The sequence below is a fragment of the Bos mutus genome, chromosome 9, assembly GCF_027580195.1.
Source record: "Bos mutus isolate GX-2022 chromosome 9, NWIPB_WYAK_1.1, whole genome shotgun sequence".
NCBI classification, from domain to species: Eukaryota; Metazoa; Chordata; class Mammalia; order Artiodactyla; family Bovidae; genus Bos; species Bos mutus.
In genome coordinates, this window is record NC_091625.1 from 22,062,946 (window position 1) to 22,207,124 (window position 144,179).

Here is a 144,179-nt window from a genome sequence, read left to right on the forward strand (position 1 = left end):
CTGCCTGCCAAAGCAGGCACTCTAGGGATATGGGTTCGATCCCTGGGTTGGGAAGATCCCCTAGAGTAGGAAATGGATGGCAACCCACTCCAGTATTCGTGCCTGGAAAATTCCATAGACAGAAGAGCCTGGAAGGCTGCAGTCCATGGGATCACTGGGCACATGCACACCACACACACACAGAATCTAAAAAGCTTCTATGGACATTTGTTGTTCAGTCCTTATGTCGTATTCGACTCTTTGTGACCCCATGGACTGCAACACACCAGGCTTCTCTGTCCTTCACTATCTCCCAGAGGTTGCTCAGACTCATGTCCATTGAGTTGGTGATGGCATCCAGCCATCTCATCCTCTATCATCCCCTTCTCCTCCTGCCTTCAATCTTTCCCAGCATCAGGGTCTTTTCCAATGAGTCAGCTCTTCGCATCAGGTGACCCAATGTACTGGAGCTTCAGCTTCATCAACAGTCCTTCCAATGAATATTCAGGGTTGATTTCCTTTAGGACTGACTGGTTTAATCTTGCTGTCCAAGGGACTCTCAAGAATCTTTTCCAGCACTACAATTTGAAAGCAACAATTCTTCTGCACTCAGCCTTCTTTATGGTCCAACTCTCACCTCCCTACATGACTAATGGAAAAACCATAGCTTTGACCAGATGGACCTTTGTTGGCAAAGTAATGTCTCTGCTTTTTAATATGCTGTCTAGATTTGTCACAGCTTTCCTTCCAAGGAGCAAGCATCTTTTAATTTCATGGCCATCCACTGTTCACGGTGATTTTGGAGCCCAAGGAAATAAAATCTGTCACTCTTCCTACTTCTTCCCCCTTTTTTTGCCATAGTTTTTTGAATGTTGAGTTTAAGCAAGCTTTTCATTCTCCTTTCACTCTCATCAAGAGGCTCTTTAGTTCCTCTTTACTTTCTGCCATTAGTTACCACTCTAATATCTGAGGTTGTTGATATTTCTCCCAGCAATCTTGATTCCAGCTTGTGATTCATCCAGCCTGGCATTTCACATGATACACTCTGCATAAAAGTTAAATAACCAGGGTGACAGTATACAGCCTTATTGTACTCCTTTCCCAGTTTTGAACCAGTCCATTGTTCCATGTCTGTTGCTTCTTAACCTGCATACAGGTTTCTGTGGTAAGGTGGTCTGGTATTCCCATCTCTTTAAGAATTTTCTACAGTTTCTTGTGATCCACACAGTCAAAGGCTTTAGCATAGTCAGTGAAGCAGATGTTTGTTCTGGAATTCCCTTGCTTTTTCTATTATCTAATCAATGTTGACAATTTGATCTCTTGTTCCTCTGCCTTTTCTAAACCCAGTTTATATATGCATCTGGAAATTCTGGGTTCGTGTATTGCTGAAGCCTAACTTGAAGGATTTTGAGTATTACCTTGCTAGGATATGAAATGAGCACAATTGTACGGTGGTTTGAACATTCTTTGGCATTATCCTTCCTTGGAATTGGAATGAAAAGTGACCTTTTCCAATCCTTTGGTCCCTGTTTTCCAAATCTGCTAACATATTAAGTGCAGCACTTCAACAGCATCATCTTTTAGGATTTGAAATAGCTCAGCTGAAATTTCATCACCTCCACTAGCTTTGTTTGTTGCAATGCTTCCTAAGGCCCAGTTGACGTCACACTCCAGGATGTCTGCCTCTAGGAGAGTGGCCACACCATCATGGTTACCCGGGTCACTGACACCTTTTTTTGTACAGTTCTGTATATTCTTGCCACCTCTTCTTAATCTCTTCTGCTTGTTAGATCCTTACCATTTTTGTCCTTTATTGTGCCCATCTTTGCACGAATTGTTTCCTTGATATCTCAAATTTTCTTGAAGAGATCTCCAGTCTTTCCATTCTATTGTTTCCCTCTATATCTTTATTTCTATATGCACATAAACATATATAAAACATGGGTGAAGAGAGACTGTAAAACAGAGTATCTGATTACTTAAGAAGTCATGGTCTATCTTGAATATTTGAAATTGAGTTCAGCCCTATAATTTTTTCCAGTCTTAGCCTGAGCCATTTATATTTTATTTTCTTTTTTTTTAATTTAATTTTTTAACTTTACAATATTGTATTGGTTTTGCCATATATCAACATGAATCCACCACAGGTATACACGTGATCCCCATCCTGAACCCTCCTTCCTCTTCCCTCCCCATACCATCCCTCTGGGTCGTCCCAGTGCACCAACCCCAAGCTGGTATTTTTTATTTTCAAGCAAAAAATAATGGCACTAGGAAATTTTTTATCGAGATATAACTGACATAAACATTAGTTTCAGGTGTACAACCAAATGACTCAGCATTCGCATATACTGTGAAATGATTACCATGGATGAACTTAATTAACATCTGTCACCATACCTAGTCACAAAAATTTTGTACAGTGCTGTACATGACACCCCATGACTTATTTTTTTTATAACTGGAAATTAGTACCTTTTGGATCCCTTCACCCCTTTTGCCCAACCCTCACCTCCTACCTCTGGCCATCACCAATCTGTTCTCTGAGCTCAGGTTTTTTTTAGGTTTTTCTAAATTACATATAACAGTATATGCCTTCCCCATCTGACTTATTTCACTTAACATAATGCCCTCATGGTTTATCCATATTGTTGCAAATGGCAAGATTTCCTTCTCTTTATGACTGAATAGTCCACTCTGTGTGTGTGTGTGTATGTGTGTGTATCACAGTTTCTTTATCCGTCGGTGGACACTTAGTTTATTTCCTTACTTTCACTACTGTAAATAATGCTGCGTATTTTCATTTTCTTCAGGTAAATACCCAGAAGCAGAATTACTGGATCATATGGTAACTTTTAAAGTGTTTTGAGGAACTTCCATCCTGTTTTGCATAGTGGCTGCACCAGTTTCACTCATGCCAACAGCTCACAAGGGCTCCATCTCCACACTCTTGCCAAAATGTTTATTTGATAATAGCCATTCTAACAGGTATAGGGTGATGTCTCATTATGATCTTGATTTGCATTTCACTGATGATTAATAGTGTTGAGACCTGTTCATGGCCATCTGTTAAGTATTTTTTGAAAAAGTGTCTGTTCAGGTGCTCTGCCTATTTTTTAATCAGTTTGTGTCTTTGTGTTGCTACTGAGTTGTATGTTCTTATACATTTGTTTTTATACGTTTTGGCTATTATTCCCTTATCAGATATATAAGTTGAAAATATCTTCTCTAATTTAGTAGGTTGCCTTTTCATTTTGTTGGTTTATTTTTCTGTGCAGAAGCTTTTTAGTTTGATGTAGTCCCACTTCTTTGTTTTTGCTTCCACGACCCTTGCTCCTGGTGACAAATCTAAGACTACCTACCACCTCCCCCCCTTCCAATTTTATAGTTTCACATATTTCATTTAAATCTAATCCGTTGTCATTTTTTATATAAGACAGTAGTCATTTCATTCTCATGCATATGCTGTCCAGTTTCCCCAACACGTCTTATTGCATGATCTTGGTTCCTTTGTCATAAATTAATTGGCCATATATGTGTAGGTTTCTATTCTGTTCCGTTGACCTGTGTATCTTTTGATGACTATAGCTTTAAAATCAGAAGTGTGGTGCCACCAGCTCAATATGGCTTTAGCTATTTGAGTTCTTTGTGGTTCCATTGAAATTTTAGGTTTGTTCTATTTTTGTGAAAAATGCCATGGAAATTTTGATAGGGATTGCGTTGAATCTGTAGATACTTTGAGTAATGTGAATATTTTAACAATAATTCTTCCAATTCATGTGCACAAAATATTTTTTCACTTGTATCTTCTTCAATTTCTTTCATCAGTATTTTAGTTTTAACAGGTGTTTCACCTCCTTGGTTATATTTATCCTGAAGTATTTTATTCCTCTTGGTGCAATTATAAATGGGATTTCCTTAATTTCTCTGACAGTTCTTTATTAATGTGTAGAAGCACAACAGACTTTTATATGTTGATTTCTTACACTACAAGTATACTAAATTCATTTATTCTAATAGCTTTTTGGTGAAGTCTTTAGTGTTTTCTGTAAATAATATCATGTTACCTGCAAATAGTGAAATTTTACTTTTTCCTTTCCAATTTCAGTGCCTTTTATTTATTTAACCTAATTGCTCTAGGGCTTCCAAAACTCTGTTAAATGAAAGTAGTGAAAATTGGCATCTTTGTTTTGCTTCTGATCTTAGAGGAAAAGCTTTTAGCCTTTCACTGTTGAGTATGACACTGGCTGTGAGTTTGTCATATAGTACTTTTCCTCTAAACCCACTTTGTTGAGTCATCACAAATGAATGTTGGATTGTCAAATGTTTTCTGCATCTACTGAGATGATGATTTTTATTCTTCACTTTGTGGTAGATCACATTGATTAGATATTGAATCATCCTTGCATCCCTGAAATAAATTCCACCTCATCATAGTGAATGATCCTCTTCATGTATTTCTGAATTCAGTTTCATAATGTTTTGTCGAGGATTTTTGTCTTTATGTTCATCAGGGATATTGGCCTGTAGCTTCCTTTTATTGTGGCATCTTTGCTTGGTTTTAGTGTTAAAGTAACATGGCACGCATAAGATTCACCTGGAGGCCTTGCTGAAGCACTGATGTGGGGATTCACTCTACACATTTTGGATTCCATAGAATTCGAGTGGAGCCCGATACTTTGCATTTCTCTTAAATTCCCAGTGATGCTGATGTTGCTGATGTGAAGACAATCTGAGAACCACTGATTAGAGATTATCCAGTTTCTTCCCTGCAGTTTAGGAGAAACAGATAGCACTTCTCTCCTTTCCCACAAGCTTTACTTTGTATTGCTGCTTCCATCTTCATCCCCATTCTGTAATTATTTCCTCTTTTCCCAGCACCCTCTATAAGCACTGACTTCCCACCTCCTGTTGTCTGGATGCAGAGACTTCCATTTTTTAAAACACAAAACAAGTGCCCCATCTAACCATTATTTCTGTGTCTCACACATCTATCTATTCACTGCCAAGTTTCTAAATGACATGCTGGAATCAAAACCTCTACATTCTGTTACTTTTCTCCATTACTTGGATCATCTCTGAATTAGTTAAGAGTCCTAACAAGAAACAGCACTCTCAACTTGGGAAACTATTGAAGGACTCTTTATAAAAGTGTGGTCGCAATGGATACTAGCAGTAACCTGGGCTGGAAACAATGGGAGATCTTCTGCCAGTCCTAGAACGGAATGGGTGAAGGGAAACCAAATCTGGAGGGAAAGTGCTGTGTGGAGAGTGAGCTACCTGAGGAGCTGTGAGCTGCGTGAGAGACATACAGCCCATAGCAATACCATGGAGGTAAAGGGCAGGGAAAAAAAAACTTTTCTTCCTGTCAATATACCAGTATTTGCCTAGTGTTCCAAACTGGCTAATATAACCAGAAACCAGAGGTTCCCTAATCCTGGCTGGTAAAATCCTAGAGTTCAACCCTATTAAGACACAGTAGTGAGGAAAAGAACAGAGAATGGGTCTGAGGTACAAATAGAATATACATCTAGAATCATCCATCCCTTTTGTTCTTCAGCATATATCCTTGTCCTTTATTTAGGCAACAAATTTATGTTCTCAATGTAAGAATCATACAGAGTCCTGAAGCTATCATTTCATAAGAGGCTGATATCAATTTAGTCATACTCTTCTCATGAATACAATGGAACTTTCTCCAGGATAGATTATACATATGTTAAATGGTAAGACAGGTTTCAATAAATTTAAAAGACTGAAACAATACAAGATCCAAATTTAACAAATTAGAAATCAACAATAAAAGGATATTGGGGGGAAATTCCCAAATATTTTGAAATTAAACAATATACTTTAAATAATCCTTGTTTCAAAAATGAAATCAAGAAGAAATCAGAAAATATTTTGAACTGAATGAAAATGAAAACATATAAAAAATTATGGATGCAGTTACAGCAGTGCTTACTGGCAAATTTATAGCTTTAAATGCCTATGTTTTAGAAAGAAGAAAGACCTTAAATCAATAATCTAAGCTTAAACATCTAGAAAAAGAACAGCATATTAAACCTAAAGCAAGCAGAAAAAGAGAAATAATAAAGATCAGGGTTGAGACCAAGGATGATGCAGGCACAACAGGGAAAGATCTAAAGGAACCACAAAGTTGGTTCTTTGAACAAAACAATAAAATTAATATGATCAAGGAAAAAAAGAAAAACAGACTACCAAAATCAAGAATGAAAGTGGGGACCTCACCACCAACTTTACATAAATTAAAAGGATTAGAAGTAAATGCTATCAACAACTCTATAACAACAAACTAGACGATTTAGATGAATTAGAAAAATTCCTAAACATACAAATTATTGAAACTGACTCAAGATATAGAAAATCTCAATAGGTGTATAACATGTAAAGAGAAACTGAATTAGTAACTTAAAACCTTTCCACAAAATCCATATCCAAATTCCAGGACACAGGAAAAAAGGACTACTGAAAACAATCTATGAGGCCATCATTAAACTAAAGGTAGAAAAAAGAGGAAAAGAAAACCACAGACCAGTATCATGAATTACAGAAACAAAAATCCTCCATGAAATACTCGCAAATCAAATCCAGCACCTCTTTTCCAAGGGGCTGTTAATGGTCCATTTCTTGACCTCCTGGTAAATCACTGAACTAAATATTTTTCTCTTGTGCACTTATGTCTGTGTAATGGTTCAAGTTTAATGATTTAAATACACACAAGAAAGAAAAGAGTGCCTAGTTCTATGCGTTCAAACTATAAGTAACGGTAAAAGATAAGGACTAACAGAAAAACAAAAATAATGGCAGAATATGACAAATTAAAGTGTTCAGAGGAAATGGGAACATAATTGATCCATGTATGCTACTCTATTTTACTTTTTGAGGTGGTATGAGAAGGAAAAAACAAAAACTTTATAAGAAAAATAGAACTGGGGTTGCATTTACCATGGATGGGTAGAATGTCAATAGGTGAAGAGAAAGAAAAATTTAGGTAGAAATATGCATGGAAAAACTTTAAGCCTATCTGGGAGAAACACGAGGCCAGGTTTGGCTCCACCACTATATATACATATAGATTAAAAAAAAAAATCACTGGAAGCCCAAGGCGAGCAAAGTATAGAGGGAGTAACTTAAGTTTTCAGAGCAGGAAAATATGCTTTGGGGAGGGATATTATTTTGAAAGTTAAAGAGTTGAATGTCTTGAACCAGGAGAAAGAGAATAGGGTGGCAGTTAAGGGACTCTGGCAGTTAACTGGACCACTTTCTCAACCTTTCAGGAGTTGGCGAGGTCAAAACTATTCATGTTATTTGCCTTTTTCAATCTCAATCTTTCAAGTTTCCAGACACTATATGACTTTTGTTTTCATACCAGATTAAATGTGGAAATAGATAAGAGAGTCTAGGGGTCCTCTATTAAACCAGGTGGTAAAGACCTAAACCTGAAATACTGAGTTACATATTTTTATATATGAAAATATAAAACAAGTTCACTCGTGTAATTTTGTTTTTGTAAAACAGTTACATTTTCATTAGAAATGTTATTTATGTTCGCATGTGTTGGTTTACGATTTTTTAATGAATTAAAATTTTACAGTCTGTTGTAACTTGCAATACATTATACATGATAGATATGTAATCAATGTAAGTGAAAGTTGTTTGGGGTCCTCAAAAGTTTTAATCATTATAAAGGGATCCTAACACCAAAAAGTTTCAGAACTTTCAGGGAGATTTAAGGACATACAACAGAGCAGTACTGGTAAGAAAGAAGTGAAAAATATTAGATAAAAGATTTGCAGAGACAGAACTGATAGGAGTTGGACAGTAAATGTAGGGGCAAAATGGTGAAAGAGACAAAGAATTCAGAAGTTTATGACTTAGGAGGATGACAGATTAAGAGAAGGAAATAAAAAAGATCAGAAAGTTTGGGAAAGGTGAAACAAATTCAGCTTTGCCAAGTAACAACATGTAAGAAAATGAACTAAGTATAGGGTCTAAGATATAGTTTGATGGTCATTTTCAAGCAAAAGATACACATAAACATTACCATGAATATCTTGGATCACTTGTCCCCAGTTCCTTGGTGGAAGGTTGTGGTAGCTTCTGAAAATAGCTCTTAAACTGATAATTCTGGAAGCTTCCAGATTATTTTTACTAAGTGTCTTTTAATATTTTCTTAGTCTTGGCTAAATTACTATAGACAATTAGAAAGAGGCAGTCTGCTGTAGCTGTAAGCGGACCAGACTGAAAAGAGAATTCTCATTACTCATTTTCTCTGGAGTTCACACTCTTTAATTTATACAATAAAAAGATATATAGGGTTGATCTATTAGGCTTCTTCAAATCTAAAATTATATGAATCGGCTATCAACCCCCTTCTCATGAACTAAAACATATACCCCAGCTTCCAGAAGAGTTATAGAACAAACCCAGATATTAGCTATTAAGTAGCAATACCTTTCTCAATTGACTGTATCTACTGTTGCTCCTCTTTACAGTAAGTCCTAACTCCTAGTATTTTGTCCAAAAATATGACTTTATCTAACTCGTAGACTTCTTGATTTTGCAAATTTTAAGCATATGCTGCTTTGACACTTCTATCCCCAGCAATTCTCCATCCAGTCAACAACTTTCCAGGCTAAGGAGTTCTACAACTGTTGTCATCAATCTTAAAAACCTCTTCATCCCACCCATCCCTTAACTTGCCCACTTCTGGAGTTTTAAGACTTTCTCCAATTAATAAGATTAAAGATGAATTAATTACTGTAGGCTGAATAATGTTAGGGGAAAAAACCCGTTACTTCCCTTGGCTTTTTGGTCACAATGTATCAGGTTGCTTTCATGCAATCATTTACGAATCAGTTTATAGCAGTGCTTACCTTTCATTTCAATAGCAAAAGAACTCTTTCCACTCCCGCCAAATGAAGTTTTATATACTACTCTACTATAGAAATGGAGAAGGAAATGGCAACCCACTCCAGTGTTCTTGCCTGGAGAATCCCAGGGATGGGAGAGCCTGGTGGGCTGCCATCTCTGGGGACACACAGAGTCGCACACACGACTGAAGCGACTTAGCAGCAGCAGCAGCAACTATATAAAACAGGTCATAAAGTGCAATTACCCTCAGCGAGGTTGGTAAAGACCTAAAACTCCACAGACTTGGTCAGCCCCTGCCCCTCCTTCACATCCCATCCACTAAAGGCTCTTAGGGTGCTTCCCAGGCAGCATGGAGCACACCAGGAAAATCATCGCTTTATGCAATCTTTAAAGATGCCACAATGCATGGAAGAATCAGAGGTTCAAATGCAGTAAAATTACTTCAGAAAATCTCTTTACAGCAACATCAATAACACATTACAAAAGTTGTTTTTTCTCAATTTACTCAAACGTATATAATATAAAACTTTTCACAGATGCATTTCAGGAAAACTGCCCTTTCAATTAGTGGCTACAATACATGATATTAGGAAGAATCACTGGTAATTCCTCCTATAATAGATGTCAGTAGAGTACAAGATATCAAACACACATCAACAGTGAAATGGATCAAGATTATTTTTTATTGCACATTTGCTTACAAGTTTGCTGCTTTGGGCAGAGCTAAAAAGCTCAAGTGTTGTTAATTTCAGCCATATTTCATCAATCTAATTACAACAGTGATTTGCCTGTATGTTCCCCGAGGCTTATTATTTCCCAGAAACATTAACCTTTGCAATTTGTCTAGGCGCCGGCAGATTTAACATTTGTTGTTTTAAAATTTTAACCACTCAAAAACAACCCAAACAGCATACTGTAAAGAAAACAATGTTTCTGTCTGTTCATATAATCCAGGCTCAGAAAATTTGATTATGTAACAGTGCAAAGGTAACTATAAACCAAACTTTTTCCACACTATTCAATTCTTGTATGTATAATTAAGCATTTATTTTAGAAAATTTTAACACCTTTAGGAACTGATTCTTTCACAATTAGGCTTTTTATAAGGTCTCCTCTCCCTATCAAAAACAATCCCCACAATGACTCCTAATTTTATCTTAGACTAAGCTGCTCAGAATAGTTTTATTTCCTTTCTACAGTACTCCACAGATTAATGTAAAATGGAGAATGTTCTGTTCAAACTGAAATAATATGGCATTCAAAAAGCTCAAGCTTTAAAAATCAGGCTAACACCCAAAGCCTGATGAAAAAAGACACAAGAATGGAGACATAAAACTACTATAGCAAACACAAAATTTTGACCATTAACAGATCAGAAGTAATGGCTGATGCTCCTACTTGAAGCTCATCAATGTCACACTAAAAAAAAAAAAAGGTATTTGGCAAAACTCTTCTAAATTATTCATCCCAAATGAATTTTTAATTATTTTTAATCCATCACTCTTACATTTTACACTTCAATCACTCACGTTTTCCTTTTAAGACTATTCAGAAGAAATAGTTCTACTTAAACTTAAGCTAATAAGTTTTTCCTCACACATTTTTACATAAAAGTTACTAAAATCACAATTCTGAAGAATTTCTTTTTTAATCATACGAACATTATATACTTAAAATTCAGTAAAGAAATTATATCCTTTCATATCCTATCCAGAATGATCGGTTACCAAATTTGTATGAACTCTTTTTCCACAGCATTTACTTGTAACAATCACGATTTATGAAACTTGTATCTCAACTCCACGGTGAACTAGCAGCCATGCTTATTCCACATAGGTACTGCCAGTGGTCCCTGTGGTGTCCTTTCAACAATGACAAACTCATCAGGGTTTCCAAATGCTTCATAGAAAACCAACAAATCCTGTATTGCACGCTCCTCAATCTGAAAGGAGGAAGGGAAGAAAACTTGCTTTACTCTTTGAATTACCACTTTCTATGCCTGCAATACAGCACAATAGGTATCCTGCAAGGAGAAGGGCTGACGCCTGAGCTAGAATAATCAGATACCCATCTTTCCTTGACTTTAATCTTGAGCAGAAGGAAAAAGAAACTGAAGATAGCTGATGGAATCCATTCACTGCAGTCTCTCACCCCGTGAGATACTTCCTGTTATTGTACGGGTTGTCTAGCTCTTTGAGCTCTTCAGGACAACCACGAGTCTTTGTTTCCTAAGCCTGGCTCTCTGGTTTTCAGCTAAGTCTATGGAATCTTAGTGTCTCTCGAATAAGTTCTGTTCTCCTTAAGTTAGCCTGGCTGGGTGTCTGTGGCTTACAACCTATGAACTCTGACTGATACAGAAGCCAGGTGGAGAGCTAGGTAAGGCCACTTCTCTACCAGTCACTTTCAAAAACTAAAACAGTCCAAAGCATCACCAGTGCTAAAAATATTAGCTTTACATAATTTTATTCTAAATTTATTATCCTGAATACCTTCAATTAATATTTGCTGAATGCTTCAGTTTTGTTTTACATTGCATTTACATTTTAATGTGCTAAATACATGCACCTCTGCAAAGCAAACAATTTTCTTAAGACCTAAGAATGAAATACAGTAACTAGTTCTTACCCTGAATTAAACCCAAAAAGGTTATCTTACCCTGAATTAAACCCAAAAAGGTACGTTACTTACCTGAATCAAAGCCAAGGGTTTCTCTCGGCTTCTGATAAGAGCTGCTTCCTGCTGTAGCTCTTCTTCTACGATAGATGCAAAAGTGACTGGTGCTACCACGGAAGGAGCGGTCAGTGAAGAAGACAGCCAGGGACTGAAAGAACAGGAATAATTAGCTTTCAGTCAGCTTGCCAAATTTTTGCACATAAAATATGCGCTGAAATACTCTTTACCAGCGTCGCATTGTCTCCTTGTGACCTATAACATAAGGGGACCTGGAAGCTTCTGCATTTAAACTTAACAGAATGACAAGGTGAGAAAGAGAAACAAGGAGAACTGATATTTTATTTGAATCAGTGCTGTAAGGTTTGGAGACACCAAAAAGTGGAATAGAGCAAAGCAATATAACTGAAAGATGACTCAAACTGTAGAGCAGAGAGTATTCAGATGATACATTTCTATTTGATACTATTCTCAATTCTTAGTGTTCTCTCCCAGTGCCAAACCAAGTCTAGCTTTGAGGTCCCAAAGCTGATCAATTAACCTTACTTGGGACTGTCCGGAAGTGGTACATCTGAAATGTGGTTGCCTTCTCGTCCTGGGGAACCATGAGCAGAACATCTGCAAAACAAATGCCAAAACTGGAGACTAAAGCTTTTAGTAACATGAGTACAACTGCTTATTAATAGAAATACAGGGGAGGAATCGCAAGGCTCTGACTCGAGACTAATTAATTTATGAAGTCAGATTTACCTTTGAAATTGTAAATAAAACCACAAAAATCTCTAGATAACTATAAAATTATGTGTATAAAATACCATGGGGGAAGATCTTACAAGATATGAGGTCTGTTCTTCAGAAACAGAGTCGCAGATGTAGAAAACAAACTTTATGGTTAGCAGGGGGGAAATGGGGTGGGTGAGGGACAAACTGGGAGATCAGGATTGATATCTACACTACTGTATATAAAAGAGATAACCAAGAAGGACTTACTGTGCAGCACAAGGAGCTTTACTCAATACTTTGTAATGACCTATATGGGAAAGGAATCTAAAAGAGTGGGTGTATGTACAACTGATTCACTTTGCTGTATACCTGAACTAACACAACACTAAATCAACTACACTCCCCAAAAAGGTCTGTTTCTTTCTAATAACATTCATATAGCCAATTTATTATAAAAAACCAAACATTAGAAAATAGACAACTCTATGAAGAATGTTTTACATTAATAACATTTTATGAACAAAAGTGACAGATTAGCACGAAGTTTCAAAACATATAAAAACACGATAGTCAGTAGCCAAATTTTGTGTGACTATAATAGTATAAATACTGTGAGCAACAAAAATACAGAAAATGCTTTGATACCCCAGAGATTATAGATACGACAGAAATTTGTTTTATTCAAGTACAGATGACATTCAATGTTAATTACTGCTTACTGCTGTTCAGCAAACTGACTCAGTTATACGTATCTATACATTCCATTCTTTAAAAACACTGTTTCCATTATGGTTTTTCAGAGGACACTGAATAGTTTTCTGTGCTATACAGCAGGCCCTTGTTTATCCATTTCACACGTGATAGCTTACATTTGCTAACCCCAACCTCCCACACCATCCTTCCCCCATCCCCTTTCTCCTTGGGAACCACAAGTTTGTTGTCTTCTGTCTGAGAGTCTGTTTCTATTTCATGGATAGGTTCGTTTCTGTAATAGTTTAGATTCCACTTAAGTGATACCATGGTATTTCTCCTCTGTCTGATTTACTTTATGATAATCTCTAGGTCCATCCATGTTACCGCAAATGGTATTATTTCCTTCTTTTTTATGGTGAGTAGAATTCGGTTGCATCTACGTACCTCATCTTCTTTACCCTTTCCTCTGTAGATGGACATTTAGGTTGCTTCCATGTCTCGGCTATTGTGCAGAGTGCTGCTAGGAGCAGAGGGGTGGCATGTATTTTTTTGAATTACAGTTTTGTTCAGATATGTGCCCAGGAGTGGGATTGCTGTGGTAATTCTACTTTCAGTTTGCTGAGCAATCTCAATACAGTGGCCACACCAATTTATATTCCCACCAAAAGTGTAGGAGGATTTCCTTTATTCCACACCCTCTCCAGCATTTGTTATTTGTAGACTTTTTAATGAAGGCCATTCTGGCTGGTATGATGTGGCACCTCATTACAGTTTTTATTTGTATTTCTCTAATAATTAGCAGTATTGAGCATCCTTTTGTGTGCCTACTGGCCATCTGTATATCTTGCCCATTTTTATCTTGTTGAGTTTTATGAGTTTTTTATATATTTTGGAAATTAAGCCCTTGTCAGTTACATAGTTTGCAAATATTTTCTCCCATTTCATAGGTGATCTTTTCATTTTGTTTATGGTTTTCTTTGCTGTGCACAAGGTTTATTTTTGTTTTTATTTCTACTGCTTTGGGAGACTGACCTAAGAAAACATTGGTATGTTTATGTCAGAGAATGTCTTGCCTAAGTTCTCTTCTAGGAGTTTTATGGTATAATGTCTTATGTTCAAGTCTTTAAGTCATTTTGAGTTTATTTTTGTGTATTTTTGTATATGGTGAGAGGGTGTGTTCTAACTTCACTGATTCACATGTGGCTGATAGAACAGAAATTTAAAACACACTAAGAACTCACAAACTAGATGAGGAACCAAGATGTAAAATGACATAACAGAAAAGAATTTAAGAAAACAAACTTAAAGATCTACTGACTGTAAAGACTAAACAACCAAATAGATTTGGTCATCTGAGAAGGCCTCACAGAGAAGACAATAAAAAGGGTATAGAATGAGGGAGGTGAGAAGCATTCCTGTAAGGAGAAAAATGAACGAAGAAACGATGAGAGAGCCCTAGTTGTGGAATTTTATGCTTAGAAAGATACATAGAAATTACTTAGATTAATCAATTGCCCTCTTTCAACAATAATCAAATGTAGGTCTAGATGGGCTTTACAACAGAAAGTCAAATAGAGCAAGAATAAATGGGGCCTAAAATACTGACTTTCTGATTCATTTATGCACATTTATTGGGTATATATCAGACTACCGTACTGAAAATCAGGTTAAAACCTAGTTCTCTTCACTCTGGTAAAAGATTTTTTTAAAGGTATTTAAATAATGATAAAGAAATGTGAGACTAGATAATTGATATTTACATCAATATGTACCAAGTACTATGAATTCACAGGAGAAATTACATAATATGGAAAAGGGTATATACACTACTGGCTTCACTGAGGAAATGACGTTAAAGCTGAGGAGAGTGGCACCGAGAAGGGGCTTGGTCATACAAATACCGGGAACACTTCAAGACTGTTGGCTTAAGTAAAGGTAGGTTGGTCTCTTCAATGAACTGAATGACTGGGTTAAGAGTTTAAGAGGGAAATAAAGTTAAAATGAAACAGAAGGGTCAGAGTACAAATGCACTAAGAATTAAAATGTTTAAACCTGATGTGTGTGTGGGCACACAAATTTACTGAGTCTATTTTCGTACACATTATCTCATTTAATCTTTCTAATACTCTGAAGAACGCACCTATTGTTCCTATTATATTGATTAGGAAACTATTAAAAATACTCAAAGAATATTCAATAATTTGATTAGCAAGCTGGGTAAATGGTAAAGACAGAACTCAAATCCAGGCTTTTTTCACTCAAAATACAAAGTATTTTCCATACACTGTAGCACAGTCCATTACAAGGATCTTCTAATTCTTCAAGGATTGGTTCAAATATCACCTTTTCTCTCTGCAAACAGAACTGAATATAAGGACTAAAGTATCTTGTATAGGTCTTGTTAAAGCCAAGCAATCAGAACTTACTTCACATTATATAATTTATAAAGTACTATCATGAATTACCTGATATAATCCTTGTAACAAATCCATATGATAGGCATTACTGTTCTCATTTCAGAAAGGTTCACAGAGGACTGCTGTAAGAATTATACCCAACTCATATCTGTTTCATACGATGTTAGAATTGTTTTCATTAATGATTTTCCAATGGATAACATCATTAATTATAAATTTACTCAAACATCTTTATCAAAATTTCATCTTAGAATGAAGTAAAACTGCTAAATAGAGCTATGACTAAACAAATACAAAATGAGTATAAGCTTTCCAATAATAAATAACAGCATTATTAAGCCTCAGGTATTTGCAGCATAGAAACAGACATCCCAACAGATAATCTTATAAAATTTAGCCTTCTGGAAATAAAAGCAACATAAAAGGGCTGGCTAAAACCTTTCAAAGATTTTTGTTCAAAGTGAAGAACATTAATCTTGCCAAATTTAGACTTCAAGAGAAAAACTTACTTTTTGCTCACATGGTTGACAATTATTAAAAATAATTTTGTATTACTGCAATTACAGAGATTTTATATAAAATTAGAGCTGATATAATTTTATCTCACATGTAGTTTTCCTTACTAATTAGAAATGCAAGATCATATTTTCTGCCTAGAAGCACGTAAGGGGATATTTATAAGTGAAAGGAAAATGAAGGAAAACACATTAAAATGAAAAAGAACACGGAAGTAACAATAAACAAACACAAAGTGCATAAACCTCTCTTTTCACGTCAGTAAGTAACTTTGCCATTCTTTTATTAGCTCCCTAGCCTGGGGCTGGGGAATGATCACATTTTCTACAATTAAGACAAGAATGAAGACAAGAATGTATTTTTTGTGGAACGTCCTGAGATGAGCCCTGCATCCCTGCCACTGAGTCCCTAAAGTATTCCTGGCTTCCTGCTCTAATTCCCACTATTTCCTCTGTTTATACTGCCCTTTCTCCTCTCTTAAAAATCCCATAAATATATGGCCATTTGATCATTATGTTACGTTAATATAAATAATCATTTAAATATATAGCCATAAATATAATGATCAAAATATTTGAGATTGAATAGGAAAAGTGTTTATGAACTAACGCTCAAACTTTTCCTCTTCAATGAAGTTTTTCTGGACAGCTCTAGCCCATGGTCGTTTTCCCTTCTCTGAACCACTCATACAGCACATAGTCATATACTGCTGTGTGACTTCTTTAACACTGTTATATTACACTGTATTTTTGTTCTGTCAGTTAACTTCCATGTATGCGTATTTAGATTTACCAACCAGATTTCAAACATATTTCAGGCTGGGTCTGTGTATTATACTTTTATATATACACCCAGGGTCTGTGTATTATACTTTTATATATACACCCAGAGATGCCAGCAGAATATGTATATCAAGTGTCCCATAATCTGTTGAATTAATAAATATTCTACTTTATTATATTTTATCATTTCCTTAAATACCACTCTCTTATAGTAACATATTTTCTATGATGAAATTAAAAATGAAATCAAAGCTGTTTTCTTTCTCAGTGACCAGAAGACAAAAAACTATTTAAAACATTAACTTCCACTTGCCAAACACCCAAGCTATGGATAGCAAGATACTATATCATACACTCCTGTAACTAAAATGTCTAAAGCACTATAACATCACAAACCACTTTTCACAATTAATAGCCTGGTGTTATAGCACACCCTAGCGATCAACTATGAAACCACACATCCTTAATATTTTAAAAGATAGAGAAAATTAGAAAATTTAAAAAATACATTCAATACTTAAAATGTAAAAATGTTACAAAACAATCTTAACATTCACACCTTGACATTTATACATCCAAGGCAAACAATACAGCTCATTACATTAAAAACAAATGCTACTTGAAATAAGAGCAATTTTGTTTCATTTATTCTTGCCCTCATTCACCAGATGCTCACTGAACACCTACTACACACTAGGAAACATTCTAATCAGTGATAAGCAAAGGTCAATCTTCCTTGCTCCCACTAAACATACAGCTGAACACAGACATTAAAAGACTAGTATTTGAAAACACTGGGCTTCCCTGGTGGCTCAGTGGTAAAGAATCTGCCTGCCAATACAGGAGACATAAGAGACAGTTTGATCCCTGGGTCAGGAAGATCCCCTAGAGAAGGAAATGGCAACCCACTCCAATATTCTTGCCTGGGAAATCCCATGGACACAGGAGCCTGGTGGGCTACAATCCATGGGGTCACAAAAGAGTCAGACACGAATTAGCGACTAAACAACGATTCAAAAACAGTAAACAAAGAATCACCCCAACAGTAAGTTTACAACAGTTCTCATGTTATCCACAGGAATACATTCCTAGTCCCCTAGAGTGGATGCCTGAAACTGCGGATGGTACTGAGCCTGTGCACACTATGTTTTTTCCCTATATATACATACCTATGGTAAAGTTTAATTCCTGAATTAGGCACAGTAAGAAACTTACAACCATAAGAGAACAATTATATAACAATATAGTGTAATAGAAGTTATGTGAATGTGGTCTATGGCTCTTTCAAAATATCTTACAGGAACATAATGCCTTTTACTTCTATGTTCTAAAGTATGATAGCAAAACTAGCATGAGTTTTTGCTTCTTTATAATTTCATGGGTAGAAGACTCATTTATAACATAATCTTAGCACCCTAAAGATACAATTATTTTTTCCCCCTCTCCTTATTAGGTTGAGAACTTTCCACTTTCCCACCCCCCCACTTGAAGCTTTCATTTAAATGGCTTCTCTTTGGCATATTTGAATTGTCAACATCACTACTCCTGTGCTTTGGGGCTGGTATTAAGTAAAATAAAGATTCCTTGGACATAAGCATCCTGAAACCCCAACAACTGATCTGATAACTGAGACAGCTACTGAATGGCTGGCGGGCAGGGTACACTGGACAAAGGGACGGTTCCTGTCCAGATAAAATGGATCAGCGGAAACGGTCAGGATGGGGAGAGATGTCGTCACACTACTCAGAACAGTGCAGAATTTAAAACTGAAAACATTGTTTACTTCTGAAATTTTCCATTTAATATTTTCACACTATAGCTCACAGCAGGTAACCAAAACCATGTAAAGAAAACCACAGACAAGGGGGTACTACTCAAACTGTGGTAAATGTGATAAGTGACAAGAGCCATGAAGGCATATAACAGGAAACTGACCCAGTAAAAGAAGTCAGGCTTCTTCAAAGAATTTGACTGAACAGAGACTGCAAGAAGCAAGTCAACAAGTCAAAAGGCAGTTAAGTGGGAAGAAGTAACTGGCATTTGAGAAACTACAAGGTCAAGGCTAAAATACAGAGATCATGTTAAAAGCTAAAGAGGTTGACAGGAGCTAGACTGTATCAAGCCTTGAAGGCCATATAAGAATTCTAGCTTTTATCCTGCAAGGTAAGATTTGCATTTAAAAATACACAAACACTAGCCAAATATGCTATAGAGAAGGATAAAAGGCTATGGCAAGACTTGTTAGCAGGCTTACTCAGACAGCCCAGGTAAAAGATTAAAGTAGTCTAAATAAGGGTAGTGGCAGTGGAGATAGTTTAATACACAAATGGATATAATACTAAAGAGATATAACTGGCATGTCCTGACAGACTGGATATAGCTGAGGACGATGGTCATGTAAAACTTGTGAATGACATTTACTGAGGAAATCAAGAATAGGCTGGGTTTGTGTTTTGGCTGTATTTTTGCTTTTATGAGAAGGCTATGAGGAAAATCTTCAATTTGGTTTGGGACATAAAAGTTTAAGGTATTTCTGAACATTCAAATAGGATGGCAATATCAAACAAGGCAGATGGAGACCTAAGTCTGAAGCTCAGATGCCAGATGTGGACAGGCAATTTCAGTCTTTCATGTATAGCTGATAATTGAACAGTGAAACTCATGAAACAACACAGAACATAAGTGAAATGAAAAGATAACCTATAAGTGAACTTCAAGTATGATGAGTCATATAAAAAACCCATGGTGTTGGCAATATGGAGGCTACTTCTGAATTTATCCTGAACTGTTTCAGTTTAGTTGTGGGACTGGAAGCCAGAATAAAAAGAAGTGGGCGATGACAGCTCTTTTGAGAAATCTGGCTGTGAAGGAAGCAGGGAATTGGGAACAACAGGACAATTCTAGAAGAAAGTGAGGAGGCTGAGTGAGGGATTTGACTTCCCTCGCCACCCCCCACCCCCCCGCCACTCCACATGTGAGACACCTGTGCATATTCAAAACCAAATGGGAAGAATCTACTTAAAAGGAAAACACTGATCCATAAGAAAAAGAAAGACAGTTAATAATTTAAGCCTTCATTAGTGGAACTGGGTTAAGATACAACTACAGGTATAAATCGAACCCGTGTCTCTCATGTCTCCTGCATTAGCAGGCAGATTCTTTACTGCTGAGCCACCAGGGAAGCCCATAATGACTTATTAGAAGATCCTAATTGAAATAAATGGGCTTCCCTAGTGGTTCAGTGGTAAAGAATCCGGTTGCCAATGCAGGAGATGTGGGTTCAATCCGTGGGTCGGGAAGACCCTCTGGAGGAGAGCGTGGCAATCCACTCCAGTATTCTTCCCTGGCAGACTACATACAGGCCATGGGGTCGCAAGAATCAGACATGATTTAGGAACCGGACAACAGTGAAAATAAATACTATACAATTAAAATATGAGACATAAATTGAATATCGAGGCTGATAAACTTCCTCTTCATAATGTGTTGTCACTTTTGTGTAAGGTTGGTCTCTTCTGTATGAGCAGGGGCTATGTTAATTTTGTTCACCATTGTAACTGCAGTATCTACTATAATGTCTGATACACATCAGCTAATATTTGTTAATATTAAGACATCTTACACTGCACCCAATTTGTATTTATAAGCCTATCACAATAGCTTTAATATTCTCCCTTAATCATAGGTAAACATAATATAAAAAGGTGCATCTGTTTTACACATTAGAGTTCGATTTAAGATTTTTGTTTTAAAATAACATTACACTGCCAAAAGTACTTGAAAAGTTAGAGACAGATCATGACTTCTTTAGATCCTTTCTAATCTGATTTTCTGTACTATAAGTAAAAGGCTCAAAAACTAGTCATAAATATACATATCTGTAACAAGAAAGCCAGTTACAAAAACAACAAAACTATGTTTAAACAGTTCATCTAAACCTGCACTTTCCAGTGTTGTTAGAAGACTCTGACATTCCTCAGGAGCTGCTCACAGGACAGGTAAGGTGACAGTAAAGTAGTATGGTTCTAGACCCCTCTTCGCTCGGGTCAGGGAAGTTTATATTACCTGTTTGATATGTTATAATTGGATGAAAGATCTGATTTTTAAAAAGGAATTGGGGTGGGAGGGGAATCTGACAGTGAAAAACTGCTTAATCATTATGAAAAACAAAATTATTAATCTGGTCACAACTAATATTTTTAATTACATTTTTATTTTGTCTAAAACATTCTAGGGAGTATAATATATAGGAGATGTCATATTAGCAGAAATAAGGGAAAAAAGAAAACTCCATTTAGTCAACCTACTTGAAACAGTTTTTCCTACCAACACTGTCCTATCTAATGCCCCAAGAATGTTTGTTCTCTTTTGAACAATAATTAAAAGAGAATTTAATCATGGTGGGGAAACTTTTTAAAAATACCACTTTTAATCTACGTTTTCATGTAGGCATTTATAATATGAAACATCTTTTCAAAATACATTGGACTTTGACAACCAGTATCACAAACAGCTACAGAAAAAGATGGAAATACCTAAACAGGCTCAAAAAACCTTGGATGCATCTCAAAATGTATGCTAAGTGAAAGAGATTTTTTTTAAAGCGTGTGCTGAATGATTCCACTGATATAATAAAACAACAGAATATAAAAGTTAATCCGTAATGACAGAATTCAGATTAGAGCTGCAAGACAGGATGGGGAAGGACTGTAAAGGGGCATGGAGAAACTTCTGTGAATGGTGGTTAATAGTCAGTGACCTGAAGAACTGGTGATGCTGGTTTCACAAAGGTATATATATGCCAAACTTCAAATTATATACTTTAAATATATATATTGTTTAAGCCAACTATCCAAATATATCTTAAAAATAAACATGTTAATTTTGAATGTAAAAAGAATGTATAAAACCTGCCTTATAAATTTTTAAAGATTATTTTAGAACATAGAACCACTATAAGAACATTTAAAGGTAGGAAAATGTTTATTACCTTACAACTTTTGGAGACTGGGAATTTTCAATCCCTTTAAAACAAACTTTTTTGACATGATCTCCTGATCTCTGGCCAGTAACAGATTTCTTTTCTTCTACTAAGAAATCCCGGAATGACTTGGATGAAACTGAATGTTGAGAAGATGCCCTGTAGAAAGACAACAAAGATCATGGAAAAATACTCATTTTTCTTAAAAGGCTGTTGCTGGAAGTGGTGAGGGGACAATGAAGTGAATACATACCAAAAATTTTAGCAATATAATTACAGTTTTCAATGTGATGTTGGCTTTTTGCTGTCAATTACAGACTAATCAAAACTGTGATAAGAAAAAATAATCAATGGAGATAAACATGGGTGATAGCCCAGATATTGAAATTAGCAATGCTTTTAAAAACAGCATTATAACTATGCTTCAGATAACAACAAAAAATATGGTTAGAATAAATAAGTAAGCTCAGCAGAGGAAAAGTGTCTATGAAAAAGAAGAAAACAGAAATTCAAAGACTTTAATATTCAACAACAAAATTCACTGGAGGGGTGAAACAGCAAGCCTGGAAAAGTCTAAACTTGAAGATAAATGTTTTCAATCTTTTCTTCTGATTAAAAAAGTTTTATTGATTTAAATCAGCCATGGTGACTTACGGTAATATTAAATGTAATTGGACACCCAGAAGAAAAGGAGATAGGGCAGATAAAAATATCCAAAGAATATTTGGATATTTAATATTTAATTTGGCCATCTCCAAATCTGGTGAAATCCATAATGTGACAGACTCAAGAATTTTAGCCAACCCCAAAGAAGAAAAACGTAAAAAAGAACATACTTATACACACAGTGGGCAAACTGCTAAAAACCAGAGATCAAAAAAGAAATCTTAAAAGCAGCTGCAGAAATCCAACACAGTATGAAAACACCTGGTTATTTACCAGAAATGAAAGTCAAAAGAGAGACATCTTTAATGTGATGGGGGGGGGTCCCCCCACTTAATTACATTAAAAAAAGCATTAACCAAGCTAAGCCATAATGGATTCCTGACCCAAAGGACCATAAACACTGGTTGTTTTAAGCTACTGTTTAAGGCAATTGGTTACAAAGCAATAGATAATACAAGATAACAATTTCAAAGGACAATAAAGAAATATTATAAATAACTATGCAAATAAATTTGACAATTTATAAGAAATGGACATACCTTATCAAAGATAACAAAAAATAAAATAGAAAATTTGTATAGACCTGCATCTAAAAAACTGAATTAATCCCACCAGCTTTTTATTGTAGAAACTAACAAATTGATTCTAAAATTTATATGAGAATACAAAAACCTAGATTAGCCAATGCTGTCTTAAAAAAGAAATACAAAACTGGAAGAAGATAAAACAAGTTACTGTAATCAAGACAGTGTGGTATTGACATAATTATTAACAGATCAATGGAACAGATTAGAGAACTCAGTAACAGACCCCATGTGATATTTACTTTACTTTCAATAATGGAATTGCCAAAGCAAACAAGTGGGAAAAGTGTTTTTTATAGAAGAAAATAAAAAGACCTTTATTTCACACCATACCCCCCAAATTATTTCAAGATGAATTACAGACCTAATGTAAAAGCTAAATGTCCTGGAAGAAAATTGAATTACAGACTTAACATAAAAGCTAAATGCCCCAAAAGAAAACAGATTATCTTTGTAACTTGGTGGCAAGCAAAGGTTTCTTTGGACATAAGCAGCAATAACCATCAAATCAAGGAATGATAAATTAGACTTAACCAAATCAAAAACTTCTGCTCATTAGAAGATATCATTAAGAAAATAAAAAATATCTGTAAAACATACATCTGACAAAGAACTTTTTTTCTTTGGACAAGCCAAATCTAAGATTTATATAAATGTGGTCAAAATTAAAAATAGAAAAAAATAATTCTGAATAAAAAGAACAAAATCAGAGAAACTGCACTATCTGATTTTAATATTTATAAAAAGTTATCATCAACAAGTCAGTCTATATGGGCATAAACACGTGTATGTAAGTCACATGGAACTGAGTAGAGTCCAGAACTAGACCCACACATACATGGTCAACTGAGTTCCACCAAAACTGCCAAGTAATAAAATACAGCAAGGACGATCTTTTCAATAAGTTCTGCTGGAACAACTAGATATCTGCATGGGGAAATAAACAAAAACCTTGCCCTGTACCTTACCCACATACAAAGAGACACTTAATCACAAAAGCTAAACTAAGGAAACATCTACATCAAAACAAAAAATGTTTGTAACTTTAGTCAAAGACATGGAGATACTACTACCATCTCCCTCCTTATAAAGGTTGCTATGTGGATTGAATGTTAATTTATGGTAAAATATTTAACAGTACCTGATACACAGAAATGCTATGTAAGTACGTTACTATCCACAGTTTTCACAGCATTTAACAAAATTTGCTTAAAGAAAACAAGACAATGAGAACACAAATTCTGATATGAAGAAATATAGTCAATTAACAGGCATAATATCCTTCCTTCCTAAAGTCTGATTTAGAAAAATTAATCCAGAAATGTAACTTTTTTGCTATTAATCCTGAACATCATTTTCAGAAATCCTTGAGTCAATATTATAAATAACAATATAAAAAATTTGAGTCGGATATTAATTTCATCTATTTTATTTCCTCAGAAAACAAAGTGAATACAAATGCTAACCAGTTAATTCCTCCCAAAACTAAATTCATACTTTGAAGAAACCATAAAATCCACACCAGACTAAATTCATAAACTATTTGGGGTTCCCCATAAAAGATCAGCAAAGCCTTCTAAAATCTATTATCTTATCTGAATTCAGGGATTCAGTTTAGTCGCTCAGGCATGTCCAACTCTTTGCGACCCCATGGACTGTAGCACACCAGGCTTCCCTGTCCATCACCAACTCCCGGAGCTTACTCAAACTCATGTTTATTGAGTCAGTGATATCATCCAACCATCTCATCCTCTGTCATCCCCTTCTCCTCCTGCCTTCAATCCTTCCCAGCATCAGGGTATTTTCAAATGAGTCAGTTCTTTGAATCAGGTGGCCAAAGTATTGGAGTTTCAGCTTCAGCATCAGTCTTTCCAATAAATATTCAAGACTGATTTCCTTTAGGATGGACTGGCTGGATCTCCTTGCAGTCCAAGGGACTCAAGAGTCTTCTCCAACACCACACTTCAAAAGCATCAATTCTTCAGCACTCAGCTTTCTTTATGAACTCTCACTCTCACATCCATACATGACCACTGGAAAAAACATAGCTCTGACTAGACAGATCTTAGTCGGCAAAGTAATGTCTCTGCTTTTAATATGCTGTCTAGGTTGGTCATAGCTTTTTTTCCAAGGAGCAAGCATCTTTTAATTTCATGGCTGCAGTCACCATCTGCAGTGATTTTGGAGCCCAAGAAAATAAAGTCTCTGTTTCCACTGTTTCCCCATGAAGTGATGGGACCAGATGCCATGATTTTAGTTTTCTGAATGTTGAGTTTTAAGCCAGCTTTTTCGCTCTCCTCTTTCACTTTCAAGAGGCTCTTCCATTCCTCTTCACTTTCTGCCATAAGGGTGGTGTCATCTGCATATCTGAGGTTATTGACATTTCTCCCGGCAATCTTGATTACAGCTTGTGCTTCATCTAGCCTGGCATTTCGCATGATGTACTCTGCATATAAGTTAAATAAACAGGGTGACAATATACAGCCTTGACATACTCCTTTCCCAATCTGGAACCAGTCTGTTGTTCCATGTCCGGTTCTAACTGTTGCTTCTTGACCTGCATACAGATTTCTCAGGAGGTGGGTAAGGTGGTCTGGTATTTCCATCTCTTTCAGAATTTTCCAGTTTGTCGTGATCTACACAAAGGCTTTGGCATGGTCAATAAAGCAGAAGTAGATGTTTTTCTGGAACTCTCTTGCTTTTTCAATGATCCAACGGATGTTGGCAATTTGGTATCTGGTTCCTCTGCCTTTTCTAAATCCATCTTGAACATCTGGAAGTTCATGGTTCACGTACTTTTGAAGCCTGGCTTGAAGAATTTTGACCATTACTTTGCTAGCATGTGAAATGACTGCAATTATGTGGTAGTTTGAACATTCTTTGGCATTGCCTTTCTTTGGGATTGGAATGAAAACTGAACTTTTCCAGTACTGTAGCCACTGCTGAAATTTCCAAATTTGCTGGCATATTGAGTGCAGCACTTTCACAGCATCATCTTTTAGGATTTGAAATAGCTGAACTGGAATTCCATCACCTCCACTAGCTTTGTTCATAGCGATGCTTCCTAAGGCCCACTTGACTTCACATTCCAGGATGTCTGGCTCTTGGTGAGTGATCACAGCATCGTGGTTATCTGGGTCATGAAGATCTTTTTTCTATAGTTCCTCTGTGTATTCTTACCACCTCTTCTTATATCTTCTGCTTCTCTTAGGCCCATACCATTATCTGTCCTTTATTATGCCCATCTTTGCATGAAACGTTCTTATGTGAATAATTAATATATATCTGATTCTGGCCTAACCACCAAAACACTTTTATATGCATCATTTCATTTAATCTTTACAACAATAATCCTTTAAGTATTTTCATCACAACCTAAATTTAAAAGAGCACAACCAAAGCTGAGGCATTTGAATGACCCTCAAATCACCAGAGATAAGCAGAACTGGGATCCAAACCCAGTTCTTAATGATCACAAAACTCATGCTTGGCCATCTAGTCTATCACCGGCTTCAATAAGAATCAAAATAATACTCCTTATAAAGTGCCAAAGATGGAAGGAAAATGATGATTCACACTTAGTTTTGTTGGTATGAGCTAATAAGCATCTATTCATAACAAAATCAGCTGAAACCTTCTATCAAATTTCTATCTGCTCAATAATTAAATAGGACTGCCTCACATAAGGTTTTTCTAAGGAAAAAACTCACCAATAACTCAATACATGCTAAAGAAATCAATCATGTGAAAATATTACAAATAAAATTACATTTTATTTATACACTAATGGTTAATACTTATATAATGCTTAAGGTGCTGTTCTAAATGTGTTTCATTAACTCTGTTTACTCTTCACAACACCCCTGTGAAATAGGTCCTGTTTTTAGTCTATTTATGAACAAGAAAACAGAGAAAGATTAAAAAATTGTTCTGATCTTATGGACTCTGTGGGAGAGGGAGAGGGTGGGAAGATTTGGGACAATGGCATTGAAACATGTAAAATATCATGTATGAAACGAGATGCCAGTCCAGGTTCAATGCACGATACTGGATGCTTGGGGCTAGTGCACTGGGACGACCCAGAGGGATGGTATGGGGAGGGAGGAGGGTTCAGGATGGGGAGCACATGTATACCTGTGATGGATTCATTTTGATATTTGGCAAAACTAATACAATTATGTAAAGTTTAAAAATAAAATAAAATTTTAAAAAAATTGTTCTGACAGAGAAAGACTGGAAAGTCAGATTAAAGACTTAATCTGAATTCACACTGCTAGGCAATAGATCCACATTTTAAAGTTCAGGCAAGGCTGACTCCTGATTACCAGGCTTAATCACTGTACTACTATGTTCACAGAAAATCATTCACCCTATGCAAAGTCCTTTAATCATAAGAAAGAGATTTTCTTTACAGATTTATCAGAAATATGACCTACCAAGGCATTCACGTTAAAGATATTTCTTCAAAAGGAACTTACCTGACTTTGACTTTATCACAAAATTTTCTTCAAAGGACATACATGGGCAGAACGTTAAAAAATTAAACACAAAGAACCACACCCCATTTCCTTACCAACTCTCTTCTCCTCCCCAAAGTACACATACCTGAAAGTTTCTACTGGCAAACAACACAACTATGCTATAAAGTACTTTGTATTATTAGTCACGGGGAACACTGCTGGCAAATACTCTGCCAAAAAAATCTGATGAATGTCTTTTGTAAGTAATTCATGTCTCTAAATACAAAAACTTCACCATCATCTGTGTAAAAACCACAAGACGTCAGATTCACCTTAGTGGTAATTTGCAAACTTCTAGATGTAATAAATAATGTACACCCTAAAAAAAATTCTTTCTTTCATAGCTATTTTATACCATCTCCTTAAGAATAAGTGTAGGTAGCAATGCTTACTTACAAGATATCTTATATTTGCATGTTTATTAATCATGCATAGTGGTCACTTATAAAATGTCTTATGCAGACTTCTTTAAATGAATTCTATTATTCTTTCCACTGATCATGCCATAATTTGAAACAGTGTCTGATGTCTGATTTCCCACAATTTTACTTTCCTAACTCAAAGGCTCTGGCTCTTTTCCATTTTAGCAGACAGAAAAACTTAAGAAGCATTTGTACCCACATAAAAAATTAATCAACATTTTTTTTCTCAACTAAGGAAGCTCTAAAAATTGTGCTTTAATGAGCAAAATTTCTAGCTAAAAAGTTAAGCAACTGAACTTAGTTTATAGGTTAGCTCAAAATGGAATTTGGAAGAAGTTACATTCATACAGCCAGGCCACAAAGATCGTGCATTCTTTCACTCAAGATGGCTGGTAAGAAATGTAGTTTTATTTCTCCAAGTAAAATAAAGGATAATGAAAAGTGATCAACTCCCATATACACTTGGTGTTTTCACAACAGATTTAAAAGTCAACTGGTTAGAATTTCATTGTAATGCAAAAACCAGTTATTTTTCATATTTAACACTGTCACACCTAATTGCATGCAGCAGGAGTACTGTTACATACTGGAAGTCATCATACAGACTAGGTGAATGAATGGGTGAACAAACTAAGTAAATTCCCTACCACAACCGGTAGACTTAAAGGGCTAATTTGTGATTTGCTAATTAATTGCACATTAAGCTTATTATTAAGAAGTTGTTGTTTAGTTGCTAAGTTGTGTCTGACTCTTTTACAACCCCATGGACTGTATGTAGCCCGCCAAGCTCCTCTGTTCTTGGAATTTCCCAGGCAAGAATACTGGAGTGGGTTGCAATTTCCTCCTCCAGGGGATTTTCCCAACCCAGGGGTCAAAAACCACACCTCCTATATTGGAGGTGGATTCTTTACTGCTGAGTTACCAGGGAAGCCCGTTATTAAGATAAAAAAACAATAAAAACATCCTTTAATAATTAAGAAAAATCACATTAGATGATTCATCAGGAGATGAAGATGTCCCTTTGAGAAGTAGTTGGAAAAAATCACTATAGCAATGAATATATTCCATATATACAATCTGTAAATCAAATCAAATTAAAATGCTAATTTTGTATTAATTTTCTACTTTTTTCAAAGCTGAGCAAACTTTAAATTCTACCAACTTTATTTAGACCAACATTTACAAGAGATATCCTCAGAAAAACAAAGACCAACATTTACAAGAGACATCCTCAGAAAAACAAATCTATTCCTTTTTTTTCTAATATGATTTCTAGAGAAAATAGTAAGGAAGAAAGTATCAAATAGTATACAAGTTGTTCCTAGACTTGGATGTTCCTAGACAAGCTTTTCACAATTAATAAAAGAGCCCACCAAGTAGCCAGTATAATGTATCAAAAAAAAAAACCCACATCAAGGCACTTCACTATGAAATTTAAGAACACCAGAGATAAAAAGGGGGAAGCGGGGAAAGAAACTGGTAACATATTAAGAGTTAGGAATTGGAATGGCATTAGACTTCCCAACAGAAATAAGAAAAAGGAACTCTACGAATGATTTCCAACTCAGAATTCTGTTCCCACCTATCAGTCAAGGGTGGCGAGAATAAAAACAAATTCAAAGTTATAAGAGCTCCAAAAATGTACATCCTATACACTCTTTATCAGAAAACTACCGGTTTTGATGTGGAGTGTGCTACCTCAATCAAAGAGTAAGCCAAGAAATAAAAAAACACAGCCTCTAAGAAACTGGGGATCAAACACTGGAGGGAAGCAAAGGAAATCCCCAGGATGACAATTAAAAGAAGTCTCAAGATCATGGTATTAAGCATGCCTGAAAAAGGCCTAGTTCAGACCAGAGAACTCAAGAGTTCTAAATGAAAATGTTTCCAATAAAAAACAAAAGTCATAAGTAATCTGGGATGTTTCCCAGTAAGGGAATTATTATTATTTATTAGTTATTCTAGGGAAAAAATAAAAGCGTAAAAAAGGAACTACAATCATACAATGGTTCTGTTGTGAATCTTAACCAGTCAAAAGAGAATTTCTTTATTGGGGTTGGAATGAACTCTGGTGTTTGAAATAGGCTCTAAACAAGAGTTGGATTAAGTCTATTAGTTGGATTTCCCAACTTGAGTGATCACTGTTTTGTTCCTCTTTCTGTTCATTTACTTTTTGTTTTTTAATAAGGAAACTGGTTTATGGCATGGCTGAAATTGTATTTACTAAGCCCAAAGCTTCCTCAGGCTTCCTAGGTGGCACTAGTTGTAAAGAACCCGCCTGCCAATGCAGGAAACATAAGAGACACAGGTTTGATCCCTGGGTTGGGAAGATCCCCTGGAAAGGGAATGGCAACCCACTCCAGGATTCTTGCCTGGAGAATCCCATGGACAGAGGAGCTTGGTGGGCTTTGGTCTGTGGGGTCACAGAATCAGATATGACTGACACGACAGCAGAAAGCTTCCACATGTGCTTAGTTAACTGGCTCAAATTGCAATATGTTTAGTATCTTGAGAACTAATTTAAGAAGTTTTTTTTTTCCTGGTCTTTCCATACTTTTGTTTAGGAAAAACAGTAACTCTATTTTTTTTTTTAACTTTACAATATTGTATTGGTTTTGCCAAATATCAAAATGAATCCACCACAGGTATACCTGTGTTCCCCATCCTGAACCCTCCTCCCTCCTCCCTCCCCATACCATCCCTCTGGGTCATCCCAGTGCACCAGCCCCAAGCATCCAGTATCGTGCATCGAACCTGGACTGGCGACTCGTTTCATATATGATATTATACATGTTTCAATGCCATTCTCCCAAATCATCCCACCCTCTCCCTCTCCCACAGAGTCCAAAAGACTGTTCTATACATCAGTGTCTCTTTTGCTGTCTCGTATACAGGGTTATTGTTACCATCTACTCCATAAACCTAACAGAGGCAGTGATCAAATCACTTTTGTATATTGCCTTATCAGAAACTAGAACATGCCTTGCATATAGAAGCTACACAACAAATACCAATGAATCGAAACATTCTATTAAACCCATTCCCTCAAGTTTTACTCTTTTCTTTTTCACTTGGGTTTTCTCATGTCTTTTTTTTTCTGTGATCAAGTTTTATATTTACTAGTGGTTCTGACATGTAGTCTTCCTGATGGCAATCAAAATGAGTTGCCACTCTCTTCAAAATAATTTGCATTTTAATTGGGAAAAAATATTTCTTCTTACAAATAGGAAAAAAGTGGCATTAGAAGCAATGAAAGGATCTCCCCACGCCCCTCCCCTCCCCCCAGTCAAGGGTAATCTCTAGTACCCTCTTCTATGCTTGGGACAGCAACAGGGTTTTTCCTGCCCTTCATATTTCCATGTATTTTTCCTCTAAAACTGGTTTCCACATATTCTATTAGTAGACTTTCCTGGTGGTATGGAGGCTGGGGATCTGCCTACCAATCCCATGGACATAGATTTGATCCCTGGTCCAGGAAGACTCCACATGCCACAGAGCAGCGGGGCCCAAGTACCACAACTACTGAGCCTGCACACCCTGGAGTCTGCAGGCCACAACCACTGAGCCCACACGCCACAACCAGAGAATGCCCGTGCATACCGAGGAGGACCAGTGCAGCCAAAAATAGACTTTTTTTTTTAAGTCTATTATGATATTAGTTACCAAAAAAGGAGGATGCAAGGGAAGCAGGAAGTACAATCTATTTTACATATCTCAAAATTGCCATCTGAACTCTTTGGAAATGATTCCTATTAATGCTGCATTTATGGTTAAATTCTAATGGAGAAAACTATATAACATATTGTTAAGTAAACAGCCCTGCTTAAAAGTGACAATGACAAGCTACGATAACATGATACATACAGGGAATGTGCAAAGAAATTAGGGTGCTAGAAGAGATTTATCAAACTTCTCCATGATATATATTATTTTTATAAAACAATGAAAAAATAATGCTCTCAAATTACTTTAGCAATAAACATTAAAATACCAAGAAGAAATTTTATCTACACATATGAAAAAAATTTGAAAATCATGATATACTTGTCAAAACAAACAAAAAAATAAAGTATTTCCCAAGGTCTGATTCATAACATAAAAGCAAAGGGGAAACAAAATATTTGAAAAAACAGGAGGGGAAAAAAAAAACCCAAAGCCAAGAACCACCTTAAAAGCTAATGTACAAAGCTTATTTTAATAAAAATTAGAGCATACCATGCATTCGCTGGCTTGGGGATTTTTGAAGGCACACTTAAAGCTGTTTCCATGTTATTCATTCCTGAATTATTATCTTTGGTAGTCAATGCAATCATTTTTCGTTGCTTCTGAGAAAGTTTAACTCCATGAGAAATCATTTTTCTAGAAATTAAATTAAACCAATCAGTTTTACTGCTTCTGAGAAAGTTTAATTCCATAAAAACTAATTTTGCTAGAAATTTCTGCTTAAGAATACAGGTAATTATATTGCTTTGTGTTTATTTGATGAAATTTTACTATTAGTAGATCAAAATGACCAGAAGTTTCAACAGTGACCATATGTATATATATAAAATCAGTTTATACTACCAAGGATAAAGTAATAGCTACAATGAGCCCTTGTAATAGTGTGCATCATACTTGTATCAGAAATAGCCTATACTGATTATTTTAGAGGCCAATTTCTGGCATATAATATTGTATTCCACAAGAGCTGGACTATCAACCCAACTCAATCTTTAGCACATACTTAAGAAATAATGTTATGGAGGTTAAATTACCTATTAATAGAAAAGAGCTTAGAACTAACTTTAACATCAAATGCAGAAAAATAATAGGAAAGGTCCAGTAGGTCTTTCTAATTCTTTAGGGCAAAACTATAATACAACATGTTCTTTCCTTTTTATGATTTTGTAACCAACCCCAAATTTGTCTTTGGTGTAGTTCCACATTTTTGTCTGCTTTCTTCAATTTGCATGATGGTTCTGAGATCCATGACAGGAGGGCTGACAGGACTAAAAGACATATAAAAGTTACTTTACAACCCGCTCATTACTACCCAAATATTACTGAAACTGTAAATTATATATAAGATTATTAATGAGAGGACAGTTTAGGTCCATTTTGTAAGCTGTGGTCAACTTCATAAATGAAAGCTACTTTTATATATACATACATAAGTAATAATTAAAATGTATCTAAAGTCAAATGTTAAGTGATACATGTTTAATAAGTAAGTCTAACATTAATGATTAGAAGATGCTTCCAAGTGTTCCCACAAGTATGTTTACTTAGGCAAAAAAATTTGCAACTACTTTCTGACTATCTTTAGACCATGAACCATCATAAACCAGGACATCATAATCTTTATTCCAACTGTGCAATAGAGCATATTTCAAAATATTTACACAAATGGTCCAGATGATAGTATAACTAGTAAGGCAATTAACAGTTTTAGGCCTATAATAAACCATACTAGGTAATAAAGATGAAGAACAACCTCAATAAGCATTTTGAAAGAATACTGTATTTTAATTATATTTACTCCTTCAGTTTTAAAAACTGCACTTTCTAAATAAAAGAAAATTATGGATAGAATATATAGGCAAATTAACACTACAGTATAACATTAAATGAGTATCTTCTGACAATAACCGTGAATAACAACACATTTTATGAGACCTTAAATATCCTTTAATGTGCTAAAGAAAAGATAAGGTAAGCCTATAAAAGACAAAATGGTCTTCCTGAGTGGGTGTTTTTACTAATATACACTATTCATTAGAAAAAAAATGGTGATATCAAGGCACTGTGTGCATGTATGTCTTTGTTACGGAGGATTTACTAGTATTCATTAATGACACTACAAAGGCAACTATATTTTGTCTGGAAAAAAAGCCTATTTTAGCTGATTAGTAATTTGTATGCAGTTAGATCATTTTCTCTATATTAGAAATTTATATTAATGTTTTTAGATGAGCTCCATTAAAAATTTTCATTTGACTAAAAATGAACGATATTTTGCTGACTAACAAGTACAGTACAGAACAAAATAAAAATCCTACCTGAAAGAGCCAGACACCCAATTGGAAGAGCTTGTAGTATCAATTCTGTTACTGGGAATGGGCTGTGGAGCAGTTATTTTAAGTACTGGTGATTTTTCCCATGGTTTTAAATCTTCCCTAAAATATGCAGGAGGTGTACCATTAACATACGATTTAATTTTCCCCTGGAGGAAAAAAAAAATTTTTTTTTAATTGAGTAATAACAGGTACCCCTAGCATAGCAGTTTACACACAGTTGGTACTCAGTAAATACTGGTTAAACTATATTAAAGAATAAAATTTTATGACAATAATCATCTAGCACTTTTAATTCACTTCTTCTATAGGTTAGTATCTTGATCAGTTTTCAAATCCTCAGTGGCTATAACCTAATTACTGGAAGCTTTGGGAATAATTTTTAGGGAAATAAATCTGCATATTAAAGCCCTATTTACATGAGCATTAAGGAAAAATGTTAATAAATATAAGTGGTTCAAATAAGATATGAAGCAGTAACTTTAAAATTAATGTCCATGATTTGAAGAAGAAAAAAAATTAAAGTTTTGTATAAATGTCACACAATTCACTCTGAATATACTTAAAGGACTCTGAATAAAATGAAAGCCAAATAATATTGTCACTTCAAAAGGGATGCTAAAACTATTGCTATTAAAAGAGGTCAAGGAAGTTATTGAAATAGTTATTTCCACTGCCAGGATAGATTCTTCTATTACTGCTAGAAAGGCACTTCAACCTTCATTTAAACCTCAACTGTCTTCCAGACCAACCTTAGTGTAATATGAATTGCCCCCAAACTTTTACTCTACATAAAAAAATTTAATAAAAATTTGTTTTGTATCAATCCTTGAGGCCTAGAAGACTCTTAATAAAGGGTACATTTTCTGAGGTCTCACAAATTTCTAGATATTCTGATATGTTTTGTGAAAGCACAGAGGTTAGAAAAAAATATCTGGTAAGTTAGAGGTTTTCATTCCCTACAGATTAACAACTATGGAATAAAATGTTAAGAGATGTCTAAAATATGGCCTCCCCAGAGTTGACCAGACTAGGAATTCAGCAGCTTGGTGTCAATTATGCTAGACTAGAAGAACTCTATTTCAGATTGCATTGTTCTTAAATATCATGGAGAAAAGATACTAAATTGTAATTGTAATTCAGCTCATTTTAAAATCATTTTCCTTAGTTTTTAGCTGGTGTTAACTGACATTCCACAAAATAAATTTCAAGTAATCCAGCCATGAATATACAGGTGGTGCTACTGGTAAGGAATGTGCCTGCTAACGCAGGAGACACAAGAGACATGGGTTCAATTCCTGCATCAGGAAGATCTCTGGAGTAGGAAATGGCAACCCACTCCAGTATTCTTGCCTGGAAAATTCCATGAACAAAGGAGCCTGGTGGGCTACAGTCTATGGGGTTGCAAAGAGTCAGACATGACTGAGCAACTACATATACACATATATTTCAACTGCCTATACAGTATTATTATACTTTACATCAATATTATATTTAATGTAGAAAGATTAGAAATATAACATCATAAAGAGCTCAACACTGCCATTAAAATCTTTAAGAGTAGAAACATTAGGCAAATTTGAGAAAATTAATACTACAGGTATTATGTCACTAATTTTTTATATATATATATATATTTTATAAACCAGTTAGAGGAGTGTTTTAGAGTAAAACACTTGTTAAAAAGCCCAGTAAAAAAAAGCTGGGTTCTTAGTAGCTCAGCTGGTAAAGAATCCGCCGGCAATGCAGGAGACCCCGTTTCAATTCCTGGGTCAGGAAGATCTGCTGGAGAAGGGATAGGTTATCCACTCCAGTGTTCTTGGGTTTACCTGGTGGCTCAGCTGGTAAAGAATCTGCCTACAATGCGGGAGATCCGGATTCAATCCCTGGGCTGGAAGATCCTCTGGAGAAGGGAACAGTTACCCACTCCAGTATTCTGGCCTGCAGAATTCCATGGACTGTATCGTCCATGGGGTAGCAGAGTTGGACACAACTGAGCGACTTTCACTTTAGAGTAAAAACAATGAGAGACTAAACTGTCTCTAGACTAGAATTTGAAGAAAATAGTGCATTAAAAAACAAAGACAAACCTCAGACTTATCTGAATGAAATCCTGTTGTGAAGTCAGGAGACTGTAAATCTCTAGGACTACCCACTCCTGCATAGCTTCCTTCAGAGTCTGATGTCAACAGTTCTGGAAGAGACTCCACAGAATTGGTCTTAACAGACTTTAACAATCCTAAAAGGTAAAAAGTTTTTAAACATTTAAACACATATACATTAAACATACATGAATTACATTTAAAGAACCAAATAATTTAATGAAGTAAAAAAACTGAAATGGAGGTTTTAAAACAAGTTTTATTCATTTCAATTACATATTAATTATAAGGAAGATTGTTATTTGGTATCTAATTTAAGAAGTGACTCAGAATATTTTCCCCCATAAAGATAAAAAAGGAAGACAAAAATAAGTAAACTCTACTCTTTTTATAAGAAAGTGTATAATTTACTAGTGGAATGTTCCCAAAATTCAAATATAAATTAATCTAATAAATAATGTCTTCTAACTTTAAGGATCAACACAAAAATTAAGCATTCACACAACTATCCTTGATGAAATTAGCCTCAAACTCAAAATTTCTTCAAGAATAGGTCTTTTTTTTGGCCATTAAATTTAACCTTTCAATCATTATTTGCTTTGGCTACAGAAAGAGTACTATAGCAGGAAGAATACCAAAGGGAAATCAAGAAAAAAAATTTTACTTCTATTACTACCTGAAATCACGTAAACGTTTTCTGACCTTGCTTCAAGTTTAAAGGAAGGGGCATAAATTAGTTCATTACTAATGTCTCTTCCAACTCTGAAATGCTATGACTCTAACACATGTGCTAACAATAACATCGTTTAAAACAAACCAAATGTCTGCTTTTTCCATAAACCTTTAGGTATTTGGAAAATCACTAGTTCCATGATTGTCTATCCATTTAAATATCTTCCCATCAATGTACCTATGCTTCCTTCTAAGGATGTGAGGTAATTCATGTAACACAGAGAATGAAAAATCACAGAATTTTAAACTTGAAAAGATCCTAAAATAGGAATCAAGATATGTAGTAAATGAGAAATACCTTTATATTAGCTATCTTTTAAAATATCTTTTATATTACCTAAAACAATTATTCTTTGCATTATTTATCAAACATATCAAATACCTCATTTGTACTTAAGTTGTTTGTATAAAGCTGACTATGAAAGAATATACTGTGGATAGAAATTGCACCAGTTTGTCTTACTGCTATAGATACACCTACAATTCCTTGAAGCCATATTGTAGTGTCATTTGTTTACACTTCAAAGTTTTATCTAAAGAAACTTAAAATTTAGGTAGCTTAATTTAGATCTAATCAGATGAATCTAGAATATAGGGCAGTCTATACCACCACTGGCCTCAACTTCTGAAAACAGAACAAAACGCTGTGAGGGGGTGCTACTCTAGTTTAAAAACACTAAAAAAACATTAATAAGCAAAGGCAATGGCAATCTTAGTAAGACATTAGATTTTCTTTTACATTAAAACAAAAAAGGCTATCAAAACATTTTTGGACAAGTAGGGAAAGTTGAGTGTAGACTGTAATACTGCTGCTGCTAAGTCGCTTCTGTCATGTCTGACCCTGTGCGACACCATAGACGGCAGCCCACCAGGCTCCCCCGTCCCTGGGATTCCCCAGGCAAGAACACTGGAGTGGGTTGCCATTTCCTTCTCCAATGCATGAAAGTGGAAAGTGGAAAATCAAAGTGAAGCCGCTCAGTCGTATCCGACTCTCAACGACCCCATGGACTGTAGCCTACCAGGCTCCTCCGTCCATGGAATTTTCCAGGCAAGAGTACTGGAGTGGGGTGCCATTGCCTTCTCCATCTGTAATACCAGATAGTATTATTAATTAATGTCTTCCAAAGTCCGACTCTCTCCAACCTATCTCCTATCTGCAGAGATCTGATATGGCTGAGCCAAGCTGAACTGTATGCATAAGATATGTGCAATCTTTCTACTGTCTCTAGGCTTGAAACACTGCCCTATTCTCTTACCATGTCAACCTGCCTCTTCTTCTTAACTAACCTCTCTACTCTGCAAGAGCCAGCTCAGCTATCACTTTCCTCTAACAGATGTATCCTCTAACAGATCTTCTCAGACTGCTTTGTGTGCCTCTCTTGTGCTCACAGAGCAGATACCAGAGTACTCAACCACAACACACACCATTTTCTGTGGCATCCCTGAGACAAGGATTATCTGTTTCTGTAGACCCAGCAGACAGCATGTAATAGTATTCAACACATGTTAAATGAATTAGATAAGGAATAGAGTCTTGAAAGATTAGATCAGAAAATACACCCTCAAATAGGTTCCACTCACCTGTAGATGGTGGACTCTGAATAATATCTGAAAGATTATAACCTCCAGAACTATCTGACCGTTTACGTGGCTTCTTTTTTGCTTTTGTTTTTGTCTTCTTGACCATACTTTCCCTAGGAAGGAAGCAAACATAAAAGTCATTTTTAAAAAGTTACGTTAGAGGTAAAACAGAACAATGAAATTTTGAGCAATGGAATACAGCATTTTGGTCAAACAGAAAACAGAAGAATACACACGCTCTAGAGTCCCATTTATCTACATGGCCCAGAGTTCCACTAAACTTCAATATAATCCTATCACACTGTAGCTCTAGTATTTCTGTGGAAGTCAGAAACAAGGTGGTATATATGAAAATACTTCGAGAAGTAAAATACTGTACATGTTCACATACAAACTATCTGGAACTAGAAATATTTGGTGATAATTTTTAAAGCATTTCAGGGGCTGCTTAATTCTTTGAATTAAGCATTATTAACCAGGAAAGGGAAAATAACACTATCTATGAGGATATAAGTATCTTATCTCATCCAAAAATATTAAATCTCATTATATAATTTATCCCCAGTTAACACAGGTCAGCTATGAATACTATTATTTTGTAAAGGATAATATACTTAAGTCAATGTTAATTTTATGATAACTTTTAATGTGGAAACACATCATACATCCATGTCACATATTTATAAATATCAAGTATCCCAACAGCTACCATCAAACTCCAGAAAAGAGGTTAAAAAAAATTCCTGGAACCAAGAAGAACTTTTCAGAGAGCAACATAGTTGATTATTATACTGCTGCTGCTAAGTCACTTCAGTTGTGTCCGACTCTGTGCGACCCTATAGACGGCAGCCCACCAGGCTCCCCCATCCCTGGGATTCTCCAGCAAGCACACTGGAGTGGATTGCCATTTCCTTCTCCAGTGCATGAAAGTGAAAAGTGAAAGGGAAGTCACTCAGTCGTGTCCGACTCCTAGTGACCCCATGGACTGCAGCACCAGGCTCCTCCATCCATGGGATTTTCCAGACAAGGGTTCTGGAGTGGGGTGCCATTGCCTTCTCCAGATTATTATATACTTACATATATATACACTCATACTTACATGTAGTAAATTACTTGAACATCCCAAAATTTTAAGAGGTCATTTACCAAGTAAAGGGAAAGTAATTCTATAATCAGCTGATAAACTAGCCTGAAACACAGACTGGAAATTCTAAACCTGACTTGTCAAACAGTCAACAGGGAGATTATGTAGAACCTGGAATATTTTATCAGAGGACTCCCAAATGCCAGGCACTATAGGTCATGTCTCTTGAACTAGTAGGGTTCTCTATACTGAGGGATCTAGAGGAATGGCTGATGAATCCCCTTGGTTCACCCTCCCCAGAAGGCAAACCTTTTCTCTTCTATCAAGATGGAGAAGAGGCACTTATTTGGTTCAGGAATAGATGAATGCTTTTTGAAAAATTCTCTAACAATGCTTTTTGAAATCCAACCATGTGCACTCATAAACTTAGTGCCTCTAATTCTTAAGCCTGTCAAGAATTCTGTTTTAGTCTTTTCTGTTCTAAGTCATTATTGCTCAACAACCACTTTCCAACTTCCAAAACATTAACATCTCCTGACTGCCATTTACTCCTTTCCCGTTCTCTCTACTCTAGCACAATATGCCTTTTTCATTTCTTTACTATGCTCTCTGCAGGGTTTGGAAAGGTACCGAAGATAACTGCACTTATTCAACCCAACATATTAAACTGGAAGGGTATATTCCTTTATGCTTAATTTTGTCATATCTGCAAATATTAATTATGCATTTATATCAAAGCTAAGAATGAACATAAATACCTATTTTCTATGTTAATTTTCACATCTTCTTTCAGTGTCAATACAAAAGTGCCAACAGTGTCCAAGATTGGGAATGGGGGAAGGAGAAAAGAAACGGAAAAAAAAAACAAAAACCCAAATCTAAAGCTTACGAGTAATTCTGTTCCATATTTACTTCTTCTTTCAAAAAGATATCTCCATCTTCTACATCCAAATAGCTAATATCTGGTCCATCTTGATATGGTGTAATGACTCTTCTCTCCATTGCTGGAATCTATAAGAAAAAAGATGTTACTTTTTTCTTATAAATTGTACAAAATGTGTAGAGGAATGACATCACCTACCTTTCTCTCGCCCCTTCAATCTACAACCAGTAAAACAGCCAGAGCTCAAGAAAGGTGCTCCTGTCCAACACACTAGGACACCAGAGATTTCCACACATCTGTACATCTAAAGGTGTAGGTTGGAACACACAGAGGAAGGAGGCAGAACCACTAGGAGTGGAGTCTGTGCCTGTGATCCTGGGCCTCTAACCACGGCAGTTGAGTCCACAGCTTCAGAGACCCGAGGAGCAGCAGGCGAGGTGGCACACACATCTCTAGCCTCCTGAAAGGAGTAGTGGCGCTCACAACCACAGGCTGCTAGGTAGCAGTGGCAGTGGGTCCTGGAACCCAGCCCTCAACCCCCACCTCCCACTGTGGAGGAGCCCAGAAACCTTATACGACAGCAGACACAGCAGAGATGCCTGTGAAACTGTGCCTCCTGCCACTCTCATGCTCCTCCTCGCCCTATGCAGAGGAGACCGTCACAAAGAGTCCCAGACACTGGGGAGGGCCCAACATCCCAATGATGACAGCAGCTCTGGCCGAAGAAAGGCAGTAAGGATCAGGGAGGCACAGAAGGAATCGTGACGGCACTGAGGCACACTTCTCCCAGAGCCAGCGGAAGCTGAAAAGTGCCAGCTAGAAAATGTAATCGGACGCAACACAGGGAAGAAACCAAAACCTAGTGTTATAATGCCACCTTCTGGAAAACAAAAGTAAGGACTCTAACTTCCAACCTATCCTTAACTTCAAATGCACCTGCAGAGGAATAATTCATCAAGCACCGTGTACAAGCACTATAACACTATATCACAAAAAAGAAAATATTTCTCCAGAAACCAAACTGAATCACAGAGTGTTTCAATATAACTGAAAGATAATTCAAAATAGCCACTAACTCAAGGAGCTACAAGAAAAGTCAGAAAGGTAGTTTAATGAGCTCAGGAATAAAATTAATGAACAGAAGAAATACTTTACCAAAAAGATAGAAACTCTAAAAAAAGAACCAAACAAACATTGGAACTGAGGAATCCAACAAATAACATAAAGAATGCATTAGAAAGAAATAGAAATAGAGTTAATATATGGAAGAAAGAATAGCAAGCTCAAAGATAGAAATCTTGAAATGATACAAGTATAAGAAAAATGAGGAACAAAATATTTAAAAATGAGGAAATTCCTCAAGACCTATCTCTTTTAGGAAGGATGACACTAAGGTAATCAGTAACCCAAAAGGAGAAGAGGGAGAAGGCAGCAGAGCGTTTATTTAAAGAAATAACAGCTGAGAAAGTCCCAAATCTGGGGAAGGAACTGGATAAACAAGTACATAAAATTAAGACAACACCAAATTACCTCATACAAAATGACCTTCTCCAAGACAACTAATAAATAATAAAATTGCTAAGAGTCAATAGCAAAGATTTTTAAAGGCAGGCAGTGTAAAAAGGACAGTGGCCTATAAAGGAACCTCCACTAGGCTATCAACAGATGTCTCAGCAGAAACTCTACAGGCGAGGAGGGAGTGAAATGACAGTCTCAAAATATTAAAAGATCAAAAACTGTGAGCCAAGAATATTCTATCTGGGAAAGATATCATTTAAATATGACAGAGAGAGAAGGCTTTCTCCAATGAACAAGCTGAGGGAGTTCATCAACATTAGACCTGCATAATAAGACATGTTGAAAGCAGTACTTTAATAGAGACAAACGTAAATAAAACTTTGAGCAAGATGATAAATAGAACCAGGAAACTAAAGAGCATAGAGGTTAAACGGAGAAAAAAAGAAAAAAAAACTATAAGCCATTGCTGTTTGGTAGCAAACTCACAACATAAAAGGGACAATTTGAGAAAGCAAAAACAAAAAAGAAGATGAGAAAAACTGAACAGGTAAAGCAAGGTAACATACTATCAGCAGAGAAAAGACTGTTTTTCTATGAGACGTTTTTTACAAAGCTCAGGACAACCACAAAACTTTATGTTACAGAGCAGAGACATGAAACATAAAAAAAGAGAACACTGAGAAAAAGACCAAAGAAACCTCCACACCAAAATGACAAAAACACAAGGAAAAAGAAACAATGGAGATGTCAAGCAACCAAAAAACAAAACATAAAATTTCAGGAATGATGCTAAAGCTGAAACTCCAGTACCTTGGCCACCTCATGCAAAGAGCTGACTCATTGAAAAGACTGTGATGCTGGGAGGGATTGAGGGCAGGAGGAGAAGGGGACGACAGAGGATGAGATGGCTGGATGGCATCACTGACTCAATGGACGTGAGTCTCAGTGAACTCCAGGAGTTGGTGATGGACAGGGAGGCCTGGCGTGCTGTGATACATGGGGTCGCAAAGAGTCAGACACGACTAAGTGACTGAACTGAACTGAACTGAAGTTCTTATCTATCAATAATCACCCTAAATGTAATGGATTGAATTCATGAATCAGAAGACAGAGACTAGGTGAATGCACCAAAAAATAGGACTCAACTATATGCTACCTCCAGCAGACACACCTCAGCTGTAAGGACAAACACAAGCTCAAAGTGAAGAGACGGAATATTATACTCCAAGCAAATGGCAGCAAAAAGGAAGCACGTATAGCCATCCTCATACCAGACAAAATAGACTTCACGCCGAAAAATGTAACAGACAAAAAATGGTCAGTATACAGTTATAAAGAGGACAACTCATCAAGAAGACATTGAAGTTACTAATGTATGTGTACCTAACCTAAGAACTATAAAATATATAAAACAATTATTAACCAACCCAAAAGGAGAGAAATGACAGTGACAAAATAATTGTAGGGAGTATTTACCACCCACTTACATCAAGAAATGGGCTTCCCTGTGGCTCAGCTGGTAAAGAATCCGCCTGCAATGTGGGAGACCTGGGTTGATCCCTGAGTTGGGAAGATCTCCTGGAGAAGGGAAAGGCTACCCACTCCAGTATTCTGGCCTGGAGAATTCCATGGACTGTATAGTCCATGGGGGTCACAAAGAGCCAGACATGTCTGAGCGATTTTCACATATACATCAACAGACAGATCAATCTAGAAAGAAAGTCTACAAGGAAACAGTGGCCTTAACTGAAACATCAGACCCAATATATTTGACAAATCAGATTTGAACAAGAACATTCCATCCAAATGTAGCAGAATATACATTCTTCTCAAATGCTCATGAAAGTTAATTAAGGATAAGCTACATGTTGGGACACAAAAGTCTGAACAGATTTAAGAAACCCCAAATCCTATCAAATATCTTTTCTGATTACAATGGTATAAGAAAATAGAAATCAAGAACAAGAACAATAGAAAAATTACAAATATGTAAAAAACAACATGCTACAGAACAATTGGGTTACTGAAGAAATCAAAGGAGAAACAAAATTCTACCTGAAGACAAATGGAAATATGATATAGCAAAATCTATAAACAGCAAAAGCAGTACTAAGGGTTTGTAGCAATAAAGGCTTACCTCAAGAAACAAGAAAAACTTACACCTAGAGGTACTAGAAGAACAAATGAAGACCAAAGGAAATGAAGACCTTCTAGAAGGAAGGAAATATAAGGACAGTAGAAAAGATAAAGTAAGAGCTGATTCTTTGAAAAGATAACAAAATTGACAAATCATTAGCTAGACAAAGAAAAAAGAGAAGGCCTGATAAATAAAATAAAATAAATGAAAGAAAAAATGACACCAAGAAATGTAAAAGAATATAAGAGAATACAAAAATTGAAAACCAAGAAGAAATGGACAAATTCTTAGAATCATAAAACATTCCAAGACTGAATCATGAAGAGACAGAAAATCTGAATTGATGAATCATGAGTATAGAGATTGAGACAGTGATCCAAAAGCACCTAAAAACACAGATCCAGGACCAGACTGCTTCACAGGTGAATTCTACAAAATATTCAAAGATTTAGTACCTATCCTAAAACTCTTTCAATGAACTGAAAAGGAGGGAATGCTTCCTAACTCCTTCTATAAGGCCAATATCACCCTGATACCAAAACCAGACAAAGACAACACAGAGAAAGAAAATCACATGCCCTTATCTCTGCTGAACAGATATAAAAATCCTCAACAAAATATTGGCAACCTGAACTGAATGACACATCAAGAGAATTATACCACGTGACCAAGTGGGGTTCATACCAGGGATGGAAGAATGGTCAACTTCCTCAGATGGATCAGTGTGATACACCACGTTAGCAAAATAAAGCCCAAACCACGAGATCTTCTCAACAGATGCAGAAAAAGCATCTGACAAAATTCAACACCCATTTAGGATAAAAACTTTCAATAAAGTGGGTATAATTTATGAAAAATCCACAAGTTACATACTCAGTGGCAAAGTATTAAAAGCTATCCTCTAACATCAGGAATAAGACAAGGATGCTAACTCTCAACACTCTTATTCAACACAGTATTAGAAGTGCTAGCCAGAGCAATTAGGTAAGAAAAAATAAAAGACATCCAAATTGGAAAGAACGAAGTAAAACTGTCACTATTTGCAGATGACATGATTTTACACATACATAGATACTCTACACATTCCACCAAAAATCTGTTAGAAATAACAAATGAGTACAGCAAAGCAAAGGATGCAAAAATCAACATACAAAAATCTGTTGCATTTCTATACACTAAGAATAAGTATCAGAAAAAGAAATTAAGAAAACAATCACATTTACAATCACAACAAAAAGAATAAAACACCTAAGAAAAGATTTAAACAGGAAGGTGGAAAATCTGTATGTTGAAAACTCTAAGACACTGTCAGAAGAAATTCAAGAAAATACAAATAAACGGAAAGATATTCCAGTCTCATGGAATGGAAAAATTACCATATCACCTAAAGCAGTCCAACTCAATAAAATCCCTATCAAAATCCCAAGAACATTTTTCACAGAAAGTTCTAAAATTTATATGGAACCAAAATAGATGCTGAAGAGTCAAAGCAACACTGATTAAAAAGAACAAAGCTGGAGGTATCACACGCCCTGATTTCAAACTATATTACAAACCCATAGTAATCAAAACAGCATGGTATTGGCAGAAAAATAAATACAAAGATCTCCAAACAGAATTAAAGCTCAGAAATAAACGCTTGCATATATGGACTATTAATTTATAACAAAGGAGCAAATGGAGAAAGGACAATCTCCAATAAATAAATAGTGCTAGGAAAACTGGACAGCCACATGCAAAACAAATTAAACTAGACCACTATCACACCACAGACAAAAATTAATTCACAGTGGATTAAAGGCTTTAGTGTAAGACCTGAAACCATAACAGTCCTAAAAAAGAAAACATAGGTGGCAGGCACTGTGATATGAGTCTCCCAGTATCTTTTTAGATATGTTTTCTCAGTCAAGGAAAACAAAAACATAAACAAAGTGGATTACATCAAACTAGTTTCTACAGAGCAAAGGAAATCATCAGTAAAATGAAAAGACAACCTACCAAATGGGAAGAGATATTTGCAAATGATATATCAAAAAACAACTCATATGTATGAATTCAATGGTATATTTAACAAGAAAACTATCTGATTAAAAAATAGACAGGAGTTGAATACATATTTTTCCAAAGAAGACATATAGATGGCCAACAAGCATATGGAAAAATGTTCAGCATCATTAATTATTAGGGAAATGCAAATCAAGACTACACTGAGATATCACTGTATACCTATCAGAAAGCTAGGGTCAAAATGACAACACAATATCATGTGTTGGCAAGGATGTGGAGAAAAGGGAACCCTCATACACTGTTAATGAGACTTTAAATTGGTAGAGTCACTAGAGAAGAAGGATGGAGATTCCTAAAAAATTAAGAACAGACTACCATAACTGGACATTGAACAACAGACTGGTTCCAAATAGGAAAAGGAGTATGTCAAGGCTATATATTGTCACCCTGCTTATTTAACTTATATGCAGAGTACATTATGAGAAATGCTGGGCTGGAAGAAGCACAAGCTGGAATCAAGATTGCTGGGAGAAATATCAATAACCTCAGATATGCAGATGACACCACCCTTATGGCAGAAAGTGAAGAGGAACTAAAAAGCCTCTTGATGAAAGTGAAAGAGGAGAGTGAAAAAGTTGGCTTAAAGCTCAACATTCAGAAAACTAAGATCACAGTATCCGGTCCCATCACTTCATGGCAGATAGATGGGGAAACAGTGGAAACAGTGGCTGACTTTTAATGGGCTCCAAAATCACTGCAGATGGTGATTGCAGCCATGAAATTAAAAGACACTTACTCCTTGGAAGGAAAGTTATGACCAACTTAGATAATATATTAATAAGCAGAGACATTACTTTACCAACAAAGGTCCATCTAGTCAAGGCTATGGTTTTTCCAGTAGTCATGTATGGATGTGAGAGTTGGACCATTAAGAAAGCTGAGTGCCAAAGAATTGATGCTTTTGAACTGTGGTATTGGAGAAGACTTTTGAAAGTCCCTAGGAGAGCAAGGAGATCCAACCAGTCCATCCTAGAGATCAGTCCTGGGTGTTCACTAGAAGGACTGATGCTGAAGCTGAAACTCCAATACTTTGGCCACCTGATGCGAAGAGCTGACTCATTTGGAAAGACCCTGATGCTGGGAAAGATTGAGGGCAGGAGGAGAAGGGGATGACAGAGGATGAGACGGCTGGATGGCATCACCGACTCAATGGACATGGGTTTGGGTGGACTCCGGGAGTTGATGATGGACAGGGAGGCCTGGTGTGCTGCGGTTCATGGGGTCGCAGAGAGTTGGACCTGACTGAGTGACTGAACTGAACTGAACTGAATTGAAGCATATTATAGCCAGGTACTCCACTTCTGGGTATTCATCCAAAGAATACAAAAACACTTATTAGTAAAGATATATGCTCCCCTATATTCACTGCAGCATTATTTATAATAGCCAAGATATGGAAGCAATGTATGTGCCCATCAAGGGATGAATAAAGAACCTGTGTTATATGCATTTGCATATATAAATACACATACACACACACATATATATATATATACACACAATGGACTACTACTCAACCATGAGAAAAGATGAACTCTTGCCATTTGCAATGACACAGATAGACCATGAGGGTATTATGCTAAGTGAAATAAGTCAGATGGAGATAGACAAATATTGCATGATTTCACTCATAGATGGAATATGAAACACTAATAAACAAAAACAAAATAAATGAACAAACTAAACCCCAAAATTCCCTTTGTACAGAGAACAGAGTAGTGATTATGAGAGGGAAAAGCAGGTGTTGAAACAGGTAAAAGGGATCAACCATATGCTAACAGACAGAAGTTAAATTTTTGGTTGGAAGCAACCTATAGAGTATACAGAAACAGAAATATAATGCTGTACACATGAAACTTATACAGTATTATAAATCAATGTCACCTGAATAAAAATAAATAAAACCATTAAAAGCCCATGTTTTTATAATTTCTGGATCTTTGCTAAATAAAAAATAACAAGACTCTGAAGCTTTCCATAAATTCCGTTTATAAAGCAATTTAAATAGACATTAATTTTATCATTGAAAATCTTTAATTTTGATTATCATGTTTTCCTGTACAGTGGGTACCTAAGTCTTATGTCCTCATTTTTAAAAGATCCTAATGAATCAGAATTCATTAGGAATTTGTTCTACTGAGAAGCTGGGCGAAATATACTGCTTTACTTGATACTGTAACTGAAAAAAAACATAAACCTTACCATTTTCCGGTAAAACACAGAAAGGTCCTTCAAAACACCATCACTTAAAACATCAAGAGATCTAAAAAATAAATTATAAAATTCTATCTTAAGACTCAAGTAATTTAACACCTGGTAAGATTTTCAAATATATAGAGACATTTTATATTGTTGAATAAGTAACATTTATTTCTTTTAATATGTCAACAGTAACAAACTCTTTTGGGAAGTATGTGTGATTATATATTTCAAATATATAGCAAACATATTAGACAAACATACTGAATAAAGCTCAAGCAACTCTTACGAATAATAGAAAAATATTTTCTATCATAATAAAATATAAATTTTCAACTTTCATTTTCTACAAATTAAAATCCTTAAAGAGTAATAATTAATATTATATATTATAATCATATGTAATATATAATTAATTAGTATAATTATAATCCTACAAAAGAGTATTATATTGCTAGAACAATGGCCTATCAGGTACCTGAATTCTATCTAGAATTATCATTGTTCCTAATTATCTACATGACCTTGAGCAACTCACTTCATCTCTCTAGGTTTTAAGATCTTCATGTATAAAATGACATTTGGACTAGTTCAACTGAATTCAAAGAGGTTGTCAGGAATTTTACTGATACTTTGAGGGATCAGTAAAATTTTAAATCAGTTTTCATTCCAAAGTATACTTCAAACTATTTTACAACTAACATGAAAACATGGAGAAGGAAATGGCAACCCACTCCAGTATTCCTAACTAGAGAATCCCATGGACAGAGGAGCCTGGTGGGCTACAGTCCACGGGATCGCAGAGTCAGACATGACTTAGCAACTAAACAACAATATGGAACAAGCACATTCAAATCTGTACCATTCCAGTTTTTTTAGGATTTGAAGATAATTAACTTCTGATGCTACATCAATTTGGATGCAGCTCTCCTTTCTTAACATCTATTTGCATGTTTATTTACACTTCTGAAAAACACGTATTTGACTATAAATGTTTACATTTATACAAACAAATCTTTATTTAAATGAAACTTATGCAAGTCTACTTATGTAAAATTATTCAACATAGCACATGTGCCACCCTTAATACTTCAGCTGACAAATTTGTCACAACGTAATACTTGAAAAACAGTGTGACACATCATTTTCCAACATCATATTTTAGATATGGTGTTCATTTCACACTGTGGTTGATTCTTATCTCACATATTAAAAGAGCTTAATTTGGCAATAATGAGAAAAAATTGCTATGATTAGAATTACTAATGTCAGCAAAAATAAATGAATTTATTCTGAAACCTTTGTTCTGCCACTAAAATACCAGAGGCATTTTAAATGACATTGTCTAACATCCCATACTATTAATTTGTATTTAGAAAGCATTTTTCACCAAGTAACAAAGATTAAACGCCCATAAGAATTTTTTCTAAATAGAACCCTAAATGTCAATTATTAAGAATATCTTAGTGATTCATGTTTATAAAAAGGTAGAAAACTTTTATTTCAAACATGTTTTGAAATTAGTTTTATTAAAAATCATCCTGACTTTGAAAAGTTACTTATCAAACAACTGTTACTACTTCTAATTATATGAATCAAGGTTTTTCTTGATTATTTGCAAAAGAAGTTTCATGGGTTTTTTTCATCCTCATATGAGGATATAAAAAATCTACTTTATAAGGTTTTCATGAAAATTATGAGCATCCATACAACACTTCTAGAATGCTGCCTGGCACATGGTAGTATTATTATAACTATTATTATGTAACTACTATTATATTACTATTATTATTATTAATAACTATTATTATGGCAATAAGTGTTACCTATTATTACAATTAAAGCAAAATACAGAATTATACTGGAGACTGACTTTATTTTTATTTTTTTTTTTTTGGAGACTGACTTTAAAAATGCAACTGACACCAAAAATTCTAATGTGAAATTTCTGTATTCACCAAAAAGACTCATCTTCTTATCACTGACTTTATAGTGAATAAATGTAATAAAATCTTGACCTTACACTAAAAAATGAATCTGTAAATTTATTTCATTAAAAAATTCCACTGCTAAAATAGTTGAAAAGAATGAGATTAAATTTCCTAAGATTCCTCTAATTCTAAAATGTCCATGACTCCTAAATCATTAGCATTTATCAAAATCTTTTCATCCAGGTAAACATCAATATTGTGAAATATTAGCTTATAACATAGGATATAATATTTAACTTATTTTTTCATGTACCATGTGTCATTTTTCATAATGAATATTCTATTACCATCAAAACTTGAACACATGTACCACCTTGCAATAAACCAGACCAACTAAATTTTTCAGGCCATCTGCTGCACACTAAGTTTGACCAAAGAATCAATACGTAGTATAGGGAAAATCTTAAAAGAGAATAAATACAAAGAGAAAACAGAAATCAACCAGTAACAAATCATATGCATAAATATATGTGAAGTAATTAAATGCTGACTTAATTAGTATTACAAATAGTTTCCAAAACCCAGGTAACAACTACATAATTACAAATTAGCCTAAACAAGCAGAGTGATACAAATATATATACAAATATACTTGTGGTAATATTGTCCCATGACCTTCCAACCAGAATGTAAGCTCCTATAACACTGAGAGCAAGGATATTCTCCATTTGTTCACTGTAGTATTGTAGCAATGGCTGGCATATATTATGCATCCAAATACTGATGAAATGATTAAATGTCTTACATTTTCACTTTTTCTACAAAGTTAGGATTTATTGTTATTTAGTTTCAAATTACTAACATATTTGCTATTATATATAAATAAGTGTTTTTGCGACAGTCTGTATATAATACTCAACCTACCTTGCTTCAAGTAAAGCTGCCATATTCAGTCCAATAAACTGTAAACAAGAGAGTTTCAACTGTTCAGCATTATACATTGCTGCAAATTCCAGTAGCATAGCAGCATTCTTAAGGGTAACTACAAAGGAAGAAAAGATCTATAAAACAAGATGAAAGGCATTTTAACTATTGCAAATGAAATATATTTATTTATTAACTTGTCAGGTTTGAACATTTAGAAGAAGGAAAACTGAAAGTACTGTTCTGCTAAAAAAAAGTTATACTAGGGCAAATATAGAATTTATTTTCCAACCCGATATGCCAAAGTAATTTTAAATGATTCGTTATGAGGAAAAATAAATACACACAAAATTTTAAGCAAAAGAAAATAGAAAAGGTGCATTTCAGTGTCATCTAAAAGCAAACACGTAAGAATCAACAATCTTCCACCTAAATATTTTGGAATATTTTTAACTTTCACTGATAAACAACATTCCTTTTCACTTACATATCACAGAATAGTTATTTCCTCTTCTATAAAACTAAAACAATATACTTATGATTAAGAGAAAGTAAAGGAATCATTCTATAAAATATTTTTATGTTAAATCAACTATCAGACTTTATGTGAGTATATTTACATATATAAACACATACTATATATTTAGAAAATAAGTACATTTAAATATTACTGTATTATCACTCATGCCAGTGCACAATCTGACATACTGCACAAAAGATGTTAGATTTTGTTATAATTCTTGTAACTGTATATATGAAGTATGTTTTACTGAGACTGTCCAAGAATATTCTGCTTACCTAACATGTAACTTGGCTTCTGAAATCCCCTTTTCTTATTTACTCTGAGCCCCAGCCAACAGAAAAACACAACTATTTTCTACACCTGGCTTCCTCCATTTCCTTTCTCTTTCTCTCTTGTAACTCAGTCAAAAGTTATATGCAGACAATAATGATCTCTGCCTCACTCTGGACTGACCCAAAGTCTCAACTAATGATGAACCCAAAGTCTCCCACTTCACAGAAATAAAAATGAATCATATAAAAACTTTATAAAGAGTTGTTCAGCTGGTTTCAAGGACTGCCCAATAAACAGACACCAAAGTTCTGTTGAATCCTTCTCTTGCTAGATTCTAAGATGATCAAGAAATTCATTAACAGGGGCAATTGTGCAGCAGGAGCCAAGAAAGAATATCCAAAGGATGCCAGGAAAGTCGACTGAACAACTGAAAATATCCTCAATTTGTACATTTTATACCTACTGCATGTTGTATCCTTTATTTAATACAGAGCTGGTCCTCCATACCAGCAAGTTCCACACACAGAGGACCAGCTGTATTCACTGTGTTAATACTATGCTATTTTACATAAGGGACCTGAGCATCCACAGATTTTGGTATCTGCAGAGACTCCTAGAGTCAATCCCCTGTGACACTTAGGGACAACTGTATTTCCTTTTTCTGGTTTTTAAGATCATAGCTGTTGCTCTCTTTTTGATAACCAAGAAGAAGATACTCCACAGAGCTTAAGTGAGTAAATAAGATACCTGAACTAAGATTAACTATTAGCAAGTACAAATCAGAAAAATCACACTTTCTTAAGAGGCAAAGAAGGAGAACAAGAATAAGATTAGAAAGCCAAGAAACTTTTGTATCAGGCTAAGGAAATTTAACCATTATCTCAGAGGAAGCAATTAAAAACATATGAATAGGAGAAGACACTAACCACTTCCTATAGGAAGATTAAAGAAAGAAAAGTCAGAAGAGAGAAAGAGGACTTAAAAGACTACTATGACACTACACAGAAGGGACAAGTAACAGTGATCTCAACTAGCACAGTGACAGTGGGAATAAAAAGGTAGGGGAAATGTGATTAACATAGTTAAGAGACTGATCAGTTTTGACAGCTGCAATTTGAATGTAAGGCACAAAATAATAAAAAAATAACTTTGGCTTTCAAAGTTTAGTGTTAGAATGACAGTCCTGCAAATAACTGAAATAAGCAGAGAGAGAATTAAGAGCTTCAGAAAAAGAGATACTTTTGATCAAATACATTGATGGGATGGTTACATAAAAATTCCAACAAATACAATTCTCTGGCAGTCCATGGGCTTGGACTCTGTACTTGCACAGCCAAGGACGCAAGTTCATCCCTGATGGGGAAATAAGATCCCGTAAGCTGCACAATGTGGCTCAAAAAAAAAAAAAAATTGCAGCAAATAACAGGGTAGTTAAGTGTAGACTTACAGACCAGGGCAAGTGCATAGAATTTCCACTTTCAAACTCCCATCCTTCAGATTGCAAAATAATTTCATGCCATCTTTATTATTCAAGTTTTATGATATTTCAAAAAATTAACATATTTCAATTATAAGATTTACATGTATTCACATATTAACATCTCTGATGTGCTTACAAATGATGACAAGAAATAATTTTAACTGTCTTGACATTTTTCATGATATAAAAACAGGCATTTTACTTAAATTGCATCATAAAGTCAATAAAATACCGTAAATCCTGAATTAACCTGAGAAAACACTATGATTCTAATTCAAAATTACTTACGTTTTTCAGTTAATGCTACTTCACAAATTTCTTTCAATCGAGATATGAGAAGCTGATCAGCCACCACAAGAACACTACAAACAAAATCCACGTTTTGAGATTCTAGAAAAAAATAAAAAAGTGTCACTCATACTATTCTGTAAACATTATACCTGGGAAAAAAGTCCAAGTAATTAAGATACTACAAAACACTTCAAAAGAGAGTTAAGATGATTAGTTTCTAAATGTTGAAATTGTAAATATGATAAACAGTAATAACATCAAAATATTTCTATCTCATAGGTAGAAAACTGTTTTAAAAAAAAAAAAAAAAAAACACCAAAATGCCCTGGTTTACATTAAGACCATAAAATGGGCAACTTGAGTAGATCTCTTTTCGTCTTAAAGGGCTAGAATGCCTGCCTTATTTAAAATCTCTCATTATTGTTACACTAATAGGGGGGAAAGTCAATTCTCATCATCAAAGATAATATACAGGTATATGTTAAAACACACACACACACACACAGTGAGGGACGACGGAGGTGAATAAAGCTCCTAGGTTTATTTAAAATGGATCTGGTCATCTAAGAGTACTTGTAAACTATAGAGAAGTTCCTTAATTTAACATAACCTTGGTCCAGTGTACTATTAATGACCTTAAGCAATGCCCCCGAGTCACTGCCAGAATAGCAATATAAATAGGAAAAAAAAAAAAAAAAACACCACCATAGGAAGAGAAAAATGGTTAAAAAGAAAAAAAATTAAAGTAGAAAAAACATTAAATGAGAGGTGAAGTCACTGTAAATGGCAGACTAAAGACTACTTCAAAAATTCTTCTCTTCTACCAAAGCAATGAGAATTATTACAAAAAGATGATCAAAAATCAACTCTTTCAGAATTTCTAGAAATTAGCCAAAGGCTCACAATAATCAGGGAGCACTGACTCCAAAAACTTGGCTGAATCTTGCTAACAACAGTGAGCTTTGGGACACCCTGGCTCCTCCTACATAGATTCTACTCTCCTCCATTCTCAACAGTAGTCCTGAAAGCCATCACTCCTGCAACCATGGGCTGAAATAAGCAGGTACAGACACTGGAGGTGACAGAACAGTTGTGGGGCAACATTATCAAATAACTTATTATTTAACCCATCTGGCAGTTTCCTGGAACCCCACTAGTAGGGGTTTATTTGACCTGACTCAAAGCTTACCCAGTGTGAACAGCCTCAGAAAAGGGTATTTATTAAAAACAAATAGCAATTGTTTAACACTGAAGCTGTCCAAGACAATGATAAGGGGCAGAGCAAACAAGAGGCAGGTCAAAACTTAAAAAGAATAGCTCAGGGAAAAGATGTTGTCAAGACTGAGTGTTTGTGTCCCCTGAAAATTCACATGGTGCAGTCGTAAGGGTAGGGCCCTGCTCTGACAAGATTAGTCTCTTTCTATGAGACAGAGATCTATCCATACTTCCCCAACAAGCTGTTCCACGTGTGTGTGCTCTCTCACTCTTTCTCCAAATACACTCACAAGCACTGAGGAAAAGCCAAGTAAGGACATAACAAGAGGCTTGTTACACAACACAAGTAAGGACATAATAGCAAGGTAATACACATAACCTGTGTATAAGACAGGAAGAGAATCCTGCCAGACCTTGGTCTGAGACTTCTAGCCTCCAGACCTATGAATAATAAATTTCAGTCTGTTATTTTGTTATAGCAGTCTAAGCTGACTAATACAAGTGTCCATAAGGGGCTTTCAAAAGTTTTAACATATTCCTGTGAATCTAGAAGGCCATACAAACGTGGAGGACTGTGGACATGCCCAGAAAACACTTAGGAAGGCCCCAAACTCTTACCTCTGTCTGAACTTCAGATTCTGCAAAAGCAGGAAATAAAAGCTAAGGCAGAATTGTAGGCTGCCTGCCTAAGAGTTGAAGCCATGCCACAACACACACAAAGAACTCCAAGGCATAGGCTGGGAAATTTACTGGTTTAGACATTTAAGGAAAATTCTGTCTATTAGCTGAATAAGCAGAGACCTCCGTGGTCACATATGACAAAGAATATCCATCTGACAGAATTAGCTTCAAAAAGTCACTAAATAAACAGGAAAAAATAAATAAATAAAATAAATAACCCCTGAAGAAAGAGAATCTGATTTCAAGAGTTGCTACATTATGGGAATTCCCTGATGGCTCAGTGGTTAGTGCAATTGCACTGCCAAGCCCTGGTCAGGGAACTAAGATCCAGCAATTATGAAAGATGAAAAGAGAAACGTGAAGTGTGGCCTATAGGCAAAAAAACAAAAAAAGTCAAGAGAATGTCCCTAAGAATGCCAAGATCCTGAACTATTACAAAGAGTTTAAATCAATTATTTTAAATATGTCCAAAAACAAATTTAAAAAATCATGTCTAAAAATTTAAAAGAAAGTATGAGAATAACATCTCAAGAAATGAAGACTATCAATAAAGACAGAAACTATAGGTTAACAGAGATGATCCAATATGAAGAACAGGAAAAAAAAAAAAAAACTGAATAAAAATAAACAGCATACGGGATTTCTGGAATACTATAAAAAGATACATAGGGGACTCACAGAAGCAAATAAGAAAGGACAAAATATTTGAAGAAATAATGGAACTGGAAGATATGAATTGACATACATACACTACTATATATAAAATGGATAACTAATAAGGACCTCCTATTAATACAGGGAACTTTACTCAATACTCTGTAATGGCCTACATGGGAAAAGAATCTAAAAAAGGGTGGATACATGTATATGTATAACTGATTCAAACTAACACAACATTGTAAATCAAGTATATTCCAGTAATTCAACAAATAAATGCTTTAGTGGTATATAAAAAAAAAAATAAAATCAGTGGTAACCTGGAAAAAAAGAAATAATATCAGAGGGGGAGGAAACTAAGAGTGAAGAAAATCTGAATGCAAAATTAAGCAGTAAATGACAGCCAAGATAGGTGTAGTTCAGTCACTAAGTTGTGCCTAACTCTTTGCAATCCCAGGCACTGCAGCACACCAGGCTTTCCTGTACTTCACCATCTCCCAGAGTTTGATCAAGCTCACGTCCACTGAGTTGGTGATGCCATCCATCCATTTCACCTCTGTCGTCCCCTTCCAAGAAAGGGAACAACCCAAAAAACCATCAACCAATGAATGGATAAAGGAGATGTGGTGTTTATATGGTATGTATACATACATGTATGTGTGTGTGTGTGTGTGTGTGTGTGTGTGTGTGTGACATACAGTGTAATACTACTTGGCCATAAAAAAGAATGAAATTCTGTCATTTTCAATAATGAACCTAGAGGCTATTATGTTTAATGCTGCTGCTGCTGCTAAGTCACCTCAGTCGTGTCTGACTCTGTGCAACCCCATAGATGGCAGCCCACCAGGCTCCACCGTCCCTGGGATTCTCCAGGCGAGAACACTGAAGTGGGTTGCCATTTCCTTCTCCAAGGCATGAAAGTGAAAACTGAAAGTGAAGTTGCTCAGTTATGTCTGCCTCTTAGTGATCCCATGGACTGTAGCCTACCAGGCTCCTCCACCCATGGGATTTGTCAGGCAAGAGTACTGGAGTGGGTTGCCATTGCCTTCTCTGATGCTTAATGAAATAAGTCAGAGAGACAAATACTTCATGTTATCACTTCTATGTGGAATCATGGAATTTAAAGAACACAAATGTAAATAAAAAAGACAAAAACAGATAATGAGAACAAAGCAGTAGTTACCATTGGGGAGAGGGAAAGGGGAGAGGCAAGATAACGTTATGGGATTAAGAGTTAAAAACTACTATGTATAAAATGAGAAGGCAACAGGATATATTGTATAGTACAGAAAAATAAAGACATTGTTTTTTTAACAACTTTACATGAAGCATAATCAATAAAAATATTGAGCCACAATGCTGTACACCTGAAACTAATATTGTAAATCAACCATACATCAATTAAAAGAAATACAGAAAAAAGTTGTGATTGTTATAATTACATTAGGGCTTCCCTGGTGACTCATATGATAAAGAATCTGCCTGCAATGCAGAAGACCTGGGTTTGATCCCTGGGTTGGGAAGATCCCCCTGGAGAAGGGAATATGGCAACTCACTCCAGTATTCTTGCCTGGAGAATCCCATGGACAGAGGAGCCTGGTGGGCTACAGTCCATGGAATCAGAAAGTCAGACATGACTGAGCCACTAACACTTCCAGTTCCATGATTGCATTACATGTAAGCCTCATTGTAACAACAAAGAAAAAACTATATTAGATACATTGGAGCACTTATATAAAGGAAATATTAAAAGCTGAAGGCAGAAATGGACATGAATACAATAACAGAAAGGACTTTGGGCATCCCTGGTAGTGCAGTGGTTAAGAATATGCCTCCCAATGCACGGAACACAGGTTTGATCCTTGGTCTGGTAAGGTCCCACATGCTGCAGGGCAGCTAAGCCCATGTACCAGAACTACTGAGCCTGCACTCAAGAGCCCACAAGCCACAACTGCTGAGCCCATGCTCCGAGAGCCTGTGCTCTGCAACAAGAGGAGCCACTGTAATGAGAAGCCCACGCCCTGCAACTAGAGTAATCCCCATTCACCACAACTACATAAAGCCCATGTGCAGCAACAAAGACCCAGCATAGCCAAAAATAAATAAGTAAATAAATATTTTTTAAAATAATAGAGGACTTCAATACTCTACATTCAATATGAATAAATAACCCAGACAAAATTAATAAAGAAACAGCAGATATGACCAACACTATAGACCAAATCACCCTAACAGACATATATATAACACTCCATCCAACAGCAGCAAAACAGACATTCTTCTCAAGTGTGCACAGAACACCCTGCAGGAGAGACCATGTGCAGACCCACAAAACAACAATTTAAGACTGTAATCATATTAAGTATCATCTCCAACTACAAGGGCATAAAATTAGAAAAATAGGAAAGAAACTGGAAAATTCACAAATGATCTTGAATAATCAGGAAGTCAAAGAAGAAAGAGAAAGCAAAGAAAATACCTTGAGTCAAAGGAAAATGGGAAACACAACATATCAAAATTTAAAGGACAAAAGAATTTCTAAGAAAGATGGTTATACTGATAAATGCCCTAAAAAAAAGATCTCAAAAGAACAACCTTTGAAGGTTTTTACACAACAAAGAACTATAAAAAGAATAAAAAAGCCCAAACTTGGCAGAAGGAAGGAAATACTAAAGATAGAGCAGAAACCAATGATTCAGACACTAGAAAAACAAGAGAAAAGACCAACAAAGAGTTGTTTACTTGAAAAGAGAAAATTAACACACCTTTAAGTAGACTAAAAAAAAAAAAACTCAAAATTGCAAATGAAAGAGGAAACATTACCAATGATATCACAGAAATATAAAGGCTCATAAGAGACTATAATGGATAACTATATGCTAATGAACTGGACAACCTAGAAGAAATGGATCAGTTCCTAGAAACATGAAACACAGCAAAACTGAATAATAAAATAGAAAATCTGAACAGACTAATAACAGAATAAGGAGAATGAATCAGCAATCAGAAAGTTCAAAAACAGAATGCGTCATCAGTGAATTCTACCAAATATTTAAAGAAAAATTAACACACAAATCCCTCTTAAACTAATCCCAAAAACCAAAGGGGGAAACTTGCAAACTCACTTTATGAGGCCAACCTTATCCTGCTACCAAAGACAGACAAGTTCACTACAAGAAAATTACAGAACAATACCCCTGATGAGTGTATATATAAAAACCCTCAATAAAGTACCAATAAACATAATTAAACAGCATATTAAAAGGACCATACACCATGATCAAGTGGGATTTATACCTGTGATGCACGGATAGTTCAAAATGTGCAAATCAATAAAGATGATACACAACATTAACAGAATAGAGGTTAAAAATCATATGATCATCTCAATAGTTGCAGAAAATGCACATGACAAAATTCAACATCAGTTCAGTTGCTCAATCGTGTCCGACTCTTTGCAAGTCAGTATACATTCATAATAAAAACTGACAACAAATTAGAAATGCAACAGGTTTTTGTATATTTGTTTTTAACCCTGTAAATTTGTTCATTTATTATTTCTAATAGTATTTTGGTGGCATTTTTTACTACTAGAAATAATAAATGAATAAAGTTGCAGGGTAAAAAAATCAATATACAAAAACCTGTTGCATTTCTATACACTAACATTGAGCTAAGAGAAAGAGAAATTACAGAATCAATCCACTTTACAATCACATCAAAAAAGAATAAAAGACTTAGGAATAAATTTAACCAAGGAAATGAAAGATCTGCATACTGAAAACTACAAAACATTGAAAAAACAAATTAAAGAAGATACAAATAAATGGAAAGATATTTCATGTTCATGGGCTAGAAGAACTGATATTGTTAAAATGCCCATTCTACCCAAAGCAATCTACATATTCAATGAAATCCTATAAAAGTTCCAATGGTACCTTTCATAGAAACAGAAAAGGTAATCCTAAAATTTACATGGAACCACAGAAGACCATAAATGGCCAAAGCAATATGAAAAAATTCAACAAAACTGGAGTTGTCATATTTTATGATTTCTATTACAGAAATTCTGAGTCCTATTACAAAGCTAGAGTAATCAATACAGGAACACCCTGGCATAAAAAGAGACACGTAGACCAATGAGACAAAATAGGCCAGAAATAAACCTTCATGTATACAGCCAATTAACCTCTGACAAGAACGTCAAGAATACAAAACAGGGAAAGACAGTCTCTTCAGTTAAGGATATGAGAAAAACTAATATCCACATGCAAAATAATGAAACTGGACAAAAATCAACTCAAAATGGATTAAAGATTTAAATCTAAGACCTGAAACCAAAAAACTCCTAGAAGAAGAAACAGGAAAAGCTCCTAGACACTGGCCTTGGCAATGATTTTTTAGATGTAACACCAAAACCACATGTAACAAAAGCGAAAATAAACAAGTGGTGTTCCATGAAACCAAAAATCACACCAAAGAGTCAACAGAAAAGGCAGCCTTGGAATGGGAGAAAACAACTGCAAAGCATGAGAGATTAATGTCCAAAATATATAAGGAACTCATATAAATTCAATAGCAAAAACAAAACAAAACAAAACTACAGACCTAGAAGACAAACTTCTGGTTACCAAAGGGGAAAAACTGGGGTGAAGGATAAATTGGGAGTTTGGGATTGACATATACATACTACCATATTCAAAATAGATAACCAACAAGAACCTACTGTATAGCACAGGGAATCTTGCTCAATATTCTGTAATAACCTAAATGGGAAAAGAATTTGAAAAAGGATGCATATATATGCATAATTGATTCAGTTTGCTGTATACCTGACACTAATACAACATTATAAATCAACGATAGTACAATATAAAATAAAAACTTTATTTTTAATGGGCAAAAGATCTTAGACATTTGTCCACGGAAGACATACAAATGGCCAAAAGGTAAATGAAAAGGTGCTCAATATCACTTTTTATCAGAGAAATGCAAATCAAAACCACAAGATGTCACCTTATACCTGTTAGGAAGGCTATTATCAAAAACAAAACCAAGGTAACAAGTGAAGATATGGAGAAAAGGTTACTCTTGTGCTCTGTTGAAAGGAGTGTAAACTGGTAAAGCCACTATGTAAAGAGTATGGAAGTTTCTCAAAAAATTAAAACTAGAATTATCATATGATATAGTAATCCCAATCTTGAGTATTTAGCCAAAGGAACTGAAATCTGGATTTTGAAGATACACCTGCATTCCCATGTTCACTGCAAAATTATTCACAATAGTTAAAGTACAGAAATACCTAAATGTCCATCAACAAACTGATTAAGAAAACTTGGTATATACAAAAAACAGAACACATAGTGTATCACTCCTATGACTAAAGACACCTGGTAAATAAAACACGGGTGTGTTCCTGACAAAGTATATAAATGCATCTCTTTATAAATTTCAGTTCAATTATTAGTCTATACTTCAGACACATTCACATGAGGGGAAAAACAGACAAGAAAGAACTTTTGTAGACTATCTATCAAGACTATATATACTCTCTGTTGTCAATTTTTCATCTCAATCATGTAAAAGTAGCTGGGTATGAAAATGTTAAATCTAATCTCAACCATTATTAACAGTTCTTATAGAGTTCATTTCCATGTAGGTAATGAAAATTTTCTATTCCATTCCTTCACTGTTAGTAATCATCTGTATAGCTTATTCTAAATTTAAGCCTTTGTCGATTAATTCAATTAAAGCAGAAAATAAGATTTGTGTAATTTTATCATTTTTAAACTGTATCTTAAATATCTAAAATGTCCTAACTTTTATTAATACCTTTTATCACAACAGCTTCATCAGTATAGAGGTAGTCCAAAATAACTTTCAGTATGTCAGAATGTATTGGCATTTCCAGAGCTGCACAACTGGAAGCCTAAATAAAAGTAAAACAATTAATTTTCAACTACAAAATAACACTACAATCTGATTGAGGTGATCACTATGAAAAACTTTCAACAGGAATCACATCAAATGCAAAAAAATATAATGTTAAAACACAAAGCTAAAATGAGATATATTTAATTTTAAAATGCCTTGTAACATGAAAAAGAATCAAGAAAATCTGAGAAAAAAGAAACAAACTGGTATTGCAAATATAACTCCAAACAATAATGGAGAATTCATTTAAGTAATTATTTTGCAACAACTTTAATTTCAAAACACTGCTATTTTCCAGCCAGTTTAAGCATAAATAAAGTCAATACAAAAGAAAAACTGAGTTAAAAATATTTTAAAATTTCTTTAGTATATAATTTCCCAAAAATATAAAGCATAATTAGCAGCCTATGTGGTTTCTACTTAAATCTTACCTCAATCCATGAGCTACTCAGCATACTATGAAAATATTCTGAAAGAAAAAAAAAATTCAATTAAGAATAGGCAACAATACCAAAACAAATAAATCTGCAACCAACAAAAAGTACACCTACCAAGTCTAGCACAAAGAACACATTTATGACAAGGAAATTCCTTTCCATCCACTGATTTCATGGTCACATCACATAAAAATGAACTGGAAAAAAAAAGTTTAATTGAAGCAAAAGCAATTTTAGGATTTGTCTTAACTTTTGATTTTCTCCTAATTAAAGGTGGCATATAACAAACAACTTGAGGGTATACATACAAATAAAATATTTTATCTCCTTCCACTTTAGGGAAAAAAATAAGGCCTTATAACGAAGATAGTATTTGTAAAAGGAACTGTGTACAGACAAATATTCAAAAAAGTCTTCCTTCTAATTTTCCTTTTTCAATACAGGCCAGGTGCTGATTAATATGACACTAACGGGCATGACAGTCAAAGGTCATTAATTCACTTATTTGTACAACCTATTTTGTGCTAAGCACAGTCTATATACAACCAGGTTTTTCTCTAAAATTTTCTACCTACAAGAGACAAATACCTAAAAATAAAAACTTTTAATAATAAACATATTTAGAATAATATACTTATTACGGAACAAAATTATACTAAAGGAAATAATCTTCATAATGATGAAGAGAAGAGGCATAATTATTTTGGTTTCTGGGTTAACATCATTACCTATTTATTAAAAAAATACAAAATTTAGGAAATTTTTTTTTAATTCTTTATTAGAGAGTAATCAGAAAAAAAAAAAAATGAACTCTATGTCTTACTGAGCAGTTAACATTTTATCCATTTGCCTCAATAATTCTCCAGCATTTCCAGACATGAAAAAGATTAATAAAGGTAACAGGGTATCCACATACACATTTTGCTGCATACATGTATAAATAAAGAGAGCTCTATTTCCAGTTAGGGCCCCAAAATCTAGAGATGAAAAGTTTATCTTCATTTCCTAACTTACCATTTTTTCTGATTTAGCTTTGGTTTACTACCAGTTTTCTTGGCAATGATACTAATTTCTTCATTTTCATATCTGACTCCATCTAACCTATCAAGGATAAAAAGTAACAATTGGTGACTATATTCCCCTACCAAAACAACAAAAATCCAACAAATGAGCCCACATCTAAACATAATTATATAATTTGTATCACCTAGAAGAGTATCTCAGCAAACCCCTACTCTGTGATAAAGCAGTCATATAGTGTCCTTCAATTTTACTTAGTATTTAAAATGTGTTAAACATCATTACTGACAAAAAAAACAAGTGAAAGCTACAACACAAAACCCTTCATGGTTTCAATTAGAAAACATGATAAACTCTCCTCCCTTGGCTCCTGCCCCGCAACTAAGGTTATACTGCCACAGGCAACATAAATACCTTAAAAATAGAGAACTCCAAAAAATCTGGTTTGTTAATATGACAAATATTGTCAGGCATTGTACACATGCTTTATGACCAAACTACACCAATAACATAAGGTAAATATTATCCCTCTCATTTTATTTACTGAGAAACTGAGGTTCAAGAAGTAAGAAATTTGCCCTAGGCTGGTTACAGTGGAGCTAAGAGGCACATATAGGTCTAACTCCAAAGACAGTACTCTTTCTAGAATACCACACTGCCTGCCACTCCAGATCCCTGTTACAGAGACACCATGAGAGTTCAAATCCATGAACAGCCTTTCTATCCTTTAATGTTTTAATCCAGGGAATCCTAGAGATAGCTTTAGTAGAAAACAGAGAAACAGGTCCCTGAAAAGAAAGAAACAGATCCAAACAGAAAGGGAAGGGGAGAGAAAAGGAGAGAGAGAGGGAAAGTGAAGGAGAGAGAAAAGAAAAGGAAGATGAGGAGAGGATGGAGGAGGGGATGGAGATGGGTGGGGAGGGGAAGAGAAGGACCAAGATCAGCAGCAGGAGCAAAGCAAAGCTGAGCAGGGAAAAAAAAAAAAAAAAGAAGCAGAATTTCTAAAAGGAAGGCATAATGAGGTACATGAATAGATACTAAGGAGGAGTCATACCTACTACTTAAATTACTGAAACCAAATTTCTTTGCGACATTTTGCAACATTTTTACAGGATCATCTTCCCCAACACTTTTTACTTTTTTGGAAGATTTGGATTTACTCTTCTGCTTTTCACTAATTGCATGAGCTTGATTACTTTTGTAAGCTTCAAATGCTGACTTCTGATTATCTTCATGGGAATTCATTTTATTCAAATGACAGTTTGGAGTGCCTGGATATCCTTCTGGTTTTCTGTTTAAATTTAGTCTTGGTTTGAAGCCATGAGTTAAAAAGTCACAAGTATCTGTGTATATAAACTGCAAAAGGTATTCAAACAGGTCAGGATGAACCTTCTCTACCACAAAGAGATGGCAGCCTGTAGAATCTTCATCTTTCCGGTAAACATCTGTGAAGTCTAATGCGGTACCATCCGAAAGAAACAATTTCTGGAAAAAGTCAGAACGCACTGCCAAAATATATTTATGTGCAGGGAAGAGTCTACTGCCAACTTGAAATGTCACATCATGGATGTTGTCCATTTCATCCGTTTCCCTCAACAGCTTGCCAAACTCCTCAAAAAAGGATGAGGAGGACACAGTTGGAATTTCATAAAGGCTAGAAATGAAACAAAAATTATTTTTACCTTCAAAATAATGAAAAAAAAAAGAAAACACAAAAAACCAAGAGCATCCCTAGGCAATTCTCCTTAAAGTATAATTTCATTTTTACTTATTAAACTTAGAAAATCTTTCATTTGACATTTCCAATAAGAATATTGCATCTTATTCCAATAAGAATAATTTTAGATACCCTTTAAATATTTTCTGTTCCTTTATGTATTTTATTTCCCCTCAACTAACATGATAAGAATTAAGTTTTCCTTTGAAAGGAGAGTTTTCTGTTTCTATAGGGAAACACTAGAACATAAATTGGAATGACTTTTGGAGAAATTTTTTAAATGTATTTTTAAAAGTATTACTAAAAACATTCAAAAAGAGTACAGTACAGTGTTCAACCTTTTCCTGTTTTATATTCTTTCATGTCACAAGTGGAGAATATATACAGAACAGCAAATAAATACTTTAGGTCCCAGATCCCAGAATAAGTTAGCAACTCAAGGAAATAAAGATAAATATACACACATACATCAGTCCATACCCCTGGTTCTTTCAGAACTGTAAGCACGCAATCATACCTTCCCAATGTACGTTTCACTCTTCTCGGTAGGGTGACCAACTCCCCTGGTCTGCCTGGGACTGAGCAGTTTCCCAGGAGAGGAAAGTTTCAGTGCTCAAGGTGGGACAGACCTGGGCAAACCAGGAGGAATCCTGTCTCTAGGACTTTTTACCCTCTTCAGTAAGACCCTTGATATTTATCTTAAACCTGTCATCTCTGTACTAATGTGACAGAAGATGTGCACTGAGATTCACAATGCCCTCCACATGACTCTACACTACTCGTCTATCATTTCCCACTGTACTCAATGGTCAGAAATTTTTGTAATCTATGTAACAAATATTTATATTTCTCAAAATCTGAGAACCTACAGGACATCATGAAGTACCAAAGACATGAATAAATTCTGTGTGCTATGTACATACTACCTTCAATATTTTCAATAAATATCCATTTACAAGCTACAACAAACACTCATAACTTCCAATATAACAAATTCCACCTTTGAGTTAACCTAGTAATAGGATTATATGTCTGAAGTCTCTACAAGACTTGACAACAGCTATTCAATTAAATTTGTACCAGGAGCTAATGAAAACAAAAGAAAACCCAATGACTGTTCCTTCTAAAAATGAAATTTAATATAGACAAGTGTACATTTACCTTGTTTTAGGATCTGACTGCAAGACTGCAAAGTTGCATCCACTTGGATCTGTGCTGACACTAACAGCTCTATGGGCAAAAGTAAGTTTCTCAAGTCGAATTCTTTCATATACACTATTTATATCAGAGACACAAGACACATCTGGTGAGGAATTATGAAGGTTTGATAAAATCTCTGCTAAAAAGAAAAAAATAAGCTTTCATTAATCAAGGCTTTATTAAAACTGTTAAAACGATTTAGGAGTAAATGGAATAGAAAAACAATTAGAACAGAGAAATCTTTTGTCTGCGTTAAGTCCTTTTGAAGAACTACATCTTCTCTCTCTTCAACATAATTTACACCCTATACATATTTGTCTGACAGAAGAAATTTTGGTGGGTCAATTCTCAATTATTCATGATTTTTTTTTTAATTTTCTTTTTTTTTCAATTACTCATGATTTTGTCCTCCACACTGCAACCAAAGTTGTCTAAAAGGCAAATACAATGACTATACTACCTTTAAAAATTCCTCAGCTTCCATTAAAAATGTCATTTGCTTCCTCCCTTCTTCTCCTCCTTCCTTCCATTTATTCAGCAGATATCTGAATGACCACATGTGCTATGGTGACATAGTGTTTTTCAGTGTAGCCCTAGTAATACTGTAGTGAACAAGATAGATAGCATGCCTCTACACTCTTGGAGTACACAATCAAGCAGAGAAGACAGATGTTAAACAAATGATTTTATCAGTACAAGTCAGATCAAGGATATGAAAGAAAAATATGGCATGTGTGTGCAAGTAAATGTTTCTGCCTGTAGTATTAAAAATGTTTAAAGTAAATAAAGACAAAGAGATCACTGATAAAACTAAGAGTCCAGAAAAAGAATGAACACTGTTAAGACTGAGGTTGTAGCAAAGAAACTAGAGAAAGTGGAGATTTCAAAAATATTTGAGATGGAAGTGACAAAACTTGGTGACCAATCGGCTATAGAGGGTGAGAGAAAATGGGGTGTGAAAGATAGCCGTTTACTTAAAAAACACTGAAAAGCAGACACATAAGCATGAGAACGTGAATTCAGTTTTAGACCACGAATTATGACTAAGACACAATTCTAAGGACTCCAACACAAGTCAAAATGCCTCTGGTTACTCTCAAATTCACTCTCTTTTATTCACAGGGATTTACTAATCTTCCTGACACTCAGTTATTCCAATTTCTATGTTCTTAAAAGACTTATTATGTGCAAATTAGTATCTGTCTCCATGAACTGCAAATATTTGTAAATGTATCTATTGCCCCTAAAAACTCATGACTGTCTGAGAACAGGGGCCCATCTTACATATTTTTGTATCATTAAAACCTAGCCCTATATCCAGCACATAGTAAATATACCTTAAATGTTTACAGACTTGTGTAATCTATAAAGAAATAAATACTACAAATCAATTAACTATCCAAAAATCATTCCTTTGTGGCTTTATAATTTTGAAGAATATGTTTATAATTTCCTGAGTAATTATAAATGTTCTTTATGTATCTTTTAGCATATAATAACTGATTTGTTCACTCAATAGATGACTTAATGAGGGAAGGAAATATGCTGAATGCTAATGATTACAAAGAAACCTTGATTTCACTGTGAGGATATAATGACTATATATCATGGTCCTTGCCATCTTATGATAGGAGACCAACATTAGAAAAATTAATCACAAAGATAAATATATAAAAACAAGTAAAAATAAGCTACAAGATAAAAATACAAAGAGAACATTAAAAGTTAAACAGGGTAACCAAGTTTAAATAATTAGTAAAAACATCTCTGATGAAGCATAAATTAAGCTGAGATGTGAAAATCAGAAAAGGCCCTGGGACTAACCACACTGGACAAGACTGAATACCTGAAGGTCAGAGTGTCTGGAGAGTGGTAATGAGAGGGAGAGAACTCAAGAGGAATTCAGAGATGCAGACAAGGGTCAGAGCAGGAGCCTTGTAGGCCATGTTCAAGAAGTGAGGAAACCATCAAAAAGTTTTTAAACACAGGTAAATTGGGATCAGATCTTAAAAGCTCACTCTGGTAAGAGAATAAATAAAAAGAAACGAGTTGAAAAAAGGAAACATTTTTTGCAGTGACCATTTGATGTGACTTGGGCTAGGGTGGAAGGAATGAATTCTACTTTTTCTGGAAGGAAAAAAAAAAAAATCAACAGATTACTAACTATGGATGAAAGAAAAAAGCTACTACTAGAGTTTAAAAAAAAAACAATGTTAAGCAATCCACAAGTTTGTAAATTCATAGTCAGAAAATCAAAAATGAACTATATAATGTAATGAATAACTCCTATTTTCCATGCTAGCATCTTAAAGCTCTCCTTTATATTCATCAAGAAATGAATAAAACTTGCCTCCAATTATTCAGTAATTGTTTAATAAAGCGACCTGTAAGTTTTAAAATTCTCAATAAATATAAAAACCTTATTCTTCCTGTAATCTTCCTCTAAATCCTAAAATACCTTATAAAAGTTTCATTTTATATATTCAAAAAACAAAACAAAACAAAAACCCCCCAAAACACCCCCCAAGCATAAGCCACTCAATTCTCAATTTGGGGAGAGGGGGGTAAAAAGGAATTTGGAAGATTGTTCAAATCCACCTGCAAAGTTTTTTGTTGTTTTTTGTTTTTAATTTTATACTGCCCTGTCCCTAGAGCCAAGACTAGAGATTAGCAATACTCTGCCTCTGTTACTGATGGGAATGTACCATGATTTCAGGGCATACTAACAGATATAAGGTTGAAAATTTAGGATTTAAATGGATTGAATTCCCTTTGTTTACCTGCACACAGACAAACCAAAAAATCAAAAGAAGAGATATAGAGGTAAAACCTAGTAACATTTGTCAGTTAAACCTAATAATAAGTAAGTACAAAATTAAACATTAGCCAGAAGGTACTTTTACATGCCATTTACATATATGAACTAACCTTTCTTTTCAGAACTCTTTCTTTTTTCTTCAAACCATTTCCCTCTAAATCCCTCTCCATCTTGTGTGACAAAAAGAATTTCATTTCTACTTAAAGCAATATCAGAAATGAAGACTTGGCGTGGATAAGCCCATCGACACTGCTTCATAGAACTGTTGACAGATCTCCAGCAAAATACCTAAGATAAAACCAAATTACAGTGGAATAGAAAGCAATATAGCATCTGAACAACCAAAAAATGAAATCAACAGATCTTATCTCAAAAACTAAGAGCTCTCAGTATGCTCCAATGTTCATTTTTCCATAGTATAAGATATATATATATAAAAGCCATGATGGTGTATCTTTCAGAAAATATATCAAGCAAACATGAAGCATTAAAAATGTTTCAAAGACACTTCTCTTAAGAAGTAATGTTCAGTGTTACTCATGTGGAGCAAACATATACTACAATGTTTAGCATACAATATGCTAAAGAAAACCAAATTCTTAATGCTAAAACTTGAATGTCAGACTTAAGAGTAATATTTACAATAAGAATGAAAACCACCCTACAAAAATCCGAACTTTACTCTCAAGGGGAACAAAAAAAGATGTCTACACAACTCAAGTAAAACAAAATCTCAGAGACAGAACAATCATCACAGAATTCAGCAGCTTCCACATCGTTCTGTCAGCCTTAGTGCTCCCGAGAAATGGCCAAGGGGCTGCTGCTCGAGGACTGAAAATGACAAGAGACCAGGCGCTGGGCTTTCCAATCCAGCTCTATCTAGAGCAGCAAACCTTTTTTTCATCTACACCATAGACAGGCATTCCAAGCACGATTTCATTTGAAAAATTAATACTACTGATCTTGAAAAGCTCAATCTCCTCATAATTAAGAATCTTAAAGCACAGAATGGTATCTGCCAAGGTCACTCAAGTTATGTACACAAAATATAGACTGTACTGATCAGCTGATACTATCAGAGCTTGTCCTGTCATTTTTAAAGTTATTAATTTTACAGGAAGTAAGTATCCACATGTATAAACAAGCTAGATCTCTATTACTGTACATGAACTATATCCCAAAGTCAAATGTTTTTAATATTCAACTTTTTAAATGTAATTCTATGCCTCTGCTTCCTTCTTTTACTACAAATTAGATCTCTAATTCTTAAAGATAGTTCCCTCAAATAAAATGATCAATCACAGATTTACTCCTATAATGTACCAGTAGGTGGAGTTTTATGATTAATTCTTCAGTTTCTAAAATGTCAATTTTTATAGCAATTTATAAAACCTGAATACACTTATTGTATATTTTTATTTTATAAACAAAAAGCAGATAGCAATCGGTTTTTCCAGTCACAGTGTAAAACTTATTCAGTGTTTCTAATGTATAATGCTATGCTAAGTCACTTCAGTCGTGTCTGACTCTGTGCGACCCCATAGACGGCAGCCCACCAGGCTCCCCCGTCCCTGGGATTCTCCAGGCAAGAACACTGGAGTGGGTTGCCATTTCCTTCTCCAATGCATGAAAGTGAAAAGTCAAAGTGAAGTCGCTCAGTCGTGTCCGACTCTTATCGACCCCATGGACTGCAGCCTACCAGGCTCCTTCGTCCATGGGATTTTCCAGGCAAGAGTACTGGAGTGGGGTGCCATTAGTTCCCTGACCAGGGATCAAACCTATGCTCCCAGCACTGGGACTGTTGAGTCTTAACCACTTGACTGCCAGGGAAGTCCCAGAGATTCTTTATATAGAGATCCAGAAATACATATATTTTCTATATGACAGTTATAATCTCGGTATACATAATATTTTGTGTACATTTAAGATCAAATTTGAGAGAAAATTTCTGATTATGTATTTTTAATACTGCCAGATTAGTTTTTTACCTTTTTAAAAGAGTAGTTATATACCTCATATCTATATAATTCAATATCATTTTTGAATACTTGGTGTATATATCAAATAACTCATCAAATCCCTTACTTCTATTTTAAACACAATAAATGAAATTTTAAACTACAGTTTAACAAGGCAGTACTATGCAACCTGAAATGTCATACTTTCTTTGAAATACCAATTACTATTTCAAACTAATTAGTATTGGACATCAAAAACAAGTAGGGACAAAAACAAGTAGGGAAACAAGTCAGCAGGAATCCCTATCATAGCAACACAGTTTTACATTATCAGGTCCTCTACAGCTGTCAACTGAGAACAAGATTACTAAGCTTTTGCATAAATATATACTCACCCTTCCAGCTCCATCCATTGCAAGAATGCAAATTTTCTGACCCCCATTTTCTTTCAAATGTTCAGGATCAACTTTGTATTCCATATGCCCCCCAGATACAAGAACCTTTTTCAAGTTCAGTTGTCTGAATGAAAAAAAAAAAAAAAAATTTCTAGATGAATATGTTTGCTATACTATACAAGCTCAATTTTAAATAAATTACTATCAAACAATAATTTAGGGTGATTGCTGTGAAAGATAACGTAAGTAAGGTGATTTGACCTTTGGTATCCTTAGTCCCTCCTTTTATGAGTTTCCCCTACACAATGACCATTTCTTTCTATGGCAAGTTTCTACCTACTCAGATATACACCCTATATATCTAAAACCCCATGTGCTAACATACACATTCTGCCCAGATTAAATAACTGGTAAGATGAAAAAGCTCCTATATATTATCTGCATTCTTAACAGAAAAAATTTAAACCTCAAAACAAAACAGAAATCCTTATTTCAAATATGGACAACTTTAAATAGATACAGCTACTATAAAAATAATTAGTATTGCTAATTTAATAACCCATCCACTAGTCAATTCATTACACATTTCATCATATGTACACATGTGATGCCTATGGCACTGTGTGAAACCTGGCTGCTACTACTCCAATGACTGTCCTCTCTTTCAGGTATTTTTAAATGTTTAAAAATATTTTAACATTTTAACTTATAATATATTTTTATATTTTATTTTAAAAAATAAAATAAAAAATTTTTAATATTTTAAAATGTTTTTTTTCAAAATTACTACTCTGTAACAAAAGAATTTTCTTAGGCAAAACTTGGATGTAACATATTTATGTAACTTAATGTTGTCAGGTTAAGTTTTATAAATGCAAAGCAAAAACAAATTCTTACATTCCATAAATCATCTCATGCTCAGAAAGAAACCTACATAACTCAGTTCTAAGAAACATGTTTGATCACATTTTCATATTTTTATAACTGAAATATGACCTTACAATTGGTAACTTTCCAACTGTTACACACAGAAGATAAGTTGTGTGTACTGATGGTTGACATCTTCTGTTCATAATGGTATCTGTTCATGAAGTTACCATCTCACTGACATTAGCAAAAGCACACTCTGTTGCATTTCAGTTCAAATCCCTGATTACTTTAAAAGTTGGATGGCTACTCTCTAGAATTCCTACACACGCCTACTCCCACTAACTGAGCTACTGTATCTGTTCAAAGATCTATTTCCCTACTTGTATTTATTACTACACTTATAATGAAATATGTAAAACCAACAAAATAGTAGTCTGAGAAGAACACTTTCTATAAAAGCATAATACTTTAAAATGACGCAACAAATATGACAGGCAAAAAATTACTGTCAAATCAGATATAGATTAAGCAACTATATTAAATACTGAAAATGTATGAAAAATATAGGATTCTTCCCTTAACTTACTTCATAATTGTTTTTTAAGCACTTGCTCCTTAAGTCGTTCAAAATGAAGAGATAACATATTGCAAATATGGTTTATGCACAAAAGACAGAACTCCAGCTGACTCATTTATACTTAAACCTTAAGTTTTATAATTCCCTGCTTTAACTGACTTTTTGATTAGACAGCCAACTACTTGTTTACCACATGCTACTATAATATGTTATCAGATTAAAAACTGGCTATACAAAAATATAAAAATACACCAATTAGGTATAAATACTTGGACTGAGTAGAGGGTACAGAATATGATTAACAATGTTTTAAAATAAATGTGTAATATATAAAGGCTATACATGAACCAAAGATGATTGCATCACAAACCAAGAATTATGATTAATCTATTTCTGTGCACCTAAAGCATAAAAAAGGGAAACTTATAGGTCATATTTAACCATATGTTATCTTAATTCAGAAATATTCTTTATAACCCTACAAAGAACTTTTACATATATTTACTGAACATTTGCCAAAAGATTAAGATTATCATCTTAGGCAAAAACTCTTGACTTTCCCCACCATTCAGTGTTCCCATTTGACACGTCAGAGAATAACATAAAGCTGAAACTCAGATATTTGCTGGAAGAGCTGAATTATTAAGGTATGTTTCTTTCACAGAAATTACATACTTAGAAGCCAGCTTCTTGCACTGATAGTCTGCAAGTAAGTAAATATCTCCCTTTGTGGTAACACAGACAGTAGCCCCATCACTAGCAGCAACCAAAGACAGAGTGATGTCCTTATGATGAAGGGCAGAGACTTGACGAGGAGCAGTTACACACTTTTCTCCATTGGGATCTAGTAAATAACCTAAAAAATTACATAAGCAAACAAATCACAAAATATCCGTTTTAAGAACACAATTTATTTTTCAGATATTGTCATCCTGGATTTCTTACCCAGTTGTCCACCATTTAGTCCCATAGTGTAAACAGCCTCTCTAGTCCACAGCACGGTATGAAACCTGCCAGCTGCTACTCCAATGATTGTCCTTCCTTTCAGATACTTTGCCTGCATCTATTCAAAGACAAGTAAGGCTTCAGTTTATTATATATCTATAAACTAATGGAATTTTGCACAAGATCTAGCAGACCAGGGTAGCAAATACAGGGTATACTTGCTGCCAGTAACCCCTTCATGTACTAAAGGCAGTCATCACCAATAGATCTCAGCACTAATACTGACCCCAACTCCTCTTAGAACACAAGACATTTTTCTGCAGCCACCTTAAATCAGCAGTTTTAACATATAAAAAACTTGACACAAACCATTAAACTTTTGTTAACAAGCAATATACACAACAGGCATTCTGGTTCTTATTAGAAAACATGGTACTTTTACATTTGACATATCCTGAGTCTCTTAACAGTAACACTGCTAACATTTTGAACCAGATGGTTGTTGTGGGGGACTGTGTCATAGGAGGTTTGGCAGCATCCCTGGCCTCTGTCCACCAGATGTCAGTACCACTAACCCCACCCCTACCCCCCAGTTGTAACAACTAAAACTGTCTCTAGACATTGCCAAATGGCTCTGGGGCACAAATCTGCCCTCACTTAAGAACACTGGATATGTCCGTAACAACCCAGAGCTCCGAGACAGCCACACAAAGAGAATGAAAATGTGAGTAAAAGCTACCATTCCTAAAGAAGTCTAAAAAATGATTAAATATCTACACATTCCACAGTTGGTTGAGGAAAATGGATCTTCTAAGAAGTACCACAGATCAGAAACTACCTCTAATTATCTTGGAGTAATTACTATTGATTCACTAGCCATCCAGAATGTAAAAGCATTGGATTTTAAAGCTTTATTAATAATCATTTTAAATAATCACTTAATAATTATTATTAATCATCTAATAATCATTTTAAATCCAGAGAATTAAACCAATGAAGAATTTTAATACCAGAATGCAAAATTTTATGAGTTGAAAACACACGTTATAGATGATTCTGCTGCTGTTACTGCTGCTAAGTCACTTAAATCGTGTCCGACTCTGTGAGACCCCATAGACAGCAGCCACTAGGCTCCTCTGTCCCTGAGATTCTCCAGGCAAGAATAGTAGAGTGGGTTGCCAATCCCTTCTCCAATGCATGCATGCATGCTAAGTTGTTTCAGTCGTGTCGGACTCTGTGCGACGCTATGGACAGCAGCCCACCAGGCTCCTCTGTCCACGGGATTCTCCAGGCAAGAATACTGGAGTGGGCTGCCATTTCCTTCTCCAGTAGATGATTCTAGTAATATATTAATTTAAAGCCCCAGCCCTGAGGTCTTGTGTACTAGGTCCCTGAAGTTGAGGAAAGGCCACCTTCTGCTGGTAGTTGTACAACAGAAAAAGGGACAACAGAACACAGAACAGTGGCTTTCAGGCTTATGTTCCCTCAAATAGACTTGCCAGGTGTGACTTCTGCACCGAGACAGATTGACCATGAAGCCAATAAGCTTAAGCTTCTGGGGACCTCATGTGCATGGCCCATTTTTAACTTATAAAAAATTCGTGTGTTTTTTTTTTTTAAGGAGGGCCTCAAAATTAAGCTTCAAACCCCAAATATCTGGATCCCCCTCCGCAAAATATCTGGATCCTCCTCTGTAAAATATCTGGATCCCCCTCTGCTTGTGACCACTTGTAATTTGAATCAAAGGCAGTTTGCTGCCTAATATCCCAAGTGCTTTCCTTCTTTCTCACTCCAAACAAATTTTAATTTGTACTATGCTCAATTTCTCCTGTGAAAAACAAAATATACACCATTGAAGAAACATATACCATTGACTACAGGTAAAATAAGTTGCTCTTATCAACACCTTCTATCTTTTTGTCCATATAGGTTTTATGGCAATGGTCACATTATTGTTTAAAAAAGAGAAGTTTACCTGTCTGGGTACATTACAACTGGAAGGCGGGGGAATGAGTCCTAATTGATGAAAAATATTTAGACCAAATGTATAAACACATCCATCTTCAGTTAATACAACAGTATGATCCTTAGCAGCCGCTACTTGAGAACAATTATGACCACTCAGTCCTTCCACAAGCCTAGGGACCTACAAAATAAAATTAACTTTGAAATATTACATTAACCATTTATATAAAAATACAAATAGAATCTGAGGATATTATATCCCAAATGACATGACTGCTATATGGCTGAAGGAGGGGGATAAATTTAATAGGACATGGGCATTGCTTTATAAATAAAATACAAAATCCCAGTAAGACATTTTAATAAAACAACTGGATTCGATAAATGATTTTGAGCCCTTATCATATATCATACACCAAGTGCAAATTTGTTTGGTCTGAACAAAGGGTGTTCTTTAACCAAAGTATTCACTGGTGGAGTGAAGCAATAAATGAAAATACAGGAATCAACACAGCCCTTCAATGAAGACCAAACAATATTATATTCCTTTAAAGTCATCTGTTCTGGGTTCAAATCTTAATCCAGCCATTTACCAGGTGCTGCTGCTACTGCTAAGTCACTTCAGTCATGTCTGACTCTGTGCGACCCCATAGACGGAAGCCCAGCAAGCTCCTCTGTCCCTGGGATTCTCCAGGCAAGAACACTGGAGTGGCTTGCCATTTCCTTCTCCAATGCATGAAAGTAAAAAGTTGAAGTGAAGCCGCTCAGTCGTGTCCGACTCTTAGCGACCCCATGGACTGCAGCCTACCAGGCTCCTCTGTCCGTGGGATTTTCCAGGCAAGAAAGAGTACTGGAATGGGGTGCCATTGCCTTCTCTGCATTTACCAGCTATTTGATATCAAAAGAATCTCTTAACTTCTCTCATTTTCTTCATCTGAATGCAAAATAATAATAGTATTTTGGATGATAATAAGATCAATATAAGGAGTAAATGAGTTGGTAAGTGCGAAACAACCATCTCTGGCTCAGAGTAAACAACTGATAAATGAGTACTATTATCACTATTGTCATTATGTATAAAATGAGGATAATAAGGCTATAACTTCACAAGGCTGTTTAAGGCTTAAATCAAGGTAACAATACTAAATAGAAAGCATAAACAATGCCTAGCACATAATATACCCTTCAAATAATAGAAGCAATCATTATAGCTCTCTCTCCTTTTTAAAGACCTCTTAATCGATGAATATGCCAGCAGTCCCCTCAAAAAAAAAATTTACTTAAAAATAAACTAGTAAGGTATTTTCCTGAATGTAATGATTATTAGGTTTTCCCAATTAGCACTAAGTTTCAGTAGCTGACTCAATTTTGTGATTATATAATGAAAATATTGGCTCAATTTTTAGATCACAAATACCTTAATGAGAAGTTAAAAATGAATAAATCCTGGACTACAACAGGAAAAATGTTTTACAATTAGTAAACTCCTTTTAAAACTTCAACTATGGAAATATTTTAAAGCTTATTTATATACTATATCTCCTGACTCAATACTTCCTATAAGAAAAAAATTTTTGATGCTTTAGAATTTTACATATTTATTTTAAATAAATATCTTTATTTTAAACACAATATACCAGGAAAGTAACTGATCTTTTAAAATCAATTATCAGTTGGTATACTATTTTCTCCTTTCAGTTAGTTAAAAAAAAAAATTTAGTTAAGTGAAGCTTCCAATCTATCAAATTTTACCAAAGTTACCTAAACTGTATAGAGACATTTCAATTACCAAGCATGTCTGCTCATCTCCATGGCCCAATCGTCCTCCAGGACCATGACCACAGGTGTAAACCTGCCCTTTCTGAGACAGAAACACTGAGTGAAATTTACAAAGCACCACCTACAGGAAAACAAGAGAATATTATTAAATGTCTCTGTATAAAATATCCTTTATTTTATAAAAAGAAATAACAGAATATTACTAATTGTTTAAGCTAGATAATGGGTACACCAGAATTCATTATACTATTATCTCTACTCCGTACATGTTTAAAATTTTCTGAGATAAAAATTTAAAATATATACTGGTCTATATTAAAACTATGTCTAAAAACACCGACAGATGGGGAAAAAAATAAATTTAGAAGGAATTAAGCACGTGTAACCAAGAAGAGACTAAACAAAGGAAAATACAAAAAGTAACCAATTGTTTTCCAATTTCATAAAATCCCACACAACAAGAAGTGAACAGAATTAAATATGAAGTATAAAGATTACCAAATATTGATACACTACTAAAGAAAATAGTAGAAATGCTGTAAGAATATTTTTTCAATATCACCTATATGGAGGCAGTGGTGGGTAAACAGTATGTCCTTTTCATATCTCTGAAATGTTTAATATATCTTTAATATCATTACAAGGCTTTAAATAATTTATACTGATTTTCAAGCTTTTTTCAAGGCATCATCAGTACACTCATTTTACCTAAATACTATTTAAAAATCCTTTTATCTTTAAAAAATTTGCATTTGTGTTTCTTATGCTATCCATAAATATTTCTAACTTAGGACATTAAAAAAGGATTAAGAAATTTTAAAATCCTAGAATTGTTTATAAGAATATTATAAGCTGAACTGCAAGTGCTATTTATACATATCCTTAACCACTTGGCAAGTTCTGTAAATACTTTTTTATAGAACTTGTTTTTTACAGAAGAAAGTTTATCAAAGACTCTGGGTCTTTGATTAAAGCAAAAAAGTCATTTATTTAGCTGTACCACAAACATCTAGAAAGTCTAAAAATAAAAAACTGTATTCAAATTTGTAATACAAAATTAAAATCTGTAAAGGAAATATTATTTTATGAAAATTGTATTCAAATTTGTAATACAAAGTTAAAATCTGTAAAGGAAATATTATTTTATGAAACTAGAATACATTTTGTTCAATCCTATATTCAACATTAGAGCGCCTCTATAATTTCCAACTTCAGCTTCCTTGGTGGCTCAGTGGCAAAGAATCTGCCTGCCAATGCAGGGTTCAATCCCTGGGTAAGAAAGTGCCCCTGGAGAAGGAAATGGCAACCCACTCCAATATTCTTGTATGGCAAATCCCATGGACAGAGAGGAACCTGGCAGGCTACGGTTGACAGGGTCTCAAAAGAGTCACACACAGCTTAACAACTAACAACAACATCAAACAACCAACGCCAGAGTATAAGACCTTCAACTTTAAAACCTTTGAATTTTTTAAAGAGGCAACTGATCATGGATTTTCACCTTAATTATCAGGAATATATTATGCTAATAACAATAATCTCTGTCCACAGCAGTCAATTCATCTGGTACAACAGCATCAGCTATTTTTCAGTGAGTAATGGAGCTCTCTACATAACCAGGCACTCAGTAAATAGTGCCAAACACTTGTTTCCTTTTTTCTTACTAATTTACACTACTTTCCTTTCAAACCTATCTACAGTGTTTGTGTTTCAACCCTTATTTTGTGGTTAAAACAAAAAAATCCTTACGTCCTTAATTTCTTCACAAAATACTTAAGTGTCCTCGTCTTAACTGAAATACAGCTTTGTCTTCATGTACACTGTTTCACCCTTAACCCTACCAAGTGAAATATGCTCAATTCTTCTATATTCTTCTATGTATTTTAGAATCAGAAGGTATAGTCAACCAGCCCATTTCCTGATACCTCCATGACTCCTGCACATTTGTGTAAAAATCTCTGCTCCTGAAAAATCTTACCTCACCAAATCTGACTGTATCTTGTACCAAGTCAGAAACGGAAAACAGGAGCCTTTCTAAGTGCCTCAACTCTGATCAATCATTCATGGCTGCTGACAGGTGAATTCTGAGGACCTGTCCCAATTTACTTTAAAACAGAGAGGTGGGAAAGAAGAGAGTGGGACTGAAGGAGGAGGGGAGAGGAAGTGTGCGCTGTGATTGATCAGCTGCTGCTGCTAAGTCGCTTAAGTCGTGTCCGACTCTGTGTGACCCCATAGATGGCAGCCCACCAGGCTCCCCCGTCCCTGGGATTCTCCAGGCAAGAACACTGGAGTGGGTTGCCACTTCCTTCTCCAATACATGAAAGTGAAAAGTGAAAGTGAAGTCGCTCAGTCGTATCTGACTCTTAGCGACCCCATGGACTGCAGCCTACCAGGCTCCTCCGTCCATAGCATCTTCCAGGCAAGAGTACTGGAGTGCGGTGCCAGATCAGCAGTGTCTACCCAAAAGCTTTCAAGTAGGTGAGAAAGAACAGCCAGCCCTGCTCTAACAGTTTCCCTCACATTCTCTAGAGACTCTGACCCCAGGCTTAAGACTCTGGTCTGTCCCAAGTCCTTTCAGCATCCTCAATTCCTTCCAAGTCTTTGTATTAATAGATGGCTAGCCAGAATCAGGACACCTGATCTGAAGAATTGAGCATATTCCACTTTAGGGTTAAAGGATGAAACAGTATATACAAAGACACAGCTCATTTCAGTTAAGATGACTTTGTGAAGAAATTAAGGATGTAAAGGATTTTTTTTAACCACAAAATAAGGGTTGAAATACAAACACTGGATAGGTTTGAGAGGAAGGAAGGTGGTATTTGGCACTATTTACTGAGTGCCTGGTTATGTAGACAGCCCCATTACCCCTGATGCCTCCATTGCTCCTTCACATTTGCATAAAAATCTCTGCTCCTGAAAAACCTCCCCTCACCCAATCTGACTGTATCTTGTACCAAGTCAGAAAAGGAAAACAGGTGCCTTTCTAAGCTTTCAGGACACCACTCTACTCTCTACTTCTTTCGTCACTCTTTATTCTCATGTGGGCTCCTATTCTTGCCCTCTCAAATTTTAATATTCTCTTGGGTTTAACTCTATTACGTTTTTTAAATTGCTAATCGTGATACATTAGTGACTTCTGGTGTGAAAAACAGTGTCCTGCTGCTGCTGCTGCTAAGTCACTTCAGTCGTGTCCAACTCTGTGCAACCCCATAGACGGTAGCCCACCAGGCTCCCCTGTTCCTGGGACCCTAAATATGGTGGCTATATAATTTATCATCCAAATAATTGGGGGAATAAAAGGGGATGACAGTTATGATTACATCAGAGGAAAAAATGAAGAAAAGGACTCAGCAGACATATTCTGAGGTGTAATTTTCGGATTTAGAAAATGAGATTTATAGCTTTAAAAATTATTAAGTAGAGGTTGTTTAGTGGCAAAATTAACACTTTAGTTAAACTTAAAAACTTTGAAGACTATCCAGAGTGCAACAGAAATGAAGCTCAAGAGGAAGAAACATTGAGGCTAGATATGCATTATACACACAGAGACACACACACACAGAGCGTTATAGAAAAAGATGAGTGGGTCAATAGTACCAAAATCCACTGAAGAGGGAGACAGCCAGGATTATGACATAAGGACAAAGGCAAAACCTTTACAATTATCAATTAAAATTTTACAGTTACTTATATTTAACAACTCAGGTTCACTTACCTAAAACTAATAACAAATTGAGTTTCAACAACAAATTCACTTGAGAAACAATTTGAAGAACTTTAAATGGAAAAAAAAGCTAGAAATCCAACAGAAGTTCTACCTTTAAAAAACTACTATCTGTATGCTGCTGCTGCTGCTAAGTCGCCTCAGTCGTGTCCGACTCTGTGCGACCCCATAGACGGCAGCCCACCAGGCTCCTCCGTCCCTGGGATTCTCCAGGCAAGAACACTGGAATGGGTTGCCATTTCCTTCTCCAACTATCTGTAAAACGCCTTCTAACTTCTAATGCCCCTTATACAAACGTGAATGTGTTAGTCATTCAGTCGTGTCTGACTCCTTGTGACCCCATGGACTGTAGCCCACCAGGCACCTCTGTCCATGGAATACTCCAGGCAAGAATACTGCACAAACATCTCATAGTTTTATGATACTTTACACAGTCTAACTATGATTAACAAAATCTTAAAAGAATTAGTAAATACCTGCTTGATATAAATCCCACTCCTGGAGAACAGATCCACCAACTCTGGATGATGTTTGCTATTCTGGCTTCCATGACCCAGGGTGAAATTTGTATTATCTCCCCAAGTGTAGACATCTGTAGGATCTAAAATGAAAATGAGTTTTTATATTCTATCACATTTTAAACAAGTATCAGTGTTGTTTAATACTGAACAAATCAATTTACTTCAAATATGACTCTCTACCAAAACCAAACTACCGTATTTAGAAAGATACTAAAATTTTCTTTTAAATTATCCATCTATTAATTTATTATAACACTCTAGAAACAGAAATCAGAAGATCCAAATCAGCACAGGCCTGTCTCAACAAAGGCAATTTAACATGTTGAACCCTTGTTTCTTTAGCAGCTAAGGTTTAACTGCCAAATGAGTAAAATATCACCTGCCATATTCACTTAGTTCTCAGGAAAATATTACAGATAACTATTTAAATGTAGAATATCATTAAAACATTTCATATATACAGGTTCTAAATGAAGCACATGGTATTAGTTTCTATTATTACGTAAGGATTATTTTCCAGTACTTTGCTCTTGATAGATGCAAAATCACACTAGGGATTAGGGCAACAAAAATGAAAATGGGATAAATATCACAGCTAATTATGATATAAATCTTCATTTTTATTTTGGAACGCTTATCAAGTTCTTGAATAGAATAATAACTGTAACTTGCAATATAGTGTCCAAGACAGAAATAAAATGAAGAACATGTCCTTACCTAGATTGCTCATTAGTTAAAATGCAAATTAACTAGTGCCCCCATTTACATCTCTTCTTCTTTTCAATCAATTTACATTCACAAAGCTCACAGGGCACAAAAATTGAAAAGATAAGTGCCATTACAAGAATGAATATGTGGATAGAAGAATCACTTCCTTTCCCTTCGACCTTAAATGCTGTCCTTTCTCAATGCCCATCAATCACTTTACAGTAGCTACAATTCTAGCTGCCTTTGTTGTTCAATCACAATCATGACTGACTTCTTTGTGACCCCACGGACTGCAGCACACCAGGCTTCCCTGTCCTTCTCTAGCTCCTGAAGCTTGCTCAAACTCATGTCCGTCAAGTCGGTGACGCCATCCAACCATCTCATTCTCTGTCGTCCCCTTCTCCTCACGCCTTCAATCTTTCCCAGTAGCAAAGTCTTTTCTAATGAGTCAGTCAGCTCCGTGCATCAGGAAGCCAAAAGTTCTGGAACTTCAGTTTCAGCATCAGTCCTTCCAATGAATATTCAGGACTGATTTCCTTTAGGATGGACTGGTTGGATCTCCTTGCAGTCCAAGGGACTCTCAAGGGTCTTCTCCAACACCACAGTTCAAAAGCATCAATTCTTTGGCACTCAGCTTTCTTGATAGTCCAACTCTCACATCTATACATGACTACTGGAAAAACTACAGCACTGACTGTATAGACCTTTGCTGACAAAGTAACGTCTCTGCTTTTTAATACACTGTCTAGGTTGGTTATAGCTTTTCTTCCAAGGAGCAAGCGTCTTTTCATTTCATGGCTGCAGTCACCATCTGCAGTGATTTTGGAGCCTGAGAAAATAAAGTCTGTCACTGTTTCCATCGTTTCCCCATTTTTTTGCCATGAAGTGATGGGACCGGATGTAATGATCTTAGCTTTGTGAATGTTGAGTTTTAAGCCAACGTTTTCACTCTCCTCTTTCACTTTCATCAAGAGGCTCTTTAGTTCTTCTTCACTTTCTGCCCTAAGGGTGGTGTCATCTGCGTATCTGAGGTTATTGTTATTTCTCTCTGCAATCTTGATTCCAACTTGTGCTTCATCCAGCCTGGTATTTCACATGATGTACTCTGCACAGAAGTTAAATAAGCAAGGTGACACTATACAGCCTTGATGTGCTCCTTTCCCAATTTGGAACCAGTTCATTGTTCCATGTCCAGCTTTTACTGTTGCTTCGTGACCTGCGTACAGGTTTCTCAGGAGGCAGGCAACATGGTCTGGTATTCCGATCTCTTTCAGAATTTTCCAGTTTGTTGTCATTCACATAGTCAAAAGCTTTAGCGTAGTCAATGAAGCAGAAGTAGATGTTCTTCTGGAATTGTCTTTTCTATGATTCAATGGATGTTGGCAATTTGATCTCTGGTTCCTCTGCCTTTTCTAAATTTAGCTTGAACATCTGGAAGTTCACATACTGTTGAAGTCTAACTTGGAGAATTTTGAGCATTACTTTGCTAGCATGTTAGATGAGTGCAATTGTGCAGTAGTTTGCACATTCTTTGGCATTGCCTTTCTTTGGGACTGCAATGAAAACTGACCTTTTCCAGTCCTGTGGCCACTGCTGAGTTTTCCAAATTTGCTTCAGGGCAGCAGTTTAACAGCATCATCTTTTAAAATTTGAAGTAGCTCAGCTGGAATTCCATCACCTCCACTAGGCTTTGTTTGTAGTGATGCTTCCTAAGGCCCACTTGACTCTGCATTCCAAGATGTCTAGCTCTAGGTGAGTGATCATACCATCATGATTATCTGGATCATAAAGATCTTTTTGTATAGTTCATCTGTGTATTCTTGCCACCTCTTCTTAATATCTTCTGCTTCTGTTAAGTCCATACCATTTCTGTCCTTTATTGTGCCCATCTTTGCATGAAATGTTCCCTTGGGATCTCTAATTTTCTTGAAGAGATTTCTAGTCTTCCCCATTCTATTGTTTTCCTCTATTTCTTTGCATTGATCGCTGAGGAAGGCTTTCCTATCTCTCCTTGCTATCCTTTGTAACTCTGCATTTAGATGGGTATCTCTTTCCTTTTTTCCTTTTACTTTCGCTTCTCTTCTTTTCTCAGCTATTTGTAAGGCCTCCTCAGACAACCATTTTGCCTTTTTGCATTTCTTTTTCTTGGGGATGGTTTGATCACCGCCTCTTGTACAATGTTACAAACCTCCGTCCACAGTTTTTCAGGCACTCTGTCTGTCAGATCTAATTCCTTGAATCTATTTGTCACTTCCACTGTGTAATTAATTATAAGGGGTTTGATTTAGGTGATACCTGAATGACTTAGTGGTTTTCCCTACTTTCTTCAAGGCTGTGTTTTTACTCTTATACACATAAATGTAGATTGAAATTAAAAAGTATAAAATAAACCTCAGTGTTCTGAAAGAAAATCAAAGTTATCAACCTATATATATTAGAGTAAAAGTCTTTGCAGATATCCACACAAAAATTTTCTCAGGTATTTTTATAACAATAAAATTTCTTTAAAATTTTCGAAACTTTACTTTAATGGAATATATTTATGGAATTTTCTTACCAGTATTTTTGAATACTACATGAGTTGGTCTATCCTTCATTACAAGATCCAAAGCTGACAAGCCTTCTTTATCTTGAATATACAGATTAACACCATGCTAAAGAAGGAAAAAATGTACATATAGATATAGACATACATGCATATATTTTTAACTATTTATCTATAATCAGTAACATTTATATTTATCAAGTTAGATGATCAAACTATAAAGAACATTAAAAATAAACACCTAATAACAATTATCTCCTATGCTCATAAACATTTATTTCTCACACAGAAGAAAACTAAGACAAATCAAATATCCAATTCTTGGTAGAATAAAGAAGAACCATAAAATGTAAAGAAGCAACATTTAAAACCAAAATGAAACAAAAATCTAAATGAACTAGATATGAAAGTTTTCCATGGTAACACAGGTCAGTTACCTAGAGGGCCCAACTCTGAGAGTGTGTGTGTATCTACATACACATTTTTTTTTTTTGGTATTTAAAGAACCAAATTCCACATCCAGATAAGGGGTATAAAGACTTCTACACGATGGCAAACAATAGTTTTTACTTTTTGTATGTTTTTCAAACTTACTGTATATAATGTGATCACCTATGCTCCATCTTTTTGACTTAAATTCTGTTATATCTACTATTGACATGAAGACAATCATTTTTTATTTCTATTTGTGTGATTTATATCTTTCCACTTAAACTTTTCTATGTGCAATTTCAGAGCATTGTCTCATCACTTACAGTTAGACTGTGTCTTAAGTCACTGCTGAGGGCACAGGTTCAATCCCTGGTTGGGGAACTAAGATCCCATAAGATGTGTGGTGTGGCCACAAATAAATGTGACAGTGAGCGTTTGTGTGTTTTAAGGATGAATTTAATCTATAGTTTTATATCTCCAGAATTTGAACATTTTCCATCCCATTTATTTAAGGCAGTTAGTATACCCTATCCTTAGTACATACTTACTGTCTTTTAAAATATAATGGGAGGAGAGGAGAAAGTGCAATGTTCAATTCATATTACTATTACATTACAGCTTTTTAAATGCAAAATGTACTCCTTTTCAAAAATAACAGTATTTTGTTGACAGTTTAATAAGGCATTCAACAATTATTTTTTAATCTGTTTCTTTTTGTTAAGACTTATTACTTATTTGGGGCTGTGCTAGGTCTTCGCTGCTGTGCTCAGGCTTTCTCTAGTCGCAGGGAGCAGGGACTACTCTCTGCCGTGGTGCATGTGCTTCTCACTGTGGCGGCTTCTCCTGTTGCCCAGCAGGGACTCTAGGTGCATGGCCTTCAGCAGTTGCGGCTGGCAGGCTCAGTAGTAGTGGTGCATGACTTGGTCGCTCCGTGGCACATGGGATATTCTCAGAGCAGGGATCATACCCATGACCTCTGCACTGGAGGGTGGATTCTTAATCACTTAACACAGGGAAGCCCTCAACAACTATTTTGACTGATGTGAGTAATCCCTGCCTATCCACACACACTGGAGTTATAGGTTGAGATGGAACCATGAAATTTTTAAACTTTAACCATAATATGTTGGAACACTGTTTTGGGTTACTTAAGAAAGGGACTCTCCTCTTATCTTGTAACAATGAATTTTAATAAACTAGAATCAATTCTTTACCACGGAGCCACCAGGAAAACCCAGTCCATAGCATTGCAAAAGAGATGGACATGATTTAGCAAGTAAACAGCAATACCAATTCTAACTTCATTGTGTTCCAGACAGTAATGACAACTGATTTCACAAGGACTGTCAATGAACAAAAACTACTCAAGATAGTGAGCTAACAAATAAAACAAAATTCAGAAGTGATCTTTTAATAAGATCTTAATAAATTTAAAAATGTATGTTGCCTATTTTCTAAGTTAGATATAATAAATCCACATAGAAAGACCTAATTTTGACTTTTATAAGAGTAAAAAGGGCTGATTCCGGGGCAGTGTTCCAAGTTACGAATTTGACAAATAGGATCCCAGAAACTTAGATCCCTGCAGATTTTACTTTACCAGTTTTATAAATTCATCCTAAACTTTACTGGACCCTATTTGCATCTTCTTAAGTAGCGCCAACTGCATAAAGGACTAGGAACTTTTTTTTACCTTTGGAGTTCCCTAGATATGGTGGTCTCTGATACTTTTTAATATGCTTACTTTAAACTCTAAAGGTAAAGGACCAGTGTGTAGTCTATCTCATTTATTTAAAGATCAACTCTTTACATATCCCCCAAAGAGGAGATAAATTCACCAGCTTACTAAATAGCATCTAAGCATAATGAAAAAAACAAGCAAAAAAGGATTCTTTTTTTTTTTCATTACAATATGTCTAGCACTGAGATCACTGCCTAACACACATCAGGCACTAAAGAAAAATTTCTGTTCCAAATACTTTACAAACAGGTTATCATTTAGTCCACACACGCTTATGATTCAGCTAGTTCTTCCATAAGAAGTTTCTGCTGAGGTTTTTCATCTTTGGCAACTGGGAACTGACAGCATGGGTGTATAGTTATTGTACAATTTTAGCACTTAATTTTAAAATTTCATACTATAAAGTTTTTATCAAATGTAATTCATTTAAAATGTGCTTTTCTGTATAGTCTCTTCCTGCTCATCCATAACACCTTAAATGCTAGAGTTGCCAGCAGAAGCGAAATTGACAACAAACAACTCTATCATTGCAGCCCTTCCAATTAAAGAAGAGTTAAAAGGGGAAAGGAAAGAAGTCTGGACCAAACAAATGCAGATGGATTACAGCAACATGGAAGAAAGACGTTTCTATGGGATATTTTATCAGTGGGAAGCATCCACGTTGGATGTCTATCACTGATCAGAAGGACGCTTGATGAAAATCAGACAGTCAAGCCAAGAGCAAGGTGGCCCAAGGCACAATGTCCTGGCCCCTCCTGGCCAAGGCAGCAAGGATGACAGAGGATTTCTAAAGGTAAATGAAAGCCAAAGGGAGGGAAGGTCCAAAATTCATACCAGAACCTATTTCAAACTGAAGACCCAAATCCTCACACCTGAATGGCAAACCCTAGCACAGCAGAAACCCGAAGGCCATTCTCAGGCTTGAAAGGGTCGGTGGTCACCCAGTTTCCAGCAGAAACTACAGGGAGAGGCCAAAGCAGAGCTGACAGATGCTATAACTCTTACTAACCTAACTCTTCCTATACAAGAGGTTATAATAAGGGAACTAAACTGATATACAAAGGTTTTAGATATAATAGGAATTAATAGTACTATTAATACTTAAGAAAAGTTTTTCTTCACTGAAACTCACTGGGGAAAAAAAAGTGAGGATGGTACTATCATTATCCTTTTTTTTATAGTTGAAACTGAGGTTCAAGATTCAGTAACTCATCCAAGATGACTTGGTAAGTGGTAGACCTAGATAGTTTAGCTCCAAAAAGGACATTTTGCTATTAATACATACGGAAAATAATTTTCATCAGTAAATGTTACTACCTAAAGACCACTATGCAAACAATTGTTTTGAAGTCAAAAATAGAATATAAGCTCCCTAATGTCTTACAATGTGACCACAAGTTCCTTGAGGACAGGAACTTTGTTCTGCTTTGTTCTTCTCTGGTCCTCCACAAACATGACTGAATGCGGTACAAAAACAAACTGTGTTATGTAAAGTTTTAAAAAAAAAAACTATGCAATTTAAAACTCATGATTTCTGACAGTTTTTAACTTGCATTTACTAACGAAATGATACCGGGGTATATCTCAAAACATTATTTGTCTAACCAGTACAACAAGCCTAGATTTAATCTACTTCATGGGAAATTTAAAATAAACTGATTCTGGGAAATCCCAAGGACAGAGGAGCCTGGCGGGCTACAGTCCATGGAATTGCAGAGTCGGACACTACTGAACGACTAACACTTTCTGGGCTTCCCAGGTGGTGCTAGTGGTAAAGAACCCACCTGCCAATGCAGGAGATGCCAGAGACATGGGTTCAGTCCCTGGGTTGGGAAGATTCCCTGGAGGAGGAAATGGCAACCCACTCCAGTATTCTTGCCTGGAGAATCCCAAGGACAAAGGAGCCTGGTATGCTATAGCCCACAGGGTTGCAAAGAGTCGGACATGACTGAAGCGCCCTAGCACGCATGCAAAACTGATTCTGATTATTAATTTTTTAAACAACTATAAAAAATGTGCCTTTTCATACTGTTTACGGACAGCAAGGAGGTCAAACCAGTCAATCCTAAAGGAAATCAACCCTGAATATCCAATGGAAGACCTGATGCTAAAGCCCCAATATTTTGGCTACCTGATGTGAAGAGCCAACTCACTGGAAAAGACCCTGCGGCTGGGAAAGATTGAGGACAGGAGGAGGAGGAGGAGGCTGCAGGGCACAAGATGGTTAGACAGCATCATTGACTCAATGGACATGAATTTGAGCAAACTCCGGGAGATACTGAAGGACAGGGAAGCCTGGTGTGCTGCAGTCCACGGGGTCACAAAGAGTTGGACACGACTCAGTGACTGAACAAAAATAACAGGAAAAACTTAATCCCTAGCCAAACAAGAGATGAACACACTACCCAAATCAGAGTCCTTATATGATTTCAATAACTAGTGCCTTTTAAAGTAGCTAGTAATATAAGTATAGAAAAGGAAACCATACTTTTTAAAAATACTGATATATAGTACTGTGTAAATGACAAAATGTCTGGGATTTACTTTAAAATAACATGGGGTGGAGAAAGTCAGTGGAGACATATTAAATACGGAACACAAAATTAGCCAATAGTTTACATTATAAACTTTAGTATATGTTTAGAATTTCACATTGTAAAAAGTTCAAATTAAAAGGATATATGAGATTTGAATTCTAAAAATGGTTACAATAAAAGATATCAAGTTCTTGTCAATTGATAAGAACGCCAATCTCTTCGTGGAGATTAAGAAAAACACATGCCAGACCGAAAAGTTTTAAAAAAACAAATGACACTTACCTTCAGTAGAGACCAAACACAATCAATATGCCCATAAAAAATGCTTCTATGCAAAGCTGTCCATCCTGACTCCTTGTCTTTCACCGAGGGATCCACTCCTTTCTCAATAAGCCAATCTAACACTCCTTTTTTCCCACAGGAGGCAACAAGGTGGAGGGCATTCCGACCAAAGGCATCCCTGATGGTTGCAGCATTGTGACAATGACTGGATAGAAAGGCCTTAATCTGGTTTTCACTCCCCTTCGTTACCACAGAAAGGACATCCAAAGCATGCGTCAGGGAGCGACACTTGATGTGCAGTCAGGGATGGAGGAATTCATCCTATTTGTTTTTATGCAGCTTCCTTCTTCAGAATAGTCAGATAATTTTAAAAAATGAAAAAGCCAGGCCACAAAGCTGCTATTCAGGAAGACTGATAGAGAATAAACGGCCTGCTTAGGGTTATAATTTAAATCCTCCTGGCAACAGTATAAAACTATATAGATTTGTACAATGTATTTTGGCATTTAAATCAAAAAATTATAAATAGCTCTATAAAGTTTATATCAAATACAAGTTCTTTCTTTAAAAAAGAAAACTTTCCACAGTTTATAAATTATTCCTGAAGTCAAGCACCAAGGGGGAGTGAGGAGGGGAACTCCCCCTCCACACTGTCTGATCCTTTTAAATATCCATAATTGCAAGGGTGACCTGTAAGAGAAGGAGAAACAAAGTAAGAAATACAGCATCTCTCTCACTCTCAAGTATTTTACAACTATCCCCCTATTTAAGTGCCTCTGATTCCTACTTTCAAGAGCAAGCAAGCAAATCAAAGACAGGCTCTGACTTTAGTTGCTCCTCCTCCCCTGTGATACTCTCCGTATGGAATTTGTGGCAAAGTTAAGAGGTTCACCGACAAAAGCTCGGCCTCCTCTCCCAGTTTTGATGAGGGAGGCGAGTTCTGCTTGACTATAAGCCTGTCTGAAAGGTGGCTCCATCCACCCCCACCGAGAAAGTTGAGGAGGAAAGGAAGTGGATCCAGCTGGCAGCCCCCTTCCAGCTTGTTTGCCTGGATTCTACGTCACCATACAGATGACTGGAAGGGTCTCTCACATCCGAGGTATGCCTAAGTTCTTTGACTTCACTCAAACTTTACTTCAGGATCCAGGCATTATGGGTAGGTATGTATATGGGGAGTGATTAAGTTAATTCATTTAATCAGGCCCTGTGTGTATCACAAACCCAAGCCTACGTCAGCCCACAGTTACAGATACACCCATCCAGGAAACCTAACACCAATCAATCCTCCAACTCTGCTTTGGTGCACTCACCTCCCTGTACAAAATAGGACCTGCACGCCTCAGTAGGAAACCCCCACCTCCTAGTCAAGCATACCCTCCTTCAGAGTTGCCTCTTCCAACATTCTGCAAAATTCTCTCTCTCTTGACCAAAATCCCCTGGAAGCCTGCCTCACTGCTAGTGAGAATTGAACTCCCAGCAATCCATGGGTCATTTTCCCTTGAATAAAAAACAGCGAAGTTGTTACCAATTTTTTTAAATTTTGTCATCTGACAGGAGAGAGAGTGTGTGTGAGTGAGAGAGATGAGGGAAGGGAAGAAAGGACAGAAAGGAAGAGAGAGGTATTACTTTGTGCTATTCCTGCATTTTAGGAGATTTCAAGCCCTGAAACTGCAGTCACCTGTCCCTACTTCATATGTAACTTTCAAAGAAATGAATTTTGAGGTCACCTTATTATTGTTTTTTAGGGGGCCACCATTTTGCATTATCTGCTCTGTTGTGGTTGCCAAAAAAAAAAAAAAAAATTAACCAGGTTTAAAAAACAAAAACTTTTCACTAATAGAAGAAATTTTCCCATACTGAGATATGGAGAAGTCATTCTTGCTTATACATGACTTGGCTTTAAATTTATGCTAACTAAAAACAGCCTGTCTTATGGCCTGTCAAACACACTGTACATCTGCTTTTACCATTAAAGAAGAGTGTGGCTCACCATCCAGTAACACAAAGCTTGAGTCGCAACCCACTGCAGTAACCCACTGACAGTACGTCCTGAGGAAAATTTAGGATGGGAAAAACAGGATGAAGCATCTACACTGGGGATCTACAGACTCCACGATAGGTCAGACGACCAGATTCTCGCACCTCCCCACACACAGAGAAATACTACTATCATTTACTTGAGGTATCTGTCATTTGTGATTAGCAGTACTCTTTTACCAACATGTACGCTTGACTGTATGCATTTCCCAGCAAAAAAAAATTCATGTTTATACTGGCTCCTCCCAAGTTACTGAGATGTTGTTTCCTGGGCTACAGTCTGCAGCTGAGTTGGAATAAAACCCTCATTTATTCCTACTATGGGTCACTGGTTATTTGCATCGACATCACCTTCACATCTACAGTATTCTGTATCTGTATCAATCATCCTCTCAGCGTTTTTCCAGTCTCATGTTTAAGGTTAACTTCTGTGTCTTACTCTGGAATCTGCCTCTTTTCTTCCAGAACCCTCATTACTTTTCTCCTGTATTTCTACACTCTAACCAGTTATACCTCCACAAGCTATAAACACACTTAAAGCTACTGTCTTTATAGGAAACCCATTTGAAAACTTTACCCCTTAAAACTGAATGATCAGGCTTCCCTGGTGGTCCAGTGGTTAAGAACCTGCTTGCCAACGCAGAGGACAAGGGTTTAACTCCCACAAGCCTCAAAGCAACGAAGCCAGTGTGCCACAACTCCTGGGCCTGCACTCTGAAGCCCTCCAGCAGACAGTTGAGTCCACGAGCCACAACTACTGAAGCCCACGTGCCCTAAAGGGCACTCCCTGCTTGCTGCAACTAGAGAAAGCCCTCGTGCACCAATGAAGACCCAGAGCAGCCAATTAAAAAAAGAATTTAAATAATCATTATCACTAGCACCTCCACCACCACAATAACCAACACTCTTCTCAGTCAGTATTTACTAAATGCCAGGTACCGTGCTAACATTGTTTTCTCTGCCTGGAAGGTTCTTCACCACAGAGGGAGATGTTAATTAAACAGCAGGTATTGGAACTTTCCTGGTGGTCTAGTGGCCAAGACTCCATGCTCCCAATTCAGGGGGCCAAGGTTCAACCCCTGGTCAAGAAACTTGATCTTGTAACTAAAGACCCTGCATGCCACAACAAAAAGATCCTCCGTGCCCTAACTAGAACCCAGTGCTGGTTCTAAATAAATAAGTATTTTTAAAAATATGCCAAACAACAAGTAACCAAACAACTGGATAGCTATCTGGGAGGAAAAAAAATCTATAAATACTTATTTCATACCTTACACCAATATACATTCCAGATGGGTCAAACATAAGATATAACACATTAAAATACTAGATGAAAAACAAAGAGACTCTTTTTTATAATCTCAAAGCACAAAAAGTCTCTCTAAATGTGATTTAAAATCCAAAAGTTATAAAACTCCAATAAATTCCATCAGTTTAAAACATACATAAAAAACTTTAAAGACAAAAAAGGGGAAACTTTTTCCTTTAATATATCATCTATACAAAATAGTAAGAGACCAACAGAATAAAAGTCAAAGAATATGACCAACTTTCTCACACAAAAAGGGGGTGTGGGGTGGATTTAAATGAATTTTTAAAAAGAAACTCATCTCATTCAAAAGAAAAGAAAGGTAAATTAAAACTACAATGAGACACTAATTTTATCAAAAAGACAAAGATCAAAAAGGTTGATATCACTATGTATAGACAAGGGTGTGGAGAAATAGAAACTCTACTCCATTGTTGGTGAGTGTACACCACTACAGTTATTAGAGACAGCAATTCAGTAATGTTTGCCAGAATGTAAAATGCACATTCCTTCTGACTCAAGCAATTTTACTCCTAAGAGTTTATCCTGTAAAAATATATCTATGTGTGAAACGGCATAAGTACAAGAACGGTCACTGCATCAATGCATGAAAAAAATCTTCATAGCTAAGATAGTTCAGGTATGTCCATGCAAAAGATTGTTCATGTATCAAAAAAAAAAAAGGCAGCTACATATTTTCTAATATGAAATAGCCTGCAAGATAAATTGTAAAATGTCTCTTAAAACTAGATGCATGTGTAATACTACTTATGAGAAAATGTATATGTAAGCACATGTTTATGCTTAAATATGCATGAAAGATGTTTAGAAGAACATACAAGAAAATGGTTAATAGTGGTTGCTCCAGGGAAGAGCACATGGCTGGAGACAGAAATGCAAGGCAGACTTACTTTTTACTACAAACCTCTTTTGAATGCTTTACCAAGTTCATGTACACATTTTAAAATAAACATACATCTTAAAAACACACATAAATGCTAATATGTTGATTAGAGAGGCCACAGGCAAGTCAAGAAAACTCAACCATCATACATGAGCCTCTAGTCTTTTTCCAATATGCTAATGTTTCTTGCTTTGCCCTTTCAGATCTGGAAAAATAAAATATTATTTGTCAACCACTTGATGGAGAAGGAAATGGCAACCCACTCCAGTGTTCTTGCCTGGAGAATCCCAAGGACAGGGGAGCCTGGTGGGCTGCCGTCTATGGGGTCACACAGAGTCGGACACGACTGAAGCGACTTAGCAGCAGCAGCCACTTGATAAACTACTTATCTTCAGTTTCTTCAGTGTTAGAAAACTAAACACCAATATAATATACTAGAAATTTTATATCTAGAGTGGACTACTTCACACTAAGGATTTCTCCATCACCTTTTATTTATCATCTCCTAATTATCTTCTCCTTTCAGTATTTTTGTCTTCTGGATTTTAAATGAGTAGTCAATCCATCTATAATGCCTAGATTTTAAAGCTTTTATAGGAGAAATTCTACATAAATTACCTTTTCCAAGGTATCAAATTAAGTTCCCAAAATACTTATTTCATTTTAATTTATTTTAAACATGTAGTCAGCCCTTCATATCTGCAAGTTTCACATCTGTTAATCGAACAAAGCTTGGATTCAAAGTATTTAAAAATTCCACGAAGTTCCAAAAACAAAAGCTTAATTTTGCCTCATGCTGACCAACTATATTTACATGGCATTTTCAACTACAGTTGACCCTGAACAACACAATGGCCCTCTCATAGCCAGTTTTCGCTATGCTAGGCCCCTCCTAGTCACAGCTCCACATCTGCAATTTCAGAGGCAGATCTTGGTAGTACTGCAGTACACATTTATTAACAAAAATCCAAGTATAAGTCGACCTATGCACTTCAAACCCATGTTGTTCAAGGTTTAACCATATTTACATAGCATTGGCATTGTATTTAGATATCTAAAGATGATTCAAAGTATACTTGTATGCAAATACTAAGGCATTTTACATACAGGACCTAAGCATCTGCGGATTCAGTTATACCATTGGAGTCCTAGAACCAATACCCGACTGATATCAAGGAACTTCTGTATTTATATGAATGACAGAGCAAAAACAGTTACATGACTATTTAGAGGGACGTAAGTGAGTTTACATGTATGTACAGGAAAAACTTCTGTGCAGCAGACATAAAACATTCCAAATCCATATTTTCCACTCCCATTTCAAATCACACTAAGTCATAAATTTCTAAACCTAACTGGTTCCTAACTATTACGATTTCCCCATTTGGAAATGATAGCACAGAACTAGAGAACTCCTAGTTCTTTCTAGCTCCAGTTCTGTTTCCACTAGACTACATGTAAACAAGCTAACAAAGTGTTCGGTAGTTAGCAGACATGAAGACAAAGTACCAAAGCCTCAAGTAGTTTAAAATGTTAAACTGGAAAACATGATAGGTGGCAAAGCAGTCACAAGTACTTAATTCCTTTGAGGCTCTAAAATTTTGTGTTTTCAGTGTCTTCCTAATACCTGAAAAGAACCACTTACATCAGTCACTCAAACCTACATGCAATAATTAAGGTACAAGAGCAAAGAATTCCCTAATTTGTTATGATACATAACTCAAAAACTTAAAGGGAAAAAAGAATATTAAATCTAAATAAAAGTGATGCTATACAATATGTAACAAGAGAGGCACATACAGAGTACTATGAACATAAATATGGAAGTGACTAAGAGCTGGCACTTCTCTGAATCCTACATATTTGAATTCAAATATAGCAATGCCAGCTGTTACCAATTATGTAACTACAAAGTACAATAATCTCTCCAAGCCTTCATTTCTTCACCTGAAAGCAGAGACAATGCCACCTACCTCACAGAGTTACTATAATGATAAATGAAGCTGCTCAGCATGGTATCTGCCACCAAATGTATATTCCACAAATAGTAGTTTTTATTACTACCATTTCTTCAGTAACAAAAAGATAACTTTTATCCCAGAGCTCACATTTGTTCTTGCAATATCTCTGTCACTGGTTTCCGAGCACTCTCCTCCAAGGAAACCATACATACCAAGGTTACCAATGACATCCAAATTGCCAAATATTACTTGGGGATAATGTTACTTGACGTCCCTGCTGTTGAATCATTACCACCACATTCACATCTCCAAGGAGTACTGAAAGGACAGGGAACCACTGAAGCATTTCAGCATGGGCTCGCTCTCCTACCACTTCTCCAAAGGCATTTTCCCTTCCCCTGACATTCAAGTGTTGGGCTTCTCTCAGTGTTCCACTGAGTTATCCTTTCCTAATTCATACTCACTCACCTTGGATAGTTTCAATGTCTTCATGTTACTTTAACCTATGTGCTCATAATCCTCAAACCTGCCTCCTGCCCTCATGTTTCCCCTAAATTCCTGGCCCAATGCCTAGTGTTAATCTTATCTATGCTTTGAACAATACTTATTGAAGGCATGTGATATTTTACATCAGAGAGGTTAAGTAGGCCACCCAAATCACACTATCAGCAAAGAGTTAGGATTCAGGATTCAAACATAGATCTATTTCACAGTAAAGTCCAAGCTATTTCTACAACACTATGCTGCCTCCTCAGTGCATCTACAGGTCACAAGGTACTGCAAAAATAAAAATACAAAGAGCTTAAGGGCTTCCCTGGTGAATCAGACGGTCAAGAATCTGCCCGCAATGCAGGAGACCCGGGTTCAATCCCTAGGTTGGGAAGATCCCCTGGAGAAGGGAATGGCTACACACTCCAGTATTCTTGCCTAAGAAATCCCATGGACAGAGGAGCCTAGAGAGGGCTACAGTTGTGGGATTGCAGAGTCAGACACAACTAAGCGACTGACAGTTTTCACTGTTACTCTAGATAATTCGAAAAAGTCTATTCTCGATATTCATCGATAATACTTGAGTGAAAATACAGCTCATTTAACAACTGTATTGACCGAACAAGATTTATTATCTAGTACATAGTCTACCATCAGTGGGTCACAGTTTAGTACGGGGAATGAACTGCTTAGTAGAAGGGAATGAATTTAAGCAAGTACTAAAAAAACTCATGATTAAAAATCTATGGTAAAGATATAACAAGTGACTCACAGGAATGTAGAGTCAATAGGAGGGATAGAGAGATTTCCCAAAGGATATGTATAAACGAAGACTTAAGATGAGCACATGTCAGCCTGGGGTTAATGGGCATTTGAGGCAGAAGTAAGAGTAAATATAAAAGCACTAAAATTACCTTGGTCCATTCTGAAAATTCCAAGAAATTCAGAAAACAGAAATGCATAATGCCTAATATATATATACTGGATACACTAGATTATAGACAGTCTTATGTGCCTTTCTTTAGGGATAACGAAAGTGGGCAATCAAAAACATATTTAGGACCCTGAATTGATTAGATGTGGTGATAACTTCTAGGTTTCTGGCTTGGGCAGCCAGGAAGAAAAGTAAGGGTAAATACTTTAGAAATCAGAGAAAACAAATTTAAAACAAAAGGAACAAACAAATTAAAGGTGAAGATTTGTTTTATATGTGATGAAGTGTTGATGAGAAATTGAGTGGAGGAGTATAGCTAGCTACAGGCAATGGTTAACCTTGAAGACTGCTTCACTATAAAGGTGCCAGTCAGTAGAGGTTGAGCCCTCAACAATGGCTCATAATCCTATGTATACACTTGGTTAAGAGTTCAGTTATATTCCTAAAACACAAATCTGATCATGCTAGTCTCTGAAATACTTAAGACCAAAATGAAACAATATATTTCATGCATTAATAGCTTTGTGACCTCAGAAAGAGGAGGCCAGTTAGACCTGGCAATTATGTAGCACATAAAGTTCAGACAACACTGGGCTAGTAACTCAGATACACCACTAATTAAGTTATAAATTACCCTGGGCACATCACCCATCACCTAAGATTCAACTCTTTCCTGTAAAAAGGGAATAACTATTTATCTCCTGAGTTGTTCTGAAAAATCAATGAGACAATTCATGCACATGTAAGTACCAAACAATGTTATGAAGGAAAAAGAAACATAGTGATATATATAGATCAGAAAATGGAGTAACTATATTGAAGTCCCTTCTGCTTGGAACGTTTTTACTCAAACCTTTAGAAGGCTGCCAACTTGTCCACAGTTTACAAACGTTACGTCTACCACCTTTTGAACTTTCATATGGACAAGCATAGTGCTTTACATAAATGAACTGATTGCCCTGTATATTACCTTTACTTTAGAAAGAGGAAATTGATGTAAAAGCTTGATGTAAATTGATGTAAAATCACACAGATAGAAAACTGTGGATTCTACCTATTCTCTCTACCCAAATTGCTCTTTCAAAATGCAGTCAGGAAATCTTCAATAGGAACTAGAATAGTGTGGCAGAAAAGAATTACCCTTACTTGTAGTCATAAGAATTGGGCTCCTACTATGGATGAGATTTCAGACAAGTCCTTGTATTACTAAGAACTTAAGTTTTCTGAACTGTGTCAAACTTGGGATGCCACCAACCAGTCTCAAAAGAATGTCTGCTAGCAGCTGGTGACCACAACCTGACTTTTTAAAGGCCTCCTCTTATAATTATTATATTTTTAGACAATGAATTTGCTTTAAATCATATGTTAACAAGATGAGAAAACACATGTGCAGGGACCAATAGCACTCATTACCCATATGTTAAAACCAAACCAAGAGTTAAAACCTACCTAGGTAAAACAAGACAAATGGCGACTTGGCTACAAGTCTCCCCAAAGCACCAGGGCCAGACTGGGTTTCTGACTTACTCTCCTGAAAAGAAATGTGACCAATTTTGTCTATTAACATTCACACTGTCACTTGTCCAACTACTTCTAACTGGGTCTGTGACACCTACATCAATCATACTAGGCTAACAGGACAAAGAAAATGTGTATGACCACACCAAATAGCTCCATTTCCCTGGACAGGGTAACCCAAGCTCTGACTCTATCTAGACCAGGATCAAAACTGCTACCAAATGTAACCTGGTTCTTACTCCTGCTTGGGCCCCTGGTTACAAAAAATTCTTTTATTGATATTTGGCCCCTGATTTTTCCAATCTAGATTATTAAGTCTGTCTCTTCCAAATTTTAAGTTTTGCATTAAGATGATAGTGATGGAGAGATACCAGCCACTCCTCGGAATAGATCCTGCCAAAATAACAGCAGAAGTCACCCCAAGACAGAACAAGAGCTTTGTGACCCCAACTAGAAGCTAGAGAAGACAGACCTTTGCCCTTCATCCTCCCAATAAAGATTTCTTGGGGTTCATATCCCTCAGAGGGGATTTGAGGCAGACATTACTTTGTCAACAAAGGTCCGTCTAGTCAAGGCTATGGTTTTTCCAGTGGTCATGTATGGATGTGAGAGTTGGACTATAAAGAAAGCTGAGCGCTGAAGAATTGATGCTTTTGAACTGTGGTGTTGGAGAAGACTCTTGAGAGTCCCTTGGACTGCAAGGAGATCCAACCAGTCCCTGGTAAAGGAGATCAGTCCTGGGTGTTCACTGGAAGGACTGATGTTGAAGCTGAAACTCCAATACTTTGGCCACGTGATACGAAGAGCTGACTCATTTGAAAAGACCCTGATGCTGAGAAAGATTGACGGCAGGAGGAGAAGGGGACGTCAAAGGATAAGATGGTTGGATGGCATCACCGACTCAATGGACATGGGTTTGGGTGGACTCCGGGAGTTGGTGATGGACAGGGAGGCCAGGAGAAATATCAATAACCTCAGATATGCAGATGACACCACCCTTATGGCAGAAAGTGAAGAGGAACTAAAAAGCCTCTTGATGAAAGTGAAAGAGGAGAGTGAAAAAGTTGGCTTAAAGCTCAACATTCAGAAAATGAAGATCATGGCATCTGGACCCATCACTTCATGGGAAATAGATGGGGAAACCGTGGAAACAGTGTCAGACATTATTTTTTGGGGCTCCAAAATCACTGCAGATGGTGACTGCAGCTATGAAATTAAAAGACGCTTACTCCTTGGAAGGAAAGTTATGACCAACCTAGATAGCATATTCAAAAGCAGAGACATTACTTTGCCAACAAAGGTTCGTCTAGTCAAGGCTATGGTTTTTCCTGTGGTCATGTATGGATGTGAGAATTGGACTGTGAAGAAGGCTGAGCGCCGAAGAACTGATGCTTTTGAACTGTGGTGTTGGAGAAGACTCTTGAGAGTCCCTTGGACTGCAAGGAGATCCAACCAGTCCATTCTGAAGGAGATCAGCCCTGGGATTTCTTTGGAAGGAATGATGCTAAAGCTGAAACTCCAGTACTTTGGCCACCTCATGCGAAGAGTTGACTCATTGGAAAAGACTCTGATGCTGGGAGGGATTGGGGGCAGGAGGAGAAGGGGATGACAGAGGATGAGATGGCTGGATGGCATCACTGACTTGATGGACGTGAGTCTGGGTGAACTCCGGGAGTTGGTGATGGACAGGGAGGCCTGGCGTGCTGCGATTCATGGGGTCGCAAAGAGTCGGACACGACTGAACGACTGAACTGAACTGAACTGAGGGAGGCCTGGCGTGCTGCGGTTCATGGGGTCACAAAGAGTCGGACACAACTGATTGACTGAACTGAGCTGAACTGAACAGTTTCTCCCCTGTGGACAGAAACTCCATAAAAGCAGGACGATGGAAGAGTCTGGGCCTTGCCCAGGTAAGAGATAAAAGACCACTTACTCCTCATTCAAAGTCAAGGAGACCTTGCAGACTACACATGAAAGGCTCCTTAGAGGTCAAAAAGGGAGGAGGCATCACCTCACAGTAAGTGATGTCAACTACCCATAAGCCTCTGCACTAGAATCCATCTTGGCTAAGAGATGAGCGGGCACACATGGGAAGTTCCTAAGCTATACTGAATACAGACTCAGAACCAGGCAAATCAAAATGACTGGCCAAATGAAACCTGGAAGAAAAGGCTCCTAAAAAGTAATTCAAACTAGCATGAGAGCACAACTCTTTTCTGCCTAATGTTTCACTTAAAAAAAAAAAAAGAATTGGATTCCTACCATCTAAAACCCTGTTCAAGTAGCTTAATCTCCCTAATCCAAATTTCTTCATCTGTAAAATGAAAACAACTTGCCTTATGAGTGGAGACCTTGCCTACAAAAATTTTAAGTTCCTGAAGGGAGGGAAGGGAATGCGATACTAACTTATATTTCTCACAATATTATAATATGTATTCAACCAGTAGGTTTATTTTTTTTTGAAGAGCTCTCTAAAATCAAAATATCTTCCCTAAAGACTTGTATCTATGTTAACTGTTACAAAGTTACAAATTATAGTGACTTATAATCAAAGAATGTTTAAAATTTTAAATTCCTTCTGTAAGCCCTGAAAATATTTCACCTAATTTTAAAACGTTGAGACATACTACTTTAGGAAATAATTTACCTTTATCAATACTGTATTTCATTCTAATGTTTTCTAAATTATTCTCTGGGTACAAGAGAAAAAATTCAACATTTTATTAGCACAAAACCCAGTTTCACAATTGAACAATTCCCCAAATTTTAGGGGGCAAGCACATCTCTGGAGGTGGCAAAGAATTACCACCCTATTAATGATAATAAAGGGATTTCCTTAGGGGTCCCTCCAGTGGTTAAGATTCTGTGCTCCACTGCAGGGGGTACAGGTTTGATCCCTGGTCCTAGTTGGGGAACTAAGATCCCACATGACACAGGACACAACCAAAAGATTAAAAATAATAATAATAAGCTAACTTCGAAATCATTTATAATAATTAACCAAGTAACACTGAGCTCCTTACGTAATATGGTCTATTGAACTTTATGATCTTGAAGCATAATGTATAATTTAGGATACTGAAAGCCGTGGACACAAGTTTTAAAAAAAATAAATTTAAATAATAGAAGAGCCATTTTTTAAAATTCCTTGAAATAAGCTGCTTTGACTAAATATCTGTACTTTCTCCAAGTATCTATAATACAATTATTTTTAGAAAGCAGCTCTTTCTGCCCTATATCAGTTTCTAAAATCCATAAAAATCAAGGAATTCAAATTAGAAAGGGCAGGAACTTCCCTGGTGGTCCAGTAGCTAGGACGCTGGGCTCCCAGTGCGGGGAGTACAGGTTTCATCCCTGGTCAGGGAGCTAGATACCAGATGCCCCAACTAAGACCAGGTGCAGCCAAATAAATACATAAAAATTAAAAAGTTTTCTTTTTAAAAAAAAAAGGGGGGGACAGTGAAAAGGTCAGGGATCTATGGCAGGATGTGAATTTGGACATCACGGGCATAGCATCACTGGTTCTTTTATCAATTCTGATAAATTTTGACTTTCAAACCCACTACCTTCCATGCATGGGGGGTAAAAAAAGGTGTCACATCAATTTCTACTTCCTGACCTGTCTGGTGAACACCCTTTACGTTTTATTACCTACGCTGGAAATACGGAATCACGGATATCCTGGGTTACTTATTTCGCTACTGAACTAAAACTTTTTTTTTTTTAGAAATCCGCAACATGATACAAGAACAGAAGGCCTCTATCCTGTCTCCTCCATCCCCCAAGAAAAGAACGGGTCCCTTTCACAGAACAGTCGATTCACTCTGCACTTCATCGTTAGCATCCCCAGAGTGAACGAAAACTTCTGTGACGCGACGAAGGGGCTGAGGGATATGGACGCCTCGAAGAATGGCTTCACATTCAGGCTCAAGGGACAGTGACACGAGACAACCACCAGAAACGAGCAGCGCGACGTCGCTGGAAGGCGTGGCAGGAGAACCGCAACGTAGCGCGCTGCCCGCACACACCATTCATTAGCTCAGAGAGGAGGCGGGGAGGTGGCCGCTGGGACCCGGGCCACACCGCCGGCCTCGCGCCGCCTCGCGCGGAGCCCGGCGGCCTCGGCGCCCGGAGTCCCCTGCCCGCTGTCCCCCGCACCCTGCGGGAAGATCACACCGTCCCGTCGCGGCCGAAGCCTCCCTCACCAGTCGCTAGATGAAAATGCGCCAGTGGTCTCCGCGGGGTGGGCGCACGGCAGCGCAGGGACTCATCCTCAGTGAAGGCAGCAGAAGAAAGTGAAGGGCGCCAGTGGAGGCCGATCCCCAGGCCCGGGTCAGCTCTGGAGGCGGCTGCAGCTACAGCCGCGTCTACAGGCGCCTGGCAGAGGGGTGGGAAGTGGGTCTGGGAGGAAAGGCCGGCGCGGGCGGGACCTAGGAATAAGACGGGCGCTGATTGGCTGGGGCTCATGTATGCCTCTTGAGGATTGGCTAGTGTCTGCTCAGAAGGCCTCGCGTGGCAGCACCAAAACTGTGGCCTTTCCCTGGCGCCCTAAAGGAACTTGACCCCGCCGGCCTTGGGACTGCCAGCGCTGGCGGGTGGGGGTGTGCGGAGGGAGACGGCGGGGTTGGGGAAGGCCGCGGTCGGGGACTCAAACCAACGGGGGATGGTGGAAATGTCCGCCTCGCGTCAGCTGTCGCCCAAGGAGAAATCCTGTTAGCCCCCACAGCCGGAGACTTAGCAGTTCACGATAAACCCTGGTGTAGAGACTGAACTTTGGGAACCTGGACGGATGCCTTGGTCACCACGCAACAGAAATCAAAGGCGTAGGCATCTGCCACCTGAGTTTCCTCCCCAACGCCCTACCAGTGGGGTCACTGAAAAGCTCAGGGCGCGGTCTGGCAGAGAGACAGCATCGCCCCTCCCACACCCAGATGATCGGGGCGGGGGTCACTCCCTGGGTCAGAAGGCGTCAAGGACTTCTTGGATCCTCGCTCTGCGGGTCCAGCCGCCGACCCGGGGCCCGCCAGTCGCCAGCTCACGCCACTCTGCCTGACGCCAGGCTGGCTCTATCCTTTTTGCCCCCCTTTAACTCCGCACGGAAGGGCTGTTTTTTAAAATGGTCGCCTGAAAAATGAGGGAGGAAAAGCAAGCAGCCAATAATCGATACTAGGGTAGCGAAAAAGAAACACCCTGCCTGGGAATGCCTAATACAGTAGGCGCCCGTTCAATGTTTGTTCGGGGAGGGCTGGGTGACTCAGAACAAACAACTCGAAGTCAGGAGGTAGCTGTGCGGCTCTGCCACGTGGTCAGTTATACAAGCCATTTAGTCTCTTTCATCTGTAAAACGACAGAGTTGGACTAAATGTCTTCTTTGGGACGGCCCATTCAGCTGAACTCATTCAGGAGCCTGCCTTGTGGAAGCCTAAAGACATCCATCTGGTTCGTGAAGAGAATAACTAGCTCTGTTCTGTCTCTTTGCCCCTTATTCTAGGTGCCCTTCTTTGACAGGTAACAAAAACTAGTTTATAATGTAAACATTGAAGTGATTTTGAAAATAAGCTATGTATGATGACTTTTATATTCATGCACAAAAAAGCTAGCAATGGCAAGAAAAATAATGTAAATAAATGCACTGACCAAAGATCAAATATTTTATCAGTCTCTGGGCAAATTAATTGGCTTTTTAGAAGCCTCTATTTCCTCATTTGTAAAATAGGAGCAACAATGCAATTACCATTGTTAAAATGTAATTATATAGAGACATATTGCACTTAGCAGAGTGCCTGGAACACAATAACACTTCCTAAATGGTAGACGTTACTTTTTATAAATAAGTATTTCCTTAGCAGTGAAATTATTCTAGTTCCATTGCAATTATTCCATTCATTTTAACAATAGCCAGTGTCAGGCACTTGTAAACAATAGGGATCCAATTAGTGAACAAAACACTTACATAGACCCAGATAATCCCACACATAAGAATTGTTTGCAACTTGTACAAAAACTGCAAATATTATTATGATAAATTGAAGATCCCAAAGAAGTGACACTTGAACTAAGATTGGAAGAATGAGTAGATAATAAAAAGATGAAGCAGGAAAAAAAGAACACTGCAAGCCAAGGGATGTGAGATTGCTCCCCATTTCCCTGGAAGATTAGATGTCTTCAAAGATACTGGTAATTTGCAGGATGGAATACTGCAATGATTAGGAAAATGAAATGAAAAATGCATTGGAGATGAGGTTAGTGAAGGAAGAGATCAAAATTAGCCATTAAAAAAAAAACTCTCTTTATGCTGACACATAGAAGAAAGAAGAGAGAGAACTATACTAGTAGCAATTATTATCTGTGTGGTGGGTTATTGGTGATTGTTAATTTCTATCATTTTGAATTTGTCATTTTTATTTGCAATAATTAAAGTTACTTCATTAAGTTAAAAAAAAATGGAAGTTTAGAAAAATAGTTGACTGGAATCTCCAAAGTAGGGTTAGGAAATTCCCTGGTGGTCCAGTGGTTAGGACTCCATGTTTTCTCTGCCAAGGGACTGGTTTCAATTCCTAGTGAGAAAACTAAGAACCCAGATCCCATATGGTATGGCCAAAAAAGAAACAATTTTTTAAAATTAAATTAGGCTTAAAGCAAGAAATCTAAAGATGGCTTTAGAAGATTACAGTGATTTAGAGGCAGAGAAGTAGGAAAATAGTCCATGCATCAGGAATGGAGCTTGAGATGAGACCAAGACAGAGCATTGCAGAGATGTTTAAACCACACCATTTCCAATAAACTCCATAAATGCGATTTTTCTCATGTTAATTGTTCTATCCTTCATAATCAGAATGTATTGTGCTACCATTGAAGTTGTACAGACACAAGGAATACAGTACTGCCCCTACTTCAGCTGGTGACAGAAAAAAGAGTATCAGAATTTGTATGGTTGCAATGAACCATAACCCAGACCTGCTCAGGTTTTGTAAGAGTGGTTATCACTACCGGAAGATCAGCAATGCAGCTGGCCTACAGATGATGAGAACTTTTTTGTTTGACCTGATTTTCTTTTACTCCAAACTGCCTTCCAGGTAAGAACGCTTGGCTGGAAGCAGCTTTCTGACACCCACCTCGGCTTTGCCACTGGGAAAGACAGCACTGAGCCCTCTGCCTCAAGCACAAAAATCTCAGGGCCCCTGACGTACCCTGATATTGTCTCAGATTAGGTGAACCGTAAGGGCATCATGACTGACAGCTTTTATTAGAATTCTGTAGTGGCTCAGTGGTAAAGAATCCACCTGCCAATGCAGGACACATGGGTTCAGTCCCTGAATCTGGAAGATCCCCTGGAGAAGCAAATGACAATCCACTCCAGTATTCCTGCCTGGGAAGTTCCACGGACAGAGGAAACTGGGCTGGCTACAGTCCATGAAGTCACAAAGAGCCAGACATGACTTAGCAACTAAACAACAAATAATTGAAGCAGAATGACAAGTAATTTCCCAAAAGAAGACAGGGTACAGTGGCAGATAAAATTAGATAACTCTTCATTGGAAGGACTGATGTTGAAGCTGAAACCCCAATACTTTGGCCACCTGATACGAAGAGCTGACTCATTTGAAAAGACCCTGATGCTGGGAAGGATTGAGGACAGGAGGAGAAGGGGACGACAGAGGATGAGATGGTTGGATGTCATCACCGACTCAACCGACATGAGGTTGAGTAAACTCCGGGAGTTGGTGATGGACAGAGAGGCCTGGCGTGCTGCGGTTCATGGGGTCGCAGTCGGACACGATGGAGCGAATGAACTGAACTGAGGGTGTTTCTATACTATTAGATCTAGGGGTTATGGACTCTGCTGCGTCCTCCCAATGGGAAAATTATCCTTCTAATTCTCACTTAGAGGAGGCAACCTCCTCACAAATCTGTGATGCCTTCCCTGATGCCCTTTCCCAACAGTTATCCTCTCTTCTCTACTAGTTTTATAGCTTATTCATATTACTGTGTCACACTGGGTTGTTTTTAGATTTATTAGTTTTATATGTGGGTGCAGTACAAGCAAAGGTCCTGAAGGCAAACTGTCTGAATATAAAAATTTACTTCTCTTATTACCAGCTTTGAGACCTAAGGCAAATTATACAACCACTCTAGGCCTCAGTTTCCTCACCTCTGACGGGCTTAGCAGTACCTCCTTCATAAAGGCCTTATGAAGTTTAATGACTTCATATATATCTCAGTACTGCTATTAGTGGGCCTAACAAACGTTGATATCCCTGAAACCTTCTGGATGAATATATTTGCATGAGCGAGTTTGAGAGGTGGGATTGGGAGACCCAAGAAATGACCCACAAGATGGCAGTGTTTGAATATAACTTTAGAAATATAAAAGCTTGAAAGCAGAGTCCACCAATAAACCCAAAAATTCAAGGCAAATACTGGAGAAATTCAAGACCATTTCACAGCCTACATGAGGCAACAAAAATTGTGAGAAATCAAATTTATGGATTTGTCAAGCTTAGCATTCTTTTATAATCAGGACAAACTCTATTCCCCCTTTACTACGAGAATTTGTAGTGCTCGTTTCTCAGCCCACCTTAACTTAGATTTGCTTGTGTTCCTTCTTTGCCTAACTATGTGATTAAATCAGATTATCACCACTGTTTCTTTAAGAAGAGGGAGTGGGAGGAGGAGGAAGAGGGAGTGGGAGGAAGAGGAAGAGGAGGAGAGGGGATTGGGGAGGAGGAGAAGAAAAACAGGTTGGATTTAAAATGCAGGCTGGGCACATACTGCATGCCACAAATCTCTAGACCTGGCAGGAAAAGCATCTTTAAAATTGAATTTTAAAATTCACAAGTGAGTGCGTTGGAAAATAAGAACGTTGGCTCTTGATGGTCCAGAACTTAGGAGGATTCTCTGAAAGATGGATAGAAGGCTGGATTGGACAGTAGAAAGTAGTAACAGCCCCAAAACAACAAGACAGGACTGCTACAAAAGACAACAGCAGTGCCGAAAGTGTTCCACATCCAGGGTGGCTGTCAGGAGCAGAAAGAAATTCATACTAAGCCGCAAAGTGATTAACTGGACTATCACAGCAGGAGCAGATAAGCTAACTGAATCTTCCTTAGCCTCCTTCTTCAATGAGCACAGCTGGGATATTTGCCTCCAGGTAGAATATAGGGCCCTCAGTTTAAAAGAGAGGACAGTGGCCATGCAGAAGGTGAAACCTGGAGTAATCAGGAAACTTATACCTCAACACTACCTACTAGCTCTTCCTGTTCAGCAACATGACCCATCCTTTCCTCATACCCCTAAAGCAAGACAGGTATTCAGGTGTGGCTACAGGTCTTATTCCTCCCCACAGCAGACAGCGCTTCCTCCACAAACAATATTGTTCTAATCTCTTTTGTGCACAGATGAGCACAAAACTAAGAATCATCAAATATTAAAGGAAAACTAACATTGTGAGAAATATACATTTACAGATTGAAAGAAGCTCAGCAGAACCTAGGCAGAATAAATTCAAAGATAGCTATGCCCAGAAACATCATAGTCCAATAGCTGAAAACCAAAGATGAAGAGAAAGCACTCCAAGAAAGATGTAGTATTATATAAAAGGAAGAATGACTTGAATCACCATGGATTTCACACCATAAACCATGAAGATGATGTGTGTGTGTCCTAAGTCGCTTCAGTTGTGTTCCACTCTTTGTGACCCTATGGACTATAGCCCGACCAGCTCCTCTGTCCATGGAATTTCCCAGGCGGGTTACCATTCCCTTCTCCAGGAGATCTTTCCGACCCAGGGATCGAACCAGCATCTCTCCTGTCTCCTGCATCGGCAGGCAGCTTCTTTACCACAGCGCCACCTATGACAATGACAGTAGGTCAGTATCTTTAAAGAGCAGAAGAAAGAAAACTGTTAACCCGGACATTGTCCCTCAATAATGAAGGCAGATGAAGATATTTTTAGAGAAACAAAAAGTAAGAGAAGTAACTGTAAGAAGTAAAAGTAAGAGAAGAACTGGCCCACAAGAGATGCTAAAGATCTTCAATGGGAATGCTGCCAATTGGAAACAAAATTTTAGGAAGGAAGGAAGAACATGAAAAACAGAAAATGTTCAAGGAAATATAGTCAACTCTCAGTTTTCACAGCTTTCGTATTTGTGAATTCACCAATGGGCTAAAATTTATGTGTAACCCCTAAATCAGTACTCACAGCTTTCCCGGTCATTCAGGGATACACACATTCAGGGATTCAGGGCAGCGGAAGCTCTGAGTCACCTATTGCAGGTGTTCTCAGCACGTTCCAGATGGGATCAGACGAGACAAAGCTCTGCCTTCCTGTTTTAACTCTCAGGATGCAAACAGGTGTCTTTATATATTGCCATGTTTTTTGCATTCTTGTGCTTTTTATGGATGATTTTGCTCTTTAAAGTGCTCCGCGCCCCCCAAGTGGAGTGCTGAAGTGTTCCTAAGCCCAAGAAGTCTGTAAAGATGCTTTGAGCAGAAAATACATGTGTTAGATCAGCTTTGTTCAAGAATGAGTTATCATGGCCATCAGTTTAATGTTAAAAAAAAAAAGCAGTTCAATCTTGGTTATCATTTCCTTTGCTATGCAAAAACTTTTAAGTTTCATTAGATCCCATTGTTTATTTTTGTTTTTATTTCCATTACTCCAGGAGGTGTCAAAGAAGCTCTTGCAGTGATTTATGTCAAATAGTGTACTGCCTATGTTTTCTTCTGAGAGCTTTGTAGTTTGGGGCCTTAAATTTAAGTCTTTAATCTATTTTGTGTTTATTTTTGGGTATGGTCTTAGGAAACTGGATACAGTTTTCCCAGTACCACTTATTGAAGAGGCTGTCTTCTCTCCATTGTATATTCTTGCCTCCTTTGTCAAAGATACAGTGCCCATAGTTTTTGGGTTTATCGCTGGACTTTATATCTTGTTCGATTGGTCTGTATTTCTGTTTTTGTGTCTTGGTGTCTTGATATTGTCTTGATGACTGTAGCTTTGTTGTATAGTCTTAAGTCAGAAAGCTTGATTCTTCCAGCTCCATTTTTCTTTGTCAAGATTACATTGGCTATTCAGGGCTTTTTTTTGTTTGTTTCCATACAAATTGTGATTTTGTTGTTGTTGTTGTTCTAGTTCCATGAAAAATACCATTGGTAGTTTGATAGGGATTGCACTGAATCTGTAGATTGCTTTGGGTAGTATAGTCATTTTCACAATATTGATTCTTCCGAATGGGAGAAAATAATTGCAAATGAAACAACTGACAAAGGATTAATCTCCAAAACATATAAATAGCTCAAATGGTTCAATATCAGAAAAACAAACATCCCAATTTAAAAATAGGCAGAAGACCTAAACAGATATTTCTCCAAAGAAGACATATAGATGGCCAATAAGCAGATAAAAAGATGCTCAATATCACTAATTATTAGAGAAATGCAAATCAAAACTACAATGAGGTATCACCTCACACCAGTCAGAATGGCCATCATCACAAAATTTACAAACAATAAATGCTGAAGAGGATGTGGAGAAAAGAGAACTCTCTTGCACTGTTGATAGGAATGTAAATTGATACAGCAACTATGGAGAACAGTATGGAGATCCCTTAAAAAACTAGTTATAAAACTACAACATGACCCAGAAATCCCCCTACTGGGCGTATACCCTGAGAAAACTATAATTGAAAAAGACACATGGACCCCCAATGTTCATAGCAGCACTATTTACGATAGCTAGGACATGGCAGCAACCTAGATGTCCATCAACAGATGAATGGATATAGATGTGTGGAACATATATGCTGTTGCTGTTGCTGCTAAGTCGCTTCAGTCGTGTCCGACTCTGTGCGACCCCATAGACGGCAGCCCACTAGGCTCCTCTGTCCCTGGGATTCTCCAGGCAAGAATACTGGAGTGGATTGCCATTTCCTTCTCCAATGCATGAAAGTGAAAAGTGAAAGTGAAGTCGCTCAGTCGTGCCGGACTCTTAGCAACCCCATGGACTGCAGCCTACCAGGCTTCTCCGTCCATGGGATTTTCCAGGCAAGAGTACTGGAGTGGGGTGCCATTGCCTTCTCTGTGGAACATATATACTGAGCAGAATATTACTCAGCTCATATAAAAAAGGAATCTGCTTCTAATGCAAGAGATCTGGGTTTGACCACGGGTTGGAAAGATCCCCTGGAGAAGGAAATGGCAACCCACTCCAGTATTCTTGCCTGGAGAATCCCATGGACAGAGGAGACCGGTGGGCTACAGTCCATGGGGTGGCAAAAGAGTCAGATACAACTCAGTAACTAAACAGAACAACAAAAATAAAAATACAACATATCATTTGTATGATGCAGCTAAAGTAGTGCTCATATACAGAAATTTATAGCTTTTAATACTTATGTTAGTAAAGAAGAGTGACCAAAAATCAAGCACCTAGAGAACAGACTTCTGGACAGAGCAGGGGAAGGAGAGGGTGGGACAAATTGAGAGAGTAGCATTGAAACATATGCATTTCCATGTGTGAAACAGATAGCTAGTGGGAAGTTGTCGTATAACCCAGGGAGCTCAAGCTGGTGCTCTATAACAATCTATAGGGTGGCGTGGGGTGGGGAGTGGGAAGGAGGTTCAAGAGGGAGGGGACATGTGTATACTTATGGCTGATTCACGTTTTATGGAAAAAACCAACAACAATGTAAAGCAATTATCCTCCAATTAAAAATTAAAAAAAAAATCAGTCACTTATGGTTCCATATTTAGAAGCTAGAAAAAGAAAAGCAATGTGAATTCAAAGTGAGGAAAGGGAAGAAAATAATAATAACATCAGAATTCAATTAAACATAAAAAAGTAAAGAAAAGTAGCAAGCTGAAAATTACTCTTTGAAAAGATTAGCAAAATTGACCAACTCCTACCCAGAGTTAGTTATCCAGAAAAAAGTAAAATTTGAGAACTGACAAGAATTTCAAAGGCTTGAAATTATACCGTACTTAGAAAGCTAACTAGTTAGCTTATCACAGTTTCAGGGTTGCTGGCACACTTAATGGGATTCCTAGGCCAGAGATAAGACTTTATTGTTCATGGCACAGCAAATGGAATGAGCTTTATGTTTGCATCACTTCCTTTTGAAATGGGAGGGAAGGAAGCAGGGCACAACCTTTCAAAGAATGAGACAGTAAACTTCCCGGTGGTACAGTGGGTAAGAATCCATCTGCCAGTGCAGGCGACATGGGTTTGATCCCTGGTCCAAGAAGATTCCACGTGCCATGGAGCAACTAAGCTCGTGTGCCACAACTACTGAGCCCATGCTCTAGAGCCCCAAAGCTGCAACTACTGAAGCTCATGTGCCTAGAGCCTGTGCTCCCAACAAGAGAAGCCCGTGCTTCTCTTCACACAGTGATGTGAGGCCCGTGCACTGCAACTAGACGGTAGCCCCCACTTGCTGTAACTAGAGAAAACCTGTGTGCAGCAATGAAGACCCAGGACAACAAAAAAAAAAAAAGAATGACAAAGCCACAGGACATGGTAAAAACTAGTTAGAACCAACTAGATTCAAGATAGTGGAAGATCTAACTTTTGATGGACCTTGAACCTCAATATGTACTCATTGTAAATGGCACCCCACTCCAATACTCTTGCCTGGAAAATCTCATGGACGGAGGAGCCTGGTAGGCTGCAGTCCATGAGGTCGCTAAGAGTCGGACACGACTGAGCGACTTCACTTTCACTTTTCACTTTCATGCATTGGAGAAGGAAATGGCAAGCCACTCCAGTGTTCTTGCCTGGAGAATCCCAGGGACGGGGGAGCCTGGTGGGCTGCCGTCTCTGGGGTCGCACAGAGTCGGACACGACTGAAGCGACTTAGCAGCAGCAGCAGTAATACATTAGCATAAGCTACGGAGAAGGTAATGGCATCCCACTCCAGTACTCTTGCCTGGAAAATCCCATGGACCGAGGAGCCTGGTAGGCTGCAGTCCATGGGGTCACTAAGAGTCGGACATGACTGAGCGACTTCACTTTCACTTTTCCCTTTCATGCATTGGAGAAGGAAATGGCAACCCACTCCAGTGTTCTTGCCTGAAGAATCCCAGGGACCGGGGAGCCTGGTGGGCTGCCGTCTATGGGGTCGCACAGAGTCGGACACGGCTGAAGCGACTTAGCAGCAGCAGCAGCAGCATAAGCTAAGTGACATACCCACCATGATGGGCTTCCTATGTGGTGCTAGTGGTAAAGAACCCTCCTGTCAACACAGAAGACATAAGAGATGCAGGTTCGCCCCCTGGGCTGGGAAGATCCCCTGGAGGAGGGCATAGCAATCCACTCCACTATTCTTGTTTGGAGAAGTCCATGGATAGGGGAGCCTGGTGGGCTACAGTACATGAGGTTGCAAAGTGTTGGACACAACTGAGTGACTAAGCACAGTATACAGCACATTTTTATAGGCTGGGTAATTTCATAGGCTAATGAGTAGAAGGATTGTAAGCTGTGCTAAGTCACTTCAGTCATGTCCAACTCTTTGCAACCTCACGGACTGTAGCCTGCAAGGGTCCTCTGTCCATGGAAGTCTCCAGGCAAGAATACTGGAATAGGTTGGCATGCCCTCCTCCAGGGAATCTTCCCAACCCAGGTCTCCTGCATTGTAGGCAGATTCTTTACTGTCTGAGCCACCAGGGAAGCCCCCATAAAAATTAACCATGCCATATTTCAGGGCCACTCTTGCCTTCTGAGATGGCCTACACTCAGTTTGTATAGCGTGTCTGTCTCTAAATAAATCCACTTCTTACCTATCACTTTGTCTCTCACCGAATTCTTTTTGCAATGAGACATCAAGAACCTGAGTTTCATTAAGTCCTGAGACCTGGTGTGGTCTCAGTTAAAAGACTGTGGGTTTCAATCTCAGTCTGGGTTTCGGCTGGGTTCAGGTCCTGGTGAGTGGCTTCAACTCCCAATCAGAGGTACACGGTTTCACTTTGGCCCCCAAATCCGTCAAGAATGACACAGAGTGGCCCAGGTAGATATTGCAAATGTTAGTGAGTCAGCATCCCAGCTAAGGAACTCCAAGCTAAGGAAAACAGTATTTTAAAATATATTGCAAGTAGACCTGTCTGTTTTTATCCCTGAAACAGAAATTGCCTTTATTATACTAAATAGTAAAAAAATTGTGTCCTCTGCTCCAGAGAAAGCCACCATGGCTATTTACCAAGGCTGTTTGCTATACCAACACAACAACCTTGAGAAGACAGTGGAAGACAAAGGCTGTCAGTGTCCTCCTCACAAGATGTGCAGAAACATGAAGACACATAAGTAGATAGGGTAGGGGTTCCTGGAGACAGAGAACCAGGTAAGGCTTTTTTGACACAAGAGAAGCCATTTGGGGCCTAAGCCATTCTGTGATCTAAGCCTGCACAGTGCTCATCCTTCAACAGGGCTCAGTGATTATTTTAAGGAACGAAAGAATGCAAGCCTAAATGACTAATATCAGGCAAGAGAAGTGAAAATAGCAGAGATAATAAATCACTTATAAAGACTACCAGTTAATGGTAATGACTAGCCTGAGGCATAGAGAAGGAAATGGCAACCCACTCCAGTGTTCTTGCCTGGAGAATTGCAGGGACGGGGGAGCCTGGTGGGCTGCCGTCTATGGGGTCACAGAGAGTCAGACACGACTGAAGCAACTTAGCAGCAGCAGCAGCAGCAGCCTGAGGCATTCTTGAGCTCCTTTGCAGAATTCAAGCTCCCTCCAGCCTTCAACCACCAGATCAACTGGAACCTAGGGAATGACAAAGGCTGACCTTTTCTGATCCTCCTGACTGCTTCAGTCAGCCAAACTTGGACTCTCTTAACCGCTGCCCCAGTTCTATGCTGAATTCTCCCCTGCTCAAGCCCCTTCAGGAATATGAATATGCCATCCCAATCCCTTTGTTGAATATACATGTACCCTTGGCAATTTTGCTATTTAGGGAGACAGTGCTTCGGGGGCAATCCCTGGTATTCTCCTTACTTGGTGCAAGTAATAAATTCTTCTTTCTCCCACTCGTTGGCTTGGTTGTGTCTTTTGACTCAATATCCACCAAGAAGGAAACCTAGTTTTCAGGTAACAGAGACCCATGGGTAATTGTCTCTCAATAAGAACCCTAATTACCAGTATCAAGAATGAAAGTGAAGTCATCACTCTAGATCCTACAAACATTAGAAGGAAAAATAAGAAAACATTATAAACAACATTAGGTTAGGGTGTCTGCCTTTGAGGAATTAGGGATAGATATTGTCTGGGAAAGGGTACAAGAAAACTTTCCAAGTTGGTAAAAAATAATATTTTGTATCTTTACAGGGCTGTGGATTACAAAATTGTATGCATTGTCAAGACAACAGATAGGCACTTAAAATTTGTGCATTTCATTGTTTAAAAGTTACCTCAAGAGGAAAAAAAATAGTAAACAATATGAACTTTAGCGATGTTTTATGCCAACATATTTAAGTGTAAATTAATGCCTGCTATTTACTATGTATCAAGAAATATAATTTGGAGAAAAAGATGAAGGATGATATGTGATAAGGGAAGTATATTAAAAATGTTTACTGTTGTTCACAGTAAAACTCCTCCAAATTTGTTGATTTAAAGTTTTCAAAATAAAAAGAGGAAAATTGACTTAAAAATTGTATAACTCAGGGGCTTCCTTGGTGGTGTAGGTGATTAAGAGTTTGCCTAGCAACACAGGAGACACAGGTCCCATCCCCGATCTGGGAAGGCCCCACGTGCTGCGGAGCAACTAAGCTCAAGCACCACAACTGCTGAGCCAGAGCTCTAGCGCCCACAAGCAGCACCAATGAAGCCCGAGTGTCCTAGAGCCTGACCTCTGCAGCAAGAGAAGCCACCGCAGTGAGAAGCCCATGCCCTGCGACGAGAGTAGCCCCTGCTCACTGCAACTAGAGAAAGCCTGCACGCAGCAACAAAGATCCAACACAGCCAAAAATAAAGAAATCTTTTAAATTAGTTAGTCTGAATTTTCAAACAAATTGTATAAATCAGTTACAATGTATGAACTTGATTTGGATCATAATTTGAACACGTAAGATGCTAAAAATGATGAGACACTAGGGGAAATCTGAACACTGGCTGATTACTTGTTAATTGTTTTTATGCCTGTGTAGGATAAGTTCCCAGGTCCCATAGTTACTCACCTTTACTAGTAAGGTGCATGCTTTCCAGAATTTTGCTGTCAGCATCTGCATTTCTTCCCTGAGGGCTTTCTCTGCCTGCTGAAGTCTTGGCCAGCCCTTGACTGTCTCAGGTGCTGAGGAGTCAATGCTTACCAGAGCAGCTTTCTATCCATGTTTAACTTACAGCCTTCCCTTTTTCGTTACACTTCCTCCTTTTCCCTACTGGGGCTCCTCCTCTCAGACTATTTGCATTCAAGTCTGTGGTATATTACGAGTTTCTGGAGGAACCCAGAGTATGACATTGGAATAATGACATTTTAGTTATGTTTTTTCAAAGTTCTTCATTTTTGGAGATACATATTGAAATATTCACAGATAAAATTATAGCTTGGGGATTTGTTTCAAAATAATTGAGTGTTTGTAGGGAGAGCGGGTAGAGATATGAGTGAAAGACATGGCAGAATCACGATATTGTTGAAGTTCATTGATGAGCATGGGTACTCATTTTACATTTCTGTCTACTTTGTGTATGTTAGAAATTGTATGTGTACATAATTATTGTGTATGTTAAAATCTCTATGTATTTCTAGTTTGTATATGTTAAAATCATTGAGTGCCGAAGAATTGATGCTTTTGAACTGTGGTGTTGGAGAAGACTCTTGAGAGTCCCTTGGACTGCAAGGAGATCCAACCAGTCCATTCTGAAGGAGATCAGCACTGGGATTTCTTTGGAAGGACTGAAGCTGAAGCTGAAACTCCAGTACTTTGGCCACCTCATGTGAAGAGTTGACTCATTGGAAAAGACTCTGATGCTGGGAGGGATTGGGGGCAGGAGGAGAAGGGGATGACAGAGGATGAGATGGCTGGATGGTATCACTGACTCGATGGACATGAGTCTCAGTGAACTCCAGGAGTTGGTGATGGACAGGGAGGCCTGGCGTGCTGCGATTCATGGGGTCGCAAAGAGTCAGACACGACTGAGCGACTGATCTGATCTGATCTGATTTGTATATATTTGAAATTATACTAATCGTACTAAATGACCAATAGGGATTAATGACGATAAGGCAGGTCTGTTAGGAACCTTGGGCACAAACTCTGGTCTGGGTTCTATCAAGCAGATCTACCTCCAATGGGTCAGTGGGTCGATGTGAGGAAGACCTTGGTTTAAAAGTTGATCAGGGAAACTACGTGAATATTCAAAGCAACTTTATTTGTAAAAGTTCCAAACCAGAAACAACCACAATATCTTTCAGTGGGTGAATTGTTCAATAAGCTATGGTATATCCCAAGCTATGGTATATCCATACCCTGGTATACTATTCAACAATGGAAAGGAACTAACTTTTCATTCTTAACTAACACAATAATCTAAATGGATCTGAAGGGCAATAAGATGAGTGAAAAGAGTGAAAAAAAGTCAATCTTAAAATATCATACATGACTGCATTTACTTAACATTCTTGAAATGATGAAAACATAGAGATGAAGACAGATTCATAGTTGCCAGGGGTTAGCCACAGGAAGAAGTAGGTATAACTATGAAAGGATAGCACAAAGAAAATTTCTATGGTGATGGATCAGTTTTGTACCTTGATTCCAGTGATGGTTATACGAATCTATACATTTGCACAGACTGGTATGTGCAAATTCACATTTGCACACGTACAGACACATTCACATTCACACACATTCACACACGTACACATTCACACACGTACACATAAATGAATTCACACATAAAAGTGATAAAATCTGAATAAGGGCCATGGATGGTACCAAGTGAGTTTCCTTATTTGGTTTGTGCTATAGTTATATAAGGGCTTTCCTGGTAGCTCAGTTAGTAAAGAATCCACCTGCAATGCAGGAGACCCTGGTTCAATTCCTGGGTCAGGAAGATCCCCTGGAGAAGGGTTAGGCTACCCACTCCAGTATTCTTGGACTTCCTTGGTGGCTCAGACAGTAAAGTCTATACATTTGCACAGACCTGTGCACAAGTCTATAGTTATATAAGGGCTTTTCTGGTAGCTCAGCTAGTAAAGAATCCTCCTGCAATGAGAGAGACCTGGGTTCAATCCCTGGGTTGGAAAGATCCCCTGGAGGCGGGCATGGCAACCCATTCCAGTATTCTTGCTCGGAGATCCCTATGGACAGAGGAACCTGGTGGGCTACAATCCATGGGGTCATAGAGTCAGACATGACTGAGGGACTAAGCACAGCACAGCATAGTTCTATAAAATGTAGTTATTGGCGGGGGTGGGTGGGGGGGACTGGGTGAAGGGTATAAGGGACTTCCCTGAGCTATTTTTGCAGCTTCCTGGGAATCTATAATTACTGAAAAATAAAAAATTAATATCTTTTCTAAAAAGTAAAGAAATGGAAATAAAGTTTAAAAAGAAAAAGCATTCAGATTTCAAAGGTAAAAGGGTGAAGGTCCTAGAACTTGAGTTGCATATTCAGCACTGACAGTGCAAAAGAACAAGCTTCCTTTCCTCTGTCCAGAAGCAAGAGAGATACAGCCTTCACTGGATAACCCAGTAGCCTAATTATTACAGGCCCTGTAGCCTATAAACCCGATTATAAAGGTTCTCTCAGAAATTATAAGTTGCCCAACATCTTAATACATTCCTTTTAGGCTTAAACTAGACAATGCAGGCTCTGTTGTTTGCACTTTTGAATGCTGGCTGGTTCTTATTCTGAGGGTTTCAATTGCATATCTTAATTTTCTGAGAGATTTAAAAGGGTGATCAACAAAGCCTAAAGCATATCTCTACCCACTGAAACCACTGAGAAATTGATATCAGGCTATAATGTAATAAGGTTACACAATATCCCTCAAGAATTTCTTTGTTTTGAGCCTGAATGTAGCTGCTTGGTTACCTCTAGAAGCAGAGAGGACTGGAACTTGTAATAGTCGGTGGCCCTCCCTTTCTGAGGTTGTTATTCTGAAATCCCAAAGAAACCAGAATTCTGGCATGTCTTCCATGTCCAGAATGTGGGTTTTTCTTCTATAGCTCAATCACGCTATGCGGCACGGTCCTCCCTAAACCCCCTGAGTGACCCATCCTGGTTCTCAGATGGAAGGAAGACTAAGCCTTGGAAAACTTCCTGCTTTTGTGCTCAGTTGCTCAGTTGTGTCTGACTCTTTGCAACCTCATGGACTGTAGCCCATCAGGCTCCTCTGTCCATGGGAATCTCCAGGCAAGAATACTGGAGTGGGTTACCACTTCCTACTCTAGGGGATCTTCCCGACCCAGGGATCAAACCCGCATCTGTTGCATTGGCAGATGGATTCTTAAACACTAGCACCACCTGGGAAGCTCCTTCCTGCCTTTAAGCACAATGTTAAGTGAGGGCTCTGAAAGGGGGATACTAAAGGCAGCTGCACAATTGCCCTCTACTGTAGGCTGATCAGGAGTGGACAAGAAGACCGGCACAGGACCAGAGGAGAAAGCAAGAGAACAGACTGAAACACATAGTTCAGAAAACCGAAGCAAGACTCAGAGAAATTATCTTGGCCTAAGTTAAAGAAGGAGGAAGACAGCCAGGGTCTTAAGGACCTCATTTCCCCTATAACCATTATGACTGCTTTACCTTCAATGTGCATGTGGATTTGGATCCTTGCTGGTGTTGGCAATTGGCTCCTAATTTGCTCAGCCTTTAACTGAGCAAGAAGAAATTAACTTATGAAATTTATAAGAGCAGAGCCATGTGAACAACTTCATTTGAATGGAAGCTTTCTTTGGTCCCAAACAGAAAAGGTCATTGTCAGTGTCCATCTGTTTCCTGATCCCAGTTTTAGGTTTGTGGATAAAATGCAGCTGAATAAGCACTTCCTAAAAATTTACATCGTTGCCCAATGGACCTGTCCCCAAATGGAGATGACAGAGAGGTACATGTTACAACTTGTGTAGCAATTTCTTCTTCACGGCTTTGTTCTTTTTAAGTCTTCTAAAACTGCCACCGTTAGATACTTAGATTTTTGACCAAAGACAAAAACAAAGCAAAACATAGTGAATAGTATCATAGTCACGGTACCTCTAGACCAGCTGAGGTCCACCATTCATTATCATCATCATTGCCTACTTTTCTTTGGTGTTTTCCAGTTTGGAAGTTACTTTAACATCCTTTGTCTCCGATTATGATTTTGCTTCTCAGCAATAAATCCTGAGAAAGAAGTAGGGACTTACAATCAAAAGGTTTATAATAAAAAAGATGATGCTCTAAGGGGTTAAGTGACTTACTCAAGGTCACAGAGCCAGTAAAAGATTCCTCATCCATCACATCAGAAACAGACTAAGCTTGCTGCCTCCTGTCATGCTAACGGATTACATGAGAGAAAAGGGAGCCCTGGGGAATTTCCTCTAATCACCCCACATTAGCTGAACTGCACAGATTGCCTTCTACTTCCTCTCAAATCCCATTGCACTTGCCATCTGTAAAATTCACTTGAGCTCGTTCTTGCATTTTGCCTTGTCTTGCTTTTTAAAAGTTGAATAAGTGAATGGGTGAGTGCTGTGTGTGTGTGTGTTTTCCTGCTTAGTCGCTTCAGTCACATTTGACTCTTTTCGACCCCATGGACTGTAGCTGTACAGGCTACTCTATCTGTAGGATTCTCCAGGCAAGAATACTGGAGTCGGTTGCCATGCCCTCCTGACCCAGGGATCAAACCTGTGCCTTTTACATCCCCTGCCGAAGCAGATGGGTTCTTTACCACTCGGACCACCTGGGAAGCCCTGTGGGTATGTTAACACCCTTATTTTATATAAGGGTGTTAGAAACAAGGACTAGAAACAGGAAACTAGACTCCTGTATTCTCACAAAATTTAATGCTGCAATACTTATAGTTTTTATTTGACTTTAATTAAATTAGATAATAGCATGAGAAATATGGACGTTGGCCCTAAGAAGACAGAAAAAAGGAAAATTTTAGTGGAGGAAGACCAGATATTTTTAAGACTATGGAGTCTACATTCATTTATCATTCTTTCTTAAATATTTTCATTTAAGAAAATGTGTTTCATTTCTTTCATTCTTAAATTTTTTTTTAGTATTTATTTATTTGGTTGTGTAGGGTCTTAGTTGCAGCACTTGGGGATCTTTCAACCAGCATCCCCAGCACTGCAAGGCAGATGCTTAACCAATGGACTACCAAGAAGTCCCTTGCCATGACTTTTAATTCCCTGAATTCTTGGGGCACATGCCTGCCTCAAACTCAGTGGTAATCCTGGGTCAACCTACACCTCAGCCTTCTTCACTCCTTACCTTAGTTATGCTGGAGACAAGATAACAACTAACAGGAAGATGAACACACACTTGTGTAAATAATGAAGGGTATCTGAACTGAGAAGACCGAAGGTAAAACTGCCTTCCAACATGGCTTCATCTTAGAGTGCAAATGATGTGAGCAACATCAAGCTTCTCTTTGTCATTTCAGGTTGCCTTCCTTGGGGTTGCCTTTGTTCTCAGGCCAGGCACCGCTCCATCACCTTCTGGTGTGCAGCAGTGCTCCTGTGAATTCAGATGTCATGCTTGTTCTTGCTCCTTGGTATGTGATCTATTTTATCCCACTTGTACATGTTCAGTGGTTCAGTTCAGTTCAGTTGCTCAGTCCTGTCTGACTCTTTGCAGCCCCATGAATTGAAGCATGCCAGGCCTCCCTGTCCATCACCAATTCCTGGAGTTCACTCAAACTCACATCCATCGAGTCAGTGATGCCATCCAGCCATCTCATCCTCTGTCGTCCCCTTCTCCTCCTGCCCCCAATCCCTCCCAGCATCAGAGTCTTTTCCAATGAGTCAACTCTTCGCATGAGGTGGCCAAAGTACTGGAGTTTCAGCTTTAGCATCATTCCTTCCAAAGAAATCCCAGGGCTGATCTCCTTCAGAATGGACTGGTTGGATCTCCTTGCAGTCCAAGGGACTCTCAAGAGTCTTCTCCAACACCACAGTTCAAAAGCATCAATTCGTCAGCGCTCAGCCTTCTTCACAGTCCAACTCTCACATCCATACATGACCACATGAAAAACCATAGCCTTGACTAGACGGACCTTTGTTGGCAAAGTAATGTCTCTGCTTTTGAATATGCTATCTAGGTTGGTCATAACTTTCCTTCCAAGGAGTAAGCGTCTTTTAATTTCATGGCTGCAGTCACCATCTCAAGTGATTTTGGACCCCCCAAAAATAAAGTCTGACACTGTTTCCACTCTTTTCCCATCTATTTCCCATGAAGTGATGGAACCAGATGCCATGATCTTCATTTTCTGAATGTTGAGCTTTAAGCCAACTTTTTCACTCTCCACTTTCACTTTCATCAAGAGGCTTTTTAGTTCCTCTTCACTTTCTGCCATAAGGGTGGTGTCATCTGCATATCTGAGATTATTGATATTTCTCCTGGCAATCTTGATTCCAGCTTGTACTTCTTCCAGCCCAGCGTTTCTCATGATGTACTCTTAAGCCTTACAATTCTAAAATTTTGAAATAATCTTTTTTTCCATCATATCCAGCAGGGAAAAAACAAATATGTGTCCCAGCATTCATGGTAAAAGTCCTAGGTTGTGTGCCCACTACTGAGCCAGTCACTCTGGCCAGGTAATTCAGATAAACTGATAATCTTAAACTCTGTTCTGTGTTTCCATATTGGTGCTGGAAAGGGAATTAGTTTCCCTAGAATCTCATGGATCCCAACTAGAAATCAGTAGCTACTAGAAAGAGGGAAATAACACTAAAGAAGTAACTAACAGGTGTCCTCCACTGCCCTTTATCTTGACTGATGGGTGTTACTAGAAGAAATTAAATAATTATGTATAATTCATAAATGAAAATGTGTGATCTCTAATGTCTGCTGGATTCTCATTGCATTATTGTCCCTCCTTCACAATTCACTCTCTACTGAGCAGTTCTCCTCGGCTTATTGATCAAGTATCTTTCTTCAAAAAACAAACAAAACTCACCCCAACTAATGCCACTGAACTATTACCTTGTTTATCTGCCCTCACAGCCAAACATTTGAAGTCTTCACACAGTGGAAACCATAATAAAATGAGACAAAAGTAAGGTCCCTGCAATACACAAGATACCCATCATCACCGTCCTCCAGCTAATGAGAGTGACTACTACCTCCTTACAGTCTTCCCTCTAGTCCACCCTCCTGATATAATTTATTGAGATACCCAAAGCATAGAATTGCCCCCACTTTTTGGTAGTGAGTAAACCCCTCATTTCCTACACTCTCCCCCAAATTACCCAATTAATCCAATAAAGCTCAAATCCAATAAATAGGTTCCTTCTAACATGCTCTTATGCAAACACCCCTTGGTTCCTCATGGTGAGCGTTCACATTCCTTTGCAGTGAGTAATAAAACCAACTTGTTCAACTAAACATATGTACCTGGTGGTCTTTGGCTGGAGGGTGTTGGCAGCCCTTACTGTATCCATAGATGTATTCACCGAAATCCATTAAGTACCTTTCGTTTCTCTCCTGAATTACTCCAGCAGCCTCAAAAAAAAAAAAAAAAAGATTTTCCTTGTTTCCAGTCTTATTTCGTCTAATCTATATCCCAGAGTCCTTTCCAGGGTGACCTTTCTGAAATTCAGATCTAATGATGTCACTCCCATGATAAAGTCTAAGTATTGGAGCCTAGCCTGGGACACCCTCCTTGCAATCACACCTCCTACTAGTCACGCCCTCTCCAACTCCAATTCCATGCACCAGTCACGACGAATTTGCTCGTAGCTCTTTCAAAGCACTTTTCTGAATTCTGGCATGATCTTTGGACCTCTTGTGATGCCTAGAAATCATCTAGCTCATTTTTATTTGTTCTCGAGCATTTTATTTGGTTTCAAGACATGGCTCAAACATTTTGTCCTCTGGGAAGCCTTCTTGAATATCTCTGGGAGCCACTGGTCTGTGTTTACTTTTCTCATATCACGTGTCATGCTGTACCGTATTTACTCATCTGTTTTTCTATGAGGTTGCCAACTTCTTGAGGACCATGACCTTGTCTTCTTCATCCTGATCCCCTCCCATGAGACATCATACCCAGGTTCTTCTGCAATGTTTGGAAAGGGAAGTGGGGTTAGGATATTCAGGGAGTGAGAACAAACTGCTTTGTGGATGGAGCCGAGAGATGACAAATGTTTTGCAGTTTATAGGACAGTCCAGCACAAGAATTATCTCAGAGATTTATCTCCCCCAGGGACTTCCCTGACAGTCCAGTGGTTAAGACTCTGAGTGCCTACTGCAGGGGCCCAGGTTCAATCCCTAGTCAGGGAACTAGATCCTCTAACTAAAGATCCTGTGTGCCATAACAAATATCCAGTGCAGCCAAATAAATAAAAAAAAAGATCTTTCTCTCCCAAAATGCCAATAGCATCTCCACTAAGAAACAGCCTAGATTCTATTCTATACCTTGATTCACCAACAGGTATTCGTTGGTTGAAGGAATGACTAAATAAATATGAATGAATAAGTACAACAACATAAGCATGAAAAAATAAAAGGGAGAAAGGCAGGGATCACTGTATTGGAGATGCAAGTGTACCCCCAAGGGGAGAAATTGATTGGCAAATTCATGCTTTGACAATTTAATTTTTTCTCCTGGTCATATTTGCTGTCCCTTTCCCCTGGGATTGTGAGTGCAAGGTACAAACTGGATTGAAAGAACTAATTCAAGTGAAAAGATTCATACGAAGATAATCTGCGGGGGGAGATAAACCCAGGTTATCTAGAAGATGCTGGTTCTCAGTCGCTCAGTTGTGTCCCACTCTTTGGAACCCCATGGACTATAGCCCACCAGGCTCCTCTGTCTGTGGAATTTTCCAGGCAAGAATGCTGGAGTGGGTTGCTATTTCCTTCTCCAGGGGATCTTTCTGACCCAGGGATCGAACCTGCGTGTTCTGCATTGGCAAGCAGATTCTTTACCACTGAGCCACCTGGGACGCCCCTATCTAGATTGTGGTGGGGGCTTTCATTTTTGTAAGGCTGCTCAGAACATTTGGCCTCTGACATTTACCTCATCTTTTTCAAGACAAGATGTTTTAATTCTGATTTGAACTTTATATTCAACCATTTAACCTAAGGCCCATTACTTGCAGCTTATTGTTGCTGCAAATTAAAATCCGCAGGGAGCAGACATGCACTGTGGTTTTATTTGCCAGTGTAAGTACTGTGTGACTCACATCAACCCTTGAGGGGAATCTCAGCTAGGTAAAACTTTTCCAGGGCTCAACTTTTTCTGGAATAACTTTGTCATTAAAGACACAGGTACTGAATCAAAAGCTAATTGAATCAAAACTGTGAATAATTTAATCTGGGATTCTAGACCCCTTTAGTGAATAAATGATTGGTACCCAGTGTCTTTTATGCAAGGATGCCAACTGCTTCTGGGTCCCAGTGCAATCCCAGTTTGAGATTGCAAACTAGAAACTGGGTCCCAGTTTCTAGTTTTGAAGGCAGTGTTTAAACTCTGTTTATATACCGAATGACCTGAAAATGATTTTGAGGTAATACCAATCCATAAATGATTAACTGATGATCAGGATCTAACCTGAACTTCAAAAAATAAAAGGTATTCTTAAAAATCTTAAAAAAAAACTTTTATTCACATTTTTTATGGAAAAACTTTTCTAAACTTCTAATTTCACTGGAGGAAATCATAGTAAAATCTTCTCATCTTCTCATAGGGATGACCATGAAGAACTTCTGTTCATTTAAATCATTATAAAGCCCACACTCCAAAGGTTTAATTTTTTCATTTACGGGTGGTAAAATGAAATATTGCCGTAAAAGAGAATTAAGGGAGGGACTTCTTTGGTGGTCCAGTGGCTAAGACTCCACCACCTCCCTCGCATGCAGGGGGTCCTAAGTTTGATCCCTGTTCCGCGTGCTGTGATTCATGGGGTGGCAAAGAGCTGGACACGACTGAGCGACTGAACTGACTGACTGACTGCCTGGGAACTAGATCCCACAGCCGCAACTAAGATTTCACATTCTGCAACTAAAGATTCTAAGCACCACAGCTAAGAGTCGGTGTAGCCAAATAAAAAAATTAAAAATATATATATTTAAGAAAAACAGAGGGAAAGAGACAAAGGAATTGTGTAGCTATTAATATAAGAGAGAGCTACAATCAATTGAGAAGATCAGAATAAACTTCTAAATTGAGTTATTTGTAAACGAATTGAAGGATGAATAGGCTTCAGGGGAGCATCAGAAAACAATCTCTTATTTCCATGATTGCCAATGTAGGAAAAAATTGTGAAAGATGTTGAAATGGACCAAAAAGATCTGGGTGACACCAATGAGAAACTAGGTGAATTAGTTCATATCACTGGGTCCCTGGGCCTTTCAGTGTCTTTGAGCTATTTTACAGCACTGTAATTTGTACACAGGTGGTAGCAAGGCCTCAGAGAGCTCTTGTTCCCAGACAGGTGGATCCATTTGCGGATTGTCTAGTTCCCCAGCATTACGTACAGGCAGCGTAGGCACCTCATGTAGACTCCTGGTGCCCGAGTCCTCAGGCCCAGGTTGTCAGCAGCATTTATACTGCCTCACACCGAGGTCTCTTCCAGCAGAGACTGATGTCTAAAGCAGGCTTGGATGGCTTTCCCAGTGGAGCCCATCATATCTGTCCTTCCTTCTCAGTTCCTGGCCACACATCTGCCTTACTCCTGTCCCCAACATACAGGAATCCCCCTGTCTCCCCCCTTTTTAAAAATACATAGCTAAATTGTCTCTTAAGACAATACAACCATAGACACTGGGTTCTAGTCTAGTGCCGTGAAGATACAAATATCTGTTTATGTTCCTCCCTATCCATCCATCACCCTCTCTTTACTTGTAGTTTTAATCAATGAGTCATGTCTGTCTCTTAGAGACCCCATGGACTGTGGCCTGCCACGTTCCTTTGTTCACAGGATTTCCAGGCAAAAATATTAGAGTGAGTTGCCATTTTCTTTCTCAGGGAATCTTCTGATGCAAGGATCAAATCCACGTCTCCTGCATTGGCAGGCAGATTCTTTACCAATGAGCCACCAGGGAAGCCCTCTCTTTAGGACCTGAAGCATAAAATTCCCCCTGTGGATAAGAACTATAACATGGGGTCATGGGTTCCTGAGAGCTCTCAGAGTAGGAAGCTGTCTAGTAAGATGAAATGTCCTTTTATTTCCTAATTATGTCCATAAAACCCAGGAAATTTTAATAAGAAACCTAGACATTCTAGAAATATATGTTTGGAATCACAGACATGCTTAATAGGACTTCTTTAGTGTTCCACTCGGAGAAGACAATGGCACCCCACTCCAGTACTCTTGCCTGGAAAATCCCATGGACAGAGGGGCCTGGTAGGCTGCAGTCCATGGGGTCGCTAAGAGTCGGACACGACTGAGCGACTTCACTTTCACTTTTCACTTTCATGCATTGGAGAAGGAAATGGCAAGCCACTCCAGTGTTCTTGCCTGGAGAATCCCAGGGACGGGGGAGCCTGGTGGGCTGCCGTCTATGGGGTCGCACAGAGTTGGATACGACTGAAGCGACTTAGCAGCAGCAGCAGCAGTGGTCCACTGGATAAGACTCTGCCTGCTAACACAGGGGACACGGGTTTGATTCCTGGTCCAGGAAGATCCCACGTGCCGCTGGGCAACTAAGCCCGTGCACCACAACTACGGAGCCTGAGAGCTCTAGAGCCTGTGCTCTGCAACAAGAGAAGCCAGTACAATGAGAAGCCCTCACACCACAGCTAGAGTAGACCCCGCTCACTGTAACTGGAGAAAGTCTACGCACAGGAATGAAGGCCCCCCAAAGCCAAAAACAAACAAACAAATAAATAAATAATAAACCATTACTATCCCTGGAAGTCAAGTGGGCCTTAGGAAGCATGACTACAAACAAAGCTAGTGGAGGTGACAGAATTCCAGTTGAGCTATTTCAAATCCTAAAAGATGATGCTGTGAAAGTGCTGCACTCAATATGCCAGCAAATCTGGAAAACTCAGCAGTGGCCACAGGACTGGAAAAGGTCAATTTTCATTTCAATCCCAAAGAAAGGCAGCACCAAAGAATGTTCAAACTACCGCACAATTGGACTCATCTCACATGCTAGCAAAGTAATGCTCAAAATTCTCCAAACTAGGCTTCAACAGTACATGAACTGTGAACTTGCAGATGTTCAAGTTGGATTTAGAAAAGGCAGAGGAACCAGAGATTATTGCCAACATCTGTTGGATCATTGAAAAAGCAAGAGAGTTCCAGAAAAACATCTACTTCTGCTTTATTGACTATGCCAAAGCCTTTGACTGTGTGGATCACAATCAACTGTGGAAAATTCTGAAAGAGATGGGAATACCAGACCACCTGACTTGCCTCTTGAGAAACCTGTATGCAGGTCAGGAAGCAACAGTTAGAACTGGACATGGAACAACAGACTGGTTCCAAATCGGGAAAGGAGAACATCAAGGCTGTTTACTGTCACCCTGATTATTTAACTTATATGCAGAGCACATCATGAGAAATGCAGGGCTGGATGAAGCACAAGCTGGAATCAAGATTGCAGAGAGAAATATCAATAACCTCAGATATGCAGATGACACCACCCTTATGGCAGAAAGCAAAGAAGAACTAAAGAACCTCTTGATGAAAGTGAAAGAGGAGAGTGAAAAAGTTGGCTTAAAACCCAATATTCAAAAAATTAAGATCATGGCATCTGGTCCCATCACTTCATGGCAAATAGATGGGGAAGCAATGGAAACAGTGACAAACTTTATTTTTGTGGGGGCTCCAAAATCACTGCAGATGGTGACTACAGCCAAGAAATTAAAAGATGCTTGCTCCTTGGAAGAAAAGCTATGACCAAGCTAGACAGTGTATTAAAAAGCAGAGACATTACTTTGCTGACAAAGGTCCATCTAGTCAAAGCTATGGTTTTTCCAGTAGTCATGTGTGGGATGTCAGATTTGGACCATAAAGAAAGCTGAGCGCCAAAGAATTGATGCTTTTGAACTGTGGTGTTGGAGAAGACTCTCGAGAGTCCCTTGGACTGCAAGAAGATCCAACCAGTCCATCCTAAAGGAAATCAGTCCTGAATATTCATTGGAAGGACTGATGCTGAAGCTGAAACTCCAATACTTTGGCCACCTGATGCGAAGAACTGACTCATTCGAAAAGACCCTAATGCTGGGAAAGATTGAAGGCAGGAGGAGAAGGGGGTGACAGAGGATGAGATGGTTGGATGGTATCATCAACTCAATGGACATGAGTTTGAGTAAATTCCGGGAGTTGGTGATGGACAGGGAAGCCTGGCATGCTGCACTCCATGGGGTCGCAAAGAGTCAGACATGACTGAGTGACTGAACTGAACTGATCCCTGGTGGCTCAGATAGTAAAGAATCTGCCTGCCATGTGGGAGACCCAGGTTTGATCCCTGGGTAGGGAAGATCCCCTGGAGAAGGGCATGGCAACCCACTCCAGTATTCTTGCCTGGAGAATCCCATGGACAGAGGAGCCTGGTGAGCGACAGTCCATGGGGTTGCAAACAGTCAGACACGACTGAGCAACTAACACAACTTGTTTCTAGTTTTACGAAACTGGAACAACCTTATAGTTGCTGCCAGTCCTAAGTTCGTTGTAATGAGAATGGCTCTAGTTCCTGGTTAAACCAGCTCACTCTCTTCAGTAGATATCTTCTACTACTGCAAGCAAGAATTTGTTTTAGGTGCTATTTTTTTTTTCATTAATAAAATTACGTGCCAGAAACAGATCAGGGCCCCAGTACTGTGTTCCAAACAGTTTCCATGAGAAAAGTTATTTCACAGGGAGGGCATGAAGCCCACAGCTTAGCATCGATATCTCCTCCAGTCACATGAGAGAGAGAGAGATTCCTAGAGGAGCGTCTTACTACTGAGTCTCAGGATTTAACTTTTTTTTCAGCCCTTTGACTGCACCCATCGGCCTATGAGATGTTAGTTCCCTGACCGGGGATTGAACCCACACCCTCTGCATTGACAGGGGGCGTCTCAACCACTGGACCATCAGGGAAGTCCCTCATGATTCTACTTTTAAGAGCAGCATAAAATAGTGTCTAATAGGTTACCGGAAAGTTCAAGCACTAAGAGAAACCAAAAGGACACAGGAGGAAGGCTTTTCTTCCTATATGCCCAGGAAAACTCTGAGTTAATGCCCACAGAGAGAAGAGAAAGAGATGCCAACACAGACTAGTATTAGTTTAATTGAATCTCCCTATGTGATTTGATTAAGACTTCTGAAGCAGGGGTGGCGGGGGTGGAGGATGGGGAGGTATATTTAGGGTTGTAAGATAGGGCATTCATCACAACTTTGCATCGTGCCATGTTCTGGTTATGTAATTATGAAATAATTCAACTGCCCTCATAAAATTATATGCACATTAAATGATTACATTTTAGAAACGAAGCCCTTGATCCTGCTCAGTTTCTAACCCATAATAAACTTGGCACCACTGGAGAGAGTTGGAAGGGAGACAAAAAGTGAGCATGGCTTGGCATTCTTACACTAAAATTCCTGCTGTGGAAGGTTGGCCCTTTCAAAGAACACCAAATACCAAACTGGTATTTAATTTAAAACTCTTTAACAGCAACTTGCCCAACAACCACTTCAACTTCACCGCATGTCAATTCTAACTAGCAATTATGAGACTGCTGCTAATGCCATCAACAAAAGGGGAACGTTTGAGTTAGGGGAGTAGAGGGATTCCAAAACCAAAAGAGATCAAGAGACCAGCATCCTGTTTCTGAAAAGGCAAATTCGATAGTAGTTTAGCCAAAATTCAGAACAGAGGTTTTGAGTCCTTTTTAACTGAAAACTGCTTTAGACAGGTGTACCTCATTTAGTTACGCTCTTTCTAATTAACATGGCAAAATGATAGTAAAATACGTGTTCTAAAAGCCTCTATCCTGAAACATTCATTTTCGTCATATTCATTTTCACAGTTAACAGTACTTCAATGAAGAAAAGATTAAGTGGGAGGTGGGAGGGAGATTCAAGAGAGAAGGGACATATGTATAAACTCTGGCTGATTCATGTTGATGTATGGCAGAAACCAACACAACATTGTCAAGCAATTGTCCACCAATTAAAAATAAATTAATAAAAAAAGAAAAGATTAAGACCAAAGATGTCCTTTTGTAAATGTCAGGGAACAATGAGATGTAGACCGAACTTCTTTAAGAAGAAATGCCCCGATAATGGGATATTTGGGGAAATTAGGGATCTTGACCCCGATTCAACAGTTATGTATCTCAGCAGACATTCTATGAGGGCTGAGTCATCCGTTCAAGTACCTCCTATTCAAAACATTTTAGACTTGCACAGCTTGTCTTATATTTCAGTTTACATTCTTGTTCGTCAGTTTATCCACAAGATCAAGACAGAAAGAAAGCAAGCACAACAGGAAGAGGGCCTGAGAAACACATCTGAGGTCTCCGAGGTCAGCATGGTAAGAACCAACCTCGGTCAGCAGCTAAGAAGCACGTGATGACTGACACATGCAGATTTGACCAGCTTCTCAGTGCTGGTTCCAGAGGAGAGCCCTCTGAGAAAGCCAGAAGTACTTTGGGTCAAGACAGAATTCTGGTCTTGGAAGAAGCCCACAAAGCAAAGCCCGCCTCAATTCCAAATGCGAGATCAGTCTTCAAAAGGGCATGCAGATCCTTGGAAACACAAATAAATTAGACCATAGTTTCTGATTTGGCTTCATTTTTCTAATTTTTACTTTCTTTCTATATATGTTTCTTTCAATATATTTATTGATTTTGAACTTTGCTAGCGGGGGCCAGCTTTTCAAACTCTGGTCTTGTCTGCGTAAAAGCGTATCTCTTTCATAAATATAACTGATTAAACCTTTGTACATATTCACATAGTTAGCATTTAAGAACAACAGGTTTAAGTGAGAAGAGTTGGAAGAGAGCATCTTTGTATTTTCAGTGGTATGATCATTGCTGTTTTCTTAGATTATTAACATTTTTCTCTTCTCAGCAGAATCTGTTTTGCAATCAGAAGTGGAGTGGCAAGAAAGTTTAAACAGCAGTGGAGCAGCAATTCCTGTGGATTTCCAGAGTTTTTCTGGCTCTCCACTAAGCCGATTAAAACTTTCTCAATGACACCAAAAAGGGCCCCCATGATTGGATATCCCCAAAGGAGATAAAACAAAACTAGAATCAAGCCTGGAGGTTCTAAAAATCAGACCCTAATACTAATAGCAGCAATTGTTTTCTAGGTTCATTTAAACAGTCCCTCAATGAAAGTGTGTGTTAGTTGCTCAGTCGTATCCGACTCTTTGCCACTCCACGCACTGTAGCCCTCCAGGCTCCTGCTGCTGCTGCTGCTGCTAAGTCCCTTCAGTCGTGTCCAACTCTGCGAGACCCCATAGACAGCAGCCCACCAGGCTCCGCCGTCCCTGGGATTCTCCAGGCAAGAACACTGGAGTGGGTTGCCGTTTCCTTCTCTAGACCTTTTAAACATCTATGCCACTAGATGGCACTATATAGACATCTTCATTTTCACTTTTCCCATCTCAACGAAATCGGAAGGAGGCAAAGTATTAAGTAAGGGCATCCATTCAGTCCTTGAAATTGCTATCGTTTATTAATTTAACTAAATCTTTAAATCATAAGCCTAAACACCTTATAACCAATTTGCCAATAGTTTAATTCTCTAACAGCAAGTACAGTTCCATTGATGAGAGATTGGCTCAAAAGCAGCTTTAGATGTGTTATTTGGCAGCTAGGAAACTGAATAATAAGAAGGTCAGAAAATTGATAATATGTGAAAGGGCATATAGGAAAAAAGAAATACATTTACAAGAAATTGTCTAATCTTGTCTTCTCTTTGGTTTCCATTAAAACTCCCAGTGCCTCAGAAGATTGTCAGGGTAATGTTCCATCAGTAGTGCTGTAATGTATTCTTTTGTTAGACCATGAGGATTGGAGACGAAAAGGCCCATGCTAGCTAGCAGGAGACACAGGAAGAGATTATGTATGCAAATCATTCCATTGCTCTCTACCGAGAGAAGGTTTGTCTTGTAATATTTCTTTTAAGTTGCACAGAGAAATCTTTGGTTGTTTGCCAAAAAGCAGAATTGGGAGGTTAAAAAGAAGGGGAAGAAAGGAAGAGACAATTTGAAAGGAGCATGCAAAGCTGTGATGAACAGTCAAAAGATGTGTGATAACTGCAGTGTCTGTGATTTCTTTCTTTTTTTTTTTTTTAGGAGCTGAGAATGGAGAGGATCTAGGGGTGGGTGAGGAATGCAAAGCAGTTTGGAGAAGCAAGGTTAAGTGTATTCAGGCCTGGGGAATTGAGGACATCTGGCCAGATACAGACCAAAAGAAACCTGGGAGACTAGACTGGCAGTGGACAGGCATAACCCAGGTCACCTGCCTTCCTAACCCAGGATGGCTACCTCTTGATCCCCCTTCCCAGGAGCAGACAGCCACATTCCACAGAGTGGAGGTGCCAGATGCTGCTTCTTTGCCCAAAAAAGATAAGTGGAAACTGAGACAGAATTTTAAAGACATCAAAGAGCCTGAGTGAATTATGGCATCCCTGGAGCTGGCTGCTCTACTGGTCCAGTAAGGTCAGGCAGGATGAAGATGCAGGAGTTGGAAGACTGGTAGGGATGGGAGTAGGGGGTGATAGAGAGCTGGTTTGAACGAGCTTTCTTCTTCCTCTAGGATAGAGTCAGTAAACTTGGTATTCTTTGTACTTGAGCTTACAAACATTGGCTGCTCTCTGAAAAGGTCACCCTGCTATTCAGGCAGAATTTGTGACTCTCAGCAGCTGGGAATACCTTGGAACCAAAGAGAACCTATTAGGAGAGGGGAAAAAAAAAAAACAAAACCTGAACTCAATCACTAAGCCAAAATATGGGGGAAAAGATTAACCTCTAAAGGTTTTTTCTTTAATTACAACAACAACACAACATTTCTCTTTGATTCATAACCTTAATAAATTCTGCTTATCATTTGCAATAATTCTAAGTTATTCTAAAGACACTTTTTTATTATTAGAAAAGAGCTTCATGTTAGTCTAAATTACTTTAGTAAAGAGATGCCCTATTCCTCCACTAGAAGTTATGGAAAAATCCATAGGAGAACATGTTTTATTTGCCCTAATGAAGAAAGAACCTAATAAAGAATTGCTGAATTTTGGAGAGGGGGGAGCTGTGTTTATTATACCCACAATAAAATGTTAGGCTGCTACATCAGAAAAGCCTTGGTTCATTTATTTTGACACAAGCATTTGAAATAATTTAGTTTCCTTGGTAAATGGTCTGTGGAGCTCTTTGCAGTGTTGTTAGCTAAAATATTATTAATGTGAATTCACTCAACACATCTCATATTTTTGCTGAGAAGTGAGATGTGAACATTGCATTTTATGGGAACACAAATTGGATGAGGGGAGCAGAGAGAGGCACAGGGATGAACAAACAGTGGGGTTGAATTTATGAAGTTCTGCCCCCAGTGGCTCAGCGGTGAAGAATCTGCCTGATACAGGAGCTGCAGGAGATGAAGGTTCGATCCCTGGGTCAGGAAGACCCCTGGAGGAGGGCATGGCAACCCACTCCAGTATTCTTGCGTGGAGAGTCCCATGGACAGAGGAGCCTGGAGGGCTACAGTCCATGGGGTCGCAAAGAGTCGAATACGATTGAACTGACCTAGCATTCACAGGGCACGAGCAACTGGAAAAAAGAAATCAGGAAACTTAGATTTTGCTATCAATTATTCAGATTCAGCTTAAAAAATAAATTTTATGGTTAATAAACGTACTGGGGATGGTTTCACGTGGACTGTTTGCACATTGCCGGGGTTTTCCTGAGCATAATTCAGTGTCATCTGGTTCCTACGTGCTAAATTCATTCCCTTCACAAATGTTCCCTGTGTCCTCGTTCATCTAGTATTTCATTAAGTTTATGCTCGTCATCAAATTCTAACGTGACTATGCTCCCAGCCCTACCCCAGGCTGCATCAGGGGCCCTATTCTGTGGCTAGGAGCTTGGTTGACCAGTTGTCCCAGTTTGTCCAGGACTGAGCAGCTTCTTAGGATGTAGGACTTACAGTGTCAAAATGGGACAGTAGCAGATAAACTGGGAAAACAGATCACCCCAGCACTGCTCCCCCCGCCCCCCAAGTACACTTCCAATAGAGCTCTTATAGACAGACTACCATTTTGATTTTCTCTCTCTCTCTCTCTCTCTGGCTCAGAGGGTAAAGTGTCTGCCTGCAAGTGGGAGACCCAGGTTCGAATCCTGGGTTGGGAAGATCCCCTGGAGAAGGAAATAGCAAGCCACTCCAGTACTCTTGCCTGGAAAATTCCATGGATGGAGGAGCCTGGGAAGCTACAGTCCATGGGATTGCAAAGAATTGCACACAACTGAGCAACAACCTAACTTCTCTCTCTCTCTCTCTAGACTGAGTTTCTTGTCTCTTTGAATCCCCAGCATCTAGCACAGGGCCTAGTACTTCACTGACACAAATGTTTGTTGCACACTTAGACGAATGGAGAAATGTATGGAGAGAATGACAACAGTTTTCTTTCTTTATTTCCCCATGAAGAGGAGAAACTTATCCTTTCTGTGTTGCAGTCCTATTATAGAAGTGCTCATGCTCAGTCACGTCTGACTCTTTGTGACCCCATGGACTGTAGCCCACCAGGCTCCTCTGTCCATGGGATTTTCCAGGCAAGAACACTGGAGTGGGTTGCCATTCCCTTCTCCAGGGGATCTTCCTAATCCAGGGATCAAACCCAGGTCTTCTGCATTGCCGGCAGACTCTACAGCTGAGCCACCTGGAAGGGAAGCCCTTACAGAAGGTTTTCAGAGAAAGGAGGCCATCAGAAGAAGGCAGGGTTTCAACTGAAGCCCAGAAATTCCTGGATAACTTGGGCACTCTCTTCATAAGGAAGAAGCCCAAGGAGACACCATGAGCTGCCCATTCTCTCCCCTTTATGTGCAGCTCAAGCATTTTCTCTTTTAAAAAGAATTCTTTTACTCTCTGGCTTTCCATTCTGGGGCTTTAATAGCATTTATTTGTCTCCTCTACTGCTCTGAAAGTGTGTGTGTGTGCTAAATTGCTTCAGTCGTGTCTGACTCTTTGCAACCCTATGGACTGTAGCCCTTCAGGTTCCTCTGTCCCTGGGATTCTCCAGGCATGAATACTGGAGTGTGTTGCCATGCCCTCCTCCAAGAGATCTTCCCATCCCAGAGATCAAACACACATCTCATGTCTCCTTCATTGGCAGGCAGGTTCTTTACTACTATCGCCAGCTGGGAGGCTCTGAGGGCACTTTTTAAAAATTGAGGTACAGTTAATTGACAATTTTGTGTCTGTTTCAAGTGTACAGCAAAGTGATTCAGTTATATGTGTGTGTGTGTATATATATACTTTTTCAGATTTTTTTCCATTATAGGTTATTACAAGATATTGAGTATAGTTCCATGTGCTGTACAACAGATCCTTGTACATATATAGTACTATATATATGTTAATCCCAAACTCCTAATTTATTGCTCTAACGGCATCTTGAATTGTCTGTCTCTTATTCATTCATGGATCACCAGAAGCTATCATTGTATCTGGTCCATAGTAGGTGAGCAATAAAGGAACAAAAGAAAACGTTGAAAATAAAGAGGAATTCATTCACAAGCATTTCATCAGACTGACATAGACAGCAGAGGTGCTGAATTTAATGAAGAGAGGCTCATAATAAGAACATAGACTTAGTAAGCACTCTGTATTATTGTATTTAATCCTCACAACAAACTTCATGAAGTTTGAATCATCCCATGAAGGAGGAAATGAAAGGTCAGAGAGATGAAGTAATTGCCCAAAGTCACAGAGTTCACAAGAGGCACAGTCCAAGCTGGTTTCACATTCCATTTCATCTCACCGGCTTTTATCTGGGGACAGAGGTTTTTGATGTGGACAAAGAAAGCAGGAGTTTGAAAAACTACCTCCAGTATATATTAGTGATGAAGGATGGGGGTGGACAGGACATGCTGAGAAGGACATACATTATGACTAAAAGAATTTGTGGGGACTTCCCTGGCGGTCCAGTGGCTGAGACTCCACACTCCCAAGGCAGTGGGTACAGGTTCGATCCCTGGTCAGGGAATAGATCCCACATACTGCAACTAAGAGTTTGCATGCCGAAACTAAGGCCCAGTGTAACCAAATAAATAAACAAATATTGAAAGAAAAAAACAAAGAATTTGTGGAACCAACCAGCTCCAAAATTCCCTTTAGATGGGATATTAAACATGACTTTCTCAAAGTTCTCATAAAGGATATACGTTCTTTATTTCTATAAGAAAAACTTTTGAAAAGTGAAGAAAACATCTTGCCTTGCTAGTCTCTAGAATAATCCGGAAGTTTTACCCATTTCAAAAACAATATTCAATTATATTTAGAGTCTTTTAAAATATCCACGAACGTTTTCTCTGACAATGCAATCATTATGTTCCAAGGTTGTAAAAAAAAGTCCTGTCCTGTACGCTCAGTCATGTCCGACTCTTTGCAACCCCATGGACTTTAGCCTGCCAGGCTCCCCTGTCCTTGGAATTTTCCAGACAAGAATACTGGAGTGGGCTTCCATTTCCGTTTCCATTTTAAAAAGTATTAACCTTCTAATATATTTGATAATCACATACTGATATGTACTGTATTAAGTATAATAAGAAAAAAAAGTTTTTCTTAATGTTTAATATCCATTTTTGACACTTTGACTTCTGGGATGAAATAATGTAAATCAAAGATAGCTATCAATTTAATTAAAACTGAGTTTTCTAATATTGAGATTAGCTGACAGTGATATCAAAGGCACAGCTGGTTAATTTACATTGATATTGGGACAAGAAAATTTTTTATAAACAACATTTATACCTCTGGATTTTCAGAGATCTTCAATATGGAAAGGGAACGAGATCAAAAGATAATGGAAAGCACATTGATTCTAACAGAAAGAACTAATCTGAAAAGAATGGAAGGTAGAGAGACCCAGTTAACTCCAGCTGTGCCAAACCACACGGGAGGGAACCAGTGTTAACTCTCACCTTTGCTTAGATTTATGTGACTTTCCTCTTTGCTCTGACTTGTTTTGCTGCTAGCACGGTTAATACATTCATTTAACCTAAATTTGTTCCCTCCATATTCACACAGCAGTTATCAGTGAGGTAAGGAAGTGGCCAGTGCAGCTTCCTAAGTACCAGGCAGATTTTTGTGGCAGCTTCCTGTCAATTTCAAGCTCAGCTGTACCAAAGGGCTTCGGTTCCCCTCTACCCCTCCCACCTGGGACCTCACCTCCATGACTTCACAGTGGACACAGAATAGGAAGAAAAGTCTCTGATCCTTTTCAGATCTATTTTAGGCACATGGATCAATACACACTGAACACCAACTTTAAGAAGCCACAGAGACCTTTACCTTCTTTTATATTTTTCCAATATTTATCATTCTTTATTTCCTATATTCAGGGAAAGTATGGGACAGGTAGAAGGCTGCAAGAAAAGTGGTCCTGTGGAATTCACAAAAAAACAAAAGTGGAGAGTTCCCTGGTAGTCCAATGGTTAAGACTCCATGCTTTTAATGCAGGGGGGATGTGGGTTTGATCTTTCGTTGGGGAACTAAGATCGCACATGTTGTGTGGCACACCAAAAAATAAAAAAAATAATGAAAGAAAGGGACTTCCCTGGCTATCCAGTGGTTAAGACTCTACACTTCCACTGTGGGGGAGCATGTGTTTGATCCCTAGTTGGGGAACTAGATACCACATGCCACACAGTGAGCCAAAAAAAAAAAAAAAAGCCCCTGAATGTTGGTGCGTCGTGAAAATGCACAGGAGGCATGAATAGTATTGGTATCTAGAATTGAGGGCATTGCTATGATCTGAAGATCCTTAGGGAACTATAACTCTGTTGAATGTGTTCTAGTAAAATTATGAGAGAAGCAAATTTAAGAGATAATAATAGCTAAGATTTATTGAGTAGTTTCTATGTATCAGACATTTTCTTACAGGCTTTATTTTATTTAATTTTCACAATCCCATCCTGAGGGAGGTACTCTACCATTATCCCTATTTTACAGATAAAGAAGTGAGGCACAGGCAAGGTAAATTGTCTAGCGTCACACACTTAGTAAATAGTAGAGCACTTATACTCAGGGTAGACTGATACAAGAGGCCAGGCATCTATTTAGCCTCTATACAAAGAAGTCTATACAAGATTGAAGGCAGGAGGAGAAGACAGAAGATGAGATGGTTGGATGGCAACACTGATTCAATGGACATAAGTTTGAGCAAGTTCCAGGAATTGGTGATGGACAGGGAAGACTGGTATGCTGCAGTCCATGGGGGTCACAAAGAGTCGGACATGACTGAGTGACTGAACTGAACAAAGAAGTCACGTAATCATGATAGACACCTCAGTGAATTAAAAAATGAACTGCAGGGCAGGAATAAGTCCTTGCATATGGTCAAATGATCTTTGACAAAGATACCAAGAACCCTCAATGAGAAACTGTCTCTTCAACAAACGGTGCGGGGAAAACTGGATATCCACATACAAAAGAATGATGTTGAAGCATCATCTTACACCATAGGCAAAAATAAATTCAAAATGGATTAAAGACCTAAATGTAATACCCTGGGCACTCCGCTAGTGATCTAGTGGTTAAGAATCTGCCTTGTAACACAGGGGATGCAGGTTCGATTCCTAGTCGGGGAACTAAGATCCCACATGCCATGGGGCAGCTGAACCCATGTACCACAACTAGAGAGCCTACCTGCTGTAATGACTGAGCCTGCGTGCCATAACTAGAGAGCCCGAGTGCTGTAATGAGAGATCCCGCATGATGCAACGAAGGTCCAGCCTGCTGCAACTAACACCTGACAGCCAAATAAATAAATAAAAAATAAATGTATTACCCCAAACTATAAAATTCCCAGAAGAATTTGGGAACATAGGGGAAAGTCTTCCTAACAATGTATTTGGCAATGATTTCTTGGATATGATATCAAAAACACAAGCAACAAAATAAAAAACAGACAAATGGGACTACATGAAACTTTAAAACTCCTGTGCATCAAAGGATACAGTTAAAAAGGCAGTCTAGAGAATGGGAGAAAATATTTGCAAATAGTACATCTAATAAGGCATTAATATAAAGAACTCTTATAACTCAATGACAATAATAACAACAATAAATAACTCTTTAAAAAATAAGCAAAGGACTTGAAGATACATTTTTACAAAGATAATATACAAATGGCCAACAAGCATATAAAAGTTGCTCAATATCACTAATCATTAGAGAAATGCATATCAAAACTACAATGAAATATCACCTCACACATATTAGGATGGCTACAACTGAAAAAATAGAACGTGTTGGTGAAGATATGCAGAGATTGGAACATTTGTGCACAGTTGGTGAGATTGTAGAATGGTGCAGCTGGAAAACAGCAGTGGTTCCTTAAAACATTTAACATAGAACTATTATATGCTCCAGAAATCCAGGTATAGATCCAAAAGAATTCCGAAATAATTGAAAGCAGGGTCTCAAAGAGAAGTTTGCACATCCATGTATGTATCAGCTCTGTTTACAACAGCCAAGAAGTTGAAGCAACACTAACATCCATTGATGGATGAACAGATGAACAAAATGTGGCATACACATGCAATTGAATATTATTTAGTCTTAAAAAGGAAAGAAGTCTTGTCACTAGAAATCTTGTCACAAGAAACGCTACAGCATGGGTGAATCTTGAAGACATTATGTGAAGTGAAATAAGCCAGTCACATAATGACAAATACTGTATGATTCCACTTAAGAGTGGCCAAATTCATAGAAATAGAAAGTAGAAAGGTGGTTACCAGGCAATATTTGGGAATGGGGTGGTGGTGGTGGATCTGACAGTAATAGATACAGAGTTTCAGTTTTTTAGGATGAGATGTTCTGGAAATCTGTTGCACAGCAATTTAAATATAGCTAACATGACTAAACTGTACAGTCAAAAATGGTTAAGGTGGTGAATTTTATGAGATATATATACCACAATTAAACAAGCAAACACACTGGAGACACTGGCCAGCTGAAAGGCACATATTGACACATTTCTTCTATGATTTCTAAGATCTATTCCTGCTCTGATGTTCTTTTGCAAGATCCCAAATTGTGCGCGGTGATTCCTTCTCTCTTTGCAGAACCTCTTTCTAAAGTCATCAGTGTCCACAATCTCCAGTCCTATCCTGTAGTACTATTTAGAGTCTCAATTCTTCTGAGTCCATCATCTAACAACTTTGCAGATAATGAGGCTCAGATTTATCAGATAAACCAATCATGTTAACATACCATCTCACTAAAACAGTACCCAGTCCCTTAAGCTGGAGATATACAGATTGACTATGCCAAAACCTTTGACTGTGTGGATCACAACAAACTGGAAAATTCTGAAAGAGATGGGAATACCAGACCACCTGACCTGCCTCTTGAGAAATCTGAATGCAGTTCAGGAAGCAACAGTTACAACTGGACATGGAACAACAGACTGGTTCCAAATAGGAAAAGGAGTACGTCAAGGCTGTATATTGTCACCCTGCTTATTTAACTTCTATGCAGAGTACATCATGAGAAACGCTGGACTGGAAGAAACACAAGCTGGAATCAAGGTTGCAGAGAGAAATATCAATAATCTCAGATATGCAGATGACACCACCCTTATGGCAGAAAGTGAGGAAGAACTAAAGAGCCTCTTGATGAAGGTGAAAGTGAAGAGTGAAAAAGTTGGCTTAAAGCTCAACATTCAGAAAACGAAGATCATGGCATCCGGTCCCATCACTTCATGGGAAATAGATGGGGAAACAGTGTCAGATTTTATTTTTCTGGGCTCCAAAATCACTACAGATGGTGACTGCAGCCATGAAATGAAAAGATGCTTACTCCTTGGAAGGAAAGTTATGACTAACCTAGATAGCATATTCAAAAGCAGAGACATTACTTTGCCAACAAAGCTTCGTCTAGTCAAGGCTATGGTTTTTCCTGTGGTCATGTATGGATGTGAGAGTTGGACTGTGAAGAAGGCTGAGAGCCGAAGAACTGATGCTTTTGAACTGTGGTGTTGGAGAAGACTCTAGAGAGTCCCTTGGACTGCAAGGAGATCCAACCAGTCCATTCTGAAGGAGATCAGCCCTGGGATTTCTTTGGAAGGAATGATGCTAAAGCTGAAACTCCAGTACTTTGGCCACCTCATGCAAAGAGTTGACTCATTGGAAAAGACTCTGATACTGGGGGGGATTGGGGACAAGAGAAGGGGACGACAGAGGATGAGATGGCTGGATGGCATCACTGACTCGATGGGTGTGAGTCTGAGTGAACTCTGGGAGTTGGTGATGGACAGGGAGGCCTGGCGTGCTGCGATTCATGTGGTCACAAAGAGTCGCACACGACTGAGCGACTGATCTGATCTGGACAGCAAGGAGATCCAACCAGTCCATCCTAAAGGAGATCAGTCCTGGGTGTTCATTGGAAGGACTGATGTTGAAGCTGAAACTCCAATCCTTTGGCCACCTGATGCAAAGAACTGACTCATTTGAAAAGACCCTGATGCTGGGAAAGACTGAAGTCGAGAGGAGAAGGGGACGGCAGAGGATGAGATGGTTTGGCTGGCATCACCGACTTGATGGACGTGAATTTGGGCAAACTCTGGGAGTTGGTGATGGACAGGGAAGCCTGGCATGCTGCAGTCCATGGGGTTGCATTGCAAAGAGTTGGACACGACTGAGCAACTGAGCTGAACTGAACTGAATACAGATGTATCCATCAGGATACCCTCAGATAATCAAACTATATCTGAGAAAGAAAGGTCCTACCGAAGGAAATTTTTTGTTAGGAAGCAGGGGCAGGAAGGAAGAGTGTTTTGCCTCTCAAATAACTGAGTGGCTTTTCAGTCCACCAAGAGGAACATTAGGCCAGGGAAGAAACAGTGTGCCTGGAAGAGAAAACAATACTTGGGGATTCAGGGAAGATGGCAAAGACAAGGTATGGTTCTAGGAGAGCTGAAAATAGAGTCTGGTTGTTGGTCAATTAATTTAGGCCACATTAATAGCACTGACTGGATTGTATTACCTTCTTTCTTCACAGATGCCAGGTCATTACTTTTGGAGCTGGGTTTTTCCCTCCTATCTTTGCATGCCCAGGACACTGCACCAAATGAGGCTGTCATGCAGGAATGTATTACAAGGGAGCAGTAGAAGAATAGAAAGATAGGAAGGAGGCTAGAAGACCCAGTGTGAAGGGCACATTCCTCCCTGTCCAAGATGAGAAAGATGAGAATGATCTAACGGAGAGAAACAAGATGATGATCACTAGCAAAGATCTCTCCCTTAGCAACAGCAAAGAGAGATTTTCTCTTCCCAGGTTCCACAGGCAACTGTTTCTTTTGTTCATTGGCTTCCAAGAAGGTGATAAATGAATAGATTACAGCCAGAGAAATGGAATAAGGCCTTCTAGACAGAAGAGATGACAATCCGACAGGCTGAAAGCCAAGAGGGAACTAAATCAGTGCGTTA

The 144,179-nt window shown here is 37.7% G+C and overlaps 1 protein-coding gene across 1 annotated transcript; it reads right to left on the reverse strand.

The window, feature by feature from the left end:
• Nucleotides 1-9,542: 9,542 nt before the first annotated feature.
• On the reverse strand, nucleotides 9,543-103,846 carry IBTK (inhibitor of Bruton tyrosine kinase). The gene is given in 30 exon segments (XM_070376240.1): nucleotides 9,543-10,819; nucleotides 11,566-11,698; nucleotides 12,094-12,165; nucleotides 21,669-21,818; nucleotides 32,067-32,210; nucleotides 32,750-32,842; nucleotides 33,893-34,056; nucleotides 35,998-36,146; nucleotides 38,323-38,435; nucleotides 40,296-40,417; nucleotides 48,214-48,274; nucleotides 51,066-51,183; nucleotides 53,630-53,731; nucleotides 62,018-62,114; nucleotides 62,551-62,588; nucleotides 62,671-62,753; nucleotides 63,571-63,657; nucleotides 64,631-65,230; nucleotides 66,455-66,629; nucleotides 69,422-69,599; nucleotides 71,665-71,788; nucleotides 73,787-73,967; nucleotides 74,057-74,174; nucleotides 76,032-76,202; nucleotides 77,811-77,921; nucleotides 82,004-82,128; nucleotides 85,314-85,410; nucleotides 90,294-90,586; nucleotides 90,589-90,983; nucleotides 103,651-103,846. Coding segments are annotated over 29 exon segments (4,242 nt in total). The 5' UTR covers nucleotides 90,800-90,983; nucleotides 103,651-103,846; the 3' UTR covers nucleotides 9,543-10,687.
• Between the last annotated feature and the right edge of the window lie 40,333 nt (nucleotides 103,847-144,179).